Source organism: Rana temporaria, chromosome 1 (assembly GCF_905171775.1).
Source record: "Rana temporaria chromosome 1, aRanTem1.1, whole genome shotgun sequence".
NCBI classification, from domain to species: Eukaryota; Metazoa; Chordata; class Amphibia; order Anura; family Ranidae; genus Rana; species Rana temporaria.
Genome location: NC_053489.1, coordinates 76,150,719 through 76,294,897, shown reverse-complemented (window position 1 = coordinate 76,294,897; position 144,179 = coordinate 76,150,719). Strand labels below are relative to the sequence as shown.

Here is a 144,179-nt window from a genome sequence, read left to right as displayed (position 1 = left end):
ATTTCCTCTCTGAGGATCCCATTATCTCCAAATACGTGGCAGCTAAACCAGAAATTGTCTATAGGAGGTCCCGGTCAATCAGGGACAGCCTTATTCATAGTCAATTTCCCCCGGTTGCCCCAATTCTAGGAGCAACGGGTGGAAAGGGGACTTTCAGATGTGGTAGCTGTGAGCAATATCCATGGATTAAAGAAGGGGTGGGGTGGGGTGGGTTGGGGTGCCCTTTACCCAGAGGTGGTTTCCACAAATTTAAAGTATACGCAGATTGCTGTACTATTGGTATTGTCTATTTAGCTACATGTTTATGTGGCACATTTTATATCAACAAGACCAAGCGTCCTTTTGCTAGGCGTATACAAGACCATCTGTACTATTCGAATGCAGGACTGCTGTGGGATTACACCACAGTTATGATCCATCGTACAGCTCCTTCTTTGCCTTAGAAGTAATTTCTGAACGAGAAAGGGGAGGGACTTTGATAAGAAAATTCTTCAGCAAGAGGATAGGTGGATATTCAACCATAGAGCCACTTACCCACCAGGACTTAACACAGCATTATCATTCAAACCTTTTTTTATAATTATTAATTTATAATTAGTATTTGCCTTTTATTCATTTGCTTTTTATTTGCTTTATATTGTTGATGTGTCTAGGTTACGTCTAGAATAAACTCTTCTCCATCAATGTAGATGTTCTATTCTTGTGCTGCTTAGTATGTGACTTACTGCTGCCATCTAGTGGCTATACTACTGTTGGACGGCAGGCAGTAATGGTTTTTATACGGTACCTCTAACTGACAAAGCATATTGATAGGTGTTTCTAAAGTCATATACTATTCTTCTTAATCAGTTAATATCAATTCTGATAAGATGTTTCTATCTGTTGAGATCACTATTGTTCTAACTGTTGCAAATATATTGTTGTCTTTTTGCTGGATGACTGCAGTATCGTTGCCTTGGTTATCATTGGCTCTGATTCAACCGACGGAGTAAGCAACGGTGCAATTAATATAACCATATTAGCAGGTATACATACGTTTGTTTATCCTCATTTAAAAGTTATAAGTCTCTTTTTATAATAGATTGGCCTGGTACTATGCTATTGACATGCATACGTAGCCTTCCCAATATATTCTATCAGCTATGTCAATTGAATACATTTTATTCTATTTTCTTTAGCTATTATGGTTTCTCTATTACATTTTAGATTTCTACCGAATGTACCACATTGGTTGCTAACACGGTCCAGTAGCCTTATGGGCCACTCTGGTGGATCAGACTCCCACCAGATTTATAGCCACAGGGACTGACCCGGCCCTTCTGATGCCCGGGTAATGATGTATGCGAGTCATTCCAAGCTTTTAGACCAGGTGAGCATGTGAAGTTGTTTGCTGCGACTAAATTAAATTATATTTGATTTGAGTAAAAATGTATATCAGTATTAAATTTATTAAATGTTTGTCTGTTTTTATACTAATGACATGCTTTATGTCTCGTAAAAACTAGATGCAAATTTAGATGGATGCGGTGCCCTGACGATGCATTCTTGTGAAATATGTTGGTCTCCTGCATTACCAACCATTTATTGTCATGCATCCAGCATTCTACCATGGTCTATATGTTATTATGACTGAGTCATTTTTATTGTATACTTTTAATAAATTTGTACTTTCTTAATTTTTTGTTCGAGTGCTCACCTTTACAAACAGACACACCATCTCCATTAACAGTCCCATTACGCTTTGAGAGAGCATTGCCTCTCTCATAATTTCTCCTTTTAATACTTTTAACATTGAAGTAGATGTAAACTCTAATGAATGATTGACATTTAGTTTGCTAAACCCAGCCATAGATGGATCGAATCCTAGCTGGTTCAGCAGGGACTGCCCAAAATTCAATCCACTGATGGGCAGGCTGGTTTTACTGAAGTCAATCCATCAATCGACTTCGGTACAACCAGCCTTTTGGGTTTTTTTCATGTAATTTTTTTCATATAATAGCCATCAGAAGTGACCATTGTGTTCTGCTAGCAGGAAACGCACAATAGCGATATGGGAGTGATCCCCCCATCAACACTGACTGTGTTGAAGGGGGAATTGAGCATTTTATTTCCATCCACCCGTGGTGGAAGAGAATAAAATTGCATTATCTATGGATTGCTTAACACACTGGGGGTTATTTAGGAAAGGCAAATCTACTTTGCGCTAAAGTGCAAACTACAAGTGCAAAGTGCTCTTGAAATTGCACTGAAAGTGTACTTGGAAGTGCAGTCGCTGTAGATCCGAGGGGGACATACAAGGAAAATAAAAAACAGCATTTTAGCATGCACACGATTGGATGATAAAATCAGCAGAGCTTCTCCTCATTTCAGATTTATTCTGATCTCACCTCATCCTCTAAGTGTATCTAAACTTTTCTTTTAATTTCGATTGATTTGTATTGCTGTCTGTGTCCCCACTGGTGATTGATTGTAAAGATTGTAATTAATAAATAAAATAAATAAATAAATAACAAACATGTTATACTTACCTGCTCTGTGCAATAGTTTTGCACAGAGCCACCCTGATTATTTTCTTTTGGGTCCCCTGCCAGCGGTCATGGCTCCTCCCCCCTACCAAGTGCTCCCAATAGCAAGCCTTTTCTATGGGGGCACTCGAGCAGGCTTGCTCCTTTGAATCAACATTGTCTATTCATACACAGACCACGGCTCAGCCCCACCCACCGCCCTCTCCTTATTATCTCACTGGCTGGCTGTGATTGACAGCAGGAGGAGACAATAGCTGCCCCTATTGTGTGAGCCAATGAGGAGATTTTAACGAAACGTCCCAAACTCCGCTTGAGTTCTTTCGTCATATACCGCTTCCTCCAGTCTGAATATAGATATTAGATATTAGCCGCCTATTACAACCAGAAACAAGGCAGGACTCATTTGGCTGCAAGCTGGAACATGGACTGTTTATTGAAACACATGTACAGAGAGGTAACACTCAGGGACAACCCCTCCCTTTGCATTCAGGGCAAGGTAATCTGTCCAATAACAATAGACACTCAAGTCAGGTATATTCAAACTTCTTATCAGTAAAGAGTCTTAGCAGGTAGGGACTGCTGAAGAAATCCCCCCCCCCCCATTCACATAGACATACATCCCATAATATACTTTTCTCCCAAGGCAGACAGACACAGTAGAACAATGGAATACAGCCACACCCCAAATGACCCAGCAATGACCCACCCCAAATGACCCAGCAAAGAGTACACAACAAAATTAGACAATATACAATATATACATACATACATACATATACATACACACACACACACACACACACACACACACACACACAAAACATTCCAGTGAGTTTGATTAGTGTTGCCCCTATTAGATACACAGGATGACTTAGACATAGTTGGTGCATGGGGAGCTGAAACAAGGGTTTCCCAACCTCCCCAAGAGATTCTGGGTTCCACAGGCCCCCCGCCCAAAATTTCTCCCATCACAGAGATAGAGACCTGGGAGAGCAACTACTCTCATGCACATTTCTGGATCAAGATCAGGCTCAGGTAAGTATAAGGGGGGTGCCTAAAAGGAAATGTAATGCTGCCACCACATTTAAGAACTGGTAAACTAATAAATATTACATATTTGGTTTTGGGTTTAATCCTGCTTTAAATTAGTGGCAGTATTCTGAATAATAGTTTACGTTTCTTATTTATATGTTGGTTTAATCAATATGATTTCAAGATAATGGAGGTTATGAGGAGCATAGCACTATAAAGAGGCCACTGTGATGGTGTGGCTTGTACCACCTTTGGCTGCCAGTAACCCTTGCATAGTATTGAAGAGTTATGCAACAAGGAAATGCCAAAGTCATGGTCATATGTATTTTGGAATAATTAAATATTCTAGTATTTAAATTGTTGGCCTATTACTTTCATACTATCTTATTTTTTCTGTGCTGCTAAACCATTTCCTTTTTTTCCCTATCATATGTGGCGCAACTATTTTTATCCAGAAATTGAGTTTAATTTTAGCAGGGACCTCTTGCAAGGGATGTGTTTGTTGTAGAAATTGTATGCTGTTGCTGTAAAACAATTAAAACTATATTAAAGGCACCAGGGCTTTTTTTCAGGGGGAACTGGGGGGAACTCAGTTCCACCACCTCTGGCTCAGACCCTTTGGTGCCTGCTCACCACAATCACTTGTAACACAGAAGTCTGGTTTCTGTGTTTACAAGTGACAGCTCTGTTCTCTGTGTGTAACCCCCTGAACTCTACACTCTTTATGTAATACTATCCTGGTATTTAATGCCCCTTTAAGACCCTTCTGCTGTTTTTGAAATCTGAACGGGGTCGTGGTTGAGTTCCTGCACCTATTTTCTGAGAAAAAAAAGCTCTGAAAGGCACACTTCAGGCATGTTTTACATGCATTTTTAGGCATGTTACCAACTCTATATAGAATGCATTTTCATGAAACACATCCAAGTTACAGGAAGCAGGATTTCTTTTTAACATGGATAAAATGCATAGTTGAGAACTCAACTTTACTATCATATGTAACAAAAAGCTATGAGCCAAAAATGCTGCATTAATTTCTACTATTGGTAGCCGTTGCCCATTGAGGAACATTGTCCAGTTCTAATGGTTATTCACTTGTTCTACAGGGATATCCTGTGTCCAGATGATTTTCATCAGTGGTTCTTTAATGAGAAATCATTTGTATCTACTGACAATAGCTAGATAGGTAACTAGATTAAATACACACACATTTCAAAATTCCTTAAACCAATCATTACATTAAACTATAATTCCTGCTTAATCAAAGCTTAATGCTTTGATCAGAAGTCATGGGTTCTAATTAGAAATGTAAGACAAATCAATATGTAGCACCCTCTTAGGTTTCTAGTAGGTACATTTATTTGCTAGTTTGATTGCCTTAGGCTGTTCTGGGTCCTGCTGGTTGCAGACTCAGCTACTTCCCCCTGTCTACTACTAGGTACTGGAATATAGTGGGTGGAACAGGCAGACACTGGGCTGAAATTTATACAGCTCCAGCCAATCCCTGGTCAAGAGGTTGACCAGCAAGGCTGTATGAAATGTCTTTGGCCTGGAGGAGAAGAAGATTCAGCCTGAAGGGCTGCTACCCTTAGCAGAATAGCTGAAGACTGCAGGAGTTTCATTGAGGTCCCAGCTCAGGGAGAGCTAGGGGCCTGCTTCTTAAAATGCTGAGGAGCTGGCCTTGGGGCTCACAGTATTGTATCTGGCGGGTTCTGGAAGGAGGCATCCATGTGCACAGAGACACAGCGTGTAAAGGCCTAAAAGAGAGAGAGAGATTCTTGAGACACTGTTGCTGCTTAACCTAACGCCCCGGGGGATCAGGGTTTGGGTCCCTCTTCACAGGAGGACCACTTGACGTTGCACCCGTCTGCACGTTTTTGTGAACACTCTTTATGTGTGTGCACATTTTTTCTGCACCGGGTGGAGTTTTTTGGGTGTGTTCACACGCCATAGGCTTTTCAAAAAAAAAAAAAACTGTTGCTGCTTAACCCATTAACGCACTATCTCTCACAAGAGCTACAACCAGAGAGTGTCCTTAGTTTCAATTTGCACTAAATTTGGGAGCATCCCAATACTCACCGTACTCCTTAAACCAAGTTTAAAGTGATTGTAAAGGCAGAAGTTTTTTTTATTTTTTTTTATCCTAATGCATTCTATACATTAAGATAAAAAGCCTTCTGTGTGCAGCAGCACCTTTCAGCCCCCCTAATACTTACCTAAACCCAATATCGATCCAGCAATGTTGTAGGAGTGTCTCAGCTGCCTGGTACTCCCCTCCTCATTGGCTCCCACTGTTGTCAATCAAAGTCAGTCAGCCATTGAGGAGAGAAAGAGGGCGAGGCAGGTCATGGCTCGTGTCTGAATGGACACAGGGAGTTGGGGCTCGGCTTGGGTGCCCCCGTAGCAAGCCGTTTGCTGTGGGGCACTCAGTGGGAGGGAGGGGCCAGGAGCACTGAAGAGGAATCCGAGAAAAGGTGGATCCAGGCTGCTCTGTGCAAATCCACTGCACAGGGCAGGCAAGTATGGCATGTTTGTTATTTAACAAAAAAAAAACGAGATGTTGCTGCCCGAGTTTGTGCGCTACAAATATGGGTTTTCAAAATTATTTTAGAGTGTTCTATGTTCAAAGAACAGGTTTAAGTGATCAGGAAATGGTCTGAGGAAATAAAAATGTGTCATATATGTGGCTGTAGGTTATTAGCTTACCACAAAAAAAATCTTTGAACAAACAGTCTAACTGATGAAAAGATAAGTCACAAAAAGAATAAACCATTATTCTCTCTCTCTCTCTCTCTCTCTCTCTCTCTCTCTCTCTCTCTCTCTCTCTCTCTCTCTCTCTCTCTCTCTCTCTCTCTCTCTCTCTCTCTCTCTCTCTCTCTCTCTCTCTCTCTCTCTCTCTCTCTCTCTCTCTCTCTCTCTCTCTCTCTCTCTCTCTCTCTCTCTCTCTCTCTCTCTCTCTCTCTCTCTCTCTCTCTCTCTCTCTCTCTCTCTCTCTCTCTCTCTCTCTCTCTCTCTCTCTCTCTCTCTCTCTCTCTCTCTCTCTCTCTCTCTCTCTCTCTCTCTCTCTCTCTCTCTCTCTCTCTCTCTCTCTCTCTCTCTCTCTCTCTCTCTCTCTCTCTCTCTCTCTCTCTCTCTCTCTCTCTCTCTCTCTCTCTCTCTCTCTCTCTCTCTCTCTCTCTCTCTCTCTCTCTCTCTCTCTCTCTCTCTCTCTCTCTCTCTCTCTCTCTCTCTCTCTCTCTCTCTCTCTCTCTCTCTCTCTCTCTCTCTCTCTCTCTCTCTCTCTCTCTCTCTCTCTCTCTCTCTCTCTCTCTCTCTCTCTCTCTCTCTCTCTCTCTCTCTCTCTCTAAAAAAGTTTGAATTATATATCTAGCGCTACCCTCGTAAGGGCTGCTAATAGACTCTGTACCCCACTGGTTGCCCCAACTCTGCAAATCCTCTGACATCATGGGTTCAGTCATCTTACCAACTGTATCAATAATAAGAGACTCACACACTATCAGTGAAACAGTTCAATCTGTTTACGGTATTAATGAGAACACAGGAAAATGTAAAACACACACTGTGAATGGTAAAAGGTTTTTATATGAACACTATGGCCCAGATTCATGTAGGAGATACGACGGCGTATCTCCAGATACGCCGTCGTAACTCTGAGTGTGAGGCATCGTATCTTGGCGCCTGATTCAAAGAATCAGATAAGCCAGAATTTCTCTAAGATACGACCAGCGTAAGTCTCCTACGCCGTCGTATCTTAACTGCATATTTACGCTGGCCGCTAGGGGCGTGTATGCTGATTTACGCCTAGAATATGTAAATCAGCTAGATACACCTATTCACGAACGTACGCCCGGCCGTCGCAGTACAGATAAGCCGTTTACGTTAGGCTTTTTCGGCGTAAAGTTACCCCTGCTATATGAGGCGCAGCCAATGTTAAGTATGGACGTCGGGCCAGCGTCGAATTTTCCGTTGATTACGTCGTTTGCGTAAGTCGTTCGCGAATAGGGCTGTGCGTCATTTACGTTCACGTCGAAAGCACTGGGATACTTTCACGGACGACGCATGCGCCGTTCGTAAAAAGCGTCATTTACGTGGGGTCACAATACATTAACATAAAACTCGCCCACATGTTCCATATTTGAATTACGCCGGCCTATTTACGCTACGCTACCGCAACTTTGCTTTGTGAATACTGCACTTGCCTGTCAAAGTTGCGGAGGCGTAGCGTAAATAGGATACGTTACGCCCGCTCACAAATACGCGCTCCCTACGTGAATCTGGGCCTATAGCTCTATTTATGAAAGGAAAACTTAGTGATTTGAAACCCTTCAGTAGCTAGGAAAACAAAATACACAGTATGATTCAAATTTGATTAGACTTTACCCAAATCACAGAAACCTTTGTAAACAGGTCAGCAGAAAGGGGGAACTGGCACTTTACTTCCTATGCCAGGCTTACTCCCTTCTGTTTCCTCAACCCATAGGCCATTAACCATATGCAAACTGTTGTGTTCAAGTTGGCTGGCTCTTTTAAATAAAGTCCCGGTGAAATAAAAATAAACCTTCCATTCTAAAACAACTTTAGTCACTTGAACAGACAAAGAGAGGGTAAAAAGGGTTAAAGTGCTACTCCTTGAAATCCAGACATCTTCCGCTAGCTTTGTAATCATGTGATCAAAGGGATCCTTGGCAAAAAGGTATAACAGATTTGGTGGATCTGTAGTGTATCCTTATGTTACTTGAACTTTTCCTGCAGGATTTTAACTCTGTTGTATCCAGTCAGATTACAAATAGCAAAGATGTGAACAGGCATAGATGTCTGCAGACAGTGTTCTAAAGCTTCCTGACGACATCAATAGATGAAACGTACGTTGAGGCATTCCTGGTCACGTTCAGCTACTTCTGGATTTGGCACAGAGAGGCGGTGGAATGCACGCTACACCTACCCACGCGAGTGAGACACAGTGCAGCTGGTGCTCCTTGTCACATCTAGCTGTAACACCCTTTATTCCTTAGTGTCAAGGTCTCGGCACTTTCACAAGTAAGCGGCCATTTGGCTTTTGTTTTTAATCTGTTTTACAATTAATCGCAGAACTTCACTATGGCCAGTTTTTCTTCATTTTATCCATGGTAATTTCTACTGTTGGAGTCCATTCCTGGCCAGTCCCATCCAGGTACCAGTACAGACCTTAGGCCACCAACTGTACGAAAGCTCCACCTGATCCTTTTTTTAAACGAAGGGTCATGGTGGTCTGGTAAGTAGGCACTTACCTCTACCTCTCACCGGGTGTCGTCAGTTTGATATCTGTTTTGAAGTGATGGTGCCTACTCTCAAGTCAACCATTTGATGCATGGACTTACCAATGCTTATCATTTAGTGACCATTGCTTCATTATTTGGACTTGTTTGCACCTATTTTTTGATGTTGATATTATATAAGCACTTGCACTTCAAATCACTATTGCATTGTTGACCTTATAGGTAATATATTGTTTTAGGCTAGAATTTGGAATTTATCTATCACCTACTATGTTCTACCCCTTACATGTTACGCCACTGGGCTTGCCTTTAGTTCTGGCATCACTTGCCATAGATAGTGCCGTGTTTGCAAATTCCAAACCTCACTATGATCCTGTCAACTGTACCCATATTTAATCAATATAGTAAAGTCATTCAGTTGACAGTCAGCACCACATCCCAAAAAGGATTATACAACAAGAAACAACGGTTAAAATGATGTCTATACCAAATATTTGGTATAGACATAATTTTAACCATTTATATTCTTAATAAAATAGAATTTTAAATATCACGTTGTAAGATCTATTGTTCCAGGAGGAAGTTTCGGCACCCTTAAACTCTGAATATTTTGTTGTTTCTTGTTGTATATACCCATATTTAAGCCAAGCTGCACCTAATTTAAAATGTGCCTCCCTTTAAGTGAATATTTCACAAAAAGCACAGTAACCACCAATACACCACATCAAAGAAAATGTTGGGTTATTCTATGGTTTTATCTACTTGATAGGTTAACACAGCACATTTGGTTGTAATTATTTGAGACAAAAGTTTGTCAAATATTTAAATGTTCTCTTTTTTTGTGCCTTTTGCATTAGCATCTGAAATTCATGAAATGACTGCTATGAGTCATAACATTACCATTAAACTTCTAGCATCAAAGGCTGTGGATTTTCATTAGCTGATAATAATCTCATGAATTTATTTTATGTTGTGATGTGGTGTGCATATCATATGTGGATGGTTTTGTTTGATAACCGCTACATCTACATCTTTTTTGTCTCTTAAAGTGGAGTTCCACCCTGAAATTTTTTTTTACACCAAAAAGCGAAAAAAAAAATAATAATAAAAAAAAAAAATGAAAAAATAAAAAAAAATTACTTACACGAAATAGCGGTTGCTATGAAGTCCTGAATCTGCCTCTTCATCCTCCGCGGTGGATCTTCTTCCTTGTCCTACACTCGGTTCCTTCTTGTGAATGTTGCACGCTGCCTTCTGGGAACTGTGTGTATCCTAGAGAGCAGCCGGCCCATTCACAAAGCGCCGCGCTGCTCGCGCATGTGCAGTAGGAAACAGGCAGTGAAGCCGCACGGCTTCACTGCCTGTTTCCCTTACTGTGGATGGCGGCGCCTGGAGCTGCCAGGATCGAGGGATCGGCCTCGGCGGGGGCCGACATCGCTGGCGACTAGGACAGGTAAGTGTCCTTATTAGCTGCTGACTTTAATTTTTTTTTCTTTTTACCGGACCTCCGCTTTAAGCTGTTGATAAAAAAAAGAGAAATATATTTTTTACTGTTGTAGCGCCTGGTTACTTAAAAAGTACCGGTGCTAGTTAAATTTAGAGAGGGATCAGAGTGTTAACTGACTCTGATCCAATTATTATGTTCAAAACTGGGTCTCTGTCTCAGCTTGGCTGTGTTGTGGGCTGTCTATTGTTCCTTGGGCGTAGTTCCTACCCCAGGACGATGGGTGGCAGCAGTGGAGTCGAAGTTTGGGTGCTCTTCCCCAGCAGCCTATCAGGAGGGTTGAGCCTCGCTGTGCATGCTGGGGGAGGGAATTTATGAGGCAGACGCCATTGGTCTGGGTCTTCTTCTTCGGAGTGCGGCACCCATCTTCAGGGTGACTGCATCACGGCACCCCGGCATAATGGCCTTCCAGGCAGGGGTGTGCGTGCCATGCGGTTTTCCTGGTTCCGGGACCATGTTGGTCCGGAACATTTAAGCTGTGGCGGGGAGCCCAGTAGTCGACTGGGTTCCCAATCCTGAAGATCCCAAGCGAGATAGCTGTTTGGTGGAGAGTCCATCTAAGGAGAGCCAATGAGATCCAATAGGGTCTCGACAAACCACCGGGGATCAAGGTAGCCGGACACTGAGAGGCTGGTCACCTGTCAGTCGGTACCTGAAAACTATCTGAACGAGATCCAGGAGCAATTCTATCAAGGAGGATCATCTTCGTAATCACAATCACAGGGAGGGCCTGTGGCAGAGGTTTTTCCTTCAAGTTCCAAGTGATACTCTGGCTGCCAGGCCAGTGAGAGAGGCCTGTCCAGGTACGCTATACCCACTTTGGCTAGAGTGGCGAAGAATACAAAGTATTGTTGGGAGCAGGACTGTTTCCCTGTTGTTACGCCTGAGTCTGCTATTTTTTCTTCTACTTCACCTCTACTCTTCATCACAAGTTTTAATGTTTTTACCCGGCTGGGTAATAAAGAGCACAGAAAAAGACACCTGTCGTGGACATTCCGTTACTGTTATATTCACTATACACCCCTAGGACGGCGGAGGAGCCACGAGGTAACATGCCACCCAAAACAAACCAGCAGCTCCTTCGGGGGTAGTGCTACACTGTATAACTGCTTTTCTGTAGAACATCTCAAAGAATCTTACAAAACATTGTCCTTACTACAGTGATACATAGGAACTATAGGGTAGGGCCTATTTGTGGACAAGTCATTTACCCTATCCATTATGTTTTGGAAAAACCCAGTGCACCTGAATTAAATCTGTGTAAACAAGGGGAGAGCATACAAACTCTATGGAGACCAAGCTGTTGGTGGAGTTTGACCTGAGAAACCTGAGTGCAGAAGAACACATAAACACATAATTCATAAAAACATTGAAGAGGAATGGCATCAAAAAGGCCAACTGGTCCATTGAGTCTGGCCCATTTTTTATTTATATATGCTTTTTTTTAATCTTTTTGTAAATCTAAAGGGACCCTTTATAAATCAGGCTTAATTAGCCCTAACCCAAGATGGCTAAGGGATTCAGTTACAACTGAATGTGAAATAGATGCACTGCAGTAATGCATGCATTACAGTGTGCTTTAGCCCAGCATAGGTAAAAAGCACAATGCTTTGTGGTGCACTGTAGAACAGGTGGATTCTGTGGATGCTTGGGGGTGCTATTCAAAATAAATGGCAAAGTAAGTATTGCACTGTGCTTGGTGCGCTACAGTCTGTTGAAGTATTGTAATGGTGTGAATGCACTCCTAACTAATTCAGTCAAACACAAGAAGTTGTATTTAGCAGGACAATGCAATTACATGATCGATAGCAGTTTATTAGAATTGATGTTTGATATGACAACAGTGGACTCAAATCTGATTGGTTGCTGTGGTTTGCAACCAATGTGTGAGCAAAGCTGGCCATGCACGAATATGTGTTTCGTTGAGCCTGCGAGCTGAGCCAAATAAACCTTACAGATTCACCACAAAGGTGCGAATGGATGAATTCCCCTTCCTGCCAGGCTATTGTATTCTAAATTGGATACAGGTGCCGTTCAGCTAACAATTTTCTGACAAGTTCCTTAAACAAAAATGATTAAACAATTGACTTTTATTGAACTAAGTGGTGTCAACCATTTACTGCAGATGAGCCAATGAGATTATAGCAGGTTATGGTCAACTTTAGTATGTTTTGCCTCAGTTTCCACACATGCATCTTCATAGCAGTACTTGATACTGTTTCCTGTAAATGGTAGTAAAAGATAATAAATGTCTGTGTGTTTCACCACAGACCTAGCTCACATAGCTTAATAGACCACCAGGTTTGCCCACTGACGGATGACATGAACAGTCTAGGAATGTGGCTATCGGTGACTTTAGTTTCAACACTCAGAATGACAAAGCAATATCAGTTAAAAAGAACAATATATTTGTAGAAGCAAGCTAGTGAATGGTTCTGTGGAACGTGTAAGTGAAAATATAAGTCTAATATTCAGTTTAAAGTGGAATGTAACCATTATGATCAAGATTGAATGCAATTATTCACATTAAGCCACAATATTGCCAGTTTTTTGGATGCCTCAAATTAAAACCTCTGAAGCACAATTAAAGGGGTTGTAAAGGATTTTTTTTTTCATAATAAGCATCCTTTACCTGCAGACATTCCTCTTTTCACTTCCTCATTGTTCATTTTTGCTCAGAAGTTGCTCTATTTCTTCTCTGTTCTGTTCACTTCCTGCTTGTCTGATTTTACTGACCACCGTGAAGGGAGGCTTTACTGCGGTGGTCAGTAACGTGCTCACCTCCTCCTGGGAACTACATCTGTGTGGCAGGATGCTCTCTACGTGTTAGGCCTCGTACACACGACAGAGTTTCTCGGCAGAATTCACCGAGAAACTCGGTCAAAACCCGGATTCTGCCGAGAAACTCTGTCGTCTGTACAGTTTTGGCTCGATGGAGCCGCCGAGGAACTCGACGAGAAAATAGAGAACATGTTCTCTATTTTCTCGTTGTCCTCGTTGTTCTATAGGAGAAGGCGGCCCGCCGAGCTCCTCGGCGGCTTCATCCCAAAACTCGACGAGGAACTCGACGTGCCAAGCACGTCGAGTTCCTCTGTCGTGTGTACGGGGCCTGAGAGACTTCAAGGAGGTGTGAATTACTGGGTGTGCCGCAATTCATAATGGGAAATGTAGTTCTTACATGAACGTGTGATGCAAACCAGGAAGTGAATGAGAGAACAGAAACTAGAACGCCGGAGGTACTCGCACCATTTTTACAGTTTATGTAGCTACATCGATTTTATCTCCAGTACAATATTTATTTTGTTACCTACTTGAAGACTATAAAAGTTTTAATGCTATTCCCATCGAGCACTGCCATTGTGTGTTTTTTGTATCCTGCTATCCATTTTTCCAGTGGTTGATAGATGCACTGGGAATCAGCCTGCAAGGAGATCAGCTAAAAGTAGTTGGATCTGTATGTGTGTTATAATTAATCAAAATTAGTCGATTAAAAAATAAATCGATTAATCGAACACGAAAATTTTAATCAGTAACAGCCCTAGTGATAATACCAAGTAATCATATGTAAAATAAGTCACTCTACAGGTATGTGACAAGGCAACACTGTAATGGGTGGTAATATAATAGCTTACATGTGTAGTATACTCAAGGAATGCTCTTTAAACAGATCCCTTTGGCCAATATAAAGTAGCCTCTCAATACGGTTCTGTGCTGACCTCCCCAATATACAGCAGTCTCTAGGGAATTTCTGGACCATCCCTACACTGTCCCTACCTGTCAGGATCCATTTCCTATCCTAGTCCATCCTTTTTGTAGCCAGTGTTCAGTGTGTGCACTGTTCTTGCCTACTTCCCACACTGCTGGCACCCAGACTGACCCAACAAGATATTGATAATGTAAAGCCTAGCCCACCACGTCCCAACTAGGGATGAGCCGAACACCCCCCTGCTCGGGTTCGCACCAGAACCTTCGAACAAACCGAACATTCACGCAAACATTTAGAACCCCATTGACGTCTATGGGACTCAAACGATCAAATTCAAAAGTGCTAATTTTAAAGCCTAATATGCAAGCTATTTCGGAAAACGGGTTTGAGAACCCGGTTCTTGCCCCAGGGAACATGTATCAATGGAGCAGTGATTTTAATGATGCTTAACCACTTCCCGACGGCCGTACGACTAAAGACGGCCGCAGGGTGGTTCTACATCTCTGAGGCGCCGTCAATTGAAGTCCGCCCCTTTCCGCGTTCCCCGCGCGCGCTCCCGAGCACGCAGCGGGGAACTGCTGTGCTGGCCGTGTCCCTTGGACACAGCCAATCGGAGTGGCCGTTTGCTAGGCGATCTGTGCGGCCAATGAGAGATGATCTCATATGTTTACATATGAGATCATTTCTCATTGCCGGCTCTCACAGACAGCGGTGCTGTCAGGGAGAGAGGAGACCGATCTGTGTCTCTTGTACATAGGGACACAGATCGGTCACCCCCCCAGTCACCCCCCTCCCCCACACAGTTAGAACACTATACAGGACACACATTTAACCCCTCCCTCACCCCCTAGTGTTAACCCCTTCCCTGCCAGTCACATTTATACAGTAATTAGTGCATTTTTATAGCACTGATTGCAGTATAAATGTGAATGGTGCCAAAAATGTGTCAAAAGTGTCCGATGTGTCCACCATAATGTCGCAGTCGCAATAAAAATCGCAGATCGCCGCCATTACTGGTAAAAAAAAAAAATAATAATTCTGTCCCTTATTTTGTAGACGCTATAACTTTTGCGCAAACCAGCCGCTTATTGCGATTTTTTTTTTTTTTTTTTTTACTAAAAATATGTAGAATACGTATCGGCCTAGACTGAGGATAATTTTTTTTTTTTTTTTAAATGTAGCTATTTATTATAGCAACAAGTAAAATTTTTTTTTTTTCAAAATTGTCGCTCTATTTTTGTTTATAGCGCAAAAAATAAAAACCGCAGAGGTGATCAAATACCACCAAAAGAAAGCTCTATTTGTGGGAAAAAAAAGGACGCCAATTTTGTTTGGGAGCCACGTCGCACGACCGCGTAATTGTCAGTTAAAGCGACGCAGTGCCGAATCGCAAAAAATCCTCTGGGCAGGAAGAGGGTTTAAGTGCCCAGTAAGGAAGTGGTTAAAGTAAAAAAAAAAAAAAAAAAATGAAAAATTCCTTTAAATATAGTACCTGCTGGGTGTCTATAGTATGCCTGTGAAGTGGCACGTGTGTAGAACTGTCCCTGCACAACATGAGATTACTATAAGAAAAAAGTCATTTAAAACTGTTTGCGGCTTAAATGTAATGTCTGGTCCCTGCAATATGGATGAAAATCATTGAGAAAAATAGCATGGGTTTCCCCCAACTCCCCCCAAGTAATTACAAGCCCCTTTGGCCCTATATAGTTTGAACAGCAGTATACAGGCGGTGAAAACAAGACAGGGACTGTAGGTTTGTTGTTAAGTAGAATCTGTTTGTAATTGTGAACTGGTACTTTTTTAAAGTGTAGCTTCAGCCATAAAATCTTTTTTTAAGCTTTTCTAAAACATAAAGAAGGGTTATCACCCCTGTTACATTTGTTTTGCTGTCTGTGTGCATCGGTTCAGAAGATTGCAATTCACTTTTTGTCCCAATGACAAAAGATTTTTTGAAAATTTTTTTTTTTTTTTAGTAAAACAAGGATTGGTGATAAAGCATCAGTGGACAGGAGACACCTCTTATAGAAGAGAATTTCCCTTCCTAGGGGTAGATTTCCTCTCACTTTCTGTACTCTCCTTCCCGTTTGCAAGTATTAGTAGTTTGTAAGTTGGATGTTTGAAAGTAGGGGCCTGCCGTATATACTCTGCATAAATTTGGGCCCTAGGTGTTGGTGTTGCCACAACACTGTAAGCCCTCACAGTTGGTCTTGGTGGGCGCTGGAACGCCCTGCTGTGTGAACTATTATATCTTGAATTTTGGCCTTTGGTGCTGGCGCTGGGGCCACAACACTTTAAGTCCTCAGAGTTACTCTTGGTGGGCGCAAGAATGGGCCCTGCTGTTAAATATTAGATCAAGAATTGTAATTACATGCCCCTCTTGAACAGGGGCAGAAAAATTGGGGTTTTGTTGGTGGTGGTGGTGGTGCTGGTGCCACAAATCTGTAAGCCCTCACAGTTACTCGTGGTGGGAACAGGAATGGGCCCTGCTGTGAAATATAAGATCAATAATTGTAATTACATGCCCCTGTTGAACAGGGGCAAAAAAATTGGGCCTTTGTTGGTGGTGGTGGTGGTGCTGGTGCCACAACACTGCAACCCCTCACAGATACTCTAGTTGGAGGGCAAGAATGAGCCCGCTGCAAAGTATTGCATTAAAAAATTGTAATTACACGCCCCTGTTAAACAGGGGCAGAAAAATTGGGCCTTAGGCACTGGTGCTGGTGCCACAACACTGCAACCCCTCACAGATACTCTAGTTGGAGCACAGCAATGAGTCCGCTGCAAAGTATTGCATCAAAAATTGTAATTACACGCCCCGGTAACAAGGGGCGGAAAAATTGGGCCTTAGTCACTGGTGCTGGTGCCCAGAACAAAAAATGTTCTTACAAGCTATCAGCATGATCATTGAGGAGAAAAAGGATAGTCACTCAGAATAACAGGATAGTCATTCAGCATCAGCATAAGCAGTCTTGAAGTTGAAGGGATCTGAAATTTCAAAATAAATTATTCAGTTACATCAGCATCAGGTGCTTGGTAGCTGGTGGTGATCCAAGCCTGATTCATTTTTATGAAGGTCAGTCGATTGACCAAATCGGTGGAGAGGCGCACCCTGTGATCGGTAACTAAGTCTCCAGCAGCACTGAATGTGCGTTCTGAAAGAACGCTGGATGCAGGACAAGCCAGTAGCTCAATTGCGTACTGTGCAAGCTCTGGCCGGTGATCCATCCTCAAGACCCAGTAAGTCAGAGGATTTTTGGTGGGAAAGGTGTCCAAGTCTGATCTTGCCCCTAGGTATTCCCACCTTCTCCACCGCTCCTTCTATGACTGACCGAAGCCTCAGCAACACGTTGTCCAGGACCAGGATTTTGTAACCTCCCACTATCTGTGAACACGTTGCACAGACCTTTCTGCAAGGCCTCCCGAAGATGTTTCATCTTCTGCTCCCTCTGTGCCAGCAAGATAGGGTCTGCAACCTTGCTCTTGTAACGTGGATCAAGGAGGGTTGCCAGCCAGTAATGATCCCTCTCCTTGATAGCACGAATACGAGGATCCTTCTGCAGGCTGTGCAGGATCAGGGAGGCCATACAATGTAGGTTTGCTGAGGCATTCGGTGTGGAGTTCTCTGAGTCACTGAGGACGACATGATCTGCAGCCACCTCGTCCCAGCCACATACAAGTCCATGGGTTCCTTGGGACTGTAATTGATCCCTTGAAGACTGCTGCTGATGCTGAGTGCTAGGCTCCACCTCCATGCTGACGCAATCCACCTCCTCCTCATCCTCTTCCTGTGTGATAGGCGGGCAAGCAGGAACACTGTCTGGATAAAGGGGGCCTTGAGAGGTACGGAAGTCCTCCTCTTCCTCCCTCTGTTCTGCCTCAAGGGCCCTGTCCATTATTCCATGCAGCATGTGCTCCAACAGGTGAATAAGAGGGACAGTCTCACTGATGCATGCACTGTCACTGCTCACCATCCTTGTGGCCTCCTCAAATGATGACAGGGCAGTGCATGCATCCCTGATCATGGCCCACTGGCGTGGGGAAAAAAACCAAGCTCCCCTGACTCTGTCCTGCTGCCATATTGGCACAGATACTCATTGATGGCCCTCTGCTGCGTGTGCAGCCACTGCAGCATGGCCAACGTAGATGAATAGGGTAAAAATCCTGCGCTGTCTGTGAATGGGAAAGGGAGGGGGAAGGGAAGTGTAGGGAGCACTGCTGCAAACACTAGGAAGGTCTACCTTAATAGACAAAATATGAAATAATAAACAAGTGAAAAGTGTTAGCGCTGTGCCCCTTCACCCACTGCCGCCCCGAGGCCTGGCCTCGGTGGCCTTGTCTGGAATCCATATTTTGGAGGTCAAAAGGAAAAACGAGGTTAGTAATATTTAAATGCTCTTGCTTACAGCAATCAATTGATCTAATAAAAAAACGAACGTTTAGTGTTCCTTTAATATCATAGTTTTTTTTACAAATACAAATTTTAATTTAGTTTTGGAGAAGGACAGGACTTACTAATACAGGAAGAACAGCAATAACAACTTGACTAACATTATAGATATTTCACACTTTACTATGAAAGGTTTGTTTAGTGCTTCCTCCCATAGGACCTGCTTGAAATTTGCCCAGGTTTTTTTCCCAGTGGATTGCACACAGCCAGGCACACAATCTCAGCCACACTTTTCTTCAATAACCAGTCTTAGGGTGTTGTTTTTGTTTTTATTTTTGAAGAACTTGGGTGGGCTTAAGGGAATTGAGTTGTATACTCAAGAAACAGAACTATGTACAGGTAGAGGACAGTGAAGTGCTTTCTTATAGCAAACTGTGAACTTGGCTTGTAATAGAAGCAGTTAAAGGGGAGTTCCATCCTTTTAGTGTTTATTAAAAGTCAGCAGCTACAAAAAGTGTAGCTGCTGACTTTTAATAAACAGACACTTACCTGCTCCACGGTCCAGCGATGCGGCCGCCCAGAGCTCCCCTCCTCTCCCCCCCCCCTCTCCAGCCAGTGCCTCCATTAATAGTGTGGGCACCTGGCCGTGACAGCTTTCGGCTTCACGGCCGGGCAATCACTGCGCATGCGTGAGTCGCGCTGTGCTCTAAATGGACAGGCAATCTCCTGGGACCTGTCACGTGTCACTGGAGCCTAAAGGTAGGGGCCGCATAAGGCAAGAGGAGGAGTCGCCGAGGCGGTCCCTGGGCGGAAGTAGGAAGTGGGACAGGAAGCCCCACTCCTACCGAAGCCCCCCCCCAAAAAAAACATTACATGCCAAATGTGGCATGTAAGGGGGCAAGGAGTGCTTAAAGCGGAAGTTCCACTTTTGGGTGGAACTCCGCTTTAAAAGCAGATTTCTTTCTCTAGAGCAATAAGAGCAGAATCCCTTCACAAGGAATCAGCTAGACTGAGCTCTTCAGAACATCATGTCCCCTTTAACTAACACACAGCTGACTCTCACAAGAGGGGTGGCAGCAGCCCAAAAGTCTCTAAGATCTCTCGCAGCAGTCTGTATTTACAAAATGTCCGGGGACAATTATTCTGAGCATGCGTGGGTTTCTTAGCATACACACAATCATGTTTCTCGTCGAAACCAGCCCGACGAGGAACACAACGAGGAAATTGAGACTTTTCTCGATGAAAAGCATACACCAACAGTTTTCCTCGGCAAAAAAGTTCTGCCACCAAGTTTCTTGATGGATTCTGTTGAGGAAACCGGTCGTGTGTACGAGGCCTCAGTGTTACTTCTTCACAGAAACAGGGCTTAAAAAGATCATTATTTTCTTATGCTTCAAAAAACTGAAAAAAACATTCTCTGTACAGCATTACTATAGGAAAAAATTGTGTTGGATTCAACTTCTGTGTCTTATGAGGAGATAAGCTGCCTGTGGGTAGTTAGTGCCCATTCAGCAGGTGACCATACTGTCCAGACATATTGGGCCTATGGGGGTATGTCAACGTATAAAGTGGCATTTGAAACAGATATGGAATATATTACAGCTTAACAGTTCTTAGATGTGATGGCTATTTTTTTTCTTTATTTTCACCTGGTGACCCCGGAAGGGTGTAATAAATATGTGGTAACACACTTATTCTAGGCCAGAGGTTTCCAACCTTTCTAAACAAAGGGACAATTTACTGTCCTTCAAACTTTAAGGAGGCCAGACTGTGGCCAGTGGGAGAAGAAAATGTTGTGGTAGTGGTAGTAAACAGTGCTCCATGTGGTATTAGGGGAAGTAATAGTGTCCCATTGTTGGTATCAATGAGAGGAATAGTGCCCCATCATTAGTGTCAATGGGAGGATTAGTGCCACATTATTGGTGTTAATGGGAGGAATAGTATGCCATCATAGGCGTCAATGGGAAGATTAGTGCTCCACCATTGGTGTCAATGGGAGGAGTAGTATGCGGTCATTGGTATTAGTTGGAGGAATAGTGTGCGGTCATTGTGGTGGGACTGCCCACAAATAAAAAACTATTGGAAAAAAATCCTGTTACTGATCAAGGTCATAACTAAGAAAGAGATAAAAGAAGACCCATGGGTAGTCCTGTTCCATGGGGGGGAAGAGCCCTTAAAAGAATATAAAAGATCCCTGACCCCCCATCTACTCAATGCAGCCAAACAACTGATACCTAGGAAGTGGAGGGAAGTGGAAAGCCCACAAATCTGGGAGTGGATGGATTCCGTGGAGGATACATATAGGAGGGAGGAATGGAAGAATGGTGTGGATGAGGAAAATGTAGTTCACAGGGACAAATGGGTAACCTGGAAGGAATTCAAAAGAACCCGGAGCTTCGCGGAAAACATGATAGATTTATAGAAAGGTCAAGCGCTATAGGGCCAAACTAGTAAAGAAGGGGTAGTGGAGTCACGAGATGGTGGGGGGGGGGGGGTGGGACAGGACTGCTCAATTAATGGTATCCCTGTATTGTCTTTGAAGGCTACTTATCTTTTTTTTAAATCAACAAAAAAAAAAAAAACAAGAGTTTACCATGCAAATGTAGAAAAAGCAAATAATTCTCTGCATATGATGCTAAACTTCTATGGAGACGATGGGGGTCCATCTTCCATGAGAAAGTCACCAAGAAAGTTATGTCTGAGCAAAAAAAAAAAAAAAAGGAGTACAGAATAACCTCTCTTCTTATCGCCATAACTTGGGGGAGGTTGGTGGGGCTCTGTAGTCCATAATGAGAGAACTGCGAACAATGCTAACAGTGAAGTAGTGGCAGATTATACGGTACGTATTTAGCTAACTTTATTTCTGGCACGATAAACAAGTATTGTCTTGTACTTCCAGAACAGATATAACAAAGTCCTTTCAATGGTATAATTAACAATCCAAGAGGTAGGATTTACTAAGCTCTATGTAGTATACATTGTGGAGCAGAAATAGGAGCCATCTTGGTTTTTACCAAAAAATACTGCTATTTATGAGAAATATGGGCTTGTAATGGTTACATAGCTAATTTACGGGAAAATATAAATGATCATTGATATATATGACTTGAACATTTTTATAAGCAGTATGTCATAAAATGACAAACCCACTAAAAGTGTTTGTTAAATCAAACTTCTAAATTACTGACAGCCCTCTATTATAGGCAGGCATACCACCCTGGGTAAGTATTTTCTAAAAACGAGGCTTGTAAATACCTATTTAGGGCGATCTTCAGGGTGGTCACGTAACTCGCGGCCGCTTAACAGCTCAGATACATGGAAACAGCAGGAGGGGCTGAGATCTTCCTCTTGCATCAGCTGGAGAGGTCACATGTCCGCTCAGCCCCTCTCACAGAAGCCCTGTCTCAGAGCTGTAAAGCGGGCACAAGTCACGTGACCGGCCTGAAGATCGCCCTAAATTGGTATCTGCAAGCCTCGTTTTTAGAAAAGCCTTACACAGTGTGTTATGCCTGCCTATATTAGAGGGGCTGTCAGTGACCATTGCAAGTTTTATATTTTTACTAATAGTGGTGGGTGGGGCAGAGACACAGAAATGGAGCTGACAGGCATGGAGGGATGGGGTGAGTGGGAGAAAGGAGAGCAGAGAGGAGAGCTGCGTATAACAAATGGATGCAAACTAACCACGTGATCAGGGCTCAGCAGCCCTGATTATTGTGGTCAGCGCAGAGAGGGGGATACAGGAAGTGGCAGGATCAGCCAGGTTTTTTTTTTACAGTTTAGAGGAGGGAACATTACACAGCACAAGCACTGTGCTGTTTAATCTGCTTTAACGGACCAGGATTGGAATTTTTTTTGTTGGCGTTAAAACACTTTAAGATAAATCAAATCAATTAACTAACTTGTGTATGGCATTCACCTTGATAAGAGTGCCTGTGCTCACTGCACCACCCTTGCAGGCCAGATTTAGTGCAGAATGAGACATTACTAATGTCTTCTTAAAACAGAGCTGGCTGTATGTGCTGTTTGCTGTGTGTGTGTTTACAGGCCAACATTAATGATGGACAAGACGTTATTCATGACTTCATTAAACACATTTAGCTGTATACACTGTTTGGATTATTTCTCACCCGCAGGCCAACATTAGTCATTTAAATGCACTTCATGGTGTTTATCAACCAAAGAAGTGTATTTTCCAATGGCTGAAAATGTAAATCTTCCATTAAAAACATTGTGGCTCTACAGTGGTAAAAAAGCATCTAATAAATGAAATTTCTAGGTGTACTATTATGGGAATGAATTACTGTTTTCTAAGTGATTTTATAAAGATACCTATAAAACTCTTACCATGATGCCCTGTACACACGATCACTTTTTGTGATGAAAAAAAAAGTCATTTTTTATCATGAAAAAAATGACATTTTTCCAACTTCATCATTAAAAATGATGTTGCCCACACACCATAGTTTTTGAAAAATGATGAACAAAGTGACGGCACTCTAAAGGGGAAGTTCTATTCGCCATGAGGTTGCTTTTAGCTGGTTACTTGTTAGTAAAAGACGATTCGTCCTTTTTTGTCTGTTACAGTTGATGAATGTGCTTACTCCATTATGAATGGTAGTTTTACCTCCCGTCTCAAAACTTGCTTCTGGGCATGTGCGGGTTTAAAACGTCATTTTTGCCCACACACAATCATTTTTTATGACACAAAAAATGACATAAAAAATTCAAGCATGTTCGAATTTTTTTTTTGTCATTTTTCAGAAAACATAAAATGACATTTTGTCCACACACGCTCATTTTAAATGACATTTTTAAAAATGTCATTTTATTTCATCACAAAAAGTGATCGTGTGTACAGGGCATGAGACTGCAAAAAAAAAACAAAAAAAACGGTCAATGTTTTCTGTCACATAAGGCAGACTAAAATACAATAAAGCATTTTTCCACAAGCAGGTGACATATGTGTGAAAACAAGTGGAATTACAGTTATTCGAAATTTCATTTCTCACATCCGTAAAAGCTAAGAAAAGACAGATTCACCTAGAGCCCACCCACACCATGACAAACTGAAGTCTATTATTTTCAATAGGACCTTTTAACATCAGTGCACTGTGCAATCTATGCTGGGTCAAAATAAAATATACTGCACAAATGCAGTACAACACGCTGCAACCCACTATGCAGCATCACAGTGTGCTATTTTGGATTGTGCTGTAGAAAAAAAAAACATATCAATGCAACACGTTAAAAAAAAAACATATCATAACACACTTCTAGGTAGATTCAGTAAGAGTTAGGCCGGCTTATCAGTAGATAAGCCGACCTAACTCAGAATCTACGCCGACTTATGTTTAAGATACGCTTAAACATATCTAAGAGACGACGGCTTGCGCCGTCCTATTTTAGATTGCAATATTTCGGATGGCCGCTAGGTGGCACTTCCATTGCGGTCGGCGTAGAATATGTAAATGAGTAGATACGCCGATTCACGAACGTACGCCCGGCCGACGCAGTACTTTTACGCCGTTTACGTTAGAGATAGGTGCCTAAAGTTAGAGCTTAGCCCTACGTGGAATAGTAATGTTAAGTATGGCCGCCGTTCCCGTCGTTTGCGTAAGTCGTCCGTGAATCGGGATTTACGTTGTTTACGTCCACGTCAAAATCAATAGGCCCGTGCGGTGTACTTAGCCGTAATGCACACTGGGAAATGTAGGCGCCCGGCGCATGCGCAGTATTTATAAAAAAGTCAAAAACGTAAGGTCAAGCCTTATTAACATAAAACACGCCCCCCTTACACACATTTGAATTTGGCGCCCTTACGCCCGCTCGCTTTAGGCTACGCCGCCGTAAAATAGCAGGCAAGTACATTGTGAATCATGTACTTGCCTCGCTAACTTACGGCGGCGTAGCTTAAATGCCTTAAGCTACGCCGCCGCAAAGTTGCGGCAACGTACCTGAATCTAGGCATTCAAGTGAACCTCAATATGAGCTAAGCGTGATGCACAAGGAGTGTATCCGGCCTAAAAATTCATCATATCCCAAACTGGATGACATGTATTTAGCTAATATACATACAGTCCAATGAGAGCATCAAACAAATGTCCAGGAGTACAAGGTAATTTGAAAGGGTAAGTATGACCAAAGCTTTTTTGGTCATACTTCTCCTATGGGTCACAGGAGTACCGTTCAGGAGTGAATCCCAGGCTGCAGAAAGATCCAGACTTTACAGTCAGGATCCACCCACATGCCTGGATTGGCAGCTGGCTCAGCTTCTCAGCTGCACCACTGGAAGACTGAGCCAGGAGCATAGGCTCTAACAGGCTTTAAAAAAGGTAACGCAAAGCATTGCACTCGCAGTCCACCCAGGTGTGTTAGTAAAGCAAATGAATATTTGCTTTTCGAATACTGAACCACCTCTCAGCTAATCAGGAGGCGCGGATCTGATACTCAGCACCTGATCGACTGAAGGCACAGGCGCTTCGATTGGACGCCTAACGGAACAGAAGAAGAGACGCAGAGGAAGACAGAGAACCATGGACGACACAGGATCCATTGCCTGACCTGCTGCATGTCCCACAGTTTGCCGCCATCGCCTACCACCAGGATGGAAAAGGTGTGTGCCAGGCAGACCGCGAGCGGGGGGGGGGGGTCCACAGAGGCTGCATATGATGGGCACAGTGGCTGCATATGATGGGCACAGAGGCTGCATATGATGGGCACAGGCTGCATATGGTGGGCACAGAGGCTGCTAATGATGGGCACAGAGGCAGTATAATGGGGACAGAGGCTGCATATGATAGGCACAGAGGCTGTATAATGGGCACATGGGTTGCATATGATGGGCACAGGCACTGCATGGGATGGGCACAGTGGCTGCATATGATGGGCATAGTGGCTGCATATGATGGGCACAGTGGCTGCAATTGATAGAACAGTGAGGTTGCAATTGATTTTTTTTTCAGCATTTCTTCTAATTTTCCAGTTTGTTTGCCCCCCCCCCCTCCCCCTAAAATTTTTTTTATCTAAACAACCCCCATTGTGAAGGTATACACAATAAACATTTGGCCTTTCTTCAATACTGTGGATGAAGTTAAGCATTAATTTGTTAGTCAAGTCCAGACCTGGGCAAATTGTGGTTTAAGGGCAACATCCAGATCTTTGGCTGACCCTACCCAGCATTCTTTGATTGACCCTATCCAGCATGCCTCTCTGAGCCTGTTATACAGTATGTCAGTGTTTCTCAACTCCAGTCCTCAAGGCACCCCAACAGGTCATGTTTTCATGCTTTCCGTTATTTTGCACAGGTGTTTTGATCAGTTTCACCGCCTTAGTAATTACCACAGCTGTTTTATCTGAGGGAAATCCTGAAAACATGACCTGTTGGGCAGGGCCGTCTTAATAGCATCATGGGCCCCTGGGTAAAGTAATGCTCTGGGGCCCCTACAATGATGACAGTGCAGGTAAACAGACCTCAAGTAGGTAGGAGGCAGGCTGCCTCCCCTGTGTATCTATCACTCTCACTGCCATCATGGGGCCCCCAATTTCGGGGCAGAGTGGGCTCAAGGACCAGCTGCTTTGGGGAAAGTGCAGGGGCCCCCCATGCAGCTGGGGCCCCTGGGCAGTGTCCAGGTGTGCCCTCTCATTAAGACAGCCCTGCTGTTGGGGCACCTTTAGGATTGGAGTTGAGAAACACTGCAGTATATGTTGGTATCCATGTGGTTGGAGACCATGCCTAGAAGATGTCCTAATGCTCTCTCACCATTATCCTACTTGTTAAACTTCTTCCTCTGGTAGAATCTGCATGCTGCAAACCCCAGGAGCCATGCACCTGTTCTATACTCCAGGTCAGGATCTACAGAAATCCCTGCTGTACTGATCTGAGGCTCTCTCCTTCCAGTCACAGTGCTTGTCAGAGTGCTTGTCAGATTACAGTAGCAGGGTGGAGATCGCTTCTGTGATTGCGGGAATCTAACGTTTGGTTGATTGGAAAAAACTGTCCTTATATACCCAAGTTTAAACCTCCTGCTATATATTCAACATCATTTATAACTAAATTAATGATAACATTTATTTAAATATGTAACAGGAAGTATGAGGCCGCGTACACACGTCGTTCCAAACCGATGAGAATGGTCCGACGGGCCATTTCCATCAGTTCACCGCTAAAGTGGCATGATGGTCTGATGTGCGTACACACCATTGTTCCAACAAACTATCGGGTCAGAACGCGATGACGTTAAACACACGACGTGCTGAAAAAAACGAAGTTCAATGCTTCCAAGCATGCGTCGACTTGATTCTGAGCATGCGCGGGTTTTGAACCGATGCTTTCTGCCATTGGTTCGATTTTGAAGCATGTTTTGAAATTTTGGACCGAAGGACAACAGACCGATGAAACTGAACCTTGGTCCATTCTCATCGGTTTTGTCCGACCGTGTGTGCGCGGCCTGAGACTCTGCTTTAATGTAAGGTGACCAGATTTTTTAAATGATATCTGGGGACAAATTTTTTTTACTAGTAATGGCAACAATCAGCGACTCTCTGCCCGTCGCCACCCGCCTCACAGCCTCTCAAGTCTTACACTTCGGGCCCCGGCTACTACTGGATGGGTAGCGGAGGAAGATTACTCCGCCAGGGAAGGCAAGGAGATAGGCAGGTGGCTGGCCAGGATTTGAGCCAAGGCAGAAGAACATGCGAGCGAAGCTGAATGGGCATGCACCCGAAACTGAAGAAATATTCCCTCCGCTCCGACCAGCACATGATCATCAGAAAGGGGCACAGATAATGAAAAAAATACATCCCCCCTAAGCTAGTAGGCACGGCGGAGTGGGGGGGGGGGTGTTTAATTCTATTTTTTTTAATTTAATTCTGCACTGACTGTCATTGAAATTGCCCCTGTCCCCTATTTAATCCAATCTGGGGACAAAACCAGGGACAGACTTGAGACGGGGACAGTGTCCTCAATCAGGGGACTGTCCCCTGAAACTGGGGATGTCTGGTCACCCTACTTTAATGGTCATCTCAGTTTGGAAGAGGTCTGCAAGCACAATGTAAGGCTGAATACATCTATCCAAAACTGAACTGATCAGATTTAGGTGGTCTGTTTTTTTTTTTATTGTCATTCAGTAAGTGATTTGCCCTCCAGCATCCTTTTTTGGTGTTTTTCCAAACTACAGAAATTAATTATTTTATTACGAAGACAATGTTCCTGTGAATTGTGTTCATCATTATTTCCCCTTGAACAGCGATGAGATGTCGGTGGTCTCTAACCACATGAACAAAATGTAAACCCTCATGTGAAGCAGAGCATTTCTGAGAAGTCAGCCCACATCACCTGTTCACATATATAAATGTCTACTCCATCTCTGGCTGTAGTGTGAAAGTTCAAGATTGCTAGAGAGAGATTCCTAACAATGAGGCATCTCCACTTACTCTCGGCTGTGTCCTTCCTTCTGTATATCAATGGCTGTAAGTACAGACTAATATATACTATATTTGTTTCTTGCTATGGTTGTTTCACAGTACCAGTAAACCTAAGACAAAAAGCTTAAGTTATCTAAAATAACTATTTATGTAATCCTAAAATATTTTTTATTTATTTTTTATATATGCAAAGCCTCCCAATCTTTACATGTTTTATCTGTACATAATTTCTACAGGCGGGGTTTTGTTCTATGTTGTTTTTGGCTAAATGAGGCTTACCATTGACAAATGGCAATATCCATAGATAGAAACTATACTTCCATACCATATCATTACTATTATGCCGCATACACACGACCGTTTTTCATGACGTGAAAAATGACATTTTTTAACCACTTGCTTACTGGGCACATATACCCCCCTCCTGCCCAGGTGAAATTTCAGCTTCCGGCACTGCGTCGCTTTAACTGACAATTGCGCGGTCGTGCGATGTGGCTCCCAAACAAAATTGGCGTCCTTTTTTCCCCACAAGTAGAGCTTTCTTTTGGTGGTATTTGATCACCTCTGCGGTTTTTATTTTTTGCGCTATAAACAAAAAAAACGACTGGAAATTTTGAAAAAAAAATCACTATTTTTTACTTGTTGCTATAATAAATAGCCCAATTTTTTTTTTTTAAAAAAACATTTTTTTTTCTCAGTCTAGGCCGATACGTATTCTTCTGCATATTTTTGGTAAAAAAAAAAAATCGCAATAAGCGACTGGTTTGCGCAAAAGTTATAGGCCCGGATTCACAAAGCACTTGCGCCGGCGTATCTCCAGATAGAAAACAATAAGTGCAGCGCTAAAGTTGATATTGAGTGGAAAAATGTTGCCAAAATCACATATCATTGGAAGTGAGAACAACAGAGGACTGTGAGGAATGTGAATGGGAATTCACTCAGCATGGGGGCAATGCTTGTAATGAGTCCATGTGTGTATAACCTAACAGGTGAATGGAAACACCGACCAGGTGCAATGAACAATGAAAAGTTCAATGAACAAATGGAAACAGTTCATAGGTATGCTTCCCAGTGGAAGGATAAAACACTTCAAACGTAATGCTGGTTCAGATAAAGAAAGTAGCAGTCATGGCTTGTCTGTAGCAATCTTCAGAAAATCATATAAAGAGGGTGGATACTCTTACCAGCTAAGGTGGACTTGCATGTTAGTACTAACATCAAGTCGGATACAGCATGGTGGTCACAGCGGACCCTGGGCTCTGTACGGATGGATCTGTGGGATGGTCTCTCCAACTGGAACGATGGAACCGATCTTTTCAGATACCTCTCTCAGGAACAGAAACCCAAATGGACAGGGCCGATGACTCATGGATCAACACAGCATGTGTGGAAAGGAAAAAAAATGCTCCAATGGTGCAGGTCAAAAAAAAACGTGAAGGCTTTATTTGTAAAAAAATTCAACAATAAAATCACGTGAATAGTTATAAAAGGCAGTATGGGGTACTAAGCATGTTACCCGACGCGTTTCGGCTCTAAGCCATCAACAGGGGCATGTATCTGTACCCCCACACTGCTAAATTTATATGTACCAAACAATCCAACGCTCCTCCCCAGGGAGGGAGGAGACAGGAAGTTAAACAATCATGGTAATGCATGGCATAAGCTGATGCGTATTTTACATATGCAAAACATGTCATACAAGTATACATCATAAAACCATTAAATAAAAATGCACATATGTAGCACAAAAATATAAAAAATGACTTGCAGAGGGTAAAATTTGACTTATACCAACTATTTGTGTAGCAAACCGTTTATCACAGTATATGTTAAAACGTGTCAATGCTGAGTGTCCAACTGGAAGCTGCAATCCGCCGCCAGCCATAACACATCACCCCTTCTGGAAGAAGCACACACTCTCCAGCACCAACATGTATAAAAAAAAAAAAAAAAAAAAGGGGTGATGTGTTATGGCTGGCGGCGGATTGCAGCTTCCAGTTGGACACTCAGCATTGACACGTTTTAACATATACTGTGATAAACGGTTTGCTACACAAATAGTTGGTATAAGTCAAATTTTACCCTCTGCAAGTCATTTTTTATATTTTTGTGCTACATATGTGCATTTTTATTTAATGGTTTTATGATGTATACTTGTATGACATGTTTTGCATATGTAAAATACGCATCAGCTTATGCCATGCATTACCATGATTGTTTAACTTCCTGTCTCCTCCCTCCCTGGGGAGGAGCGTTGGATTGTTTGGTACATATAAATTTAGCAGTGTGGGGAAACAGATACATGCCCCTGTTGATGGCTTAGAGCCGAAACGCGTCGGGTAACATGCTTAGTACCCCATACTGCCTTTTATAACTATTCACGTGATTTTATTGTTGAATTTTTTTACAAATAAAGCCTTCACGTTTTTTTTTGACCTGCACCATTGGAGCATTTTTTTTTTCCTTTCCACACATGCTGTGTTGATCCATGAGTCATCGGCCCTGTCCATTTGGGTTTCTGTTCCTGAGAGAGGTATCTGAAAAGATCGGTTCCATCGTTCCAGTTGGAGAGACCATCCCACAGATCCATCCGTACAGAGCCCAGGGTCCGCTGTGACCACCATGCTGTATCCGACTTGATGTTAGTACTAACATGCAAGTCCACCTTAGCTGGTAAGAGTATCCACCCTCTTTATATGATTTTCTGAAGATTGCTACAGACAAGCCATGACTGCTACTTTCTTTATCTGAACCAGCATTACGTTTGAAGTGTTTTATCCTTCCACTGGGAAGCATACCTATGAACTGTTTCCATTTGTTCATTGAACTTTTCATTGTTCATTGCACCTGGTCGGTGTTTCCATTCACCTGTTAGGTTATACACACATGGACTCATTACAAGCATTGCCCCCATGCTGAGTGAATTCCCATTCACATTCCTCACAGTCCTCTGTTGTTCTCACTTCCAATGATATGTGATTTTGGCAACATTTTTCCACTCAATATCAACTTTAGCGCTGCACTTATTGTTTTCTGTTTATACTTGACTTTGTTTGTTTGTGTGCTGGCTGCTACATGGTCTAAATTTCTCTAACTAGCGCAATTTTTTTCCCCACATTTTTTTGTATCTCCAGATACGCTGCGTAAGTGCAAATATGCACCGTTGTATCTATGCTCCGGGCCCACAAACAAAAAGATACGCCTAAAAACAGGCTTCATCCGACCGACGTAACTTGCCTACGCCGTCGTAGAGTGGGCGCATATTTACGCTGGACGCATTTGGCGCTACCATTAATTTTGTATTCAAATATGCAAATGAGGGAGATACGGCGATTCACGAACGTACATGCGCCCGACGCAGTCGTAAAGTTATGCCCCATAAAGGAGGTGTAACTCAGCAGCATCCATGCAAAGGGCTGCACCAGGGAACACAAGCCGACGTATTTTACGTAGTTTACGTTGGACGTGAATATGACTAGGCGTAGGTTCCGTTCACGCCGTAGGCAGTGATCCGACGTATCTTAGGGAGTAGTTCTGACGTGATTCTGAGCATGCGCACTGGGATGTGACCACGGGACGGCGCATGCGCCGTTCGTTATACGTATCTATCTGGCGCTCGGCCCATCATTTGCATGGGGTCACGCCTCATTTGCATGGCTCACGCCCACTTCCACCTACGCCGCCTTACACCTAGGAAACCCAGCGCAGTTTTTGGGAGCAAGTCCTTTGTGAATTCCATACTTGCCTCTCTGCTCTGCGTCGGCGTAGCGTACTGGAGATACGCTACGGCAGCATAAATGTGCGCCACTATCTGTGAATCCGGCCCATAGTGCCTACAAAATAGGGGACAGAATTAATTTTTATTTTTTATTCATTTTTTTATTACTAGTAATGGCGGTGATCTGCGACTTTTATTGGGACTGCGACATTATGGCGGACATATCGAAAACTTTTGACACATTTTTGGCACCATTCACATTTATACTGCGATCAGTGCTATAAATATGCACTAATCACTGTATAAATGTGACTGGCAGGGAAGGGGTTAACACTAGGGGGTGAGGAAGGGGTTAAATGTGTACCCTGCATAGTGTTTCTAACTGTGGGGGAAGGGGACTGACTGGGGGAGGGGACCGATCTGTGTCCCTATGTAGGGACACAGATCTGGCTCCTCTCTCCCTAAACACACAGATCCACGTCCTTTTCTGTGTAAGCGCCGATCGCAGGTGGCTTGTGGACATCGCGGCTGCCAGGCACGCGCATCGGCATCTCATTGATGCGGCGGGCACGCGCACGCCGCCGTCGGCGGCGCTTGTGTGCCCCGCAGTGGCTGGAGGCCATATATAGATGGCCTCCCGGCAATTGGCATCCACACTGCGGCCGTATAAAGTCATACGGCCGCCAGGAAGTGATTAAATTGGTCATTAAAAACGATCGTGTGTAGGCTCCAGACCATTTTTTTCAACGTGAAAAATGGGCATTAAAAATTTAGAACCTGCTCCAATTTTTCTTGTTGTTTTTCACTTTGTCGTTTTTCACGTTCATGCTCATAAACAAGTTATGAGATGGGAGCACTCGTTCTGGTAAAACTAGCATTTGTAATGGAGATAGCACATTTGTCACGCTGTAACAGACTGAAAAGCACGAAGGCTGAAAAGCGTGAATCGTCTCTCACCAAACTTTTACTAACACGAAATCAGCAAAAGCAGCCCAAAGGGTGGCGCCATCTGAATAGAACTTCCCCTTTATAGTGCCGTTGTATGTGTTGTACGTCACCGCGCTTTGCTCGAGTATTTTTTTTTCACGATCGTGTGTATCTTGCATACACACGATCGTGAAAAAAAAATGCTCGAGCAAAGCGTGGTAACGTACAACACATACGACGGCACTATAAAGGGGAAGTTCCATTCAGATGGCGCCACCCTTTGGGCTGCTCTTGACAAGAATATCGTCGAGAAAAACATAGTTTTTTCTAAGACATTAAAAATGGTCGTGTGTACGCGGCTTTAGTCATTTTTAGAGTGCAACAAGAGATCATTGAATGAACCACATCAATCATTGGGTTCAATGTACAAATTAAGGGCCTGATCCACAAAAACCCTGCCTAACTTAATTTTTCCCGTTTAAGTTACACTGCCGCAAAATCTCTACCTAAGTGCCCGATCCACAAAGCACTTACCTAGAAATTTTGAGCGGTGTAACTTAAATCCGTCCGGCGCAAGGCGTTCCTAATTTAATGGGGCGAGTCCCATTTAAATTAGGCGCACTCCCGCACCAGACGTACTGCGCATGCTCCCGACGTCATTTTCCCGACGTGCTTTACGCCGTTTTACGTTGCGCCGGGTTTTGAGAATCGCGACGGGCGTAAAAAAAAACGAGTTGCGGCGGGAATTTTTTTTTTTTTTTTTTTAAATTACAGCGACGCGGGATAGAAGGGTCTACTTTTACAAGGTGTAAACAGTTTAGGCCTTGTAAAAGCAGCCCTAATATTGCGACGGCAAACTAACACTTACGGAGAAAAAACGAAGCTTAAAAGCTTTGTGGATCTCCGTAAGTGCTAATTTGCATACCTGACGCTGGATTTCGACGAGAAATGCCCCCAGCGGCGGCTGCGGTACTGCATCCTAAGATCCGACAGTGTAAGTCTCTTACACATGTCGGATCTTCTGCCTATCTATGTGAAACTGATTCTGTGGATCAGTTCCATAGATAGAAACAGGGATACGACGGCGTATCAGTAGATATGCCGGCGTATCCCTTTTGTGGATTAGGCCCAGAATGTGCACTTTGCAACTGCAGTTGTGCTCATTTTCACCAAGCTTGGTGAAATGTGGTAAAGCTTCGCTTTGTAAAGAATACCCAGTCATGTGCAAAGGGAAGAAAATTCAGTTTTGCTTGCACAGGATTGGATGAAAGAAATCAGCAGAGCTTCACCATATTCAATAAGCTCTGGGGAAAATAACTGCATCTGCACAGAGCATAGTGTGTTTGCCTTGCCTCCTAAAGTATATCTTTGGGCAAAACCTTTTTTTTATTTGTGATAGAGTGGAGAAGAACATCTGTCAAGTTTCTATTGCCTTATGTGTCACTAGCTTCTATTTGTACTAGTGACCCATGTACCCATTGTAAGAGCTTTCCCCAAAGCAAGAGGTAAGGGGAAATCCTCCAATGGGGACACCTAGTCTGGAACCAACTGCCTTAAAGGGGAATTCATCTCACTTTGAGAAATTTCGTCTAACTTCCTGTTGTGTCTCTGGAACAAGAAGTGAAGCAAAATAAATAAACTGACTGGGGTTTTAACCCCTTCCTGCTCTATCTAAGAAATAAAATAATAATAAAACAAAATAATTGGCTAAACATACACTTGAAGAAGCTCACAGTCTAATGCATTTATCAGTCACATGGACACATACTGGGAAATTTACCTGGAAAGCAGTTTCTAGAGGGGAGATTAGGTTTCTGTTACAATAAGCTTGCCATAGATGGATCGAAAATCATCCGATTTTGATGCATCTATGGCCATTCCCACTCAAGACACATCGATCTAATGATCATCTTCTCACGAACATGAATGTTGGGAAATGTACCTTCAATCAGCGCTGCAGCCAGTAGGCTGCAATGCTGATCAGTGTATTCCGACAGTGGAGGCGTCCCTGCTGTCAGAATACAATAGCACAGCAGGAAGGATTCTTCAGGCTCTGTTCACATTTAGGCGTCTTGGATCGTGGGATCCCCGCGAATCTGCCCATGATCCTGAATCTTGGCCAATTTGCGGGAAACCCTTGCGATCCCCAACACTTGCAATGGCATCCCGGTCGCGTGTGAGATTTTGCCGCTATTGGGGGGCCATTGGTGTTCCAGAACTACTTTTGTGGGACAGGCATACTGCAATTCTGTTTGCGTGATTTTACCATGATTCGTGGCGTGAAAAATATCGTCGCGATCGGGGTGCCATTGGTAGTGACGGAGATCGCAAGGGCGTCCCGCGATCCGGGAAGCCTAGATGTAAAACGAACCTAAATCCCCATTGAATGTGTGGATGGGGGAATCCATTGTCCTTTTTTTTGATCAATCCACTGGCTGATAAGAAAAAATCCATCCATGGCTAGCTTTATAAGGCACTCAGTTCAGCACATTTGCAGGCTGCTATCTAGGGACAATGCTCTGGCTCCTGCATTGGTTATATCCCAGCCCTAGGTCGATACAGACATTCAGTTGTGTGGCGGGAGGAAGAGAACAATGGACCACAAGTCCGATGGTGTCATCACACTTGTGCCCTATTCCGTTCTGTGAGTCGCCATGCCACCATGGAAGATGGAACTTGTAGTCTCTCCATTCCCTGATAAAGTATCTGTAAATGGATGACGCAGCTGTGGGAGCACACAGGATGTTGCAGGGAGAAGCACCCTGTGATTCAGATAAGAATTCTGGGTAATGCAAACATAATTCAGGTTACACCCTAAGAGTCGGTTCACACTGGGGCGACTTGGGATTCGACTTGAGGTCGCCTCAAGTCGTCCCAAGTCGCGCTGTAGAGAAAAACAATGTAAGTGAATGGGAGCGGTGTTAATACACACTACTTTAGAACCACTGCAATAGGTGAAATAAGCCTTTAAAAAGCAGGGGCTTCAAGAAGTACACTTCAACGGCTCTCTGCCCTATTTTGCAGGGGATTAAATCAGATGTATTTCACTTGATGGAACCTTTTTACTTTAGCATGGGTGCTGTGTTTACTGTTTCATTAGCAGCTCACTGAATGCTTGGACTTCGTGACTTGAACTGCTCTTTAATAACTTCAATGTACTTTAATCTACAGATGTGTGTATGGAAATAATTGGAGGGAATGTCGCTGCTCCCCACTCTAGACCTTACATGGTTTTTCTGAACTGTGAAGGTGCATGCGGCGGGACGCTCATTAAACCTAACTGGGTGCTAACTGCTGCTCATTGTAACTGGTAAGTATATTATATTGCAGCCTTTGAGACACTGTAGGCGAAAGAAACAAATATAAAATATTTAATAACTATTTCTATACAGAAAGTGCAAATATCTCAAGGTTTGTGCAGGAAGGAAGGGGAGAAGAAAGGAAGAAATAAATTAATAATATATACTAGCAATGTGTGCCCATTTCTTGAATTGATTGGTTTATTGTCTTATTTACCTGTCTCGCTGTTTGTGTTGTCCATCTGGTCCAATGGCGTCCCTAGAGGGGGGCCAGAGGGGGCCCTGGCCCCCCCAACAATATGCTGTGCCCCTGTAACAGTCTCTCCTGAGAGGGAGAGCGTCCCCAGTCAGCTCCTGCGGGGGATTCCTCCCCCCTCCCTCTGCTCGCTGACACTGCATACCGCAGCCGCCCGATCTGCTCCTTCCCCTGCATCCTCATTGGCACGGAGAAGAGCGAGTTGCAGGAAGGACTCCACAAGCACTGTAGGGGGGGGCCAAAGCCTTCATCTCAGTTACTGAAAAAACAGACTGATTTCTCCCATCCTTAGGACAGGAGAACCAGCCTGTAAATTTCGAGAGTGGTGACTGTCTGGTCCACTGCTGAGTACTGAATTCCACCTGCTGGGGTGTCAGATTAAATGGATTCTATGGGCACCACAGCTCTAGAAGTGAATATTGTCAGTGCAAGTGGGAGGACAATTACATGTATTATCTCCTCTTAAAGTGGTAGTAAAGCCCACTCTGTTATTTTTACCTACAGGTAAGCCTATAATAAGGATTACCTGTAGATAAAATGAATATCTCCTAAACGTGCACAATTTATTCACCCTGCATGCAGCCACTGATATCACTGGTTCATGCGCTCTCAAGGGCTGGCATACCACTGGAAGAGCTTTGTTTTAAGGTAAGTATTTCATAGTGTGCTAGTATGCATACTAGCACATTATGCCATTGTCTTACAGGTGTTTTTTTTTCTTTTATTCTGCAGCGGTTTACTACAGCTTTAATAGGGGGACCTTTTTTCTAACTTTTAATTTTGCATCCAAGTCACAATAAATACTGTGAATAACACAATTGTAAAGCGCAGACCTTTATGTATTTCATAACAGAAACTGCAACTAACTAATGAAGAGTATAGAAAGTCTTATACATGTAACAGCCAAAATAGTTTCTGATTCCCTAAAGTGGTTGTAAACCTATAAATCGTTGTGTATAAATACTGTATATATATATATATATACACATATATATATATATATATACATACACGTGACAAGCCTTGGGTGATGCAAAAAAAGATCTGTCTGGGATCACTGGAGGGTGCTGTTGGAGAAATGGAAGGAGGCTGCCATTCAGTCCAGAGGCCTTGTGAGTACAGACTTTATAGGATGTTGAGGTCTGGTTCTTTGGCTACCCCCCTCTGTGCTAGGAAAGTTAGCAACTGGATTCAGCAGAAAGGGGATCTGGGCTAGTATCCTGAACAGCAACCATCCATTATTCCTACAAAGGACTTGCTCAGGTGTGTACAGTGTATCATACAGTTATTCCATAGTTCAGTATGTTCAGTATTTGTTGCATCTAGTTGAATCTCAGAGTATCCCACTATATACCTTCTCTATCCAAGTTCTCCAATAAAACAACAAAAACAAACAAAAATCCCTAAACTGGTTATTGGAGTAACAAGCGGAAGAGCGCATCTGACTATGGAATGAAATAGTGTGTGCCTGGCTGTGGAAGTTAGAATTAGGTAAGATCTGGGTTAAATATCTAGCAGCTCCTACGGTGTAGTGCTACACACAGATCAAAGGCTTTTTTCCTCAGCTCCAGCAGGCAGGGGTTGGGGATCTGATGCCACACAATGCACAGCATTGAATAGGGATATGAGTGTAATCTGAGACCTGAGTGGAAGGAATCTAGGCACTCCCTTCTATACAGTCTCATAGAAAAACATGCACAGCTGAGGCTGTTAATCACCTTCTGTTTGCTGAAATGGGGATGGGCCATCTCCCAAGATTCTACAGTGTTATGTTAACCTGTGAGAAGTGTCTAATGCAGATAGCAAAGGGAAAAGTGAGGAGACAAAAATCACACTCACTGCTTATGATTGAGGCTAGTACACACTATAGAGGGATATGCTTTGTTCATTTTTCATCTTAATTTTTCACTACTTTAAGGTGATTGTAAAGCATATTATACTTACCTGCTTTGTGCAGTTGTTTTGCACAGAGTGATATAAATTCTCCTTTTCTCAGGTCTCACCCCGGCACTCCTGGCTCCTCCCGGGTGCCCCCACAGCAAACACCTTGCTATGGGGGCACCCAAGCTGAGCCACTGCTCTGTGTGTCCATTCACATACGGAGCTGGTACTTTGCCCCGCCCCCTCCATCTCCTGATTGGCTCACTGACTGTGACGGACAGCAATGGCTCCTGCTTCTGCCAAAAGTCAATCAGGAGTGTGAGTCCCTGGATAGGCAAGCCTCTTGTGGACTTTGCTGGATCGAGAGAGGGCTCAGGTAAGTGTCAGGGGGGCTGGGGGGGGGGACTTTTGCACAGAAGTTTTTTACCTTCATGCAGGAGAAGATCACTCTAAGGCCCCGTACACACCATAGAATCCATCCGCAGATAAATCCCAGCAAATGGGTTTCAGCGGATAGATCCTATGGTGTGTACACGCCAGCGGATCTTTTTCCGCGGATATATCTCCCCTGGGATGGATTCCAGCAGATCGAATATTCGCTGACATGCAGAACATATCCATCTGCTGGAGTCCATCCCAACGGATGGATCCGCTGGTCTGTACAGACTCACCGGATCCATCCGTCCTAAGGGATCCCCCGCATGCGTCGTAATGATTTGACGCATGCGTGGAATTCCTTATATGACAGCGTCGCGCACGTCGCCGCGTCATAATCGCGGCGACGGCGCGACACGTCATCGCCAGAGGATTTCGGCGTGGATTTCAATGCGATGGTGTGTACACGCCATCGCATAGAAATCCGCGGAAATCCTCGAGAGGATTTATCCGCGGAAACGGTCCGCTGGACTGTATTCGCGGATAAATTCTCCCGTGTGTATGGGGCCTTACAGTAGTGAGAGTGGCAGGCCTCCCTTCTCTCCACTGATGCCTTGGTGGTTCCCAGGCTCTCCTTGCTCCTCTGGTGAGCCCAGGACTGCAGTAAACTGCCCCATCAGTTAGAGCCGGAGGAGATCAAGGAACATCTGTTTCCCGATCTCCTTTGCGTGAAGAAGCAGGAAGTGACAACAAGCATTTCTCCCATTTCAGCTTCTATTCATTCTCTGGCTACTGTAGCTGTCACAATTTCATTCTACAGGACTTCTGCCTACTTCTAATATACAATGTTTAGGGGTTTAAAAGTCATTTTCTAGCAACAAATGATGATTTTAACATGTGTGTGAAAAATTTAAACATTGCACCAATGTGAAATGGTTAAAAAAAAAATAATATTTTTTTTTTTAAATAACTTTTAATTTCCTTTGAGTAACTTTAACTATTTTGATTTCAGTGGCAATGCGACAAAGGCTATCTTAGGTGCTCACTCGCGGACTGAAATTACAAACCAGCAGCAGGTGATTCGCATTAAACGTGCTATTAAATACCCTTGTTTTGACAAGGATTTAAAGATAAATGACCTTCAACTGTTACAGGTAAGAAGAACAACATTTATTCCTTTAATTGCCTGTACATCTTTTGTTTTTAGAAGAAAAGATCATGTTAGTAGAGGAAAAAACAGCATCCTGTAAAAGAAGCAGCTAAACCTTTTTTTTAGGTCATGTGATAAATCTTTGCTGTCTTGCAGATCCATGTACTCCACTGCTTTTGGGTGTTTTGGATAACAACTCTTCTGCTGGATGCTGTGGTTCCTCCTGCCAACCCATATATTGCTACTGTGTCCTGTGGCAGGGAACAGTGGGTGACCATCATAGCACCCAGAGGGGGATTAAGGATCTGACACACCCAGAAGTGATGGATAGCCATGGCGTTGGCAGACTGGCAGAATTTAAACACTACATGCTAAGTATTAAAGTATTAAACTGCTTTTTAACAGAATGCTAATGGTTTATTTCTTTACTGATAGGGTCACTTTAAAGAATAAGCCTGACTCACGTTTTTATCAGTTAGTTCTGTTCTAAAGCTGCCTATAGATGGAGAGACATTTTGATCCATCTATGGTCGTTCCCTCTTAACAAAAGTCGATCTAACAATAGATTTCTGTTGAACAGGACTGTTGGAAACATTGTCTGGATCAGCTGGCTGAAGCCATTTTTCTATATATATATATATTTTTGTGAGCTGGAGCTCAAAAACGCTGCGGTATCGTTTTTGAGCGTTTTTGAGAGTTTTCGCGCGTTTTTGAGCGTTTTTTAATGTCTGGCGTTTTTACAGCTCTACTCTGGAGCTTCAGAACGCCCTGGTCCTGCGTTTTTTTTACAGCTCAAAAACGCCTATGCCATTTGCAGCTCAAAAATGCCTATGTGGACATGATGCCATAGAATAACATGGACAGGCGTTTTTAAGCTGTAAAAAACGCTCAGAAAAGTGGCTGTAAAAACGTCAGTGGAAATGAAGCCTAAGGCTCCATTCACACCTCAGCGTAGGTGATCTGCCGCGTATTGCGGCGACATCAAATAGGCGTTTTGTCCTGCGATTTGCGGCGACAAAACGCGACGTTTTAAACATTGTTTTTTTGCTGGAGGGGTGATTTTTTACATGGTCGGCTATGCCCGAACGCCGAAGCTGCCCGAAAAAAAGGGTCCGGGACTTCTTTTGAGCTTCAGGCGTCTCGGCGTTCGGCGTGGAGATGTGAACCATCTCCATAGCTGACCATGTCGCGCTTCAGGCGTATATACGCCTAGGTGTGAATGCAGCCTTAAGGTTGACAATCCCCCTCCCCTGCATTCCCTCAAGCAGGTGCTTGGGGTCGCACTTGGAGGAGAAAAGTGCCATTTTCTTAATAGCTTCTGTTGTTGGCAGCCATGGAGGGATATGGGGGGCCCTGTCTAACCTCACAACTAGTCCAAAGCTGGCCATACACTGAACTCTCCCGCTGTGGCTAATGTATTTTGGCAGCTGGTCCTGCTGGCCCTACTTCTCCTATGGATCACAGGAGTGCAGTTTGTTCCTGTGACCTGTTTTGAGTTGACAGCAGGCTAAAGCATTTCTCAGCTTTCAGAGGAAGTGAGCAGGGATCTGATGTCAAACACTGTACTGCATAGAGCAGAGAGCTGAGTATAATCTGAGACCTGAGTGGAGGGAAAGGACACCCCTCCTTCTACACAGTCTAATAGGGAAACTTGCACAGCTGAGGCTGTCCATCACCTACTGTGTGCTATAGAGTGGGCAGGGAATCTCCTGGTGTTGGTGTTTTACAAAATGTTTCATTATGAATATAAAAAGCAGTGGACTAAGTCTTTTTTCAGCAAATGTTATTTTTTTTGTTTACAGCTGGAGAAACCTGCCAAGTTAAACAAGTTTGTGTCAACCCTGCCGCTACCTAAACAGGAGGAGAATGTGAAATCGGGAACACAGTGCAGCACTGCTGGGTGGGGGATCACTGATCTAAAGAAACCAGAAAAACTATCAGATGTCCTACGTGAGGTCAATCTGACCATTGTAGATAATAAAACATGCAGCAAAGCATACAGTAAGAAAAATCAAAAAATAATCAGCAGTATGATATGTGCGGGACCACTTAAAAAGCGCAAAGATGACACTTGCCAGGTAAGAATTCATAATCTTTTTTTTAAATAGTACCTGGTGATCCTGCCATGAACGTCTTTGTGTAGGTATTTCCTGTTATGAAGTGACCACTGTTTTCCAGTTGTGCTCCTGCATTGTCACCTTGGTGTTAATTACAATGTGCAGTCCACCATTGCCACTATCAGGAACGTGGTTCTGTGCAAAATGTGTGGCTGAATTAGGCTTGAAGAAGATGGGGGGAAAAAAGTGAAGAGTTTTTTGAATTTTATAAAAACGAAATAGCAATTGTTAACGATATATGGTGCTTTACTAAACTAAGGGCCAGTTCACACCATAGAAATGCAGTCTGGATGCGTTCCAGATGCTTTTCTGCATGTGCGTTTTTGATGCAGTGCAGTGCCTTTTTTCCCCCCTCTTTTTTGTTAACCTTAAATAAGGACATGTGTGTTTTTGGTGCATTTAGGTGCATTCCAGTTCGTTTTTGATGCAGAATTCCAGTGCAGGAAAAATGCAGCATGTTCTACTTTTTTTTCTGGAACTGAAAAGCACTTGTGTAAACTATGCCATTGCAAACTATGGGCCAGATTCACAGAACAAATACGCCGGAGTATCTACTGATACTTCGGCGTATATTCAAATTTGCAGCGTCATATCTTAATTTGTGATTCACAAACAAGATACGACAGCATTTGGCTAAGATCCGACAGGCTTACGGCTTCGTACGCCTTCGGATCTTAGGCTGCAATACTTTGGCCGCCGCTGGGTGGAGTTCGCGTCGTTTTCCAGCGTCGGGTATGCAAATTAGCTTTTACGGCGATCCACGAAGCTACTCGCGTGCGTTACGTCGTTTTTTACCGTCGCAAAGTTAAGCAATCTTTTTCATGGCTTAACTTTACACAAGCCATGTTTAAGTATGGCCGTCGTTCCCGCGTTAAATTTGAAAAAAAAAATTCTCGGCGTAAGTACGTTACGCACGTCGCCATTCACAAACACGTCGGGGCGCCGTAATTTCGCGCAAAGCACGTCGGGAAATTTACTAACGGAGCATGCGCAGAACGTTCTGCGCAGGAGCGCGCCTAATTTAAATGGTACACGCCCCATTTGAATTAGGTGGGCTTGCGCCGGACGTCTTTACGTTACTCTGCCACAAGTTTATACTCAAGTGCTTTGTGAATCCAGCACTTACGAGAAAAACTTGCGGCGGTGTAACGTAAAGACGATACGTTACGCCGCCGCATTTGTACCTGAATCTGGCCCTACATAACCTACTTTCCATGCCTTTTTAATGCAGAAAACACACTGGACTGCATGTTCTGTGAACCTGCTAAAAATATCACCTAGTTAGTGTTTACATTTCCTTTAATAACTGTAAAATGGTAGATTGTAGTGCGTGTGTATGTAAAGCAAACATTAATCTGATTCCTACTTCAGATATCAAATTCCTTTTTTGATTCCACAATTGTCAGTATATAACCACTTAAGGACCACCGCATGTACATATACGTCCACAATATGGCACGTACAGGCACATGGGCGTATAGGTACGTCCTCGCCTATTAGCGGGTGGGGGGTCCGATCGGGACCCCCCCCGCTACATGCGGTGGTCGGGTCCGCTCGGGGAGCGATCCGGGACCACGGCGCGGCTATTTGTTTATAGCCGCTCCGTCGCGATCGCTCCCCGGAGCTGAAGAACGAGGAGAGCCGTGTGTAAACACGGCTTCCCCGTCCTTCACTATGGCGGCGCATCGATCGCGTCATTCCCTTTATAGGGAAGACACGATCGATGACGTCATTCCTACAGCCACACCCCCAAACAGTTGTAAACACATACTAGGTGCACCCTAACTCCTACAGCGCCACCTGTGGTTAACTCCCAAACTGCAACTGTCATTTTCACAATAAAGAATGCAATTTAAATGCATTTTTTGCTGTGAAAATGACAATGGTCCCAAAAATGTGTCAAAATTGTCCGAAGTGTCCGCCATAATGTCGCAGTCACGAAAAAAATTGCTGATCGCCGCCATTAGTAGTAAAAAAAAAATAAAAAATAAAAATGCAATAAAACTATCCCCTATTTTGTAAACACTATAAATTTTGCGCAAACCAATCGATAAACGCTTATTGCGATTTTTTTTACTAAAAATAGGTAGAAGAATACGTATCGGCCTAAACTGAGGAAAAAAAATGTTTTTATATATGTTTTTGGGAGATATTTATTACAGCAAAAAGTAAAAAATATTGCTTTTTTTTCAAAATTGTCGCTCTATTTTTGTTTATAGCGCAAAAACTAAAAACCGCAGATGTGATCAAATACCACCAAAAGAAAGCTCTATTTGTGGGGAAAAAAGGACGCCAATTTTGTTTGGGAGCCACGTCGCACGACCGCGCAATTGTCTGTTAAAGCGACGCAGTCCCGAACTGTAAAAACACCTTGGGTCTTTAGGCTGCATATTGGTCCGGGGCTTAAGTGGATAAACAAATGTTTAGCAGTTACTTGGAAAACATTGTTTATGTGTGCCTAGAGCAGAATGAATGTTTAATATAGTGCTGCCTTACACCTCCACCGTGGCCTTACACTCTGGGTGTATTTATAAAACATTTGCATGGCGTCCATCAAAATTGTATGTAAATTTGTTCACTGAAAATGGGGCAAAATCAAATGTTCTCAGGCAGACCTAATGCTATTCATTGAAATAAAAATGTGTGAATGCAGAAAATACTGCATAATTGTCCCTAGATGGCGCTGAGGAGCACACTTATTCCCTATGATACACATATATACTGTATATATTTATACTATATTACCAAAAGTATTGGGACACCTGCCTTTACACGCACATGAACTTTATTGGCATTCCAGTCTTAGTCCGTAGGGTTCAATATTGAGTTGGCCCACCCTTTGCCGCTATAACGGCTTCAACTCTTCTGGGAAAGCTGTCCACAAGGTTTAGGAGTGTGTCTATGGAAATGTTTGACCATTCTTCCAGAAGTGCATTTGTGAGGTCAGGCACTGATGCTGGACGAGAAGGCCTGGTTTGCAGTCTCCACTCTAATTCATCCCAAACATTGATATTCTATCAAATTGAGGTCAGGACTCTGTGCAGGCCAGTCAAGTTCTCCAAACTGTTCCCACAAAGTTAAGAGCATAAAATTATCCAAAATGTCTTGGTATGTTGACACCTTAAGAATTGCCTTCACTGGAACTAAGGGGTTAAGCCCAACTCCTGAAAACCAACCTCACACCATAATCCCCCTTCACCAAGTGATTTGGACCAGTGCACAAAGCACGGTCCATAAAGACATGGATGAGCGAGTTTGGGGTGGAGGAACCTGACTGGCCTGCACCCGATAGAATACCTTTGGGATGAATTAGAGAAGAGACTGCGAGCCAGGCCTTCTCGTCCTAATCTGTGCCTGACCTCACAAATGTGCTTCTGGAAGAATGGTCAAACATTCCCATAGACACACTCCTAAACCTTGTGGACAGTCTTCCCAGAAGAGTTGAAGCTGTTATAGCTGCAAAGGGTGGGCAAACTTAATATTGAGCCCTATGGACTAAGGGATGTCATTAAATATCATGTGCGTATAAAGGCTGGTGTCCCAATACTTTTGACAATATAGTGTATATACCGTGATTAGGTGGACTGTGGTCAGCGCATACAGTTTTGGAAGGTATGGAGGTGAAAGCAAATATTGATTATGCCACTAGATCATGTTCAAGTCTTGAAGCATTTTGTTGCTGTTGGTCAAAATCTTATTATTGATTTTTATAAACTTTTATGAAACAGAATTCACTGACGTATCTAATCCTTTTTAGGGTGACTCTGGTGGACCATTGATCTGTAACAACAAGCTCACAGGTGTTACCTCTTTTGGTCAAAAATGTGCAGATCCCAAATTCCCCGGTGTTTACACCTTTCTGACCAACAAGTATCTCAACTGGATCAGAACAGAAACTGGAGGAGCTTCATTCTAACTCAAAAAGTATACAGACATAATCTTTTCATGAACGATAATTAAAAAATAAATGGTATGCCATGCACTGTGTAGGGGTGTGTTTGGGCTCATGCACATGGCTATAAGGTGAACGTACATCTTCCAGACCCTCCATTTAAACTATCCTTGGACCCACAGCTGCTGCTTACAGCCCATAGACATTGATTAGAAGATCCGGCTGTGCGCAGTTATCTGCCAGGTATTGCCTAAAGCACCCGCGCATGCACACATGTTTGCTCACAATGCAGATAACGTGTGCATAACTGCATAGGATGCACCTTCTATTTGCAGATTGGGGTCCTAGGAATAATTTTGTGGAGGCTCTGGATCCTGGACATTCCCTTAATGCCATATGCTATATTTCTTAAATGTTTTTACAATATATACAAGCTGCTTTCCCAAACCAAAAATCTATATATTTTTTTTCATACAGTTGTGAAATGTATACAGCTTGGGGCCCTAGTTTCTCTGCTGTGGGTCCACAGAGAATCACTTTGCAGAGGTCTGATGACTGGCAGCCAGGAGGTTATATGTCACTTGCTCACCACCTAAATGTAACCCTCAAAAGACTGAATGCTACAACTGTCCGTGTGCATTACATGCAGTTGCAGGACAGTTGCTTTGGAGTCTCCCCATTAACTTGATTGTTTCACAATTGGCAATGGTACTGCCAGCTGCATGCAACAGGGTGTTTCCTTTTTAAAAACTAAAAGATTCCGCGCTTAGGATGTGATGATGCTGCTGTTTCCTTTTTGCCACAGCTGCAGCATGTACAGCCTTGATCAGTCACATGTCCTTGGTCAGATGGGTTGTCTGGGGGTCGCACATCTGATGAGCCCTAAGGGCCCTTTGACACGTGCGGACCGTATGTCCACATTTTCATCCGTCTGTTGCAGATGAAAACGGGACATACATTGGTCCCTATGTGATTACGGGTGTCAGTGGATGACCATCCGCTGACACCCGTAATCGTCCGCCTCCGCAAAGATCCGCATTTGCGGACGGAAGAAAATCCTATTTTTTTTCCGTCTATCAGATCGGATGAACATGGACATATACGGTCCGTGTTCATCCGATCCCCCATAGGGGAGAGCGGAGGAAAGACAGAGCGGTCCCTGCACAGTGTGCGGGGACCGCTCTGTCAGCTGCCAGCTCAGCGGGGATTTTACGGAGGATTCCCGCTGAGCTTTTGCGGACACACGGAGCGGATCATTACTGATCCGCCCGTGTGAAAGGGCCCTAACATTTACAGCGCTCCTCCTCACCCCCTCCCTGTGACTGCACAGTGAAAGTAGAAGCAGCAAGCTGATGAGCTCATCTCTTTGTGACTCCACCTATAAACATGCCTCTTGCAGTGCATAAAAATGAATTGCTTCTTTGTGCTGCTTTTTCTTCTTTCAGTCTTATAATTAAAAAAAAATTATTGTTAGGAGGGAGTGAACATTAAGAGGTTCACATTTTCCTGGTGATTGGATTTTAGGCCTTATGCACACTATGGGCTAGATTCAGTAACACTTACGATGGGCGTATCAGTAGATACGCCGTCGTAAGTCCGAATCCGCGCCGTCGTATCTTTAAGCATATGCTCAAATTGAGATACACTTAAATGTTGCTAAGATACGACCGACGTAAATCTCCTGCGCCGTTGTATCTTAGGGTGCATATTTACGCTGGTTGCTAGGTGGCGCTTCCGTTTATTTCTGCGTAGAATATGCAAATGAGCTAGATACGCCGATTCAGAAACGTACGTGCGCCCGGCGGATTTTTTTACGTCGTTTACGTAAGGCTTTTTCCGGCTTTTTATCTGAGATACACTACGCTCGCACAAAGTTACGGCGGGCTATTTGAATCTAGCCCTATATGTTTTTGCAGCTGCTTCTAGGGACGTTGGGTGTTTTTTTTAAAGCTTAAAAACACCTCTTCATGTTATTCTATGTGTCCATGATATAATATAATATAGTATAGATGTATTTTTTTCCAGGATAAGTCAATAATTCACTTTATTGTCATAGTAAATAAAAATCTCTATTTAGAAATCTGTAATATGTTAAAAGAATCTGCAGAGGGCGCCTGGACTTCATTAACCACTGACAATTCCTGCTAAAGCTATATATTATGCATACATTTTATTAGCAAAATATGTAATTTAATAAGAATAATAAATAAAGGGTAAATAACCATACTGTGAGTCTTGTAATACATTTTACATGTACTTTAAATAGATTATTTTTAATAAAGAAGTACCTCAATCATTAAATCAACCTCATGTAAGCTGTGAAATGTTTATGTAATTTCAAAAGTTGTTTTCAATCATTTTAAAAGCTTTTAATAAAATGATGTGCCAGGAACTTTCTGTTATGAGGTGACAACAATATTTTAATTGTGTTCCTGCATTGTCACCTTATTGCAACTACACGTGGTCATGATTACACACACCGCTGCGGGATGGTACACTGATGTCGATTTAAAGCGGAGTTCCACCCAAAATTACAAGTATATCTTATAGCCTTCCGTACATAGCATACATCTTCTAATGCTGCATTTAAAAAAAAATTGCGGTTTAAATACCTAGTTATTTTCCTTTTTATTGCTACTTCCTGCCTCTCGCTCCCGCGGGAGTAGGCGTGTACCCTGCTTTCCCCGGCGCAACACTGTCTCCTGGGAGCTGAGTGCTATCCTTCCCAAGAGTCAGTGCGGTGCGCTGACCAGCGAAATCTCCAGTGAATTAGAATCGGGAAGTGACACGTGACGAGGACGTATCTTAATTCGCCATTTTAAATAAGGGCATGCAGGTGTATTTGCACATTGAGACAAGGGGAATGCACGCACCGTTGTGGTTGCCATCACAATGGGCGTGGGAGTTTCGATGACGCCGCACGTTGTGATGGCAAACCCAGAAGTTCAAGGCGCTGCTCAGAGTAAACACTAATGACACAATTCACCGCATCCAGGAAATGAGGGCTTGTGGGCTTCACATGCCCACAAGCAAAATGGAAACTGCCCTACGCCAATTATATAAGTTATTCTTTGTAAAGAAAATGGACAGCGGATGATTTTGAAAACCAAAACAGTGAGTATTTATCTGCAATGGGGAAAATAATTGAATGAACAAAAATAAATAAATGAATGGTCGCGGAACCTCCGCTTTAAGGAAGCCTATTCAGAGCAATAATGTACAGTTACCACTGGAGTGCATGTAGAGAGCAAGTGGCTAAAAGAGGCTGTAGGAGATCAGCAGCACTGAGATACAAAAAAGGTACATAAATATTTTATGGAAAAAAAAAAAGCGTTTACAATACAGAGCACGTTAGCAAACTAAATCTCATCCAGTTAGGGTTTAGATAAACTTCAACATATACGTTCTTTAAAACTAAGTCAGAAGAATTTATTGTTGGTATTATGAGAAATATGGCAATACACCAGCTAGTGGATGTTGGCTGGCTGGATCACACATCAGTTTCTTATATCTTTTAGAGACTCTGAAAGTGAGATATCTTTTTGAGTTTCTAGTGAACCCACCTGCCATTTTGAGGGGTTTGGCCCTATGTATTTAGAAATCAGCAGGACAAGTGAGACTCTTCCTGCTGCAGCAAGAGATGTCAAACTCCCTTTGTATACAAATTCTGGTAGGGGGATCTTGCCACTGAAGTCTTAAATTGGTTGTAAAGGCAGAAGGCTTTTTATCCTAATGCATTCTATGCATTAAGACAAAAAAACTTCTGTGCAGGGGCGGACTGACAACTCATGGGGCCCCCGGGCAATAGAAGATTATGGGGCCCCTCTGGCTTACAGATGGCCACCACGCCAGGAGGCAGTGCAGAGGCAGGGCAGCTAAAATCTTGGGATATTCACATTAAAAGCATGTCAGTTTCGGACATATCAGGGACAGATCTAAAAAAAACACAGATTTTTACATACTGTCCCTGGTTTTACTGAGCCTGGCAACCCTGATGGGGCCCCCTAGTGGCATGGGGCCCTCGGGCAGTGCCCGAGTGACTCAATGGTCAGTCCGCCCCTGCTTCTGTGTGCACCAGCCCTCCTAATACTTGCAGTACCTGAACCTCATCTCGATCCAGCGATGCTGCACGAGTGCCTCGGCCATCCGGGACTCTCCCTCCTGATTGGCTGAGACACAGTCAATCAAAGTCAGTTAGCCAATAAGGAGAGAAAGGGGATGGAGACAAACTGTGGCTCCATGTCTGAATGGGCACACAGAGCTGCGGCTCAGCTCAGGTGCCCCCAAAGCAAACTGCTTTCTATGGGGGCACTTAGCAGGAGGGAGAAGATGCGGTGTGTCAGACTGACACGCCGCACCACCGAGGGGGCGCACGATCGCGGGTTATCCCAAACATGTCTTATGATGTCTGATCAGGTAAATTTTCTGGCGAAAAAACCCACAGCCTTCATTAAAGTGGAACTCCAGGCAATCATCAGACAGAGGATTTATGCCCTATACATGTGTACAGTTTTAAAACTTATTCTCTTTAGTTATGGAAATAATAACTATTGTCATCTCATGTAATTTCTGTGTCTGAAATGTTAGGTTGAAAAACACTGCAACACTGAATAAACCCTAGTGATGACTTTCCTGTGATGTGCAGAAGATTACAGGAGGCTGATGCCTAGGTTCAAATACAATATATAGGCAACCTGTATGTAAAATATATTTAAAGTACAATGGTTAGTCTAGAAATTTGGAAGGTGCGTTTATATTTCAGGGTTGTTTTTTTGTTTTAGTGCTTAGTAAGTCCTGAGATGTGATACCCATGGTTGTTCTAAAGGAAGGGTAAGGACAGTAGCTCTGGACTTTTTAAAAAGATTCCACAATTATAGCTACCATACTTCTATCCTGACACATTTTAATGAAGTAATTTATACACTGCTGAATTCAAATAATTACTTACACATTTCAGCATTAAGGATATAAATCTAAAAGGCAGCTGTGAAAACAAAGACTAAAGAACATTCCAAAGAGGTTGATATGATTAAATAATAAATGAAATGATAAGTTAGGAAAATAGTAAAAACATAGGTTTGGATGTCCCAGCGGACATTGTGGGGTGAAATACCTTGAAAGCTATTTCAACTAACCTAGGTACTGTAGAAGACGTGAGTGAAATCACACAGAGCAACAATAATTGTATTACTTTGAACAATCTACATAGACTAGTAACTAAAACTGGAATTAACCAGTTGACCTCTGGAACATTTACCCCCTTCATGACCAGGCCATTTTTTTGCTTTTTGGCTTCAACTGACAATTGTGTGGTCGTGCAATGCTGTACATAAACAAAATGTATATCTTTTTTTTTTTTACACAAATAGAGATTTATTTTGGTGGTATTTAATCACCACTAGGTTTTTCAGTTTAAGGGCCCTTTTACACGTACGGACCGTATGTCCGCATTTTCATCCGTCCGTTTGCGGATGAAAACGGGACATACATGGGTCCCTATGTGATTACGGGTGTCAGCGGATGAACATCCGCTGACACCCGTAATTTGTCCGCCTCCGCAAAGATCCGCATTTGCAGACGGAAGAAATCCTATTTTTCTTCCGTCTGCCGGATCGGATCGGATGAACCGGGACCGCCCTGTCAGCTGCCAACTCAGCGGGGATTTTACGGAGGATCCCCGCTGAGCTGTACGGACACACGGAGGCGGATCATTACTGATCCGCTCCGTGTGAAAGGGCCCTTAGTCGTAGAAGAGCACTACGCCCCCGTCCGTATAGTCCTGGAAGGCTTTGGTGAATAAGACTCTTTTACAAAGCCACATATTTGAATAAGGGAGGGCGCTTCTTAAATTTGATAAGATCGGGGGGGGGGGGGGGGGTGGATGTCTTTACCTCTCACTGTAACAGATTAAATATCACCTTTGTTTGAAGGTATCCTTTCTGTCCCAGTAGTGGTTCTGATATGCATCTCATTACCTTTGAAGGAGCGGGTACACTGTCCTTCTGTGCTAAATGTATGGTGAGTATTTCATATCCCATAGACAGAGCAGGTGTTTTTTTCACATAGATCCTTATATTTTGGTTAAGTATGTAATGAGGGAGTGGTGTAGGTTGAGTTGATAAGCTTTGCGGGCATTGTATATACTGGTGTCTTAATGTGATGCACCTCTTTTTTTGGTGTGTATAACTGTTTTTCTTCATTTTTTGGATAGCTCACCGTACTGTGGTGAGCAGTCCTTACTATTTGTTTGTATATTATATGTGTTTTTTTTAAAACAATAAAAATTATTTTCCAAAAAAATTTGGAAAAACAAACAATATTTTTTTTAATTTCTGCTATAAACATATCTAATAAAAAGAAAAGTCTTCATAAATTTAGGCCAAAATGCATTCTGCTACATATTTTTTGTAACAAAACCTCAATAAGCGTATATTGATTGGTTTACACAAACATTATAGCGTCTACAAACTATGGTATATACTATATACTGGAATTTTTTTTTTATTTCATTTTTTTTATACTAGTAATCAGCAACTTATAGCGGGCTGTGATAGTATGATGGGCAGTCTCACACTAACTAACACGTTGTGGAACCAGTGCCACTAATACAGTGATCAGTGCTAAAAATATACAATGTCACTGTACTAATGACACTGGTTGGTAAGGGGTTAACATCTAGGGTGATAAAAGGGTTTAACCACTTTAGCCCTGGACCATTTGGCTGCCAAATGACCAAGCCACTTTTTGCGATTCGGCACAGCATCACTTCAATTGCACGGTCGTGCGAGGTGGTACCCAAACAAAATTGATGTCCTTTTTTTCCCACAAATAGAGCTTTCTTCTGGTGGTATTTGATCACCTCTGCGGTTTTTATTTTTTGCGCTATGAACAAAAACAGAGTGACAATCTTTGAAAAAAAAATGTACTTTTTGCTATAATAAATATCCCCAAAAAATCTATAAAGAAACAAAATTTTTCCTCAGTTTACATCGATATGTATTCTAAATTGCAATAAGCGTTTATTGATTGGTTTGCACAAAAGTTATAGCGTCTACAAAATAGGGGATAGTTTTATGGCATTTTTATTAATATTTTTTTTTACTAGTAATGGCGGCAATCAGCGATTTTTATCATGACTGCGGCATTATGGCGGACACTTTTGGCGCTATTTTGGGACCATTCACATTTATACATCGATCAGTGCTATAAAAATTAACAAAGGGGGCGCTTCTTAAATTTGATAAGATCTGGGGTAGGGATGAGCTTCGTGTTCGAGGAATTTGGTGGTGCAGCGGTACTTGGGCAGGTACCCAGGCTTACAGGATGTCCTGAAGCAGGCCAGGAAAGTCTGTGTGCATTTCCGACGGTCATATAATGCCTGTGCTCGGCTGGCAGACCTCCAAAGGGAATACAACCTGCCTAAGAACCTCCTAATCTGTGACATGCCCACTAGGTGGAACTCTACGTTGGCCATGCTGCAGCGGCTGCACACGCAGCAGAGGGCCATCAATGAGTATCTATGCCAATATGGCAGCAGAACTGGGTCAGGGGAGCTTGTTTTTCCCCACGCCAGTGGGCCATGATCAGGGATGCATGCACTGTCCTGTCACCATTTGAGGAGGCCACAAGGATGGTAAGCAGTGACAGTGCATGCATCATTGAGACTGTCCCTCTTATTCACATGTTGGAGCACACACTGTGTGGAATAATGGACAGGGCCCTTGAGGCAGAACAGAGGGAGGAAGAGGAGGACTTCCTTACCTCTCAATGCCCCCTTTATCCAGACAGTGTTCCTGCTTGCCCGCCTATCACACAGGAAGAGGAGGAGGATTGTGTCAGCATGGAGGTGGAGCCTCAGCATTAGCAGCAGTCTTCAAGGGATCAATTACAGTCCCAAGGAACCCATTGACTTGTACGTGGCTGGGATGAGGTGGCTGCGGATCCTGTCGTCCTCAGTGACCCAGAGGACTCCGCACCGAATGCCTCAGCAAACCTACGTTGTATGGCCTCCCTGATCCTGCAAAGCCTGCAGAAGGATCCTCGTATTCGTGCTATCAAGGAGAGGGATCATTACTGGCTGGCAACTCTCCTTGATCCACGTTACAAGAATAAGGTTGCGGACCTTATCTTGCTGGCACAGAGGGAGCAGAAGATGAAACATCTTCGGGAGGTGTGCAGAAAGGTCTGTGCAACGCGTTCCCAGAGACTGGGGGGTTTCAAAATCCAGGTCCTGGACAACGTGTTGCTGAGGATTCGGTCAGTCACAGAAGGAGCGGTGGAGAAGGTGGCTGTCTGACCGATGCGTTCAGACAATTTTGTTCCCAGCCCCAAGGTATGACCGGTTCCAGCAGCCATCGCCAGCGTCTGTTTTACATGGTGCGGGAATACCTAGGGGCAAGATCAGACTTGGACACCTTTCCCATTGAAAATCCTCTGGGTTACTGGGTCTTGAGGATGGATCACTGGCCAGAGCTTGCACAGTACGCAATTGAGCTACTGGCTTGTCCTGCATGCAGCGTTCTTTCAGAACGCACATTCAGTGCTGCTGGAGGCTTTGTAACCGATCACAGGGTGCGCCTCTCCACGACTTGGTCGATCGACTGACCTTCATAAAAATGAATCAGGCTTGGATCACCACCAGCTACCAAGCACCTGATGCTGATCTAACTGAATATTTTTTTTTTAAATGTCAGATCCCTTCAAGACTGCCTATGCTGATGCTAAATGACTATCCTGTTATGCTGAGTGACTATCCTTTTCCTCCTCAATGATCATGCTGATAGCTTGTAAGAACATTTTTGGTTCTGGGCACCGCCACCAGTGGCTAATAGGGATGAGCCGAACACCCCCCCTGTTCGGTTCGCACCAGAACCTTTGAACGGACCGAACGTTCGCGCGAACATTTAGAACCCCATTGACGTCTATGGGACTCGAACATTCGAATTCAAAAGTGCTCATTTTAAAGCCTGAGGCCGCGTAGAGACGATCGGTCATAACCATTGAAAACGGACTGAAGGACCGTTTCATCGGTTAACCGATGAAGCTGACTGATGGTCTGATGTGCCTACACACCATCGGTTAAAAAAACGATCGTGTCAGAACGCGGTGACGTAAAACACACGACGTGCTGAAAAAAAACGAAGTTCAATGCTTCCAAGCATGCGTCGACTTGATTCTGAGCATGCGCGCCCTTTTGACCAATGCTTTTGCATACTAACGATCGGTTTTGACCTATCGGTTAGGCGTCCATCGGTTCAATTTTAAAGCAAGTTCTCTTTTTTTTGACCGAAGGTCAACTAACCGATGGGGCCCACACACGATCGGTACTATATATCGGTACTATAGACACCCAGCAGTGTACAATATTTAAAGGAATTGTTCATTATATTTTCTTTTTAATTTAAGCATCATTAAAATCACTGCTCCTTAATCCTTAGGTGCAAACTACAGAGCACATGGCCAGTACACACCAAGTAGTTTTAGGTGTAAACTACAGAGCACACTGCCAGTACCCACCAAGTAGCTTTAGGTGCAAACTACAGAGGACACAGGCAATAGACCATGTAAGAATACTGCAGCTAGCACAATCACCTGCCTGCCAGTAAATTAGGAAGAACTGATCTAGCTAAACTATACAGTGTATAAATATATGTACAACACCTGGGATGTATATATATCCTCTACACACTGTAACATTAACTGACTAGCCTGCCTGCCTGCTCTATCTACCTGCAAAAAATGACACTCTCTCTGTCCTCTCTTAACCACCGCAACACACTACACAAGGCCGACCTTCAGGCGGCCTTTTATAGTGTGGGGCGTGTACTAAACCCCCTGAGCCATAATTGGGCAAAGCCACCCTGGCTTTGGCCAATTATGGCTCTCCATTTTTTGCAAGCTGTGATTGGCCAAGCATGCGGGTCATAGTGCATGCTTGGCCAATCATCAGCCAGCGATGCCGCAGTGAATTATGGTCTGTGAAACGTAACTCGAATTTGGCGCGAACGACCCATTTTGTTCGTATTTCAAGAAGATCGAACATATGATGTTCGAGTCGAACATGAGTTCGACTCAAATACGAAGCTCATCCCTAGTGGCTAAGACCCAATTTTTCTGCCCTTGTTTAACAGGGGCGTGTAATTAAATTTCTTGATGCAATACTTTGCAGCGGGCTCATTCCTGCGCTCCAACTAGATTATCTGTGAGGGGTTGCAGTGTTGTGGCACCAGCACCAGTGCCTAAGGCCCAATTTTTCTGCCCCTGTGTAACAGGGGCGTGTAATTACAATTTTTAATGCAATACTTTGCAGTGGGCTCATTCCTGCGCTCCAACTAGAGTATCTGTGAGGGGTTACAGTGTTGTGGCACCAGCACCAGTGCCTAAGGCCCAATTGTTCTGCCCCTGTTTAACAGGGGCGTGCAATTGCAATTTTTGATGCAATACTTTGCAGCGGGCTCATTCCTGCTCTCCAACTAGAGTATCTGTGAGGGGTTGCAGTGTTGTTGCACCAGCACCAGTGCCTAAGGCCCAATTTTTCTGCCGTGCAATTACAATTTTTGATGCAATACTTTGCAGCGGGCTCAATCCTGCGCTCCAACTAGAGTATTTGTGAGGGGTTGCAGTGTTGTGGTACCAGCACCAGTGCCTAAGACCCAATTTTTCTGTCCCTGTTTGACAGGGGCGTGTAATTACAATTTTTGATGCAATACTTTCCAGCGGGCTCATTCCTGCGCTCCAACTAGAGTATCTGTGAGGGGTTGAAGTGTTGTGGCACCACCACCACCACCAACAAAGGCCCAATTTTTCAGTCCCTGTTCAACAGGGGCATGTAATTACAATTCTTGATTTAATATTTCACAGCAGGGCCCATTCCTGTGCCCACCAAGAGTAACTGTGAGGGCTTACAGAGTTGTGGCACCAGCGCCAGCACCAAAGGCCCAATTTTTCTACCACTGTTCAACAATGGCATGTAATTAAAATTCTTGATATAACAGTTCACACAGCAGGGCGTTCCAGCGCCCACCAAGACTAACTGTGAGGGCTTACAGAGTTGTGGCACCAGCACCACCACCACCACCAACAAAGGCCCGATTTTTCTGCCCCTGTTCAACAGGGGCATGTATATACAATTCTTAAACTAATATTTCACAGCAGGGCCCATTCCTGTGCCCACCAAGAGTAACTGTGAGGGCTTACAGAGTTATGGCACCACCACCACCACCAACAAAAGCCCAATTTTTCTGCCCCTGTTCAACAGGGGCATGTAATTACAGTTCTTGATCTATTATTTCACAGAAGGGCCCATTCCTGTGCCCACCAAGAGTAACTGTGAGGGCTTACAGAGTTGTGGCACCAGCGCCAGCACCAAAGGCCCAATTTTTCTACCACTGTTCAATAATGGCATGTAATTACAATTCTTGATATAATAGTTCACAGCTAGTGTTGAGCAGAATATGCCATATTCGATTTCGCGATATATCTCGAATATATATTCGAATATTCGAGATATATTCGCTAAATTCGAATATTCGTGATATTTTATCGAAATTAAATGATTGCGATTTTTCGCTATTGCGAATGCGAAAATAATTGCGATTTTTTGATAACTGCGGTAGGAGCACTCTGATTGGCTCAGAATATTCGTGATATTTTATCGAAATATCGCAACATGCGAATGCGATATTTATTGCGCAATTTCGAGAAATGCTGGAGGAGCGCTCTGATTGGCTCAGAATATTCGTGATATTTTATCGAAATATCGCAACATGCGAATGCGATATTTATTGCGCAATTTCGACAAATGCTGTAGAAGCACTCTGATTGGCTCAGAATATTCGTGATATTTTACAATACAAAATAATTGCGAATATTCGGCAAATGCGGAAGGAGCACTCTGATTGGCTCAGAATATTCTTGATATTTTACAATACAAAATAATTGCGAATATTCGGCAAATGCAGAAGGAGCACTCTGATTGGCTCAGAATATTCTTGATATTTTACAATACAAAATAATTGCGAATATTCGGCAAATGCGGAAGGAGCACTCTGATTGGCTCAGAATATTCGTGATATTTTACAATACAAAATAAAAAGTGTTTTGCATTGGTGGTGATTCTTTACTCTATCCATCTGTCACAGCCATTTGTCAATCAAACACCTTGAAGATTGAACACGTTCATGCTGCATGCTTTGGACTTTTTTTCACTTCACATATCAAAGACATTTTTATGAAAGATTATTTTTCTATTATTGGGACTATATTTCTTTATATATTTGTTTCACTGTGTATTTCACAAGTTATTTGCGCTTGCTTATTTTATAATTTGCCCACATGTCTTGTCACTAGACATATTTTTTATTCTTGTAGAGCGACTCCATTTTCTGTCTTGTATTAATTTATGTTGTATAACATTTTTGAGTTGCTGCTGTATTCTCACCTTTTTTAAGGTATGCGCAATTTTTTCCTTCTTACAAAAAATAATAATATCAAACATACAAATATTCATAACATACACATACACAAAGCCCCCCCCCTTTTGCATCAGAGACAATCAGAGTTCTCCTACCACAGTTATCGAAAATTCGCAATCATTTTCGCATTCGCAATAGCGAAAAATCGCAATTTTTTTTTTTTAATTTGGCAACATAAAAGGATCGCCTCAGCTTAGCTACTCGGCCCAGGGTCTCTAATCATACCAGCAATGCTTTTAGACGTCGATAGGATGTGATCTGTTTTAAAAATCAAATTGAAAAAATGTGAATATTCGGAATTGCGAATATTCACCGCGAAATTCGAAATATAGCGCGATTTCTCGAATATGCTATATTCGAGTCGAATATTCGCAATGCGAATATTCGTGAGCAACACTATTCACAGCGCAGGGCATTCCAGCGCCCACCAAGACTAACTGTGAGGGCTTACAGTCTTGTGCCAACACCAACACCTAGGGCCCAAATTTCTGCAGAGTATATATGGAAGGCCCCTACTTTCAAACATCCAGCTTACAAACGACTCCTACTTGCAAACGGAAGGAGACGACAGGAAGTGAGAGGAAATCTACCCCAAGGAAGGGAAATTCTCTTCTGTAAGAGGTGTCTCCTGTCTACTGATGATTTATCACCAATCCTTGTTTCACTAAAAAACCCAAATTTTCAAAAAATCATTTGTCATTGGGACAGAAAGTGAATTGCAATCTTCTGAACAGATGCACACACATGTCTTGTTTGCACCGCCTGTATAATGCTGTTCAAAGTATATAGGGCCAAAGGGGCTTGTAATGACCTGGGGGGAGTGGGGGGAAACCTGTGCTATTTTTCTCAATGATTTTTATCCATATTGCAGGTACCAGACAAAACATTAAAGCCGCAAGCAGTTTTAAATGACTTTTTTCTTATAGTAATCTCATTTTGTGCAGGGACAGTTCTAAACACGTGCCACCTCACAGGCATACTATAGACACCCAGCAGGCACGATATTTAAAGGAATTTTTCATTTTTTTTTCACTTTAAGCATCATTAAAATCACTGCTCCAGAAAAAACAACCGTTTTTAAAACTTTTTTTTCCATTGATACATGTTCCCTGGGGCAAGACCCGGGTTCTCAAACCCATTTTCCGACAAAAACTTACATATTAGGCTTTAAAATGAGCACTTTTGAATTCGAACGTTCGAGTCCCATTGACGCCAATGGGGTTCTAAATGTTTGCGCGAACGTTCGGTCCGTTCAAAGGTTCTGGTGAGAACCGAACGGGGGGAGTGTTCGGCTCATCCATAATCTGGGGGGGATGGATGGCTTCACCTCTCACTGTAAGGCCCCGTACACACGACCGGATCCATCCACTGAAACTGGTCCGACGGACCAGTTTCAGGGGACAGATCCGGTCGTGTGTAGGCCCGAGCGGACAATTGTCCTGCGGATCGGACAGTTTCCAGCGGACAAAAATGTCTTAGCATGCTAACAAATCTGTCCGCTGGAAATCTGTCCGTCGGCTGTGTTCGGTCGTCTGTACAGACTCACCGGACACGTCTGACCGACCGCCATCCCTCGCATGCGTCGTACTGATTCAACGCATGCGTGTAAGCTTTAAACTTCAAGGCCGCCCACGTCGCAGCGTCATCGTCGCGGCAACGGCGCGGCCACGCCCCGCGTATTGTATACGTGTGGATTTCTGTCTGATGGTGTCTACAACCATCAGACAGAAATCCGGCAGCCGGACGCAGTGGATCTGTCCGCTGAAAACGGTGCAGCGGACCGTTTTCAGCGGACAGATCCGATGGTGTGTACGGGGGCCTAACAGATTAAATATCTCCTTTGAAGATATCCTTTCTGTCCTAGTAGTGGTTCCGATATGCATCTCATTACCTTTAAAACCCGTGACGTGCCAGAGGGGGGGGAGTCACCTGTCATTGGGTAACCCTGGGCTTTCTCCTTGCGCCAAAGAGGGGGCGGGGTCACCCGCACATGTTACGGGTGGTTCTGCCCTCAGCTATAAAAGAGCTGTCACACCAAGCGAGCGTCAATCGGTCGGATGCCTTCTATGAGGCATTATCGTTCCTAGCGTTGTGTTTTTTTCTTTCTCCGTATCGCTCGAGATTACATCGTTGGAACCTTTTTTTTTATTTTTTATTTTTTTAATAAAGGACTGTCTCCTGTGGTTTTTAAAATTTTGCCACTTTTTTTTTTATATGGTAGGGGTACAATGTACCCCAGTAACAATTCACATGGGGTGGGCGGGATCTGGAGTTCCCCTTTCTTGACACTGGCTGCAAAAAAAGCGCCTAGAGGCGATTCAGTTTGCATGTGTAGCGCTATACAAGTCATTCATTCATTCAAAGGGGGCTTCCAGATTCCGATAAGCCCCTTGCTTACTCTCTCATCCCCCTCTTTTCCTGCAGCCTGCCAGGTTGCGTGCTCAGATAAGGGTCTGGTATGGATTTTTGCGGGGAACCCCACACCATTTTTTTTATTTTGGTGCAGGGTTCCCCTTAAAATCCATACCAGACCTGAAGGGCCCAATATGGAATTTGGGGGGACTCCCATGCTTTTTTTTAAAATGTTGGTTTGGGGTTCCCCTTAAAAATTCATACCAGACCCAAATGGCTTGGTAATGGACTAAGGGGGGAACCCATGCTGTTTTTTTTTTTCAATTACTTTTATCTATATTGCCGGGACCCGACAATTCATTATAGCCGCGAGTAGTTATAAATTACTGTATTTGCTGGCGTATAAGACTTTTACACTTAATAAAACTGTCCAAAAAGCAGTGGTCGTCTTATACGCCGGGTCAGCTGCTCGGATGCCTGCTGGATGTGCAGTAATACTGTATGTAGCTTCGGCTACATACAGTATATACCGCTTAGCCAATCCCGGTGAGCGATGTATTCAAATGAATACAGAGCCTGCTCGGATTGGAGTAACAACCTCTGCCAATCCGAGCAGGCTACATACAGTAGCCTGCTCGGATTGACTTTGAGAGTCAGAGAGACATGGGCTGATGTTACAGCCTCTGCCAATCCAAGCAGGCTTTGTATTCATTAATAGAATACATCGCTAGCCGTGATTGGCTCTAGCTCCAGCAAGAATGAAGAAGAATATGGCTCCAGAAGGAAGAAATATGAAGCGTCGGAAGCCTCGGAAGGGGGGTGTCTTATATGGTGAGTACAGGCAAAAAAATCTTAAAAAAAAATTAAATTAGGGGGTCGTCTTATACGCCCGGTCGCCTTATACACCGGCAAATGCGGTACTATTTTCCTTTAGAAATTTAATTTTGTGCAGGGACTTTTCTAAGCATGGGGAACATGTTCTACTTTACAGGCATTCTATAGACACCCCCAGGTACGAAATTTAAAGGAATATTTCACTTTTATTGTTTCACTTTAAGCATTATTAAAATCACTGCTCCCGAAAAAAACGTATTTATGCATTGATACATGTACCCTGGGGCAGGACCCAGGTCCCCAAACACTTTTTATGACAATAACTTGAATATTAACCTTTTATATATATATTTTTCAAAATTGTCAGTCTTTTTTTGTTTATAGTGCAAAATATAAAAAATGCAGAGGTGATCAAATAGCACCAAAAGAAAGCTCTATTTTGGGAACAAAATGACAAAAAAAATATTTGGGTACAGTGTAAATCTTCTGGAGGTCAAGTGGTTAAAATGTCTATAAATTATAAGATTGGGAGGAAGAGTTCAGCAAAGAACACCTTACATAGATAGATCAGACAAAAATTGTCTGGCACCACATGCTGTATTACTGTATCACAGAAACTGACAATTTTCCCACTTACCAGGAGATGTTAGGGCACTCGTAGATAGACTGAGGACCCCCCTGCCTAGCAAACATTCTGTTCAATACCACCAGTACCACATAACGGAATGTGGTTTAAAACTCGTTTCTCGTTTCCTGGCTGAATATCTATTTTAAGTTTTTGGATCTGTTCTCTTCATGAGGTTTGCATGTTTCTATAGTTTTTATGATTAATCTGTTCATCTGCAATAGAGATTTTGTTAAAATTCGTCTTACTGCTAAATCAGGCTTTGACACGTCGGATGTCGGCAACCAATACCCCATTTATTACATGATCTATGTGGATAACACCATTTAATGTTTGTACTACATAGCAGATGTATATGTATTAGGCTATGATACAGTGTTTTGAAAAGTATTCATACCCCTTGAGATTTTTCACATTTTGTCATGTTACAACCAAAAATGTAAATGTGTTTTATTGGGATTTTATGTGATAGACCAACACAAAGTGGCCCATAATTGTGAAGTGAAAGGAAAATGATAAATGTTTTTTTCATAATTTTTTACAAGGGGTAATTATAGTGTGATCACATCAAATTTTCTGCACTGGATCACTTTATTCATGTTTCTCTTTTTGCACATTTTTATATATTTGAAGAGATTATATAATTTTTTTTACATTTTTTTATTTCACCTTTTTGCACTAGATATATTTCTATGTACTGTATATTTATTTTGCACCTTGATGCTTATGTGCACAGTTTTGAGGATTTGCATATATATATTTATTGATATCATATGTTGCATCTTTGTTGATAATTTTTTACAATATTGCACAGTCTGTATTACCAAAGTGTAATTATATAGCGCTGCTCCAACATATATATTTTTCATTTACCTTTGGTGCTGGTTACACTTTAGGGGCCAGATTCAGAACGGAGATACGACGGCGTATCTCCAGATACGCCGTCGTATCTCTGAGTGTGTGTGGTCGTATCTATGCGCCTGATTCAGAGAATCAGTTACACATAGATTTCCCTAAGATCCGACTGGCGTAAGTGTCTTACACTGTCGTATCTTAGGCTGCATATTTACGCTGGCCGCTAGGTGGCGCTTCCGTATAGTTAGGCGATGAATATGCTAATTAGGTATTTACGCCGATTCAGAAATGTACGTCCGGCCGGTGCATTTTTTTACGTTGTTTACGTTAGGCTTTTTTCGGCGTAAAGTTACCCCTGCTATATGAGGCGTAGCTAATGTTAAGTATGGACGTCGTTCCCGCGTCGAGTTTTTAAAATTTTACGTCGTTTGCGTAAGTCGTTTGCGAATAGGGCTGTACGTAAGTTACACTCACGTCTAAAGCAATGACGACTTGTGGCGTAATTTCGAGCATGCGCACTGCAATTTTTTCACAAACGGTGCATGCGCCGTTCGTAAAATACGTCAAATACACGGGGTCACAGGGAATTTACATAAAACACGCCCACATCATCCCCATTTGAATTAGGCGTGCTTACGCCGCCAAACATACGTTACGCCGCCATAACTAAGGGCGCAAGTTCTTTCTGCATACGGAACTTGCGCCCTAAATTACGGCGGCGTACCGTATCTGACATACGTTAGGCGGCGCCGGCAGATACTGCAATGTATCTGAATCCGGCCCTAGGAGTCCAGCAGCTGTTTATCCACTAATTGCACTTTATTTTGATATATTTGTAGCGCTACCCCCGGAGGAGCCGCTGATTCGTTTGGGATCGGCTTACTGAGTTACCTTCTTGACTTGGTCTAGGGGTGACTTTTGTGAGTGTGAATAAAGAGCAAGTGTCCAGACATCAATTCAGTTTTCAATGCTTTATTCCAAGGCCCAACACGGCCAACATCAACATGGCACACGACAGAGAAAGGTTGATGAGTGTAGAGAACTTTAGTATCAGGCCTTGGATATGAAGAGAGAGCAAGCCTACTCTCAGCAATGATATAGCTCAATTCGCCGCCACCCCCAATCAGGGTGGGTAAAGTGCCCCCGGACAGGCGGTTATCTCAGGCCTGGCAGCCGGAGCGTCACTTGCTGATCACTGGGAGGAAACAGACCTCTGCCACAGGCCTGACTCAGGGCCTCTGCCACAGGCCGGACAACTTGGGATTTGTGAGATCAATTTGAGCAAATCCTCCCAGTTAGTTCAATCAGTGTCACCCACTGACAGCTTGAGCATACCTGTCATATGGCGTGGTGACCGGATCCCCGATGGTTCGTCTAGGCCTCCTGGACAACCTCTAGTTCTAGGTTCCCCCGAGCCAATCCCCCATCGCACAGCCTCCAGCTTAGGATCCTCTCAACAGAAGGTTGGGACCCAGCAAGTCGCTGGGGCCCCTCTCAATGTCAGGATGAGGCTCTGCATGGTGCACAACCTCAGCGAAGCAGGCCACGGTGGCGGGGCCCATGGATGCACGTACCCTGAAGGTGGGTACTGCACCTGGAACTCGGGCCCCGCATTGAACAACCCGCCAAAAGCGGCTGCCCCAGATGTACCCCCCTCCCAGCATGCCGAACGAGGGAAGACTTCTCTGATTAGCTGCTGGGAGAAGGTGGGTCTGTCAGAACCCCTCTAGCGCCAACTGCCGCCCAGAGGTGATAACATACCCCTGGAGCGCAGACTGACCTACAGGTCAGACTGACCACCAATTCTGAAGTAGGCAGCAGCCTGAATTTCCATAAATCACGAATGGGAGTAAAACTAACCCTTCCATTCCCCACTAACTTTAGTGTAGCGCCCGTACTGAAAGTAAGGGGGCGCTACATATTATTTGTAATTATACACAGAGTAGTGCATAAGTACCCCTTTAACACAAAAAAATTCTACGGTATCATACTATTTTGGGGCTCTGTTTCCTGCAGAGTTCGAGCCACCAAGACATGCCTGACCAGTATTGAGCTATCTATGGTGGGGATCAGGATGGGAGTTATATGTGATGGCATAACTCTATTAGGCTGATTCTTTTCATTTCTCTGGCGAGTGCATTGTGGTGGTGGAATCAGCACACTGTGGATGCACTTTTGGCATTATCATTGCATTAAGAAGCACTTTCAGTGGTACTCATTTTGCAAACACCCTTGAGGCGCCTTGAGGAGATTAAGTTCGCATTTGTTTGCACTATATAAGTTTCTCACTCACCCTTGTTTGGACACTTGAATACTGCGTTTCTGATATTATTTATGAATATATCTTATGCACTTTGGCACTTTATCTCCTTTTTTTGCATTTACGTTTATGCACTTTCTGCATCCTTTGAACTGTTTATACGCACTTTGGGGCAGATCCACAAGGGAAGTACGCCGGCATATCTACTGATACGCCGGCGTACTTTCAAATTTCCCGCGTCGTATCTTTGTTTTGAATCCTCAAAACAAGATACGACGGCATCTGGGTTAGATCCGACAGGCGTACGTCTTTGTACGCCTTCGGATCTTAGATGCAATACTTCGGCGTCCGCTGGGTGGCGTTCCCGTCGTTTTCCGCATCGAGGATGCAAATTAGCTAGTTCCGACGATCCACGAACGTACGAGCGGCCGTCGCATTCTTTTACGTCATCTCTAGTCGGCTTTTTTCGGCGTATAGTTAAAGCTGCTATTTGGTGGCGTACGCAATGTTAAGTATGCCCGTCGTTCCCGCGTATAATTTAAAAAAAAAATTTGTTTGCGTAAGTCGTCCGTGAATCGGGCTGGACGTAATTTACGTCCATGTCAAAACAATGACGTCCTTGCGACGTCATTTAGCGCAATGCACAGCGGGAAATTTCGGGACGGCGCATGCGCAGTTCGTCGGGGCGGGGACGCGCTTCATTTAAATGAAACACGCCCCCTACTCGCCGATTTGAATTATGTGCCATTACGCCGCGAGAGATAGACTACGCCGCCGTAATTTACGGCGCAAATTCTTTCTGGATTCGAACCAAACAAAAGTAAGTTACGGCTCGTAGCGTATCTCAGATACGCTGCGCCGGGGCAGATCTTTGTGGATCTGCCCCTTTGAATATTACTTTGCACTGCTGTATTCATATAGGAATGTGATTACTTTTTATAAGGTTATACATTGTGATATATATCATTTTTGTAATCTGTTGAATGCTGCACTACATTGTATTTATACAGAAATAAAATAGTTTGCTTAAAATGTTAGCATAACATTAATATAAGATTAAGTCTGATTGAAGAGGGCAAAAATTAGCACGATGGTGGCATTTTAAAAAGCTTGAGATCATTAAAAATTCAAGTCACATTGCATTTGATTACATGAGCATGCAAATGTCATCCAGATCACCCCCCCTACCAACCCTCCCTACCTCTCTCCTACCCCCCTCCCACCCTCTTCCCCCCCAAGCACCGACACTGAACCCATCCCCCAGCACTACCATTCTCCCACCACTGCCACTGATCCCATCCTCCTAATGAAGGACTACAGGTCCCAGGGTTACATCCTTACATCCTTAGATCTTAGGGGTTCATATCGGGACTTGTAGTCTTTCAATTTTGGAGGGAGTCACATCCTTAGATTTAAGGGGTTCATGTTGGAACTTGTATTTCTTAAATTTTTGGGGGAGTGATCCCCAAAAGTGAAGGACTGCAGGTCCCAGCATGAATCCCTCAGAACTGAGGATGCAACCCCCCCCCCCAAACTTGTCAACTAGTGAAGGACTGCAGGTCCGAGCATAAACCCATGAGAGGTCAGGGGTTCGTACTGGAACTTGCAGTCCTTCAATTTTGGAAGGAGTCACATACATTTAACAGGAAGCGGTGGGGCAAAATTACATGGGGGTGGGGGTAGCACAAAACAAAAATACATCACTGCCTCAATGTTCGAATGACACTGTGTTCACTTACGTGAGCACTGGATGAGTGCAGTAAATTCAAATGTCATCCAGATCATCTGACATCATAGTTGTGGCCTGGGGATTACTTTGCAATAGAAGTTTTTATTATTTTTTTAATACATATTACATTTTTTCTTCTTCACTGAGGTCTAGATCAGGATATTGCAGGCCAGATCTCAATAGTGGTGCTCAAATTGAGTAACTTGATCTACTATGAAACTCAGAAGATTAGTTTGTTCTTCACAATTCGTTCTGATAAGGTCTGTTAGTCATTTGCACATAGTGGTGCACACAGGGTGTGCCAGGTGTGCCTGGGCACACCCTAATCACCCCGTGCAGTGGCAATTTCCCCTGCTTCCTGTCTCCCCCCTGCAGTGCTGCCAGCTTCCCTCCTCTCCTCTCCTCTCAGGAGCGGAGAAGGAGCTGGTAAATATTTCATTAACTGGCCCCTTACTTTTCTGAATAAACACAGGGAGTGATCTGTCTTCATTCTTAAGTGATACTAAAGCTTTGTTTTTGTTTTTTTTAAATAACAAACATTTTGCTCGTTTTGCACAGAGTGGCCCCGTACCTCCTCTTCTGAGGGCCCCCAGTGGCTCTCACTGCTCCTCCCTGCATCAGATAACCCCCTCTGAGAAGCGCTCACCCGAGGGGAATGCCTTACTGTCCACAGACACGAATGCGGCATTCGTCCCCGCCCCTGGCGCCTGCATCAATGGATTTAATCGACTACAGCAGGAGCCAATGGCTGCACTGCTATCAATCTATCCAATCAAGAGCCAAGAACCCGTGGAGAGAGGACTCAGGTAAGTAAAACAGGGGGCCTAGGGGGCCGGTCACCACAGGGTGTTTTTTCACCTTAATGCATAGGATGCATCAAGGTGAAAAAACACAAAGGTTTATAACCCCTTTAACTGAAGCCTAATAAACTATATTTACTGCAGGCTGCAGAGAAAGGGACTGGGGAATCTCTGTCCTAAATGTATTTCTCTGTCTCAAAAGTGAGACATCAAGGGTCTGTTGAGACCCTTGATATTTCACCAAAGCCCCATAATGGGGCTCCTAAAAAAATGTAAAAAAGAAATAATAATTGAAAAAAAATATATATATAAAAAAATAATAATATAAAAAATAAAATAATAAAAAATGATTCTGTAAAAAAAATATTTAAAAAATAGTATTGTTTATTTATCTGTTAGGCTGCTTTCACATTGGGCAGTGGAGGTGCGCTGACGGTATAGCCGCGCAATTTTTAGTGCCGCTATACTGTCGTATTTACCGCGATATTCAGGCGCTAGCGGTGAGGTTTTAACCCCCACTAGCGGCCGAAAAAGGGTTAATACCGCCCGCATTGCGGGGCGTAATACTGCGGTTTCCCATTGATTTCAATGGGAAGGCGCGGTATAGCAGCGGTAAACACCCCGCTCCTATACCGCTCCAAAGATGCGGCTAGCAGGACTTTTGGAGCGTCCTGCTACCGCACCGCTTCAGTGTGAAAGCCTTCGGGCTTTCACATTGAAGCCTGCAGGGCATGATTTTTTCATGCGGTAAAGCAGCGCTATTTTTAGCGCTGTACCGCATGAAAAACGCCTCAATGTGAAAGGGGCCTTAGTGTTGATCACTATCACCTGCCACTGGGTTGATTTATTTATACTGTTTAGCGCTACTATTTACTTTACACTGTAAATGCTTATTTATAAGTATAAGTATTATTGTATTGTAAAAAAATAATCTACAGACACCAATATTTACTGTACTGACACCGTCCACTGCTCCGCTGATATACACGCTTGTGTGTTTGTGCTTTGGGGTGCACACCCTAATGCAATAGGCCGCGCACACCAATGCATTTGGAATAACAGAACCCTGGCAGACTGATAGTTAGGGCCCCTGGTTTGCTCTTTATTATAGGCCTGTTACTGATTAAAATTTTTGTGTTCGATTAATCAATTTTTTTTAATCGATTAATCGACTAATTTTGATTAATTATTTTTTTTTTTTCCACCACCTCAGCTTTTACCAAATCCTTGAGACCGGCTCATGGTTTGATGCGTCTTACGTCTCATTTTGTGGTTTGCATCATATGTGGTATATTTACTATGCTTCTTATGTTTTTTTTTTTTTTTTTTTTTTTTTTAATAAATATAGGCCAGCCCTATGATGGTGATGGTAATGGATTGTGACAATGGCTTACCATTATGGCTCTATACTGGTTAAACGGCCCCCCACCCCCCCTCTTGGCTCCCCGGAATCTCCTAACTTTTCCTTCGCTAGCTATAACAATCTCCGACGTTCATTGATCGTGAATAGTATGTGACTCGCTCTAGGGAATGACCCTAGCCTGGGAAATGTTATAATTTCCGTGTTGCCAGCATATGGCTTGTTAGTAGCATACCCTAACTCTTTCTGCATAACTCCATGTTTTTTTATACTCCCGCCATTTTTCCCATTTTTCCCCATGTCCGCCGCTCGTCTCCAGATGCCTATCCTTTAACTCTTCCAGCCTGTACGTTTCCTCCACTTCATCTATCCAGTTCCAAACGTGTGGACTTTCCGTCTCCTGCCACTTTTTGGGTATAAGTTTCTTTGCGGCGTTTAGGAGATGAGGGATCAAAGACTGCTTATATTTTTTTTTCCCCTCTTGGCTACAATGAAAGAGCACGACCCAGGGGTCTTTCTTTAAGTCTTTGCCCGTAATAACTTTAATTTGACTCAAAATTATGTCCCAATAAGTTTGTATTTTTGGGCATAACCACCAAAGGTGGGCCATCGTGCCTCTTTCAGAGCAGCCCCGCCAACACTCTGCGGTCTGATCTGCTTTATATTTATTTGCTTTATCTGGTGTAATATACCACCCTGAGATACACTTATAGTTTGTTTCGGCGGTTCGTACGTCAATTGCGGATGAATGGGTAAGATGCATAATCCTCTTATAACTGTTTGTCCCTCTTGTGGTTCCTAATTCTCTTTCCCATTTACCTATGAAGGGTGCTTCGCTCCGTGAGCATATCTTTACCAATAATCCATATAATTTAGTGATAGTGCCCTTTGTATTCTTAGATTTACAAATCTTCTCAAGTGGAGTTAGCTCAGCCTCTGTCCGTAATGGACGGGGGAGGTGCCTAACAAAGTGATGCAATTGGGAGTAATGCCACCTATCCAAGTTCCAACAATCCGTTTTGGATCTAAGATCTTCATAGGTCATTATCTCTCCCTCTTTAATAATATCCCCTAAGTATACCGTGTCTACCTTAATCCAATTTCCTCCAATTTTATTTTCCCCTGGTGCAAAATACGGATTTTCTTTGAGGTTCATTAATGGGGAATTAAATTTACCCTCTATTTGTGTCAGGGTCTTGTCCCACATTCTTAAAGTGTCCCGTGTTAAAACATGTGTTTTGTGGTCTAGTACTCTGTGTTGTGCAGGAATCCAAATAATATTGTTCAAATATTTACTAGTTAGTGCTTTCTCAATTTGCACCCACCTTTTGTCTTTCCTATCCCGTGCCCATTCTACCGCACGTGCTAAAACCGCCGCCTTATAGTAACTTTTAATATCCGGAACTGCCAGACCGCCGAATGGCTTACCCTGTTTTAGGATAGAGAGGGATATTCTATGCTTCTTATTTTTCCAAACATAGTTTAATAACAAGGAATTAAGAATTCTCAAAAATTGCTGAGGGAGTGCTATTGGGAGTAATAAAAATTTATAAAGAATTTTTGGGACTACAACCATCTTTAGCATATTAATGCGTCCGATCCATGAAATGGGTTTATTTACCGTTCTTTTTAATTCGCTCTTGATCTCATTTAGTAGGGGAATATAATTTATTTTATACATCTTCTGGGTTGTATTGGCCAGTTTGACTCCTAGGTACTTTAATTCTTTGGTCCAGGGGAACACACAGGTCGCCTTGACCTGACCCACCTCCTTTTTGTTTAAATTAATGTTCAGAATTTCAGATTTAGTTTCGTTAATTTTAAAATTAGAGATGGCCCCATATTGTTGCAACACTTTAGAGAGCTTCGGGATAGATTTGGCCGGATTGGTTAAATAGAACAAAATATCATCGGCAAACGCCGATAATTTATGTTCCTCCCCTTCTACTCTGACTCCATTAATGTCAGGGTCGTTACGAATGGTAGACAACAGAGGCTCTAAAGAAAGAATGAAAAGAAGGGGGGACAGGGGGCATCCCTGCCTTGTCCCATTTTTCATCTCGAAGGGGTCCGATAGTATCCCATTGATTTTTATTTTTGCTGAAGGGTGATGGTAAAGTGTTTTAATCCAGCGAGACATCCTTTTTCCTATTCCCATAGTATTAATAGTCTCCATCATGAGCCCCCAGTCTACCCTGTCAAAAGCTTTTTCAGCATCGACTGACAGGAATAGACCTGGGGGCCCATTCTGCCTTATGGTCTGAAGCAGGAGGATAGCCCTGAGACTGTTGTCTTTGCCCTCTCTGTTGGGCACAAATCCTACCTGGTCGGGGTGAATCAAAACGTGCATAGCCCCTTTTAGTCGTCCCGCCAGAATCTTGGCAAAGAGCTTAATATCTGTATTTAACAGAGAGATAGGTCTGTACGCCGAACAGAGAGAGCTATCTTTCCCTTCCTTTAAAATTATTGCAACCGTGGCCGCCGTAGCTTCCCTGCTGATTTCAAATTCAGACCCTAGCCCGTTGAAGTATTTGCACATCTTAGGGATCAAAATGTTGCTGAATCTCTTATAGTACTGGGGGGTAAACCCATCTGGCCCCGGGCTTTTACCCCCCGCGGTGGAATTTAGAGCTTCTTTTATTTCATCTTCAGTTATGGGGCGGTCCATATTTAAGCTTTCCATCTCCTCTAAACTAGGAAGTCCTGCCCTGTCTAGAAATTCTCGGATCTTCCCCTCCCTTTCCCCTGCCTGCCACCCTGGATTTTTTAGAGTATAAAGTTCCTCGTAATAATTTTTAAAAGAATCCGCTATTTCTCTATTTGCGTAAACCATATTCCCATCTTTCCTTTTTATTCTATCGATATAGTTTCTCGCTTTCTTTTTTTGAGCCATTTTAGCTAATTGCTTGCTTGGTTTATTTCCCCATACATATCTCTCTTTAGAGATGCAGTTAAGTTTATTTCTCGCTTCCTGTTCCATGGTCTCCTTGAGGGCGTCTCTCTTTATTATTAAGTTAAGGTATTTTTCTTTTAATCCCTGCGCTTTATGTTCGCGTTCTAAGGTCTCTATCTCTTTTGTCAGGGTGTTTGCTTTACTTTTCAACTCTTTTTTTTTTTTTACGCCCTCCGCAATTAAAATTCCTCTGATGTAGGCTTTGTGTGTCTCCCAAAGGGTTGCGCTGGTTATCCCTTCTGTATCGTTGATGAGGAAGAATTGTTTTAATTCCTCCTCCACCCTGCTTGCCCCTCCTTCATCGCGTATCAGGCTCTCATCCAGGCGCCACACAGGCCTCTGTCTCTTTTGTATGGACAGTTTAATTTTCATAGAGATTGGAGCGTGGTCTGACACCGTCATTATTCCTATGTCCGTTTCCGTTATAGAGTCCAGAAGCCTGTGGTCTACCAAAATGTAGTCGATTCTGGAGTACGTTCCGTGGGGGGGAGAGTAAAACGTGTAGTCATGTTCCTTGGGATGAAAAATCCGCCAGGCATCGACTAATTGGTGGTCATGAATCTTTTGTTTAATTCTTTGTAGAAGCCCGTTTTTTGTCGCCCTCCCACGGAACGTACTATCCTCTTTCGGGTCCAGGACAAAATTAAAGTCCCCCATCAGGATCGTATAGCCCTCGGCGAAGTCTTTTAACTTTCCCAGGATTTTCCCTAAATATTGGGTTTGATGAACATTTGGGGCGTAGATATTCGCTAAGGTATAGACCATGTTGTCAATCCTTACCCTAAGGAATATAAATCTCCCTTCTGGGTCTGTCTTCCTTGCCTCTAAGGCAAATCCAAACCCCCTTGAGAACCCAATTGCCACGCCCCTAGCACGTTTCGAGATAGAATCCCCGTAAAACCAAGTGGGGTATGCGGGTGAAAAAAGCTTAATATTCGCCTCTATGGTTAAGTGAGATTCCTGAATAAACACGACATCCGCTTTAAGTTGTTCGATCTCTGCGAGGACCTTGAGTCTTTTAACGGCTGAATTCAAACCCTTAACATTATATGATAGAAATTTTACTTCAGTCATTATTCTATGGCTGGATCATTTCTTAATGAACTGTCCATGAGATTCCATGGGAGCCAAGTTCCCTTTTCCCTTCCCCATCCCCCACCCTCCTCCATCCCTCCCCCCCCTCCCCCGTCCCCCCCCCCCGAACACCCACGTCCCCCCCCCCACCTAGGCCTATCCATCGCCTCTGAACCGTAGGGATCCTCGGTCTCCCCTACCCGTCGGTTCTCATGGATGAGGTAGGCCTCCACACGTCCCGCCCACCCATTTTCCCCCCCGAGATATTCTTCTGGGGGTTGATCTTACATGGGTAGGGTACGGACCTGGCCTTCTTGCTCCCCTTCTCAATCCCCCCCCTCCCTCCCCCTTACCCCCCTGTCCCCCTTGATCATCCTAGCTCAACCTTCGTTTAACCGCTTGAGGAGGCTATCTGTATCGAGATGAACTATTCATCCCAACCTGGGATCTCCAAAACCGGCATGTCCAGTTTGCGGCAGAACCCTACCAAGTCCTCGGGGAATGTCAACTTTGCCGAGATCCCCTCTTTGCGGCCAATCAGACATGCCGGGAAACCCCATTGATACTTAATATTAAGCTGGCGCATCTGTTCCAGGAGGGGTTTGAGGGACATTCTCCTGGCCAGAGTCTCCCAGGCCAAGTCCGTGAAAATCTGAATATCAGTCCCGTCATAGCGTAGGGGGGCCTTTCTCCTGAGTTTTGTCCAGATCTCATCTTTGTCTTCGAAATATCTAAAGCTCACGATAATGTCCCTAGGCCATTTGCCTCCTCCCTCTCTCATCTTTCCTACACGGTGTACACGTTCAATTTTGAGGGGGCCCTCCGAGCCATTATCTAAGAGGGGGAGAAATAGATCGTTGAGAATTTTTCTCAAGTCTTCCCCTTTCTCCTCCTTGATAGATCGTATTCTTAAATTTTTTCTTCTGTTACGGTTCTCTTGGTCCTCTAATCGGTATTGTAACCACCTCTGGTTTTGTTTCATCGTCTGATGTTGGATTTTTAGTTCGTTTAATTCTAGGTCCTGTTTTTCCATTTTTTTTTCCACTTCCTCCACCCGTTCCAACATATGAAATAAATCCTTTCTTAATGCGCTAATTTCTTCTCTTATCACGGTTTCCACTCTCCTTAACATCCCATCCAGTTCCCCCTTTGTGGGGATATGAGTGTCCAGTCTGGGGTCGTCAATTTGACTAACCTCATGTTCACTTTCTATTGAAGAGTCCGTAATTGGGGTAGCTGCCCCCCCTGCTCCCTTTTTAGTTGTCCCAGTTTTTTCTGCTCTTTTTGGCAGGCCTGGGCTCTTGGAGCTCCCCTCAGAGGTCATATAGTGTCTGATCGTACTGGTGGGGGGGTTATCTTTGGGGATTTTCGGGGCGGCACCCCTTGTAGATTTATTCATGTTATATTTCTTTATCCCTCTAATACGTTTCCCCAGTTTGAACAGCAGATGGTCACCTCCCCTCCCTCTTTTTTAGGCGGTGGTTTTTATTTATTTAAGAAGGGAAGGTAATACAAAGCAGCCTTAGCTTCACCTTCTGGAGATTTTTCGCTGGTGTTCTAGGGGGTCAAGGGGTCGTCCCCTATCGCTTAAACTGTGGACTAGGGGGGGAGATCCCCCACGCACTGTTTTTAAGGATGTTTTACCCCCTGCTGAACCAATATAGCAGGCCAAGCGGTGCTCATACAGTGGTCAGATGGTGGGGATGAGGAGGAGAGACAAAAAAAACAGGAAAAAATAAATAAATCAATAGATAAATGACTCCAATATTTCCGCCAATGCTTCAAGTCCAGCCCACTGTGGTTTAACAATGTTTGACGCCGAGGGAGGTATAGTGTCTCTAGGTAACTGGAGCCTTTTCATCCACGCCCCCTTACCAGTGTCCTCAATATTTATAGGGTATTTATGGGGTAAGGATTCACCGTCCGTGGATGTTTAATTCATTTAATACATTTAGGAAAAACTGTATAATGGTTGCGGGTTGTATCTTATTGGAGACTAGGCAGCTGGGTGTCCCAAGGTGTTTAAAACAATATTGCACAGGTTATTCAAACTGAGACCATGGCTAGTTTCACTAGCTAAGTTGCATCTATTACATATGGAGTGAGCCTTACAGTGCAGTGGTATGCTTGACACTCTTACCACATCCTTCTGCTGTCAGGGCTCGATCCCATGTTCAACACACAGCTTGGAGATTTAAAATAGCAGAATCACGGCAGGCAGAGGGGGTGGAGGGCGGCAGCTATGTTAACCAGCCGATGGAAGCGTCCCTGCCTCCCTCTGCACTGTACCGTGCCTACCTTCTCCTCGGGGGGGCAGTGGTTTGGGGGCAGCTGGGGTCCTGGAGAGCAGCGTGGAGCAGCGTGTCAGGTGTCCGGCGCACTCAGCCTCCAACAGCTCCGCAGACTCCCGCTCTGCATCGTAGCTGTAGCTCACTGCTGCGTCGGATCTTCCTCCTTCCGTCTCCTCCTCTCGGCTCAGGTCCGTAGCATGGGGAAGCCCTCCCTCAGACGTGCGTGCTTCACGTGCTCCACGTCATCCTCATTTTGATTAATTATAACGCACTTACAGATCCAACTACTTTTAGCTGATGTCCTTGCAGGCTGATTCCCAGTGCAGCTACCAACCACTGGAAAAATGGATAGCAGGATACAAAAAACACACAAAGGCAGCGCTCCATGGGAATAGCATTACAACTTTTATAGTCTTCAAGTAGGTAACAAAATAAATATTGCACTGGAGATAAAATCGATGTATCTACATAAACTGTACAAATGGTGCGAGTAATACCAAACGGTAGCAAAAGCAGTCAAAAACATGTAGCCAAGTATGATACTGGTATAAAAATGTGTACAACGATACCACTGCTGAATCCAGATGAGGAGGGGTTAACATCAGTCCGTCGGCATGTAGATGTCCTGTGAAGAGAACCATCACAACTCCCAGTGGATGGCTGTAGAATCCCAGGTTGATAGAGGGAAGTGATAGAGGAAAGTGTAACAGCCCTTGCGTGTGGCAGATAGTAAGGTCCCCGCCGGCATGCAGATATGAAGGCACAGCAAAGGAGCCCTTCAGATGGACATGGAAAGCCCTGCTGGTGTCCGTGACGTCACCGGATCTCCGACGGAACTCCCTAAAGGCCCGGAAGCCGGCGGAGAGGTGAGTACCAATCAAAAGGATTTTGATCGATCAAAAAAATTAAAGATTAATCGAGGAATTAATAGTTAATTTCCACAGCCCTACTTTATTATAAAAAGAATTTGACCGCTCTTTAATGTCTGCATCATGCATGTTTGGAAATGATCAGCCTCACAAAACAGAATATGCTCTGTCTATTCTCTCTCCTCGCAGACATCCTTAGTCATTGCATATGGATAGAGAGATTATTGTTCTCCCGAAAAAGAAAAGAAAACCTAAAAAAAAAAATCTAAACATAACAAATGACATCAGCACATGCTTTTCAGTTCCTGGATGGCAGCAGCCTGTTAATCCAACCTCCATCCTGGATTTTGTGAAGTAAAAAGCAGGGAGGCTGGCAGTAGGACAGCACGGCCGGATTGAGGAAGCTGACGATTGACAAGCCTGTGGGAAGACAATGTATAAAGCTGCTAAATTTGGAGATTGATGCTCAGCTACTACTTTGGATTCATTCCTGTCCACATCCAGAGGCTGTCAGTGCAGCTCGGTGTCCAAAACTACAAAGTCCATTCTGTCTGCAGATATGAAGTGTTGCATCTTTGTTGCCTCTCTGCTGATTAACATGCACTTTGGCACTTCTCGGAGTTCCCAGTACGCCGTGGATTGTCCAGATCGCTGCGACGGCAACGAATGCAAGAGTACCGTAAGATGTAAGAGGACCGTGCTGGACGACTGTGGGTGCTGCAGGGTGTGTGCCGCAGCCGCTGGAGAAACCTGTTACAGGACTGTGTCTGGCATGGATGGAGTTAAATGTGGTCCTGGACTGACTTGCCAGTTTTTTACGGAAGAAGATGATTTCGGAGATGAATTTGGCGTCTGCCGAGGTAATCAAGCTATTTATATTCTGCGTAGTGTTATCTTTTTATTCACAAAATGTCAGCAATTAAATACCAATGATTAAATACTAATTCACAACATTTTATTATAATCTTAAGCAGGCAATAAATAACATTTAGCAAATCCTGGTAACTAAGTATAACATGGGCTCTACTGTTGTTTGTTACGATTACCTAATCGAGCTCATTTTGTAAGCGAATGATAAAACATTTGGGTTATTTTAATTACATTTTCCCAGAGTCCCAGAGGCGATTCAGTTCGCATGAGTAGCGCTATACAAGTCATTCATTCATCCTTGATTCTACAGATGATTAGATATAATTGATCAATTGCATATTTTTTATTTAGCAAATTGCTCAAAAGAGCAACATTTTATTGTCTTCTAACTTAGTTTAAGGATAGATCTATGTACATTCCAGGCATGTTCAAAGCGGTATTAAACCCAAAAGAAAACATTTATTATATTTATTATTATTATATATACTTTTATTTTACTTAATTCTCAGATATGACGGCTGCATTCTTTTTCTTTTTTAGGCTTTCTTTCCTTTATTTTCATCTGGTGATCCTGCTAGTAAGTCTGTTGTTTATCAACAGAGCAAGCTGTCCCGCAAATATAAAAATTAGAGGGTGGAGACAAAATATTTACCACTGACAGGGGTGCTTACAATGGTCAGTTTTATTTATTCATGACAACTTTTATTCCCAATTAAAAAAAACAGTTGCTTTAACTGCTTATAAAATGTTAGCTGGAATTTGGCTTCAATTTGTTAGTCAAGTCCATATGCTAGTCCAGGGGTCTCCAAACTCTGTTCCAGGGGCCAGATTCTGCCCTTTGCTTGCCCTTATTTGGCCTTTGGGGCAGTATTCCTCCCACTGACACTGCTGGAGCAATATTCTTTCCACTGACACAAATGATATGTTACCATTCCTCCCACTGACACCAATGATACGGCACTATTCCTCTCACTGACACCAATGATAGGGCACTATTCCTCTCACTGACACCAATGATAGGGCACTATTCCTCTCACTGACACCAATGATAGGGCACTATTCCTCTCACTGACACCAATGATAGGGCACTATTCCTCTCACTGACACCAATGATAGGGCACTATTCCTCTCACTGACACCAATGATAGGGCACTATTCCTCTCACTGACACCAATGATAGGGCACTATTCCTCTCACTGACACCAATGATAGGGCACTATTCCTCTCACTGACACCAATGATAGGGCACTATTTCTCTCATTGACACCAATGATGGGGCACCATTTCTCCCCCTAATACGAAAGATGGAGCGCTGTTTATCCCCATTGATGCCAGGACACTTTCTACTCCCATTGGCTACACTCCAACTCCCCTGAATTCTGAAGAACAGAAAACTCGCCCTTTGTTTAGAAAGTTTGGAGACCCCTGTGCTAGTCTAAAATGCCCCCACAGATTGACAATTCTGCTGTCCAAAGATGTATCTATTGCTCCTTCATCATAGAGCGTGCAGGCAGTCTAATGCCTAGTTTCCATTGAACGGAACGGTTCAGGTCAGTAAATTTGGAACAGTTAGAATGGACCGGTCTATTCTCGTGAGCGTTTCCACTGCAAATCGTCAGGGACCATACAGGATTTAGAAAAAATGCCTAGCGCGTCCACCAATCAGTGGAATGTATTGCATCTCCGCCCTAATGGAACCGTTCCATTTTCTATGGCCCCACATCTAAAGCAGGACCCAGAATGGTCCGGTACGGTTTGGTTTTATGGCACACTTTCATAATGGAAACACCCAAAATAGCGTACCATACCGAACCGTACCGAACCGATCCACTCAGTGGAAACGAGGCATAATACTAGAGGTGTGCAACTGGCCAGATCACCAGGTGAAAACAGCCTACAAAAAAAAAACTAATGCAGCCACTTCGTCTAATGATTGGTAAATTGCAATATAATACATTTTGGTTTATTGTCACTTTAATTTCAGGGGCATTTTAGCCTGTGTACTATTATAAATTTAATTTTGGTGCCAATCATTTCCAGAACAAATGAGGCACCGTTCACACTATTGTGTAGCATTATGTGTGGTAAAATACATATTTTACCAGGCGACACTGCAACGCATGGTAACAGGCAAACTGTAGTTCCATTCATTTTAAATGGTATACCAATACACTGTTATAGAGGCATCTGCACCACAAATACCATGAGTTGTAAAAAAAATGAAGAGGTAAAATAATCTAATGCAAAAAAGGTCTTTGTGTCACAAACAAAAGTAATTGAAAGGATGTGTGAATTTTATAATTTTATTATAAGTATTTTTTTATAGTGCTGGTAATTTACACAGCACTTTTCATACTATTCATTCACAACAGTTCCTTCCCTAACAACCTAAGGTTCCTCCCTCATATACATATACAGTATTAGGGCCATTTTAGACAGGAGCTAATAAACCTACTAACAGGTCTTTGGAATGTGGGAAGAAACCAGAGTATCCAGAGGGAACCTATGCAAACATGGAACCACATGCAGATAGTGTGATGGTTGGGATTCATCCCAAGTTACTTCCCAAGTCCTGGAAAGCAGGCATGCTAACCACTAAGCCACTGTACTGCCCACTAAGCCTAATGATGGACACCTCCCCAAAACCATCAGATTCCAGCAGTGTAGAGAGGACAAAGCAAAGAACCATCCACTGGAGTTCTCCTCTATTTGACTATCTCTACCTCTACTTGAGTTGTATAAATACTATCATTATACAGTATGCAGTATTGGATATTTTTAACCACTTCCCACCCGCCCGACGAGTTTTTACGGCCACAATGTGGCTCTAAAATGCTGGGAGGCCGTCTATATACGGCCTCCAGCCACCGCGTCACTCAGGTGCCCCAGCACGTGCCTGGCGGCCGCGATGTCCGCCAGGCACCCGCGATCGGCAATCTCAGAGACAGGGACATGGATCTCTGGGCCAGATTCACAGAAGAGATACGACGGCGTATCTCCTGATACGCCGTCGTATCTCTGTGATCCGCACATCCTAACTATGCGCCTGATTCATAGAATCAGTTACGCATTGATAGCCATAAGATCCGACAGGTGTAATTGACTTACACTGTCGGATCTTAGGATGCAATTCTATGCCGGCCGCTAGGTGGCGATTCCATTGCGGTCGGCGTAGAATATGCAAATGACTAGTTACGGCGATCCACGAAGATCCACGCGTTCGTCGCAATCCCGTACGTCGTCGCTAGTCGTTTTTACCCGTCGCAAAGTTACACCTGCTTTAACATGGCTTATCTTTAAAACAGCCATGTTAAAGTATGGCCGTCGTTCCCGCGTCAAATTTCGTTTTTTTTTTTTTGCGTAAGATGTCCAGGAATAAGAAACGCCGTAACGCATGTCGCATTTAAAAAAAACATCGGGGCGCCGTAATTTTGCGCAATGCACTTCGGGAAATTTCCTAACGGAGCATGCGCAAAATGTTCAGCGTGGGAACGCGCCTAATTTAAATGGTGCCCGTCCCATTTGAATTAGGCGGGCTTGCGCCGAGCGCATTTACGTTACACCGCCGCAAGTTTACAGGTAAGAGCTTTGTGAATCGGGCACTTACGCTGTAAACCTGCGGCGGTGTAGCGTAAATGGGATACGTTACGCCGCCGCAGAGTAACGTAATTGTCTGTGAATCTGGCCCCCTGTGTGTAAACACAGAGATCCATGTCCTGTTAGGGAGAGGAGACCGATGGTGTGTCCCTTGTACCTAGGGACAACCATCGGTCACCTCCCCCAGTCAGTCCCTTCCCCCCACAGTAAGAATCACCTTGCAGGGCACACATTAACCCCTTCCTCGTCCCCTAGTGTTAACCCCTTCCCTGCCAGTCACATTTATACAGTAATCAGTGCATATTTATAGCACTGTTCGCTGTATAAATGTGAATGGTCCCAAAACTGTGTCAAAAGTGTCCGATGTGTCCGCCATAATATCGCAGTCCTGACAAAAATCACAGATCGCCACCATTACTAGTAAAAAAATAAAAATAAAAAATAAAATCATAATTCTATCCCCTATTTTGTAGGCACTATAAAGTTTGCGCAAACCAATCACTATACGCTTATTGCAATTTTTTTTTTTTTTACCAAAAATATGTAGAAGAATAAGTTTCGGCCTAAACTGAGACTATCCAATTATTATTTTTTTAATTGGATATTTATTATAGCAAAAAGTAAAAAAAAAATTTTGGTCGCTCTATTTTTGTTTATAGCGCAAAAAATAAAAATCGCAGAGATGATCAAATACCACCAAAAGAAAGCTCTATTTGTGGGAAAAAAAGGACGTCAATTTTGTTTGGGAGCCACGTCGCACTTCCGCGCAATTGTCATTTAAAGCGTGACAATGCTAAAAGCCGAAAATTTCGCCTGGGCAGGAAGGGGGTACATGTGCCCAGTATGCAAGTGGTTAAAGGAAACTTGCACTGAGGGAAATATGAAGGCTGCCATTGATAAACCTTTCCATCTGAAAATACAGTTGTCTGGCCGTTCTGCTGAATTGCTTCAATACTTGACCTGAAACACGTAATGCCATCTGAGGCCATTGGCTACATGCTAAAGCAAAGCAAGTGCCTGTACACCTACTAAAAAGCCATAGAGAGCCCAGACCTTGACCCATTCACACTTGAGCTGAGCATCTTTGATAATTTTTATGATCTTTTTTTTACTTGTGATTTAAGTTAGTTTCACAACTATGCAGGTTGCAATTGATGTGTTTTCCCAGTACAGTTTGTGTTTTTTTTCACATGTGTTTTGGCAAATTTTTCCAACTTTTTTGTGTTTTTGGGATGTGTCTGTTGTCATTCTGGAGAAGCCTGCAAAAATGCAGCAGAAACACATCAAAAATGCAAGCACTGCATTTTTTATGTATTTCTTCATTTCCAATGAAGTTTATGGATCCAAAAACACAACCTGATACGGGCAAAAAAGTCCCTGACCCTTTCTATAAAACATACTGGTTGAAAATGTGAAACGTGACCTATAGGAAATCATGTTTCTGCAAAATTTTAAAATGCACTGCAACATTAGACTTGAGAGTTTTTCTTTTTTTTTTTTACAATGGAAAGTTTGTTACTAGTCAAGAAAACATATGCATTGCATATGATTTTGTAATTTTCACAAATTTTTTAGACATTCTAGTTGAAGTCTGTTGGGGCCAAAATGCATGGCTATGCCCCACAAGAAGCTCATGTACTTTTTTGAGTGACGAGCTTCATGCTTCAAGCGACACTTATGCCCTGTACACACCACCGTTTTTCATGACAAGAAAAATGCAATTTTTTAAATTGGTCGTGAAAAACGGTCGTGTGTAGGCTCCAGAGCATTTTCCTCGACGAGAAGAATGGCCATTAAAAATTTAGAACCTGCTCTATTTTTTCTTGTGATTTTACACATTGTCGTTTTTCTCGTCGTGAAAAACGGTCGTGTGTGCGCTTTAACGAGGGAGAAAAAAAAACGGATGCTCAGAAGCAAGTTATGAGACGGGAAATTAGCATAATCAGCCCAAAGGGTGGCGCCATTCGAATAAAACTTCCCATTTATAGTGCCGTCGTACATGTTGTACGTCACCGCGCTTTGCTCGAGCATTTTTTATCACGATCGTATGTATCCAAGGCAGGCTTAAGAGGGATCACGTCAAGAAAAACAACGTTTTTTTTTATGACATGAATAACGGTCTTTTGTATGCGGCATTGGCTCTGGTATGAATGGGCACCAAATTAATATAATGGAAGTTCTAGTGTTCAGTTTTAAAGCACATCTTGTGGAGCTTCAAGTTATGATTTCTCCTGTGTCTGACATCACACTGATGTGCACAGCATTGAAAATCACATTATTCTCTATGGTGCCTGTTCATATCAATGCTACATGGTGCAGTGCGATTTTTTTTAAAGGTGCAGGTGCTTCTTTTGGCGCAGCATGCTAAGTTTTTGGCCCATAGACTTCAAAGGGAGCATATTAAAAATGCATGTACATTCATATGTGGCAGGTTTTACGCTTAACAACCAGTCTCCTCCTACAAAAAAACACACATGAAACATGAAACTGCATCAAAAACTCGTGAAAAAATGTGCTACAAAAACATTCTGAAAGACGCATGATTTTGCAGCAGCACTATTGTGGACCTAGGCCAAAGAAGAGGATCAGTGGTGTTAACATTCATATTTCCATAGCTCCCAACTGTCCCTGAGTTCGAGGGACTGTCCCTGATTTGGAGCAATGTCCCTTTGTCCCTCTTTCCCCTTTATTTGTCCCTCATTTTGGTCTGATCTATATAGCTGTGTATAAAATGCACTTTTTATCTTTCAAAAAGTGTTTCCCAGTGCTAAACCTTTCATCCAAATTCTAAATTGCTGCATTTGTAAATTTTAAAAGCCAATATATAGGAATAATAGTGGTAAAAAAAGCCCTTGTGGATTTAATTAACCTTTTCCCTCCGTTATTTCTCCTTTAAGGGGTTGTGGCAGGAGGCGTGTCTTATGCCTACATACGTTTGATAGTAGGTGTTCCAATCTCAAAATGTTGGGGGGTATGATATTTCTCTGGTACATGTTCTCCTTAATTAGTGCAGAAACATATCATGTGCAACAACCTATGGGGAAAAAGGCCAAAGTAACTTACATTAAAGCAGTCAGATCAATGAAAGAAAAGTATAATGTGAGTGGTAGATGAAAGTTAACATCACATTGCATTTTTTTTTAATCATCAAATAACACAGAACTAATATTTTCAATTTTTTTTTTTATAAAAAGGAAACCACAAGCTGTACTAAGAGAAATATATATGCTGCCATTGCTGAGGTCCTTATGGAAATGCTAATGCACTGCTTAAAGGCTTCACTGGGCCGGATTCAGATACATTTTCGTATCTATCGGCGGGCGTAGCGTATCTCAGATACACTACGCCGCCGTAACTTAGGGCGCAAGTTCCGTATTCAGAAAGAACTTGCGCTCTACGTTACGGCGGCGTAGTGTAAATGTGTCGGCGTAAGCCCGCCTAATTCAAATGTGGCTGGTAGTGGGCGTGTTTATGTTAAACTATCATGACCCCACGTAAATGACGCTTTTTTCGAATGGCGCATGCGCACGCATGCTCAGTATCACGTCGAATTTTCAAATGAAATTACGCCCGCTCAATGCCTAGACGAGGTGAACGTAACTTACGCCCAGCCCCATTCACGGACGACTTACGCAAACGACGTAAAATCCGACGCTGTTCGTACGTTTCCGACGTCCATACCTAACATGACTTACCCCTGCTTTATATGGGGTAACTTTACGCTGGAAAAAGCCTTATGTAAACGACGTAAAAAAATGCGCCGGGCGGACGTACGTTTCTGAATCGGCGTATCTACCTAATTTGCATATTCAACGCGTAAATATACGGAAGCGCCACCGAGCGGCCAGCGTAAATATGCACCCTAAGATACGACGGTGTAAGAGACTTACGCCGGCCATATCTTAGTAAAATTCTGGCTTATCTTGTTTTCTGAATACAGAAAAAAGATACGCCGGAGCTTCCTAGAAGTTACGCGGCGTATCAATAGATAGGCCAGCGTAACTTTGTTCTGAATCCGGCCCACTGACTTCTGTCCTTAGACAAATATGCAGAACAGGAGTTTTGATTTCGCTATGATATTATTTTCTGTACGTTTTTCCAGGTCTTAGAAAGTATTGAAGCCAGAGGCAGCCAGGTATTTTTAGAAGAGATCAACAATGGCTGTCTGCATATTGTATTTCTCTTACTATAGATTTATTTTAATAGTGAACAGGCAATTCGGAACTTTGTGGTTTATTTATGTGCGTCATTAGGCTTTACATTTAATACAGCTTTGCTAACATGGGGAGCAACAGTGTTACACTGTAGCCACAGCAGAATCACACTGACGTCTTTGATGAGCTGTGTGCTGTGGTTTTCTGCAGCACAGATCACCTAAAGGTCTGTACACTGCATAGAGTGCATCAGGTGTTATGTATTGTCAGTTATGGTGCTAAAAGGGCTTCTTAAATTGCAGAATATTTGCATACCTCCTGACTTTGGAAGTTGGGAAAGAGAGACACCTTGGGATGGCGAAAAGGTGGCACTGAAAATTGGGTATGTCTTAACCACTTGGCTTTCCTGGGCGAATTCCCGTCATTGAACGTCGGCTGCTTTAAGACCACTATTATTCCTTTATACTTGCCTTTTGACATTTACAAATGCAGCAATTTAGAAATTGGATGAAAGGTTTAGCACTGTGAAACACTTTTTGAAAGATAAAAAGTTCATTTTATATACAACTATATAGATCAGACCAAAATGATGGACAGATGAGGAGGAAACAGAGACAAAGGAACTGTGTTCCAAATCAGGTACAGTCCCTCGAAATCAGGGACAGTTGTTGTATGTGTATACATCGTACACTGTCTGCGGTTTTTGTACCTATAAAATAATCCATAAAGGAAAGTATCAATAAAAAATAATAATAATAGTAACAGTAAATATACACAGAGAGCAAATATTTTGTCTGAACCTACCTTAAAGAGGAACTTCATAAAAGTTTCAAACTACAAAGCAATGAACAACTGTTGATAAATGAAAATAAATAAATAAATAAATAAATAAATAAAAAAGAAAATACTTTGGTCAGGACCAGTGGCGGCTGGTGCTCAAAATTTTTGGGGGGGCGCAAACAAAAAGAAAAATATTGCAGCCTCACTGTGCCCATCAAATTCAGCCACTGTGCCATCAATTGTCACCACTGTGCCATGCCATCAAATGCAGTCACTATGCCATCAATTCGCACCACTGTGCCATGCCATCAAACGCAGTCACTCTGCCATGCCATCAAATGCAGCCACTGTGCCAACAATTGTCACCACTGTACCATGCCATCAAACACAGCCACTGTGCCATCAATTGTCACCACTGTGCCATGCCATCAAACGCAGCCACTGTGCCATCAATTATCACCACTGTGCCATGCCATCAAATGCAGTCACTATGCCATCAATTCGCACCACTGTGCCATGCCATCAAATGCAGTCACTGTGCCATGCCATCAAACGCAGCCACTGTGCCATCAATTGTCACCACTGTGCCATGCCATCAAACACAGCCACTGTGCCATCAATTGTCACCACTGTGCCATGCCATCAAACGCAGCCACTGTGCCATCAATTATCACCACTGTGCCATGCCATCAAATGCAGTCACTATGCCATCAATTCGCACCACTGTGCCATGCCATCAAACGCAGTCACTGTGCCATGCCATCAAACGCAGCCACTGTGCCATCAATTGTCACCACTGTGCCATGCCATCAAACGCAGCCACTGTGCCATCAATTATCACCACTGTGCCATGCCATCAAACGCAGCCACTGTGCCATCAATTATCACCACTGTGCCATGCCATCAAATGCAGTCACTATGCCATCAATTCGCACCACTGTGCCATGCCATCAAACGCAGTCACTGTGCCATGCCATCAAACGCAGCCACTGTGCCATCAATTGTCACCACTGTGCCATGCCATCAAACGCAGTCACTGTGCCATCAATTATCACCACTGTGCCATACCATCAAATGCAGTCACTGTGCCATCAATTCGCACCACTGTCCCATGCCATCAAACGCAGCCACTGTGCCATGCCATCAAACGCAGTCACTGTGCCATGCCATCAAACACAGCCACTGTGCCATCAATTGTCACCACTGTGCCATGCCATCAAACGCAGCCACTGTGCCCCTCAATTGTCGCCACTGTGCCAATTGTCACCACTGTGCCCTTTAATTGTCGCCACTGTGCATGTCACTGTGCCCTTTAATTGTTGCCACTGTGCCCATTGTCACCACTGTGCCCATTGTCACCACTGTGCCCATTGTTGCCACTGTGCATGTCACTGTGCCCTTTGCTGCCACTGTGCCCTTTGTCACCACTGTACCCATTGATGCCACTGTGCCCTTTGTCGCCTCTGTGCCCATTGTCGCCGCTGTGCCCTGTAAAATGCACTTACCTTTCTGCTCCCACGTCCCTCGATGTCCTCTCCCGCCCTCGATGACGCTTCAGCCAATCAGGTTACCGATAACCAGAATCGGTGAACCTGATTGAGACGGCCGTCAGCCTTATCCAAGGGACGCAGCCCCCGTACATTCCGAGGATAAGACATCCGGGAGCCGAGGGGCTGTACTCGGAAAAAAAGCTGGCTCTGATAGGCATTTCCGCACAGCCAACCAGCTGCCGTTATTCAGGTAACCCTATGTCCGGCCATCTGAATAGACCAGCGGCAGCTGGCTACAATAACATACATTCATGCAATGCATGAATGTATGTTATTTGCGAGAGACAGAGGGGGCGGCATTCTTAATGTCTTAAAGGGCCCGTTTTTTTTGTGCTTTTTTTTAACAGGAGGGGGGGGCGGCGCCCAGGCGCCCCCTATGGACAGGCCGCCACTGGTCAGGACTATGCAATACACAACATGACATACAGAATACAGGTGTCAGGACCATATAATACACAACACCAGAGTGTAGAGTGCAAGGGTCAGGTCTATGTTACAGTAGTTTGGACCATGGAATGTAAAGCATAGTGTACAGAGTGTAACAGTAATGAGTATGTATCATAGGACCCCTTACATGGCTGACAATGAGGCAGGATGTAGAACAGAGGGATAGGAGGCAGATAAGAGGGGCAGGAGGTAGAGCAAAGGAACAGGAAGTAGAGCAGAGATGCAAGATGTAGAGCAGAGAAGAGCAAGAGGTAGAATGGGAGTCAGGAGATAGAGCAGAAGGCCAAGAGGAAGAGCAGAGGGTTAGGAGGTAGAGTAGGTGTCAGAAGGTAGAGCAGAATGTCAGAAGGTAAAGCAGAGGGTCAGGGGTAGAGTAGATGATCAAGAAAGGTAGCAGATAGGTAGAGATAGAACACAGGGGCAAAAGGTAGACCAGAGGGTCAGGAAGTAGAGCAGAAGCTCAGTGTAGAGCAGAGGTCAGGAGGTAGGAGAGCAGAGAGTCAATAGGTAGAGCACAGGGTCAGAAAGTAGAACAGTGAGGCAGGATTTAGAGCACAGGGTCCCACCTGTGCAGTATGGCAAAGTTCTGCCAAAGAAGTGCCCATTCACATACAAGACATATCTAAAGTGAGTGGGCACTTATTTCTATATTTAAATAAACTGTATTTATACCAAGCGGTGTTGCGCTATGAATTTCTCCGATTCATTTTTAGCGGCATACTGAAGAATGTTTCTCGGGGTGTTTGGAGAGAGGTGCAATGATCCAAGACATGGCTGATTATGCCATCTAGGATAATTCAGGATTTTAAATCCAGGCTTGATTTGACCTTTGGAGGTCTTTCATAGAGGTGAGCAGGCATGTCACCTAGAGGTGGTGGTGGCAGTCTTTGAATTACTTACTGCTGAATCGGCATGTTTTTGGTCTGGATTTATCACATAAGTCACTGCAATATTACTATATTTATATATATTTGGACTTTATCTGGACTATACAGTTTTTTTATACCGTATTTTCCGGCGTATAAGACGACCCCCTAATTTTCCAGGAAAAATTTTGGTTTTGGGATATACTCGCCGTATAAGACTACCCCCTTCCTACTAGTCTTTCTGGAAGCTGAGGGTTAGCCAGAACAACCGCTGACAGAAACAACCGCTGACAGAAACAGGCTTTTTTCAAGCCTCACTATGCCATTACATGCCCCCACTGTGCCATTACATGCCCCCACTGTGCCATTACTTGCCCCCACAGTGCCATCACATTACATGCCCCCACAGTGCCATCACATTACATGCCCCCACAGTGCCATCACATTACATGCCCCCACTGTGCCATCACATTACATGCCCCCACAGTACCATCACATTACATGCCCCCACAGTGCCATCACATTACATGCCCCCACAGTGCCATCACATTACTTGCCCCCACAGTGCCATCACATTACTTACCATCACATTACTTGCCCCCACAGTGCCATCACATTACTTGCCCCCACAGTGCCATCTCTTGCCCCCACAGTGCCATCATTTGCCCCCACTTTCCCCCCACTGTGCCATCACTCACGTTTTGCAGGCCGCTGACAGTCTCCGTCTGCTGCGAGCGTCCATGATTTCAAAGCCGCGCCGTCTTCTCAGCGTGTCCTGTGATTGGCGGAACACAAATTTTCCCAGTAGCGCCTCTGTTCTGTGTTCCGCCAATCACGGATGCCTTCTCATCTCGTCCAAAGGATGGCTGTGCTACAGAGGCTCGAGCTCCCGGGCCTGAAACTTCTTGCTGTCCTGCTGAAGTGTTTGTTATGGGGAAGTTGAACAGGAAAGCGATTACCTAGTTTGGAGCACCAGAGGTTAAACTTCTTCTACTGAAGAGTGTCTGGAGTAGCTGAGTAGGTAGATGTTGCCCTAGTGGATAATGCAGGAAGTTCTGGTGACTCATTCATGGAGTAAGCATACTGAGTTACTTTCCAAACAGTACAAAGTACTGGTCTGGCCTAAGGGTCCATTCACAGCACAATGTGTACATTGAGCGCATTTAAGCACATGTACATTGGCATACTGCATTTTAATGTGCCGATGACATGCATTGATCAAGGCATGCCTGTGCATCTGGTGTGAATGAACCCTAAAGATCCTTTTTCTGTATTGACCGTGAATGGTGATATAGAGTCTACAATTTGGTCTTTTTCGGTATTACATGCCCTTAATTTCTCTCTCCCTGAGTTTATTGGTCCTATTTTCTAAATTGGTTAGTAGCCAATTCCTTCCACCCCATAAATAGGTGAAATGCAAGCCCAGAAAGTCACCTTGGGGGTCCCTGGCTGCCTTTAGAGGGTAATGGGGTCTTACAGACAGGTTTTATTGCTTCCTGTCTTTTGACTGAAAGAAACAGGAAGTTATGTCAAATCCTCCTGCCACCTGCACCCCCTTATACTATGCCTATTGTGTTGATTAGTCTTTGATTTATGGCATGTTTTCTTATTGTTTATGGAAAGTACTATTAAATACATGTTTAACTGTATCAATTATTTCTTTCTTAAAATTTCTATTTTCTTGAGAGTAGGTGCATAAATTGGGGTAGGCTGGTAGGGGCCCCAGTGCATTCCTTTACCCAGGGGCTCATGATGCTATTAAGACAGCCCTGTGCATAAGATCCCAACCAATTTACTGTGGGTTTAAGGCACATGCACACTGTCTGGCACCACAGCCTGTAAAACTCTATGAGAGCATGAAAGCTTCTGTGGCAGGATAGAGCTAGATGGTTCATTGAATGGTACTTACGGTTAGGTCAGTGGGAGTCCAGGGACACAAGCCTACAACGCAGACCACTTGTGGTTTGGGCAATCATCTCTGGCCACATACAGCTCTAAACGTTAGTACCATTTGGTGCACCTTCCAGCTGCAGCAGCTTTCAACCTCTCTTAGGCCCCGTACACACGAGAGGATCGATCCGCTGAAATTGATCCGCGGATCGGTTTCAGCGGATAGATCCGCTGGTGTGTACGATCCAGTGGATATTTATCCTCGGATATATTTCGGGCCGACCGATTTCCAGCGGATAAAAATTTCTTAGCATGCTAAGAAATCTATCCGCTGGAATCGGCTCCAGCGGATCGATCCGGTGGTCTGTACAGACTCACCGGATCGATCCGTCCGAACCCATCCCTCGCATGCGTCGTAATGATTCGACGCATGCGTGGAATTCCTTATATGACAGCGTCGCGCACGTCGCCGCGTCATCATCGCGGCGACGGCGCGACACGTCATTGCGATGGGAATTCGGCGCGGATTTCGATCCGATGGTATGTACACTCCATCGGAACCAAATCCTTAGAGGATTTATCCGCGGAAACGGTCCGGAGGACCGTATCCACGGATAAATCCTCTCGTGTGTACCCGGCAATAGAGTTTTACCAACTACCAGCAGCAGAGCTGGGCGGTCTGCCTGTGCCTTCTGCCCACATAAAACCTGCAGGATTCCATGCATGGCGGCTAACCACTTAGTGTGCATGAGGCCCTAAAAGTGGTTGTAAAGGCCAATGTTTTTTTCTCTTACTAAACTACTCAGACCCACACAGTTTTATAATTCCACAACATAAAGGCTAATCTTAATTTTGTAGTCCCCAGGTAAGAACAGGAAGGACTAATTACTCTTTGAATTTCTGACATGATCAACAAACATTTTTGGGTTTTGAATTTATCAAACATATATAGCAAAAAAACTTTCAATGGCCTATTTAATATTCAAAAAGGGAAATCATAAAGAAGTTCATTGTTTGGGTTTACCCTTTAAATCTTATTTATATGTAGCATTCAAAATCTTTAAATAATCCCTGTACTATAATACAAAAATAAGGTTTGGAACTGATCATGTTATAGTTTAAATCTGGCTAAAGAGAGTGCCGGGCGATATACAATATTCATTTATAAAGATTCAGACCTGACCAAATCAAATCAGACCTGATGCCCTTAATTTCCTGCTTATAGCAAATTTCATTATCTCACAATACTCAGTCCTTTATTCTTGTGACGCTGAGATCATTTCAAGTATTTCCACATTGTCCCTTTAACATAACTGCTATATGCAATGTTAACACCTAAAATGGGGTGTTCACACTGTGAAAATCTATGTGAATTAGGTGTTTAAATGACATGTGCACATTTCTGCTGTTTATATCACATAAAACGTGTCCCTCTCTGATGAGTCAATTGTTGTTATTCACGGGATATGCTTGGAATTAAACTCGTCGCAAAGCCAATAGAAGGAACTTAGCTCTAGTTTAGCCTCATTTTTTTGATAATTCAACTTTTATTAAAGATTTTCTTTACATATAAAATTCATTACATTTAACATTTAAACAAACTATCTTACATTCCATATATTCACTTTCTTGTGGGGGGTGTTTTCTCCTCCTCTACCCTTTTATTCCTCTCCCATCTTGTCCCGACGCTATAGATTCCCCCAAAAAAAGAACCCCCCCAACCCCTCCTTAGATGTTTTAATATTGTGATCATCTAGTGTGCTCGACCCTATCGGTCTATTTGTTATACTTCCCGTGCAACTTTAAGTATGTGCATTTTGTCTACTTACTTTTGTGTTTATTACAAGTGAGCCTTCTCTCCCTACCAAAAAAAAAAGAAAACCCCCCCCCTTAAATATCTTGTGAACATCTAGGCCCGGATTCACAAATCACTTACGCCGACGTATCTCGAGATACGCCGCGTAAGTGTAACTATGCGCCGTCGTATCTGTGCACCGTGCCCACAGAACTAGATACGCCTGAAAATAGGCTTCTTCCAACCGACGTAACTTTCCTATGTCGGCGTATCGTGGGCGCATATTTACTCTGGCCGCCTCATTGCAAATATGCAAATGAGGGAGATACGTCGATTCACGAACGTAGTTGCGCCCGGCGTATAATATACGCGGTTTGCGTAAGGCTTACGTCCGGCGTATAGTTATTCCCCATCTATGAGGCGCAACTCATGCAAAGGTATGGACCAGGGAACAGCCGTCGTATTTTACGTCGTTTACGTAGTAGTACGTGAATAGGGCTGGGCGTAGTTTACGTTAACGTCGTAGGCAGTGATTCGACATATCTAAGGGAGTAGTTTCGACGTGATTCTGCGCATGCGCACTGGGTTGCATCAACGGGACGGCGCATGCGCCGTACGTTATTCGTATCTTTATGACGCTCAGTACATCATTTACATGGGGTCACGCCTCATTAGCATGGATCACGCCCACTTCCACCTACGCTGGCTTACGCCGAGGAAACCCAGCGTAGATTTGGGGGCGAGTGCTTTGTGAATACTGTGCTTGGCGCTCTGCGCTACGCTGGCGTAGCCTAAAATAGATACGCTACGCCGGCATAAATATGTGCCGCTGTCTGTGAATCCGGGCCATAGTGTACTTGGCCCTATCGGTCTATTTGTTATACTACACATGCTGCTTTGCGTATATACATTTCCCTCTCCTTTCTTACGTGTATGTTACGAGGTGAGCCTTCCCTCCCTACCCCTACCTATAAAAAAAAAAGGAAAAATGTTATATATTGAAAAATTAGGGGGTCTTGCGTACGGGGGAAAAAGGGGTGAGGTGCCGGAGGGTGAGACTCTGCCCCCCACAATTATTATCACATACTCATATACACCATCTCAATACTGTTGTAGTTTATCCTCTCTTTACTATCTAACCTACAGTCTATCTTTGGAGGATTAAGGGGTATTTGTTGTTTACACCTCAATCTTGTTGTTATTCTGTTTCCTTTTTTTCTCCCTCTCCTTTTCCCTTAGACTCTTTCTATTTCTGAGGCATAATGTCTCCAGCCTTTCCATATTTCTCTAAATTTCCCCTGTTGATCTCATATTTTATATGCCCACCTTTCTGCTTCCATTATTACCTCTACTTCCCTCTTCCATTCTTTAAGGGTAGGGGATGTTTCTTGTTTCCAATACTTAAGTATTCATTTCTTGGCTGCGTTTAGTAAGAGTGGTGTTACACTTTTTTTTATATACTTTTACGAGGCCGGTGGTTCTGTGAAACAAGATATGTATAGGTGTTGGATGCATAGGTATATTAGCTATTTTCTTGATCCACGGCATCACCTCGTCCCAGAATCCTCTTATCTTTGGGCAAGACCACCAAATATGAAGTAAGGTGCCTCTCTCTTTGCATCCCCTCCAGCATTGACCATTTGCTGTCGCGTATATCTGTACTAATCGCATTGGCGTTCGGTACCATCTGGTCATGGATTTGTATGACATATCTTGGGTAGATGAATGTGTAATTTCTACAAATCAATTTTTTTGTGCAGGTGTAAATATATGTCCCAATTATTTTTCCCATTCCTTAATAAAGTATGGGGTCGTGTTTTTTTGTCCACTAAGAATCAGTTTATACATCCGAGACAACATGTGCTGTGGCTCTGCTCTCCTCACACATATAGCCTCAAATGTAGTCAGAGAGTCCAATGTCCCTATCTGAGGTTCTAGTTTATTAAAAAAGTTATTTATTTGATTATATCTCCATCCTGCCATCACCGTGTTTCCTTAAATAGCCTCTTGGGGCATACCTTGCGCACATTGTGTTCCCATCCGATTCTCATGGGCCCAACGCTCCCCTCTCCTCCCCAGGGGGGAACCATGGATGCCCCCCCAATGGGGCCAAAGGGGACGTTCTAGGTGCGTAATTACCGGTAATTACCGGTTTTATTTATTCTGTCCCATACTGCTAATGTATTCAATGTCAATTGTGATGTCCATTTTGACAGCCCCCTAGCCTTGGTTGGTATCCGTGGTGCCCCAGCTAGGTTTCTGCCAGCCAGACTTCCCTCCATCAAGACCCATGCTCTATTGGAGGCGTCATGACACCAGTTCGTGATACGGACTAGTGCCATTGCTTTGTAATAGAGTGCTATGTCTGGGAGTCCCATTCCCCCCTCTCTTCTGTTTTTAGATGTTATATGCTATTCTGGCATTCCCCTCCTTCCAGACAAAGGAGGTGAACGCATTTTTAAAAAAAACATTTGAGGTAATGCCATGGGTACTGTATTTAGAATATATATGAGGCCGCGTACACACGGTCGATCCATCCGATGAGAATGGTCCGACGGACCATTTTCATCGGTTCACCGCTGAAGCAGACTGATGGTCTGATGTGCGTACACACCATCGTTCCAAAAACCAATTGGGTCAGAGCGCGGTGACGTAAAACACACAACGTGCTGAAAAAAACGAAGTTCAATGCTTCCAAGCATGCGTCAACTTGATTCTGAGCATGCTCGGGTTTTGAACCAATGCTTTTGTGTACTAACCATCGGTCAGCGGTCCATCGGGTCGATTTTAAAGCAAGTTCTCTAACTTTTGTCCGAAGGACCGATGGGGCGTACACACGGACGGTTTGGACCGATGAAACTGAACTTCGGTCCGTTTTAATCGGTTTGGACCGATGGTGTGTACGCGGCCTGAGTCTTGGTAGTACATTTATCTTTGAAGTGCTCATCCTGCCAAACCAGGTTAATGTGCAGCCCCTCCATCTCTGTAAGTCCTCTATTACTTCTGTGACTAATGCTTTGTAATTAAGTTCATACATCAATTTAGCATCTGCTGTTATATAGTTATATAGTTACATAGTTTAATAGTTACATAGTTAGTCAGGTTGAAAAAAGTCCATCCAGTTTAACCACAAATAAATAAACAAACAAAATAAAAAACATAGTACAATCCCATACACCCAACTCCATACCCACAGTTGATCCAGAGGAAGGCAAAAAAAACAGCAGAGCATGATCCAATTTGCTACAGCCGGGGAAAAAATCCTTCCTGATCCCCCGAGAGGCAATCGGATTTTCCCTGGATCAACTTTACCTACAAATCTTAGTACTCAGTTATATTATGTACATTTAGGAAAGTATCCAGGCCTTTCTTAAAGCAATCTACTGAGCTGGCCAGAACCACCTCTGGAGGGAGTCTGTTCCACATTTTCACAGCTCTTACTCCTATATGTACTCCTAAGTAATACAATGAGTCTCTTTTCCAGATGAAAGGATAGGTTTCTCGTAGATATTTAATTAAAGGTGGGGGTATGTGGCTGGGCAGTATTATGGATTTCCCTATATTTATTTTAAAGTTAAATAGTTTCCTGTACCTCTCTACTTCCTGCATCAATGCTAATATTGATTCCTGTGGTTTTGCTAGGTAAAATAATAAATCGTCCGTGTATGCTGACACTTTATGTTCTCTAGGGCCTATTTCCACTCCTGTAATTCTTCTGTTTGCCCTTACTCTACATAAGAGTGGTTCCAAGGTCAAGGCGAACAGTATTGGTAATAGAGGACATCCTTGTCGGGTGCCATTACCTACATCTAAACTACTCGACAGAGTTCCGTTTACCTTGAACTTGGCTTTCGGATCTGCATATAGTGCTGCTATCCAACCCATCATCTGCTCCCCCATGCCTATTCCCTTCATAACTTCCATCATGTATATCCAGTTCACCCTGTCGAATGCCTTTTTTCGGCGTCCATCATCAGGGCTACTCTTGGTTCTTTATTAGGCCCATTCTGCATCTAATGTAATAAGTGAATAGCTCGAATGGTGTTGTCCTTAGTCTCCCGGCCCCATCACGAAGCCCGTCTGATCCAAATGGATCAGTTGTACTACCTTATCCTGCAGTCTCCTTGCTATTATCTTTGATAATAATTTGATGTCCATATTGAGGAGGGAAATAGGCCTGTAGTTTGCGCAGTATTGTGGATCCTTCCTGGGTTTTGGTATTGCCGTCACATATGCTAATAATGCTTCGGGGGTTGGGGGGTTATTTTAAAGTAGTTACATAATGGTGTTATCAAGATGTACATAAATGTTTTATAGTATGCATTTGTTAAACCATCTGGTCCTGGGCTTTTTCCATTTGGTAGTTCCCCTATTGCTTTTTTTATTTCCCCTATAGTAATATATTCCTCCAGTTTTTTTAACCACGCCCAAGGGGAGAGATGGTAATGCTGAATTTTTTATGTAATCTTTTATATCTTCTACTTGTTTCTCTCTCTCTTGGATGGATGTTGTATAAACTTGTGTAAAATTGTTTAAATTCCCTAGCTATAGATTTCGTATCCATTATCTGATTGTTATTAACTCGTATTTCCTGTACATGGGACAGTTCTTGCTTTTTTTTTTAACTGTCTAGCCAGTAATTTACCGCATTTGTTTCCATGTTCATAAAAAACAATGTGCAAAGAATCTATGTTTGTCCTTAACTCTCCTATCCAAACAGGTGGAAAGCTTATCCCTCAAAACTCCCAACCAGTGGCGTAACCAGAGTTATGGGCGCCCGGGGCAGAATTTTTTTTTCGCCCCCCCCCCCTTATATAAACATCCACTCTGGCCCTCTAAGAGGATTACCAATAATAACACTTCCAGGAATCCCCCGTGTACGGGAATCCCACTGCCCGCTGCACCCCCGGCTACAGGAATCCTCCGACCCGCTTATGATGGAAGCAGTGAGGACCCGGCCGGCACAAATACATATGATTAGCACTGACACAGGGAAATGCGGGGCCAGCCGGCGTGGTTGCCATGACTACAGTGCGGCCCGTCTACACCAGCGGCCTGGCAGTGCCGAGGGAGGGGCAGCAGGCCGGGCTCCTCTGTCTCCCCCCAAGTTTGGTTCCAGCCATCAGCTGCCGGGCCGCCATCTTTATTCTTGCTGCCTACAAGCTGAGTAGGAGGGGGAGACACCGAGAGCTGTCATATAGGATGGACCGAGGGGCTTCCCCCGACAGCCCGGGCTGAGGGGACACTTCACAGCTACAGTAATCAAGAAAAAAATGTGCAGGCAGTGGAGCCATGGCTCGGATTTCTCTGCAATGCATAGAATGGTTTTTGCATCCCCCCCACTCATGCTATGCAGGAGCCAATACAGAAGGCACTGAGTTACTCTGAGCTTGCCTTAACAAATCTTATGGCAAATAAGTAATTTATGTCTGGTTGTAAAGTGTACTAGGCTGCAATTGCCCTGCTTTATCACCAGCCAGTATAAAAGCAAATCTTGTTTTTTTATTTTTTTTATTACAAAGCTAAATGCATTAATTACCAGTACAGTAAATGCATGCATTAGATCAGTCATCTATGATCTAATGCATGCATTTACGGTACTGGTAATTAATGCCTTTAGCTTTGTAATAAAAAAATAAAAAAACAAGATTTGCTTTTATACTGGCTGGTGATAAAGCAGGAAAATTGCAGCCTAGTACAGTCACTGAACTTCGGCAAAAGTGTCGGAACAAAGTGACAGTGCTGAAAGGCTTTCAGGATTTGAGGTGCCGGTGGAGAACACACACTCACATTTAATCGCCCGCTCCTTTTCAAGTTGCTGTTACTTCTGTCCTGTCTGTGAGAGAAGGCATCCTTGCATCCCTGTGGATGTCCCTTCTGCCTGCTCGTCCCCCTGTCTCGCTGCATCAGCCCAGCTCCCACAGCTTATTTTAGCATCAGCACCCAAACGGTAAACTTTACCGTCCTTGGTGGACATGGCTGGGGTGGCCGCTCGGCGCTGTCGGTGACTCGGCGAGCGGGCGGCCTCCTCCTGGCGGCTCCGGACTGTGACCTCACAGTCCGGAGCTGCCAGGAGGAGGCCGCCCGCTCGCCGAGTCACCGACAGCAGGGAGGGCCGAGCGGCCACGCCAGCCATGTCCACCAAGGACGGTAAAGTTTACCGTTACAGTCTGTGAGGGAGGGAAGAGGAGAGAGGGAGGACACGAGCGCGTACGGCTTCAGAGTGACGGACGGTAGCGGCTGCTAGCAACATAGCGGCGCCCGGGCTGACAGCGCGGGAATCCGCCCAGCATCCCGGTATAATAACCGGGGGGGCGACGTCGCCCCCCCTCAGCTTAGCGCCCGGGGCAGACGCACCGGCTGCCCCCCCGGTTGTTACGCCAGTGCTCCCAACCATCTATCTACCTCCGGATCGAAGCCCCTTTTACGTTTACCCTCCCACTCTTGTATTTCCCCTAATAGATCGTCAATCTCCATCCTTTTATTTATTTTTAATAAATGGGTTCTTTCATGTTAGCCTACCTTCACTGGCAGGAATGTCAGCATCACTGGGGCATGGTCAGATATTGTTATTTGTTCTACCCGGACTGTTTTCACATTCTCAAGGTAGTACTGATCCACCAGGAATAAATCCAACCTTGAGTACACTTTATGGGGCAGATCCACAAAGAAATTACCTATTACCTATTACCAAATTATCTATTGATACGCCAGCGTAATTTTTAATTTCCCGCGTCGTATCTTTGTTTTGTATCCACAAAACAAGATACGACGGCATCTCGACTAGATCCGACAGGCGTACGTCTTAGTACGCCGTCGGATCTAAGCTGCAATTTTTCGGCGGCCGCTAGGTGGCGTTTCCGTCGAAATCCGCTAGTTACGGCGATCCACGAACGTATGTCCGCCCGGCGCATTTTTTTACGTCGTTTGCGTTAGGCTTTTTCCAGGGGAAAAGTTACCACTGCTATATGGTGGTGTACTCAATGTTAAGTATGGCCGCCGTTCCCGCCTAGCATTTTGAATTTTTTACATTGTTTGCGTAAGTCGTTCGCGAATAGGTATTTGCGTAGAATGACGTCACCGTCGTAAGCATTGGCTTGTTCCGGTTTTATTTCGAGCATGCGCACTGGGATACCCCCACGAATGGCGAATGCGCAGTTAAAAAAAACGTTTACGTCGGGTCACGACGTATTTGCATAAAACACGCCCCCATCACATCGTTTTGAATTCCGCGCCCTTACGCCGCCAAAGATACACTACGCCGCCGTAACTTACGGCGCGAATTCGTTGAGGATTCGAAAAAAAAAGATAAGTTACGGCGGCGTAGTGTATCTTAGATACGCTACGCCCAGCGCAATAATGGGCCGTTGTACGTGGATCTACCCCTATGTGTTTTGGAATAGTAACTGTAATCCCTTGTCTCCGCATTCAGTGCCCTCCAGCTTTTAACCATATGGAGAGACTGAAACGTTTTTTTTACATGTCTAAGAGCTCTAAATGACAATGCTGGTTTTCCTGCTGTTGTGTCTAATTTGAGGTCCAAGAGAATGTTAAAGTCCCCTCCTACTATTACAAATCCCTCCTTAAACACGTCCAATCTTTTCAAAGTTTTCTCTATGAAACTAACGTGTAGCAACAACCATGAAGCATACCCTTGATAAAGATGTACCGTCCCTCTGGGTCTGTTTGTATTGCTGTGGGGATTAAAGGGCACCCCTTCCTCAAGGCTATGGTTACTCCTCTGGACTTTGCCACTGGTGATACAGCATTAAAAAACCATAGGTTAAACAGGACCAGTGGCAGTTTAGGTATCTTATTTAGCATAAAGTGCGTCTCCTGCATGAGCACGGCATCTGCTGCATAATGATTCAGTTCCTACCATAGCGCCCACTCTTATTTGGTGAACTCAAACCCCTTACATTGTATGTTATAATTTTTACAAAATTAGCCATCCCCTGTTCCTTTAATCATTATAGGCATTCTTGCTTTCCTCCCCTTTTAATATTTCTCCCTGTTTCCTCCTCCTCTGGGAGGCCTGGTAAAAAAAAAAATTCAGGATCTACTACAACATAACACATCATACAACATATCACTGTAACTATTATAGTGTACCATCTACTAGGTGAGTGAGCCCGTGTGGGTACTAACTGACCCTGCCGAACCCTCCCACCTGGCTGCATTCTGCAGCTCAGACAGTCCCTTATCCGGACCTTCCTAATCCTAAAGAGAGATGGGAGTTTCCCTAAACTAGTAATATTTTTATACCCCTGGGGAGGCCCTTCCGTATAAATTTCCTTTTTCCTTCCCTAAACCCCGCCCCACCCACCCCACAGCCAATACACAGAAAAAAAACCAAAGAAACGAAAAAGGGGGGAGAAAAAAAAGACAGTTTTTATCCAAAAGGGGAGATCCCTCCCGTTCTTCCCCCACCCGTTGTTGGCACTATGCATATTCCCCAAATCTATGCCCTCCAAATTAAATCCTCTGTCGATTTCTCTCCTGTGCTTGGGACCATGGCTCCAAATGTTGTAATGGGGGGCTCACGTTAAATGTTCTCCAGTCGGGAAAGTCCATTGGAGGAAGGTTTAAAATATTTAGAAACAACTTTAAATCATCCTTTTTTCGTAGTATTGTCGTTTTTCCATCACGAGTGGCTATTAGGCAGGATGGGAACCCCCATCGATATCTAACATATAACCTCCGCATATTTTCCAGCAGTGGACGCACCATTCTGCATTGCCTTAATGTAGGCCGCGTTAAATCAGGGATTAAGGCAATTTGGTTTCCTTCAAACTCAATCCCTGACATATCTCGTACTGTCCGCATTATAGATTCTTTCACATAGTACTTATGTAATCTGCATATCACATCCCTTGGCCTATCCTTGTTTTGGCTAGGTGGGGAAGTGACACGGTGCACTCTGTCTATTTCCACAAGTTCAGATTCCTCCTGCCCCATAATCTGCTGAAATAAATTTTGTACTGATACTAGCAGTTCCTCGCCGTGATATCTCTCAGGTAGGTCACATATCTTTATGTTTTGGCGGCAGTCGCTGTTTTCGTAATCATCTAACTGATCTCTATATGTATTCATTAGTTCTTCCTGGTGTTTAATAGTATCTTGCGTGTTTGTTACTGCGTGTATTATTGCCTCTTGATTGTTCTCCAGTGTTTCCACTCTATTTCCCACCGCTGTGACCTCTTCCCTCAGATCCTCAGCTGCTTGCTTACAGGATCTCTCTACTGTGGATATCAGTTTTATGTCAGTTTTTGAAGGCAGTGTTTTTAAAAGCTCTTTTATTAGGTCTCTAATGTCCCGATCTTCACAATTTATCTCTGCTATTTCCGTGTCAGTTATCCTCCTTGCCTCTTCCAGACCTGACATAACGCTTCCTTCAGCATTTGGCCCAACTATATCTGTTTGTTTTTTTTTATATTTGCTGTTCTTCCCTTCTCTAGGATTTCCTCCGCCATTATTTCATTCTCTAGGGGTCCCTCCCTTCACCGAATCCTGCTCTGGGTCTATATCCATTGAGGCTATGGAGGCTATTGAAGGGTTAGCAGGGGATGCAGTTTCTTTTGGGGTCCGCTGCTGCAGTCCTTGCGTCTCCCCACCACTATATGTCACCAGGCTTCCCCCTTCTGCTGTTAAATCCTCCTCTGGGTCACGTGGGATATGTGGGCTTTCTCCTAGATCTAAGGAGCTTTCTTTACTTCTCCTATCCCCACTACCCCTCCATTCCTCCAAACATTTTGATGACTTCAGGTCTTTTTGCTCTGACAATCAGCTCTCCACCACCTGATGTCAGGTTTCCACGCCCCCCTCCGGGGGGGCTCCGTCCCTGCCTGCTCGTGCTGGGGCTTGAGAATGATGTACCTTGACCTGCTCTCAGCTGGATCCCCCCATTGCGGGTCCAGATCTCAGAGCTGCTCTCCATCCCTGACGATGTCAGGTATGTTCTTATCCCATCAGCCGGGCTCCTGCTCCCGCCTCCTGCAGGCTGGAGTGCGGCTCGTCTGCGTGTTGCCATCCCACTGACCAGGGCGGGCTTAGACTAGTGAATCTGCTGGTGGGTCTGTAAATGCTGTGCGACCAATTTGCGGCCATTAACGAGCGGTAAGCGGTGAGCTGTAAGTGTCGGACGTTTAGCCGGCTCGTCTCCTCACACTCACACAGCCATCTTGCTTGCTCTGCTCTGCCTTACTATGCGCTATACATGGCCTGTGTTTTTGAGAGTGCACACCTCACACGTCTACTCCTCCTCCCATCTCCGGTTTAGCCTCATTTATTCCCCCAGCTCTTCTACAATACATTAACTTTATATCTCTTTATAGGTTAATTCTATTCTATTCTCTTCATAGATGACATAATTATATTATATTATTTCAATTAACTTAATTTCTCAATTACTTGTCATCAAATAGCTGCCATGAAGCTATGATTATGACATTTCATGTTACATAATCTTATCCTACAATCCGCTAGGTTATCTATTTTCATTTACATTTATAAGAGTTACTTTCCCGAAAAATTACGCCTTTTTCTTTTATACTATTGTACATGTTCTGTTAATGGAATATCTATTTCTATTATATTATTGTACATGCTCTGTTAATGGAATTTTGTTTATAATTATAAAATTCAATAAAATATTTGAAACGGAATTAAACTTTCAGAATGTGTTTCCAGGGCTTAAAAATACATTTATGGTAAGCAGCTGAAAATTAGGTTGCTTTTCATTGCAAAGCTTTTGTCATACTTGGCTCTTCATTTTGTAACCCAGGCACCTCTGCCATACACCACAGTTAGATCCTACAACTGCAATGAAGAAGCAGCAGCTATAGACATTGTTCATGGTCACCCAGTATGTACAGTAAATGGCGGTAGCAGATTGGTGAGGTAAATCCTCTGCTCATTCTGCTGCCTCCTCATGTTAGCATGTTCACTGTAAGCACATATGCACTTCAGAACATTAAAGTATAACTAAAGGCAAAACTTTTTTTTTGTTTTGGATAAAGTGGAGAGGGATTAGAACACCTGTTAGTTTTTATTGCTCTCTGTAGCCCCGTTAAGGAGATTCACTCTCTCTTAATTCGTCTAGTAGACATGTGCAATTAGTTTTTTCATATTTGGAAATATTCGAATGAGCAAAATTAATTAATGAATGTAAAGAATTCAAATTTATCCGAAGTTATAAATTATCCGAATCAAGGAATGCTGCATCCAAACTAATTGAATGTAGCAAATTAATAATAAAAATAATAATAAAAACGTTGCGTTCAGAAACAGCCAAATTTGAAAGGAAATTCCAATACCTATAATTTAATCGTTAGTTAATATTAGTTAGTTATTATTTTGGATTTTCAAATTTCTGAATTTCAGAATTTTTGAATTTACCAATTTATGGATTTTCGAATTTACAAATTCCACATTTAAACAAATGGAACATAATGAATTCACATTTTTCTGAAGTAACAAATTCATTCGAAATAATGAATTTCGATCATAATGAATGACCCGAAAAAGAAAAATCAAAACAAAAAATGAATGAAACGAAAACATACAAATTTTGCACATATCTATTGTCTGGTTTACCATTATCATTGAAAGTAAAAGTAACAGAAAATCCCACATTTTGGGTTGTCCCCAGTAAAATAATAGGGGGAAATCTTCCAATGGAAATACTAGTTCTGGTGACCTGGGGTCCCTAAGGGATTCTCTTAATTTTCAGGGATTTCCTCTCACTTCCTTTTTGGCTATGGGACAGGAAGTGAAGGGAAATCTCTGCAATGGAAAACAGATGGCGAAAAAAATCTTACTTACTTTCCTGTAATTGGGGAGCTGGGTGAGTATCCAAACTGTGCAGATATCACCTGGAGGTAAGCAGGGGAATATAAAATAAATGAAAGGGCAATAGGCCTAAAAGTCCTCTTTAAAGCAGATTTCCACTTTTTTTTTTCTGTTTATTAGAAGTCAGCAGCTACAAAAAGTGTAGCTGCTGACTTTTAATAAACACACACTCACCTGTCCCACGGTCAGGCGATGCGGCTGCCCAAAGCCTCGCTTCTCTCCCTCTCCTCTCTGCGGTGCCGGCATTGCAAGTGTGTGCATCCAGCTGTAACAGCTTTACAGACGAGTGTGTGCTGCACATGTGCTAGTCGCTCTGCGCGTCCTGAATGGCCAGGCAATCTTCTGGGATCTGTGACGTGTCCCAGAAGATTGCAGGGAGGGTGGAGGAGAGGAAGAGTCGTCCTAGGTGGCATGAGCGGAAGTGGGATCTGGGTACATCAAAACTAGGTACCCACCCCCCCAAAAAAATGACATGCCAAATGTGGCATGTCAGAGGGTGAGGTGTCTTTAACCACTTAACCCCCGGACCATATTGCTGGTCAAAGACCAGGCCACTTTTTGCGATTCGGCACTGCGTCGCTTTAACTCACAATTGCGTAGTCGTGCAACGTGGCTCCCAAACAAAATTGGCGTTCTCTTTTTCCCACAAATAGAGCTTTCTTTTGGTGGTATTTGATCACCTCTACATATTCGTCTACATATTTTTCGTTAAAAAAAATCGCAATAAGCGTTTATTGATTGGTTTGCGCAAAAGTTATAGTTACATTGTATGAACAGACGATAGGTCATTTCCCTACCCCCTGACAGGACCAAGAGCTGTGTTTACACACACAGCTCCCGGTTCTCGCTTTGTAAGGAGCGATCGCGGGTGTCCGGCGGTGATCGCGACCACCAGGCACGCGCGTCGGCATCAGGGGCAAGTGGGGGGCGCGCGTGCGTGCCCCTATTGGCTGCTCCGCGAGGTGACCTATAGCTATGTGCTCTCACCCAGCAGAGCCGACCTGCCGCCGTATAACTGCGGCGGCTGGTCGGCAAGCAGTAAAAGCGGAAGTTACACTTTTGGATGGAACTCCGCTTTAAGCAATTTCATTCTCATCTCAAACTCCAGACAATTATATAGAACCTGATGCCATTCCAATTTCTGTGCCTCAACAGTTCTAATTATCCACATATTCATCCCTTCCTTCTATATCAGAAACTGGGAGGGAGAACTGGAGCATTCCATCTTAAAGTGTCATTGGGACAAATAATTTTTTTCGGCCTTTAAATTGAGTATTGATAGCCAAACTCAAGAAAAAAATTGGAAACTTCTAACTAGTTAGTACAGAAGTCCCACCTCTCTACATAAAATAATACCTACATAAAAATGGAACTATCAGTCCCAGACTGATGTTAGAGGTGTGCGGATGAAGGTGATACTCCTTGAATGGTGGTCCCAGCTTGTGTATTAGGCCCTTCTCAAAATGTATATGCCGGCAATGTCGCTTGATTACAGGGACGACTTGGCCAGAGACCCCCGAAGTTGCCCTTCTATCTATTATACCTGGATCAATCACAAAGATTAACCTCCCTGGCGGTATGATTCTTTCAGAAAAAAGATGCTGAAAGCGGTACCATTATTTGAAAGAAAATTTGGCGTTTTATACTGTAGGCCTGTAATTCTTAGGAATAACTCACTTAAATCTGACCAAACCAGAGTCTAATAGGCATCCCGGGTATGACATTTTTTTAAAAACAAAATGATAAATTATAATATAATAAATAATTATAAATAATTATAACAAATAATAATATAATTCTAATAAAAATTATTCAATAATGTAATCAACTCAAAATCACTGAAATTTGCTCAGTTGCAGAATTGTCGCTGTCATTATTTTTTTTTTATGACGAATTTCCCCACAAATCGCTATCGCACAATTATGCAAGTGATTATAATTTATTATCGCTGTTTTCTAGCTGATCTAAAACCATTTTTGACATAAAGGGACACTTTTGGTTGCTATGGACAATATACAGTTCGCAGGGAGAAAGAACCCTTTTTATTATATAAAAGAACATGTAGGGCACTGGGAAGACCACTAGGGACAAGGGGTGTGTGTATTTTTTACATACAGTACTGTAATCTATAAGATTACAGTATACTGTATGTATAGTGTTTGTTTACCTTTGTGAATTTGGCGCCAATCTCCGCCCCCGTGCGTCGTAACGTTGCAGGGAACGGAGATCGGCGGCACAGGAGGACACTGTGTGAATCGAGCGAGGTCCCGCTCGCTCACACAGCGCGGTGGCATCGCTGGATCCAGGAACAAGGTAAGCCAGCGCGCGCTGCAGGCTCTGCATAGCTACCCCGAGCGACTCTGGGTTACCGATTTTGGTACAAAAAATCCACCCCGAGTCATGCTCGGGAATACCGCCAGGAGGTTTAAAAAAGGACTGCTTCAATTCTTTCTATCTGCAGACCCTCAGACACTGAAGAGTGTCCTCTCTTTGTGATATCAAGGAATGGGTAGTAGAATGTAACCATATGAAAATGTAGGAGCATACAGACAGCCTCCAAAAATGTCACTTGAAATTTATGAATATATGGTCTGTTTGATTAACCACTTTACAACCGGGCCAATTTTGGCACTTCTCTCCCTTATGTAAAAATCTCATTTTTTTTGCTAGAAAATTAATCAGAACCCCCAAACATTATATATATTTTTTAACAGACACCCTAGGGAATACATTTGGACTAATAAAGTGGACTTTTGGCGGTACAGGTAATTAATGTAAAAAGCTATAAATATTTATTAGTAGAAAACACATATAAAGAAGATTGTATGCACAATTTCGTAAAATCGTATAGTATCAACATGTAATCTTAGTACATATAACAAAAGGTAAAGAAACTTATGCCGCGTACACACGATCGGTTTGGCTGATGAAAACGGTCTGATGTGAAAGATGATGTTACGCTGAGTAAATAGATACCTAACATGTCACGCTTTAAAATTGCGCACACTCATGGAATGGTGCCAAACTTCAGTACTTAAAAATCTCCATAGGCGACACTTAACATTTTTTACAGGTTACTATTTTCGAGTTACAGAGTAGGGCTAGGGCTAGAATTGTTGCACACGCTCTAACGCACGCGACCATACCTCACATGTGGGGTTTGAACGTCGTTTACATATATGGGCGGGCCTTGCATGCGTGTTCGCTTCTGCGCGCAAGATAAAGGGGACAGGGGCGTTTAAAAAAAAAATAATGTATTTTATTTTTATTTTACTTATTTTTTTTTATTTTTACACTTTTTTTTTCTTTTTTTTTTTGATCACTTTTATTCCTATTGCAAGGAATGTAAACATCCCTTGTAATAGGAATCAGTGTGACAGGTCTTCTTTATGGAGAGATGTGGGCTCAATAAGACCCCACATCTCTCCTCCAGGCTTATAAGCATGAAATCGGTGAAAAAAATCACTGATCACATGCCGACAGCCGCAATTGTGGCTTTGTTTACTTCCGGGTACCGGGCGTGATAATAACGTCGCACCCCGGGCCTCCGACAGTCATCTGGTCACCAGTCATCTCTATGCTTTCCAGGCAGCAACGACCGATTCGCTCTCCAGGCCCCCGATGGCATGGGAGAGCCCGGAGAAGCACCGGATGGCGGCGGGACGGGGGCCGTCCCCTCCTGCTGCCTATAAGAACGATCAAGTGGCGGAACTGCCGCTTTGATCATTCTTTTTGTGCAGAGAATCGGCGGCTGAAGACAGTGATATCTGAATGATGCCTGTAGCTGCAGGCATCATTCAGATATCACCATCCCAGGGACGTCATCGGTTGTCAAGAGGTTAAGCTATCTAGCTCATCTAAATTTTAATCCCATCTCTGACTTTCCCTTAGAGTAATTTCTACATATTGAGATATGTGCAATAAACCCCCAGCCGGGGGTTCCATCCATTTCACTCACCCCTTCCTAATTCTTCCCATTCTCTTTGTCCCCTCTCTTTCCCTTGGCCTTTCTTTTCCTTTTTTTCTTGCTTTCCTTTTTTTAGCTTTGTTCCCCTCACACCTTCTAATTTTCATGTTATAACTTCTGCTTGTGGGACGTACAAGTGACCCTATGTAAGGGAATGTCTGCAGATGTTTCCAAACCATGTTTGGGAATACACTGCATGACTGTAATGGGACATTATTTTCAGCTATTGTACAGTGTTTGGGTTGTATTGTATACACTTAATGTGATGCACATTTTATGTAATGTTCTGACCTCGTCTTGAGGTACCTCCCATACAGTTTTTTCCCAACATCTTTACCTTTCTTTATACTTTTGCCTAAAAACCCAATAAAATCTGTGTTAGTTAAGCAAAAAAAATCTATTGTTTTCAGCAAATAAGCCTTTACTGACATCTGCAGACAGTGTGGAGCAATTCATTCTCAAGCTTCACACAAGAAGCTGTGAAATCTTTCAAAATATGTTTCATCATTCTCGTGTCTATCCTCTTCATGTGCAACTGTTTTGTGAGAATAGAATGCTGACAGGCTACAAACTCACTCCTGGAATGAACGAGGGATGAGTTGGGCAGCCAAAATTAAATTGAAAGTGCTTTCTGTCATAAACTTTGGGGATCAACTGCTCTACAATGCCTGTAGCTACAGTGAGGGGTTTTAATGCTTATTTACTGCTTGAAAGTCAATAGCTGGGCACAGTTTTACTTTCATACTACTGGCTGTATTATACAAGTTGTGTCACACAAATTTGGTGTTGCTGTCTCACACCTTTTAAGGCTGCCAGAAAGTTACAGTGCCAGTAAGTAACCTCCAGTGGAAAGGAAATTAAGGAAATGCTTCTGCTGCTTTAAAGAAGAACTTTAAAGAAGGCTGTGCCCACCCTGCATGAGTTAACTGCTAATTTTTATCTAGGAGATATACTTACCTAATCTGATGATCCTCCACTGTTGCCCCCCCACACTCTATTGGTCTTGTGCATTGTCTGTTCCTGATGTCATCATGCCCATAGACCTGCTCTGGACATGGGGAAGGCAGGAAAAGTCCACTGTTGGACGAGGGGGGTCGCTATTTCCCATAGAATCGAAGGATCAGGTAAGTATAGCCTTTATGTGCGCCCCTGGACAAAACGAGCAGTTAAACCATGCTAGTGCAGTCACAGCCCCACTGCATGGGAAAAAATATTTTTTCCCTGGAGTACTTCTTTACAATGCTCCTCTTAGCCTAGTCTCCCTGCTTTTACTGAAGCTCTATGCTTCTTGTTAATAAAAGATGCATTTGTTTTTAAATAACACATTCCCTGTATCTTATGACATGAAGAATTAATTTATGTAATAATGCAGAGCTGATAGGGCATTTTTATTAAGGCACACGTCCTAAATAAATGTGTTACTATAAGGATTTATTAAAACCTAAAATTCATGCAGGCCAAACTGCACTGGATGTGCAATTGGAAAGACAATCTCTGATTAAATTTGGGGGCTGAAGGCATCCAACAGTGTTGCTTAACTGGAAAATGAGTTCCAAAAATAAGTATCTGTTTAATTATTTCCATATTCATTTTCTTCCTCACTCATTCCTGAAATGCTTATTTTTTAATGTATCACATTTTTGATCCATATTAACTATAAATCATTTCTAGGTTAAGCTTTGGTGTCCCTTGACAGTCATATAATTGCATTCATTTAGCTTTTGAATATGATTACGTCTTTTAATTCTGAGAAGACATATTTATTAATGTGAAATCTGCAGTTAAAATTCCATGTTAGGTATTACCCCCCAAAAATTTAATAACGCAGCACTATAGGCGACATATAATCCCTTCAAACCCATGTATTTTTTTACCGTAGTTTTTTTTCCATTTATGGGATATTTTTTAGATTATAGTTTAAAGAATCCCCTTTATGTGTTACAAAATGAGCAAGTAAAAAGATGTCTCCAAATTAACATTATGCAGCCTACATACAAATTTTCATCACCAGGCAGATTTTTCAAAATGATCAATTATTGAATGAAATTTCTTAAAAACAAATGGCACAAGCACCAGAACAGCTGATAATGATAATACCTATAGTACATTTCATAGTGTGGCAGGGCAAGCCCTTGCCACTGTTTAATATGAAGGTCCAAAGTGGGTCATTGTGTGAAGGGAGCAGTGAAAGGTGCATGTTTGCACCATACTGTCCAGGTCAGGACAGACAGAGGCAAGAGCCTTTGAGAGATATTGCAGCTGGGAGCTGCAGTGTAAGAAGCCAAGCTGACAGAGGTACAGTGTTTTGTGCACAAGCACTGGGAAGCGCGTTAGATGGGCTGGAGGACCTAGGCATGAGGCCTAAGCCGTCTTTTCTTATTGATGGTGAGAACCCCTGTGTAGGAAAACTTTTATTTGTGAACTTTTTGCTTTCTTTTAAAAAAAAGTTGCCAGAAAAACCCCTGAAAAGTACTTCTGACGTGGAGTAAACTCACGGTTTTGCACTACCAATGAGCTACAAAACCTCAATTTTTTCAAAATAGCAATACTCAGACTCAGGAGAATGAGGGTCAATACATATGCCAACATTGAAAATTATGGCTAAAGGAGAGAGCATAATGATGACTCATTAGTGTGCTGTTTCTTCTTTATTGTCTTTTTTTTTTTTTTTTTTTTTCGGTCAAGTGAAGCAAAACCAGGAAAACTAGCAGGGAAATGTTGTCACTAGAATCACCAAGAAGCAGCCCTAAGAACTGTGATTTCAGTTTTGGATAGCCCTTAAAGTGGAAAACCCCTTTAAAATATATGAAACATTGGAGTATTGCTCTAAGCATAATGAAAAAAAATGTTTGTACATTATAATGAATGACTGCATGAAAGTTTTTAAAGAGTAAGCAAATTATCTTAAAAAATAGTCAAATAGAGTGGAACAAGCTAGAAATACAAATTTGGCAAGCAAGGCCAGTTTTGTTTTTGGCATATAAATAATAACAGTCAATAATATTCAAGTTTACCTAATAAACTGAAACATTTTCATTATGGCTGTGGAAAACACAAGTAATTTGTGTCATTATCCAATCTAATATAGATTGCTTACTGTCCCCAAAATAGCCAAATGACGTCTATCAAGAGAACATATTTTGTAAATATTGGCCAGTCCAGTGAATTCATAGTACAGAGAGATCATGGCAAGACTTGGACTTAAGTTTAAAAGCCATGTTTTTGTTTTTTCTTGGCCACAATTTTTCCCCAGAACCTTCTGGCTTTCTTTGGGATGCTCTCCTGCCTCTTCTGTAAGGCCAGCCTCTTCTCGTTTTTCTCTTTGCTGTCCCTCCTCAGACACACTTGCCTGACAATGCCCTCAAACAGTTCCTTCACATTGTGCTGAACAGCTGCAGAAGTCTCAATGAATTTGCAGTCGAATACTACGGCACAAGCTCTTCCCTCTGATATAGAAACTTCTCTGCATCGAACCAAGTCACTTTTGTTTCCAACCAGTATAATCGGAATGTCCTCTGTCTGTCATGCCCGACATAGCTGTATACGTAACTCAGAGGCCTTCTCAAAGTTTGCTCTGTCTGTGATGAAATATACTATTAAATAAGCATCTCCCACTTGCATACAATGATCGTACATCCAGTTATCTTGACTCTTATTTTCCCACATGTCAATAAGTATAAGTGTGGCACTCTCTCCATCCACCATCAGGGTCCTCTCATATGTGTTCTCACCTAGCATTTCACTGTCCAGAGAATCAGGCACTCCTGCAAATATACTGGCCAGTGTAGACTTTCCAACACCATGCTCGCCAATAAGAACAACGCGATAGTAGGTATTCCCAGATTCTGAGGAGATGACGGAATCTGAAGAATCTGAGGACCAGCTGCACCTGTAGTAGTCCTCTGGCCTCACTGAGTGATGGATGGTGTGGTTGCGATTAAGGTTCACATTGGGATTCTTCTGCACGTGAATATTCTTCCCATCGGCGGCGATACTCCATCGCTGCTGGCTCTGCACCACTGTGCTGCTACTGCACCGCATGGTCACATTGAGAGTCATTGTGGCTTCCCAGTGAGGTTTGCTCTGTCTTATGTGGAATTCTCTTTCTGCACACAGATTTCAGGCACACGGGGAGAAGGATGGATTAAGTCCTTTCTTGCTCTCTGTCTGTCTCCAAGACTTTCTCAGCATTTCTGGTTTATATTAGGCACAAGTGATCAGAGACTGAGCTTTTCCATGATATCAGCCGCCTGTACAAGAGCAGAGTCCAGCCCACCATCCAGAGAAAGAAAAAGTACCAGGGGAGTGAAGTGTAGTGGGCTGCCACACTAACACCATCACTTATCCACAATCAGGGATGTTTATCTTCTTTTTTTTTTTTTTCTCCACTTCAGACTCCACCAAGGATAATAAGGATCTATTTGGGCGAGGAAAGGACCGCGCTCCTGGCCCATACTTCACTTGCCTATATCATCTCCTCTATGGTATCGCATCATAAGTGGTTCGCTTTCGTTTTAATTAGGTTTTTAATTTTTTCTTTTCCTTTTTTATTTATTTATTTATTTATTTATTTATTTTATTTTTTTAGACTAATATTTTTTATATTCATTTACGTAAAAACAGCGAGACACTCCATATCTGAGTGGAAAAAAGAAAAAAAAAATTACACTTTCATCCCCTTCCCCTCCCCCCCCCTCCCCCAATCCCCCCTGCCAGTTTCTTATTCCTTTTTCTCATATTTCAGTACCTTTTAGATGCCATTATTACATAGTCCCTCCCCTCTCTTCATCCTATCCGTTGCGCCCTAGCTCTCGCCGGACTACTAGGGAGAGACCGGTCGGGCTCACTCCCACCAGTCGCCCCCAATGCAAACCTTTCCCAGCTACATGCTACTCAAAATCCTGCCTCTCTTCTGATCATCCAAATTTAATATTGAATACCCATGGTATCTATAAAACTCATAGTATATTTAAACTTTTTCCATTTATCCCACCTTTCCATGGACTCTTCCCATTTCTCTTCGTCCCTAAATCTTACGGATTCTAAATTATAAATTTCTTCTACCTTGCAACACCACCCTCTTAATGAAGGGCTCTCTTTTTTCCGCCAATTCCGCGCTATTTGATGTTTTGCCGCATTTAAAAGCTACGGGGTCAGCGTCTTCAGGTATTGTTTTGTTGGAGTTCGGGCTCCATGCCAAACGCAAACCCAAGGATCATTCGGGACTGCATTATTTGTAATCTCTTTAATTTTTTTTCTGATCTCCCTCCAATATGTTTTTATTTTGGGGCATGTCCACCAAACATGGGCCATGGTGCCCACTTCGCCACAGTCCCTCCAACATTGCTGTGAGGCAGAGCCTGAGAACTTATATAATTTATCAGGCGTCATGTACCATCTAACCAAACACTTGTAGTTTAGTTCTCTGGTGTCGTTATTTATTGAGGTTTCATGGACCCTAGTTATTATTTGGTTAGTCTCGAGCTCATTCAGTCGAGACCCCAATTCCTCCTCCCATCTCTCGATGAATGGTAAAGTATTCTGTGTTCTTGTATTATTTAATATCTGATCTATCTTGGAGATCATTCCCTTCTCAATTTTTCCTTCACATAATTTTTCAAGAGGGAGAAGGTTTGTCCCTGCTCTTAGCGGTTGGGGAAGACTATTGAAAAAATGTTTAAGTTGTGTGTACCGCCATTCCTTAATATATATTATTTCCTTTTTATTTTTTAATTCCTGCATTGTTAATAACCTATTATACTTCATGATATCTTTTAATTTTATATTTTCTTGTAATAACCCCCGGTGGAAAATATCTTGTGTCCGTTAAAGGAATTAAGGGAGAATTAAAATCCCATTTATTTTTTTTATGCGTTTGATCCCAAAGTTTTAAAGCATATCTCGTGATGTAATGAAATTCTGCACTATTTCCCCTATACTGTGCCGGAACCCAAATTAATTTTCCTAATGTTGATTTACTCATCGTAATCTCTAGTTGTACCCATCTTTTTTCTGGGTTATTTTTCACCCAATCTATAAGATGTGAAATTACTATTGCGCAATGATATTTACTTAAATCCGGTGCCCCTAACCCTCCTTGTGATTTGTCCTTAATCAGTGTACTAAATTTAATGCATGTTTTTTTCCCTCTCCAGATAAATTTTACGAACATTGATTTTAATTTTTTAAGATAGGCTTGGGAAATTGGTATTGGGAGCATCTGCATTTTATAGAGTACCTTCGGTAAGATAGTCATTTTATAGTTGTTTATTCTGCCGCTCCAGGACAATTGTCCTTGTGCGATTCTATTTAATTCCATTTTTAACTCACCTAACAAAGTCGTAAAATTTATCTTGTATATGTTTTCTATGGAGACTGCTAGTTTTATTCCTAAATATTTTAATTCATTTTTACAAGCAAACTTAAATTCTTCTTGTAACGCGCTTCTATCTTTCTTTGAAATGTTAATACCCAATATTTCTGATTTAGTTGAGTTGATCTTGAAATTAGATATTTTGCCATATTCTTCAATTATTTTCATCAGTTTGGGTAACGTTGTCCTGGGGTACTTTACATAAAATAATATATCATCTGCATATGCAGCGATTTTGTGTTCTTCACCCCCTGATATTAACCCCTTGATATCCACATTTTGCCTTATGGCTCTTAGCAAAGGTTCTAATGCCAACGTAAATAACATTGGAGACAAGGGGCATCCCTGTCGGGTACCGTTTTTCATTTCAAATACTTCTGAAAGAGTCCCATTAACTTTAACTCTCGCTGTGGGTTTATTATATAAAGATCTAACCCAGCCTCTCATTCTAGGGCCGAAGCCCATTAAGTCTAAAGTCTGTTGCATGAAGCCCCAGTCTACCCTATCAAAAGCCTTTTCGGCATCTATTGATAGGAGTAGTCCTGGGGCTCCACTTTTTCTAATCTGTTCCATCACCAGGAGGGTTCTAATCCCATTGTCCCTTCCTTCCCGACCCATAATAAACCCTACTTGGTCTGTATGTACCAAATCTTGCATAACTTTTTCCATCCTAGTCGCAAGAATTTTTGAGAATATTTTTAAGTCTATGTTAAGGAGGGAGATCGGTCTATAGCTCGAGCATAAAGACTCATCCTTGTCCTCTTTAGGAATTACTGATATGATTGCTTCAAGCGCCTCCTTCCTCATCTCCCATTTTTTTCCAATCCCATTAAAATAAGAGCATAGTATAGGGGTTAGTATATCTGAGAATTTTTTATAATATGAGCTGGTCAGACCATCAGGGCCAGGACTTTTCCCGTTTAATAGCTCTCTAATAACTTTGCTTATTTCCTCCTCTCTTATGGGGTCTTCAAGAAAATTATATTTGTCCTCTGAAATCTTATTTAACTTCACTTTACTTAAATACTGTATGTTTTAATTTGTTCTCCTTTTATTATGTCCTCCTCCTTAGTGCCTTTCCTATTAATTGAGTAAAGTTTCTCATAGAATTCAAGGAAACTTTTAACTATATCTGATGTTTTGTATTTTATTTCTCCCGTATTTGTTTGTATTTTTTTTATGTAATTAGCTATTCTTTTTTTCTTAACCATATTTGCCAAATATTTTCCAGTCTTATTACCCCATATATACTTTTCTTTCTTGGCCAGATTTAATGCTATTCGAGTTTCCTGTTCAATTAGTCCCTTTAATTCTTCTCTTTTGATGTTAATGTTTAAGAGTATTTCCCTCTGTCCCAACTCCTTATGTAGTTGTTCCAGCTCTGAAATTTCTTTTACTAGTCTTACTTTTTTTTCATTGTTTTTTTTTTTTTTTTTTTCGCTCCCTCTTTAATCAGTATTCCCCTAACATATGCTTTATGAGTTTCCCACACTATTGCTTCAGACATTCCTTCCGTGTTATTTTCTAAAAAAAACTGTTCAATTTCTTTCCTTAATCTCCTCTCAAAATCTTTATTCATTAACAGGTCTTCATTTAGTCTCCAATTCCTTTTCCCAGATACCCTCTCTCCTATCGTCAATTGTAATGTGATTGGTGCGTGATCGGAAAATGTTGTAATACCTATTTTTGTTTCTTCAGCCACTTCCAGTAATTTATGTTCTATTAGGAAGTAATCTATTCTTGTGTACGTCCCATGCACAGAGGACCGGAAAGTGTAATCTTTTTGTCTTGTGTGTTGGGATCTTCAAATATCCACAAGTTGATTTTGATGCATTTTCCTTTTTAAGGTTTTCCTCTCCCTGATTCCGGCGCTCTGTGCATGTGACGTACTGTCGAGTTTGGGGTCCAGACATGTGTTAAAATCTCCTCCCATAATAGCATCTCCTATCTTAAAGTTCATAAACTCTTCCACTATTCCTATCTGGTACTTTAGTGAGTTTTTATTTGGTCCATACACATTCGCAAAAGACATCTTTACCCCATTCAGATTCCCCCCTAAAAAAAGAAAATGTCCTCCTGGGTCTACCTTCATTTTCTCCAATACAAACCTAACGTTTCTTGAGAAGCCTATAGCTACGCCTTTGGCACGACTGATGGGCGAGTCCGCATAAAACTATACAGGAAACTCATCTGAATCGGCCCTGCTCTTGGCCTCACCGGTCAGATGCGTCTCCTGTATAAAAGCTACGTCTGCGTTCAAAAATTTTAATTCTCTCATTATATTCTCTCTTTTAATTGGCGCATTGATCCCACGTACATTATATGAAATTATATTAATTTTTGGCATCAGGTACTGAAATTATAATATGTTGTTGCAAAATTCCTGGCCCCTTTACTTTCCCTCCTACTCCCTCCCCCCGCCCTCCAATCCCCCCCTCCCACGATTCCTTGCCTCCCCCACTACCAATCCCCCCCCTCCCTTGGTCCCTTCCCACCTTCCCCCCCCCTATATTGGGGTCTATTGATCTTCCCAAGGTCTAAAGATCCGTGGCCCTCACCCATATGGCCCTACGGTTCTCCCCTTGAGGTTAGGCTTAGAGTGGGCGATTTTGTGTGCCGCTGCCCTCTCCGAAGGAGATTCCTGTGCACCTTCATCTTTTTTTCTTTAATATCTTCATGTGTCTAGCAACTAATCTGCTTTCCACAACTACCTCCCCACCCCACCCCACCCCCCACCCCTCCCCCTCAGCATCTCCCTTCATCCCACTGCCTAAAATTAAATTATTATTTGTTTTTTCTTGTGGTCCGTTTCCATTGCTGCTGGTCGTCCGTTAGCCCTCTCTGTGCTTTTTCCCACCAGCCCGGGATCTCAATCTCAGGAATATTCAATCTTTTACAAAAATCCATTGTGTCTTCTGGAAATCTTAAAGTAGCAGAACGTCCTTCCTTTTTTCCTACTAGGCAGGCTGGAAAGCCCCAGAAGTATTGTACCTCTTGTCGCTTAAGTTGCTCCAATAATGGTTTTTAGTATTCTTTTCCTAGCCAATGTTTCAGCTGCCAGATCAGGAAAAATTTGCAACACAGACTCCTCATATTTGGCCGGGCCATTGGTTTTTAAATACATTCTGATTTGCTCCTTGTCTTGGAAGTTATGAAACCTCACTATAACATCTCTCGGCATTTCCTCTGCTACTCCTGCCGGTTTCCTTATCCTATGGATTCTTTCTATTTTTATTTTTTCTGTTGTAGTTTTGCCTAACATTTGGCCGAATATTTTGTCTGTTTTTTCCTGTAAATCTTCCACTTGTTCATCCGGCAATCCCCTTATCTTCAGGTTTTTTCTTCTGTTTCGATTTTCCTGATCTTCCAATCTATATTTTAAATGTCTTTGTTCTTTCTGCATCTCTTTCATCTGTTCCTTAATTTCCTTGACCTCTGCTGCTTGAACCTCTATTCTTTCTTCTGTTTCTTCTACCCTCCTCAAAATATGGTTCATATCTTCATGGATTAATACCATTTCCCCTTTAAGAGAAGATTCCATTTTATTCATTATAGACTCCATCCTTGCAAACATTTTTGCTATTTCTCCCTTTGTTGGCAACTGATCTTCTATTGAACCATTCTCTTCCTTGTCCTCATATTCTTCATCTGCTATAATGGAGGTCCTTGCCCCTTCCGGCATCAGCGACTGTCTTCTTAATCCCATTTTCTGTGTGTTTTCTGTAGTTTTTTTTTCGTAGATGCCATTTTTTCCGGGGTCTCTTTAGCTGGATTTTTGATCATGTATTTTTTAATTGTGCTTGGGTTATCGGTTATTTTTGGTGGGTTTACTGTGGCACCTCTCAGTGTTCTCCCCCTCATTCTAATTTTTTATTTGACCAATAGCTTTTCCCACAATTTCCCCCCCTTTTTTTTTTGTTTTTCTGACCGCTATCGATATCCCCTCAAATCCCAATCTTAGAAGTACAATTCGATCGCTGTAAGATATTTACTGTATATCAGTTACCAATCCCCTGATACCCCCTTATTCCAGGCGCTTAGTATCTCAGTTCTCTAACTCAGTATCTCCAATTAAGTAGGTTCAGTACTATGCCTGTTTTTTATCGTTTTTAATTATATCAAGAAATATCTCAAATATATCAAGAAATTTTGGCACTGAGGAAAGAGCACAGAGGTTATCAGCGCCCTTTTTGCGTCTCAGTTATATTTTAATAAACCTTTATGAATAAGGCTAGTGGTAAAGCAGCGGCTTGATTGAGGCCTTTTCAGCTTCCTTACAGTAGACTTTTCAAAGATGCCCCCCAAAGGGGAAGATTGAAGATTGGAGGGGGTCTCAAAACTGGACTTGATCTACTCCCGTGAAGTGTGTATACATATATATACACCCCTACCCTAATAGAGTGTTTAAGTAAGTCCACTTTTTTTTTGTTTTTTTTTCCAGTACTTTTTCAGGGATTGTTCAATTCAATTCTATAAGCCATTCGCTACTTATTCGGCACATTATCTCCTTCTATACGTCTATGATATTATAAAGTAATCAAAAAATGCTGCATATGATATTTAGTCATGCTCTTAATCATAGTTTATCACAGTTCACAGTTCACAGTTCTTTAGTCATTTCTCACCTGCTCCTTACTCCTTATGTAAACATTGGTTCTGTTTTTGCTAGCTGCCACAGCTAATAATAATAGTCCAAACAGAGCTGTATCATTTTACTCACCACTCCGGCTCTCCCTGAGACCTGTAAACGTTATGGTTTATGATTATTATCGTTACTCACGGAACCCGGGGTGTATTTATGGTGCCATCAATCTTCCAGTTAACCTTTTTATTCCCTGTAGTCCCAATTCCAATTTTTATGTTTGGTTCAGGTGAGGGTCTGTTAGAGATAACAGATCGCATGGAGAAAGTAGAGCGTAACACAGCACTGCTGCTGGTTTACACAAGTACTCCAGCTGACAAGTAGCAGTAGCAGTTTCTTCCGACTGTCCCAGCTATTGTTAAACTCCGTGCCCCGTCTGGACTACTCCTTGTGCCACTACGAGCAAACGAGCAGGAGGGTCAGAGGCACCCAGGTAAGCCGCCAGGTACAATGGACAATGGTGGGAGCAATGGAGGAATCAGTCAATCCATAGGTCAATCGGATGGGATGGGATGGGGTGAAGTCCTGAGAGCAGGGGATAGGGATGGATGGAAGGTTTAGGGGGAGTCCGGCGGTAATGGAAAGCCTCCGTTATCACCCCCAGGCAATGGATCCAAAAATCAGGGACTGCGGACTGCGTGAGCTACGGGATTTGAGCACCTAGATCACCGCTGACCACAGACCGCAAATGCGGACCCCCCATCATTACCTTCGCCGCCGCCTTCGCCGCCGCAGCCGCAGCCTCTGGTGCCCGGTGTCTGATATCTGGCATCTGGTATCTGGTGTATCTGGTATCTGGTGTCCGGTGTCCGGTGTCCAGCGTGTCAGGCGTCCGTTCCAATGTCTTCCCAAGCACTCACCTACCAGACGCCGGCATCAGGTGTCTCACACACCCCGGAATGCGTGCTCAAAGAGCCCCGCGGAACACCACCTCACAGCTCGTAGCAGCTCGTCGCTCAAACTCGCCGGCCCCTACAGTGTCCGTGTCTGTATCTCCATGCCCTCCGTGATCAGCGAAGCTCTCAGGTGTACAGGTGCGGCAGCTCACTCACTCACTCACTCCTCCCACCTCAGCCCCTCCTCATGTCTTCTTTATTGTCAAATCAGCAGGTTGTTGGTGTGTTCTTGAAATTAAAGCTATGCAAAGTGACCCTAAACACCCTTATTCTGATCTTACCTGTACTCTCTTGCTGCTCAACTGTTTCAACTGTTTGATAAACATGTGTAGTGTCATAGGTGAGCAGGTCAGGCTCCCTTATACTTAGGAGTGCTGTGTAGTGTAAATGGCTGTAACCAAGAAAAAAACAGCAAGGGAGTTCAGGCAAAGTGAGTATATGGTTGTCAGGGAGGGCCTTTGCAGAGTCATTGTCACTTTTTACCCAAATAGGAACGGTGACCATGTCTCTTTAGCCCCTAAGCACCACCTCCTGCTGGCCCTTAAATGGGCTTTAGCCCAGGTTTACACTGGGCCGCGGGAATGAAGCCACGTGAGTTCAGCTGAACTCGCATGATTTCACTCCCGCTTGTCAGTCCCGATTTCAGCCGCTATTACAGAGACATCTGTGCAGTTTCTGCACAGATGTCAATGTAAATTGTGGGGCAAAATCGCAAAAAGTAGTACAGAAACTACTTTTTGAAATCGATGCAGGGCCGCAGATACGGCTTCACACTGATTAGGGTGGTGCCATTGCTGGTGTTGTGACGAGAAATGCCCCCCGTCTAATAATTCCCGCCCGGTACTGCGCAGGAGCAACGCTAGCGCAGTACGGAGCCACTAAAAGTATCCGTACATCGTAATGTAGAAGCAGCTGTACACGGCGACTGTGCACAAAAGACGACATTGTGCCACACGCTCCCGATGCTCATGCAACTCTGCAAGGGGCGGATGTATTCATGATGGAAGCGCGTGAGGGGCGGAAGGCAACAGAAGGGGCGTATTTTGTAATGATGGCCAGTGCTGGTAAGATGGGGGTGGAATTCGTCACGAAACTCAAACACATCTCCTTAACAAATATATCTCTGCTATTCTTCCTACACGTGTTGGCTTTAAAAGCACTGCCCATCATTACAGAATATGCCCCCTTCTGTTGCCATCCGCCCCTCACATGCGCCCATCATGAACAAGTCCACCACTTGCAGACTTGCACGAGCATCTAGAAAGTTTTCCAATGTTTGGCGGCTTTTGGCGGCCCCGTACTATGCAAGCGCTGTGCTTGTGCAGTACAGGGCGGCATTATTCGACAGGGGGCATTTCTCGTCAGAACACCGGCAATTGCCAGCAAATGCCATCGATTTGACATGTCAAATCGCATTGGCTTAATGCCAATCAGAAGCCTTGGCCCACCTTTCTTACCACCACATACTGTATATGTGTTACATGGTTGGTAAGAGGTTAACAATCTGTCTGTGCTTATAGGATCACAAAAAATGCTTGTAGGGTTACAAACCTAATGTATTTAGCAGCTTGCCTGGCTTTATATTGTATTATGCTATACCATTTTCATTGAAAAAGATGGGACACTTTATTGCGACAAATGGAAAGAGAGACTTGTTTTCATGACCCAGACCCTAAGTTATAAGGCTATAGTCACAGACAATCTTTCATTGTAAGCAGGGGCATTGCTATCATTGTAACCTGGCCAGGACCCCTTCAGGCTTGGAGGTACTTTAAGGAGCTAAAAAAGTGCCACTCTGTGGTGCATTGTTGGAGTTGCTAAATGTAGGTGTGGTTAAATAGTCCTATCTACGGTAACATTTTAATTAATAATGGTAAAAACTGGAGAATTGCCAACTGGCCATACTTTACACTCAATATATATACAGCAGTACACAGCCGCACCAGCACTTTGTACATTTCTGGCCCCATGGTGACTTTTAATATGTAACTTTTGTGATAACATGCTTATAAAATATCCCCAACTTTCTGTACTCCCTTTACTTTTTGCCCATTTTGCCCAAGAAACGTGGACGGTCAAAGAACAATACCCTTGATCCCCTTAAACAGATAACCAATTATTTGAACCAATAATGGTTTACTGTAGAGAAGATAGGGAAACACCATGGATGGAAACTATTTATTGTGTTATTGTTGTATATAATTCTAATATTCAGACTGACTTTATATGTACAACAAATACAATTTTCTTGATTCCACAATAAGTTTAAATTGATTGTAAAGGTTTTTTTTTTTTTTTTTAAATAACAAACATGTTATACTTACCTCCTGTGTGCAAGGGTTTTGCACAGAACGGCCATGTCCTCCTTTTCTGGGGTCCCCCGGCAGCGCTCCTGGCCCCTCTTCATTGGAGAGCCGCTTTCCATGCATGCAGGTGCGTTTCAGAGTCCTGCTGCTGCGTCTATTGACACAGCAATAGACAGCAGAACTCGGCCCCATCCCTGGCTCTCATGTCACTGGATTTGCTTAACAGCAGTAGGAGCCAATTGCTCCTGCTGCTATAAATCAATCCAATGAGGACCCGAGACAGTGGCTGGAGCATAGATGCATTAAGGTGAAAAACCATGAGACTTTACAACTACTTTAAAAAGTAATCATTAATAAAGACACAATTAATAAAATACATATTGTTTTGTTCACTCTAAGTAGCACCTGAAAAGTCCCAATTTATTTGCATTTCTCGTACTATTTAATATTTATGGGATGTTGTGCACAATGATGGTATATAGGCCGTTTCACAATTACTGTTGATTAGCAGTTCTGGCTTCAACTGGATTTCCTAAACTGAATACTTGGAGCCAATGAACTAGCATTTTGAAAAGGAGGTCAGCTTTTGCTACTACTGTATTTGTAACAGTACAGATTTCCTCAAAGCAATAATATGATTGTACATAACCTGGGTAAAGTATGAAATGACTGGTACCCCGCTCTGTGCATTACAGATAAAGAAAGTAAGATTGCAATAATTATTTTTGTTTCACTTTTTCTTTTACAGAATGTCCATATGGTACCTACGGAATGGAATGCAGAGGAACCTGCAATTGTCCATCTGGAATTTGTGATCGTGTGACAGGAAAGTGTCTGAAATTTCCATTCTTCCAATTTACAGGAGCCAAATCACCTAATAAACTAAGACTTAATCCTGGTAAGATTCTTTTAAAATATTCTGGATATTATTTATGTTATCATGGAATAAAATATGGTTCTTATGAGGGCCGAAACAACTAATCGATTAATTGACAACTAATCGATTATGAAATTAATCGATTACTATTTTCATAATCGATCAGTAACATAATGGGGTTAAAAAACACTAAAATTAGCCCTTTATAGTACAAAAAGAGCAAATCACTAATGTAAATATTACTTTCACTGTCCCACAGTAAAAAATTAACCTGTTACAGTAGCAATTATTAGCTCTTTTTGTACTATTTTTTTTTTGTTTAACCCCATTATGTTACTAAACATCTCAGGCCTGGGTCACACCTCTGTGTTTTTTGGTGCTTTTTGCAGAAACACACTACAGTTAATTTTCATTTTCACAGTAAGAGCTGTGAAAATGTGGAACAGACTCCCTCCAGAGGTGGTTCTGGCCAGCTCAGTAGATTGCTTTAAGAAAGGCCTGGATACTTTCCTGAATGTACATAAAATAACTGAGCTGTAGGTAAAGTTGATCCACTGTAAATCCGATTGCCTCTCGGGGGATCAGGAAGGAATTTTTTCCCCTGCTGTAGCAAATTGGATCATGCTCTGCTGGGGTTTTTTGCCTTCCTCTGGATCAACTGTGGGTATGGAGTTGGGTGTATGGGATTGTACTGTGTTTTTTATTTTGTTTGTTTATTTTTTGTGGTTGAACTGGATGGACTTGTGTCTTTTTTCAACCTGATTAACTATGTAACTATGTACATGGTTTCCTATGGGACACGTTCACACATCTATACTTTTTTCAGCTGCTGCGTATTTGGAAAGGATCAAGGACTTTTTTTTTTAATGCAAAACTGTGTTATTTTATTTTTTTGGTTCAATATACTTCAATTGAAAAGCTGCAGAAAACCATGTAATGCGTTTTAGCGGCAATTTGTGTTTTCTAATCTGCCAAACAACAAATTGGCCACAAAATTGGTAAAAATGCAAATCGCCACAAAACTACCTTTTGTTTTTTTTTAAGGTCATTAACTGATTATTTGATTAATCGAAACAAAAATCGGCCAACTAATCTATTATGAAAATAATCATTGGTTACAGCCCTAGTTCTTATGTTCCTAAAAAGGACCCCGCAACACCAAGACACTATTTCTGGATAACCCTTTCCAACAGGTGATTATATTTACAGAGACACATACACAAGCCCTCCCCAAAATAAGACCCCTCACTAAAGGAAGGGACATGTGAACTCACCCCAGGTGACAATGCTTGGCCCTGAGTGGACGATCAAAAATCCTGAACAATGTCACATGGGGAAGCCCATGAGATCATCCCTCAGTTTACGCTGTCAGTGGGGAGGACCAATAAACATAATGTTACTTTGCTTTGTTTGGGCAAAGTGACAGTGAGGTTGATTCACTAAAGGCAAATATACTGTGTACTTTAAGTGCACTACAAGTGCAGTTGCTCTAGATCTGAGGGGAAGCTCTGCTGATTTCCATCATCCAATCGTGTGCAAGCAAAAATTCCGTTTTTTATTTTCACTGCATGTTCCCCTCAGGACAAGAGCAACTGCATTTGCAGTGCACAGACTATTTACCTTTTCTAAATCAACCCCAGTGTCTCCTTAAAGCAAAATGTAAATCGGTCCAAAAGTAGTTCCTGGACTTTAACATCATTATTCTGGCAGATCACAAATTATAAAGAGATTTAATTAATGGCTAGATTGTTGTAAATAACATTGTAAACCTTAAGAGTGGTGCTTATAAACAGAGTGGAGTAGACTGAAGGATGAAAGGAGAAAGGGTTGGCACCCAGAGACCTTGTGTGTTTCAGTGCTTCAGCTGTCATTTTGTCACTTTGGACATAGTATGGGGTCATACTCAAGGCTTTCAGTGTTTCTCAGAAAATGTATTAATAGGCACATAATGGGGGAGATTTACTAAAATTGGTGCACACAGAATCTGGTGCATCTGTACATAGTAACCATTCAGCTTCCAGGTTTTATTGTCAAAGTAAATTGAATAAGCTGAAGTTAGAAGCCGATTGGTTACTATGCACCGCTGCACCAGATTCTTTGCGCACCAGTTTTTGAAAATTTTCCCCAATGTCTTACTACAAGTCAGATACGTGTATGTTGCAATACAGCATTTAGACCTATTTCGGAGAATTAGCTAGATATCAATAATGTACCTTTAAATATATGTGTGCCCCTTGAGGCATCTGCTTTGTTCCTGAAAACTGCTAGTTTAATATACTCCTCGACAGTTGTGCTGAACATCCCCTGCAGAAATTGACAGTCGGGACTGGAGAACAGTGAGTTGCTCACTCTGCAACCTCTCCATTCATAAAGCATCTTGCATTCAAAAAAATATAAGGCCTTCTGTTATTGGCCCCTTGTTTAATTCTCAAATTAAACCAAAAGAGAGAACATCATGTCTAAAAATTCCTCCTAATGTTATGTTAAACATTGCAAATATAACTATACAATAGTAAAGTTCGAATGGTTCATTTTTATAAGTCTGCTCCTAGCCTTTGCTGAAGTGAAATGTCACCATGCTGTTGTTTCTATTGGTTTAGCCAACTAACTCTGTATTTCTTAATAGCATAGTACAAAATGTGCCACCATTAAGCAGAAGTGTCTATTCAAGTTCAGTATTTGCTGTAATGTAGTCAACCCAAGCTGAATGTATAGCTTGGTTTTATTGGGACTCTGGGTATTGTTTGCTTCAGCTCGCTGCTATAGAGTGTCCCTGGTAATAGTGTAAAAGGCTGCAATAATCAGAGTTATGAATATTTATTTTCCTCTGGCTAACTACTCTGTGTTTTATGGCCAGTGGTATAGGCTGAGAGAGGGTATACATATTCAGTGATCCTGGAAAGTAAGTCTTTCCCCAGCCTCCTGCCCTGGGGAGGGATGTAGATGGCTGTCTGATCTGCTTAGGCCTACTGATTAGGAAAAGTGATAGATTACCCAGTATGCTGAACATTGGGAATGAAGCACATGGAGAAACTTTGGCCTAATTGGGAAACCTGAGAAGCTGGGTGAAGCCTGGCCCTCTAAGTGAACCAACAAGTGTCTTACATTCAGAAGCTGATTTCACAGAATGTTGGTTTGGCTTGAAGGTTGTTTCTCTGTAAAGAGAAGGGGTGTTCAGAATTTTTATATTCTGCCTCTAAATGCCCCTGCATGTTAGCCTATGTGTCCATGCACTCAGAGGCAGAAATAACAACAACACAGCCACTGCATCAAGGAGCAGCAGAGTTTTTCCAGAAAACAGGCTTCAAGGGATCACTAAAGGAATTTTTTTTTCTAGCTAAATAGCTTCCTTTACCTTACTGCAGTCCTGGTTTCATGTCCTCATTGTTCGTTTTTGCTTTGATGTTGCTGTAAATCCTCTCTGTTCTGAACACTTCCTGGTTGTCTGTTTCCTGATCACCACAGTACTGGGAGATTTCTCACTGTGGTGACTAATCAAGGAGGTGTGATTACTGTGTGTAAAAACGAAACTGGATTGGTGCTGAGGAGTTTTAGACAAAGTATCACTGCCCTCTATTGGCTCACTGCCCTCTATTGACTCTCTGTACATCAGAGAACCAGCAAACAACAGCAAAAACTAAACTAAACTGTAGGTACATTATATGACTGGTTTTTATCTATTTTTAATCATTTTTAAAAGGAATCAGTTAACTATTATGTCTCTATACCCTGTAAACAGTCATTTCAGCCAAAAAAAATGTTTTCCTTTAGTGACCCTTTAATGCGCCTATACCAGTGTAAACGTGTCTAATGCACCTAAGCAGTGGGCACATTTAGCGATGTGTTAATTCATTTCAATGGCCAGAATAAAGTATTATCATGGCAAATTAAATAAATTAACGCCCAAATTTGTTACACGAGTTTACAAGCCTCAAGTATTTTTTCTGCTAAAACTCTGCTGCCAGAAGGAAAGGAGTCTAGGAAAGTTAGCAAAACATCCTGTGTGCATGAGACCTTCATGTGAATAGGTTGAATTGCAGAGGTTTACCAATACACTGGTTACTAAGCAATATTCATAGCTAACAAAGCATTCATATCTAGTTACTATGACTTATTATTAATGTTATCATGTAGAAAACTTTAAAAGCACCTTTTTCATATGTTCTTTTTTAAAACGGAACTTCACCCAAAAGGGGTCATTCTACTTGTTTGCATCCTTCCCCCCTCCACTGGCACATTTGGCACTTTTTTTTGGGGGGGGGGCAAAAACCTGGTTTTGACAAATACTTGCTCCAACTTCCAGTCAGATAGAGCCACGGCGATCTGAGCTGGAAGTTCGGCCCCTCCTCATTCCTCCCCTTTCTGAGACACATCACAAGAACCAGAAGAATAGAAGAATGCAGGACCATGCACAAGGCGCAGCGCGAAGCCATGAGGCTTCACTGTCAGTTTTCCTTACTTATGATGCTGGCACCTGCACCCAAAGCAATTGAAGAAGACATCGCTGGATCCCTGGACAGGTAAGTGTTCTTATATTAAAAGTCAGCATCTTCAATATTTGTAACTGCTGACTTTGAATTTTGGGGAGGAGCCTGGACCTCCTCCTTAAGCTGGGTTCATATGAGGAAGGTGTGTATTAAGACACATTACATCACGATCTTGTGAGTTAAGAATTTCATTTTAATAGCAAGGCAATGCACCCCAAACTATCACATAAAGCTATTTCTAAAATGCATTGCTAGAAAAACACTTGTGCGTAGACAGGTCCTATTAAAAACAACTTTTCCCTGGCCAGCTTAATCACCACAGCCAATAATTTGAAGGTATTTATAACCCATGCCCTTTTCTGTAACAGAATGTGCTCACAACAGCCATATTGTCAACGTATGTTGGGCTGTTAGGATGAGATGACAATTCTTTGTAGGGAAAGATACATTTTATTTTTACATTTTCATTTAGTTTATTTTAATTTATTAACTTGGTACATTTCCCCTATGGTATGTCATCAGTTTCACGATAGCTTACCTATTTTATTTTTTTTGAAAAGCCTATGGCATGTGTAACACACCCAAAAAACTCCACCCGGTGCAGAAAAAATGTGCACACACATAATGAGTGTTCACAAAAACGTGCAGATGGGTGCAACGTCAAGTGGTCCTCCTGTGAAGAGGGACCCAAACCCTGATCCCCCGGGGCGTTAGGCTCCAGACCGGGATTGAGGTACTGTGGTCCGAGCAACCGAAGCCGACACGGACCCAACTTCCTCGGAGGGACTGCCGAAACAGAACCCTCCCAGTACTAGGTGAGACTCCCCCGAAGGTAGACCCCATGAGAGCAAGTGAACTAAGCCAGAAGGCCATGTCCACCTACTCCCAAGACGTTCAGGGCTGGCCCGAGGACCGGCACCCTAATAATCTCACAGTGAACAAAAACGTGCACAAACAAAAATAAGACAAAAACGTGACAAACATAGGCTTAAATAAAAGAAAGTGGGGGGAAGGGATAGTGGAGAGGAGAGTGAAGACGTGGTCATTGTGGCATACAATGACCAGGCCCTCCGGCCAGGAATAAAAAATTCCTCCGATCCTAGCCAAAAGGCCTGGCCTAGGAGGCAGGTGCTAAAAAAAAAGCGTGTATCTGGTGCAGTGACCGTGGTATGCTTAAATCAAAGTGTCCCTCACACACATTGATTCTCAGATACCCCTGGACTGCCACTCCAGGGGCACATGCACCATAGGCTTTTCGTTCCATATCCAACCCCCCGACCAGCCAGTGCAGCCCTCCACCCCTGCCAGCTAGAGAACCCTTCAAGGTTTTCTTAGGGAGAACTGCCACTCAGGTAGCAGCCTCCACCAATACTAGCCCTTCCAGACCCTCCGTCAACCTGGCGAATTTGCATGGTCCTACCCCGTCTTATCCCAGGGCATTACCAGCTCCTCCAACCGGATCGCTGACAGAGATAGCACTTACACCAGCCAGCCAGAAGGCCAGACTAGAACTCGGCAAAAAGACCAGACCAGTGCAGCATTCTTCCAGATGGCTCAGACTCGACCATGGGCCGGCCTCCAGTATCTGTCGGGCAGCGCGGCATAGTCACTGCTGAAACCATCCTTCCAGGTGCAATGACGTCATTGGATTGCATCCACCCTCCCAATGGAGGTGCTTCAGCGCTCCTCTGACAACTGATAAGAACAGATACTACACTTGATCTTAGCCAAAAGGCAGAGAAGTGGCAGGGAAGACACCACGATCAGCACGGCCAGAGTGCAATGGCCGAGCCTCGCCCTGGGAGAACCACCTTCATGATCATGGTGTCTCCCCTGCCAGGTAAGTATAGCTTACCTATTAGCAGTACAAACAGCCTGAATTGAATAGCAAGGTATATGCCCTATAGACTTCAGTTGGGGTAGCTGAAAAGTTAGCGAATGTCAAACTTTGGGCAAGATTAGCAAAGTTGTTCACATACCAAATGTAGGCAGATTCACTCATCCATAGTGTTGTATGGCCTCTGACTGTAATGATAAAAGATCCATTCACATGCTGGGCATAGGTAATACCTAGTACAAAAAATAGGAATATGGTACAAATGATCTTTTTTTTTGTTAGTTTTTTTGCATGCTGGTCTTATATCGAAAACCAATAGGTTACTAAAGTTATGAAAATTCTCGTACGACAGAATACAAATTCGGAAGTGATGTAATGTATTGTGTTGTAATGTATTCTTTCGTTTCTAAACATGAGTGGTCTTGGTCACACAATTTTTTTCCTACAATTACCATACTAATTACACAAAAATCGTTTGTTCTGTTATCCTATGAGAAACGTTTTTGTGCTCGTCCCTTCATATATTTTCGCATGAATTGTCGTGATTGGCTCTCACAATATGTGTACTAATGATCAGATTATCTGATGATCGCTCCGAAAGCGGTATTTTTCCTCTGATTTTCTGATTATGAGTACTGGGCTTTAGGCTCAGGAACTCTGACCCCAGCAGAGCACAAGCAACTAGCAAACCACACAGTTCTGTGCACACCAAGCTGTGACTACTTGTCAGAAAAAGCCTCAGAAAGTCAGTTACGAGTAATCTGTTAAGTGTACAAACAATTATCAAATGTCTGACAAGGAAACACTAACAAATGATTTCTTTATTTAATTTTAGATTCTGAAATGGCTTCTGGAGATGGAAACAGCGTCAAGCCAGAACTTGCCAAGGATAAGTCTTCTCGCTCGCCTGGAATAAAATGGCTAAACCCACGCTGATTTTAATTTATAATTGTTTATAAGAACTATCTTGTGGATTTGAGGCTGAAAAATGTGCAAGACAATGCAATGGAATAGCACCAGAAGGGGCTGGATGTATCACCTTTGGTGGTCAACTGACACTGTTAATTTATAGGAATACAAATGTTATTACAGAGGGCGAAGGTCATTACAAGTCAGACATATATCTTTTTTCCGTGATGCAAAAATCTGTTCAGTCAAGATCCTTCTTGTAAATGTGTAGTTATATAAACTTTATTTCGGTCTGTTTTCAAAGGATTTTTAAATGTTGGATATATCTGATTGCTTTCATGTGTATTTAAATAAATGCTTTGTATATTAGCCTCTGCTACCATATACAGTACATTTGTTTTTATAAAACTTAGAAGCCATGGTTTCCATACACTGCACTGATGATGGCCAAAATGCCCGAAACAGCTGTATACAGTTTGGAATGAATGGATCTGTAATATTAGGTTATATTTGCACTATATTTCATCTGTTCTGAATGTGCATTAAGCCATTGGGGCTTAAAGTCACGATTTGCATAGCTCTGCCAAGTGTCCCAAATTAGAGAAAAATCATTGTTTGGGGGATATGTGATGGAATGAAATGTGAATACTGTACCTTCTGTTCTAAGAAGGTTCTACTGCACTACACCCTAATTCAGTTGGAGGGTTCTTTGATACCTTTATTCCATTATCGGAATTCCATCGGAGCAAAAGAGAACATGGGCGCTATCTAAATTTCGATGGAATTACACAGAATTTCCGATGAAAAAAGTCTAATGGGACACATGGTCGGAATTTCCGATGGAAAAAGTCCATCTGACTTCTTCCATCTGAAATTCCGATCGTGTGTACAGGGCATAATGGTTATACTGTACCTAATATCAGCCAGAAATTGGTTTCAGATCCTAACCTAAGGTTTTAACCAACAGATTAATTAAATATGACTTAAATCTTTTCTCTGCTATGCTAAAAAATAAATATTTTGATGGATCCTTCTCTGTGTGCTCGTAACTCACTGTTTTCCTTGGTTAAAGCGGAGGTTTACCCAAATAACATCTATATAAGACCAACTTCTTTATACTTCTAACATGTACAGTATGCACTTTTTTTTTTTTAGGCTGTACATACCTTATTATCGCTATTTTCAATCCTCTCCCACGGGAGTAGGCGTTTCTATGCTGTGCCGCAATGTAATCTGGGAGTTCGCCCAGATGATTGATGATCTTCATAAAAAGTTCCCCCGGCGGATAATACCCCGCCCCCCATATTGCGTAGGCGCATCACTAGAGTCACAAAGTTTCCGAAAGTAGCCGAACATATAGAGCCGCGAGTTAGCTCTACATGGCGCCTGCACCCCGACTAGGAGCCGTGTAGAGCTGACTGCGCAGGCGCCGTATAGAGCTGACTCGCAGCACCTTCAGACCGCAGAAGGTGCTCCACATGTTTGAACATTTTGGCGTAAATGCAAAATACTATGTATGGCAGAAAACATACACTGCACATCACTCTGAATATACCATCCCTACGTGAAACATGGTGGTGGCAGAATCATGCTGTGGGGATGCTTTTCTTCAACAGGGTCAGGAAAAGCTGGTCAGAGTTGATGGGAAGATGGATGGAGCCAAATACAGAAGTAAACCTGTTAGAGTCTGCAAAAGACTTGAGACTGGAGGTTCACCTTTCTACAGGACAATGACCCTAAACATACAGCCAGAGCTACAATTGAATGGTTTAGATCAAAGAATATTCATGTGTTAGGATGTCCAAGTCAAAGTCCAGACCTAAATCCAATTGAGAATCTGTGGCAAGACTTGAAAATTGCTGTTCACACATGCAATCTGACAGAGCTTGAGCTATTTTGCAAAGAAGAATGGACAAAAATGTCACTCTCTAGATATGCAAAGCTGCTAGAGACATACCCAAAAAAGACTTGAAGCTGTAATTGCAGAGAAAAGGTGGTTCTACAAAGTATTGACTCAGGGGGGCCGAATTCAAATACACTCCACACTTTTCACATATTTATTTGTAAAGAATTTGGAAAACCATTTATCATTTTCCTTCCACTTCACATTTATGTGTCACTTTGGGGCTGATTTACTATGCTCTGTGCGCTGTGCTGGTTCATGCCTTAATTAGTGCGCCGGGTGAAGCCTTAATTAGGCGCATGAACCAGCGTAGCAGCCGGCGCATTGAAAGTAATATGTAAAGCCGCGCCGAACTCCCTATAGAAGTCTATGGGAGAAATCAAAAGTGTTAATTTTAAAGGCTAATCTGCAAGTTTTGTCGTAAAAAGTGTTTGGGGACCTCAGTCCTGCCCCAGGGGACATGTATCAATGTTTTTTTTATTTTTTAAAACGGCCGTTTTTTCGGGAGCAGTGAAATGAATAATTCTTAAAGTGAAACAATAAAAGTGAATGATTCCTTTAAATTTCGTACCTAGGGGGGGTGTAATGTCAGCATGTGAAATAGCGCATTTTTCCCGCACTTAGAACTGCCCCTGCACAAAATGACATTCAGAAGGAAAAAAGTCATTTAAAAATTCACACGCGGCTATAATGAATTGTCGGCTCTGACAATTCTAAAGGGATTCATTCATAAAACAAACAACAAAATGTGTAGGGGTTCCCCCAAATTAAATTACCAGGCCCTTCAGGTCTGGAATGGATATTAAGGGGAACCCCGCCGTAAAAACCCCCAAAAAAAAGACGTGCGGTTCCCGGCAAATATCCATTCCAGGCCCTTCAGGTCTGGTGTGGATTTTAAGGGGAACTCCACCCCAAATTTAAAAAAAAAATGGCGTGGAGTCACCCTAAAAATCCACACCAGACCCTTATCCAAACACGTTGACCTGGCCGGCCGCAGAAAAGAGGGGGGGACAGAGTGCGGCCCCCCCCTCTCCTGAACCGCACCAGGCCACATGCCCTCAACATGGGGAGGATGTCCCCATGTTGATGGGGACAAGGGCCTCATCCCCACAACCCTTGCCCGGTGGTTGTGGGGGTCTGCGGGCGGGGGGCTTATCAGAATCTGGAAGACCCCTTTAACAAAGGGGACCCCCAGATCCTGGCCCCCCCTATGTGAAATGGTAATGGGGTACACTGTACCTCTACCATTTCACCCCAAAAAAAATGTCAAAAGTGTTAAAAATGACAGTAGCCGGTTTTTGACAAATCTTTTAATAAAATCTTCTTTTCTTCTTTCCTTCGGGTTTCTTCCGCTGCTTCTTTCTTGGGTCTTCTCGTCCACATCTTGCCCGACGTGTTCTTCTATCTTCTCCATCCGTCCTTCAGCCTTCTGGTCCCGCATCTTGCCCGTTGTCTTCTCCTGTCTTCTTCTCCGTCCATCCGCCAGCCTCCTCGTCCGCATCTTGTGTCTTCTCCGGTCTTCTTCTCGGTCCGCCAGCCTTCTCGTCCACATCTTTTTCTTCCCCGGACGCCGCGATTGAATTTGAATTGGCCGCCGTGTTGCGCTCCTGGGACCCGCCCCCCTCTGACGCCACAAGTAAACTCCTTAGAAGGTCATGTGCGTCAGAGGGGGGCGGGGTCACAGAGCGTCACACGGCGGGGGGAAATTCAATTTCAAACGCGCCGCCCGGAGAAGAAGATGCGGCCGCTTCCAATTGAAGTTCCCGCCGTGTCACACTCATGTGACCCCGCCCCCCTCTGACGCACATATGCCACACGCGGACTTTCATATGAGTTTACCTGTGGCGTCAGAGGGGGGCGGGTCCCAGGAGCGGGAACACGGCGGCCAAATCAAATTCAATCGCGGCGTCCGGGGAAGAAAAAGAGGTGGACGAGAAGGCTGGCGGACGGACGGAGAAGAAGACCGGAGAAGACAACGGGCAAGATGCGGGACCAGAAGGCTGAAGGACGGACGGAGAAGATAGAAGAACACGTCGGGCAAGATGTGGACGAGAAGACCCAAGAAAGAAGCAGCGGAAGAAACCCGAAGGAAAGAAGAAAAGAAGATTGTATTAAAAGATTTGTCAAAAACCGGCTACTGTCATTTTTAACACTTTTGACATTTTTTTTGGGGTGAAATGGTAGAGGTACAATGTACCCCATTACCATTTCACATAGGGGGGGGCCAGGATCTGGGGGTCCCCTTTGTTAAAGGGGTCTTCCAGATTCTGATAAGCCCCCCGCCCGCAGACCCCCACAACCACCGGGCAAGGGTTGTGGGGATGAGGCCCTTGTCCCCATCAACATGGGGACATCCTCCCCATGTCGAGGGCATGTGGCCTGGTGCGGTTCAGGAGAGGGGGGGCCGCACTCTGTCCCCCCCTCTTTTCTGCGGCCGGCCAGGTCAACGTGCTCGGATAAGGGTCTGGTGTGGATTTTTAGGGGGACTCCACGCCATTTTTTTTCAATTTGGGGTGGAGTTCCCCTTAAAATCCACACCAGACCTGAAGGGTCTGGTATGGATATTTGGGGGGACCCCACGCCATTTTTTTGGGGGTTTTTTACGGCGGGGTTCCCCTTAATATCCATTCCAGACCTGAAGGGCCTGGTAATTTAATTTGGAGGGACCCCCATTTTTTTTTTTTTATTATTTTTAATGAGCAATGACTGTATTCTTTATAGCCATGAGTACTTTAAACTTCCTTTTTTTTGTTTCACTTCAGAAATGACATCTTGTACAGGGACAGTTCTAAGCACGGGAAACATGCGTGTACCTCCTCCCCCCCCCTGTATGAAATTTAAAGGAATATTTCACTTTTATTATTTCACTTTAACCACTTCCATACCGCGCCTATTCTGGCACTTCTCTCCTTCATGTAAAAATTATATTTTGTTCCTGGGAAATTACTCAGGACCCCCAAACATTATATATAATTTTTTAGCAGACACCCTAGGGAATAAAGTGGCGGTCATTTTTTATTTGATTTCCAACGGTATTTGCGCAATAATTTTTCTAACGCCTTTTTTTTTTGGCCCAAAAAAAAAACACGGTTCATGAATTAAAAAAATAAAAAACAGTAAAGTTAGCCCAATTTTTATGGATAATGTTAAAGATGATGTTACACCGAGTAAATAGATACCTAACTTGTCACGCTTTAATATTGCACACACTCATGGAATAGCGCCAAACTTCGGGACATAAAAATATCCATAGGCGATGCTTGTTTTTTTTTTACAGGTGACCAGTTCAGAGTTACAGAGGAGGTCTAGGGCTAGAATTATTGCTCTCGCTCTAACGCACGCGTCAATACCTCACATGTGTGGTTTGAATGGTGTTTACATATGTGGGCGGGACTTACATGCATATTCGCTTCTGAGTGCGAGCTTCTAGGGACAGGGGCGTTATTTTATTTTATTTTTTATTTTTTTTTACCTCATATTTTTCTTCTTGCACTTTTTTGACACTTTTTTTGATTTTGGATCACTTTTCTTCCTATTACAAGGAATGTAAACATCCCTTGTAATAGGACTAGTGTGTGACAGGTCCTCTTTATGGAGAGAGGCGGGGTCAATAAGGCTGGAAAGCATGGTATTGAAAAAAAAAAAAAAAAGATCTCATGCTTTCAGCTGCAATCATGTTCGTTCAGCACAGTGGTGTAGTGTATAGCACTTTGACCTAGCAGCAAAAGGGTCGCTGGTTCGAATCCAGCCCGTGACACCATCCGCATGGAGTTTGCATGTTCTCCCTGTGCCTGCGTGGGTTTCCTCCCACAATATAAAAACATGCTGTAAATCGGATCCGGTCTAAATAAGCCCTGATATGCAGTAGTATATTTAGGTTTTGTTCTGCCCTAGGCCTGACTACATATCTGCACCTCCTAATAGAAAAATGACCCACCCCTTCCTGTCAAGGTCACACCCTGTTTTTGTATGACCCGCCCAGGAATTTTCAGGGGACCCACACACTAGTTCTGGGGGGGAGGGGGGCACTGGATTCCCTTAACCACTTCCATACCAGGCACTTACGCACCTTCCCGCCCAAGCCAATTTTCAGCTTTCAGCACTGTCGCACTTTGAATGGCAATTGCGCGGTCATACAACACTGTACCCAAACAAAATTGGCGTCCTTTTTCCCCCCACAAATAGAGCTTTCTTTTGTTGGTATTTGATCACCTCTGCGATTTTTTTTTTTGCGCAACAACTAAAAAAAGACTGCAAATTTTGAAAAAAAAAAACGTTTTTATTTTTTTCTGTTAATTTTTTTGTAAATACGTTTTTCTCTTTCAATTACGGGCACTGATATGGCGGCACTGATGGGCACCGATGAGATGGCACTGATGGACATCGATGAGGTAGTACTGACGGGCACAGATGAGGTGGCATCGATTGGCGGCGCTGGTATGCGGCACTGATGGGCACTCATAGGCGGCACTGATGGGCACTCATGGGTGGCACAGATGGGCACTCATGGGCGGCACTTATGGGTGGCACTGATAGATACTTATGGTTGGCACAGGTGGGCACTGATAGGTGGGCACTGTGCATGGATGGGCACTGTGGGGTGGCACTGATGGACACTGTGGGGTGGCACTGATGGACACTGTGGGGTGGCACTGATTTTCCCAGGTTGCCAGTCAGTGCCCATTTGTGGGCACTGATTGGCATCTTTTTTCTTATTTTTTAATGCTTTTTGTTTTTTTTTCCATATTCTTTTTTTTTTTTGCCCACCCTGGTGGTCCAGGGTGGGCATCCCTGGTGGTCCAGTGTGGTGATCCGAGGGGGGGCTGCGCTGATAAACAATCAGCGCGAACGCCCCCTGTCAGGAGAGCCGCCGATCGCGAACGCCCCCTGTCAGACGCGAGTGAGGAAGAGCCATCGATGGCTCTTCCTGTTTACATCGTGATCAGCCGTGATTGGACACGGCTGATCACGTGGTAAAGAGTCTCCGTCTCCGTGAGAGACTCTTAACCGAGATCGGAGATGCAGGGTGTCAGACTGACACCCCGCATCACCGATCGCCGCGCTGCGTGCCCCCACAGGCGCGCGCGGCATGAAATCCTGCAGGACGTCCTGTCAGGATTGTGTAACCACTTCCCGGACGTAAATCGGCCATAGGCTGGGCGGGAAGTGGTTAATTTGCATAGTTTTTCTCTCACTTCCTGTTTGGCTATGGGGCAGGAAGTGAAGGCAAATCTCCCCAATTGGACACAGATAATACAAAATAAACTGACAGGGCCTATAACCCTCCCTCACTCTATCCAAAATTAAAGAAAATAAAACGTGTTGATTATAGTTCTAGTCAGGGGCGGACTGACCATTGAGTCACTCGGGCACTGCCCGAGGGCCCCATGCCACTAGGGGGCCCCATCCGGGTTGCCAGGCTCAGTAAAACCAGGGACAGTATGTAAAAATCTGTGTTTTTTTTAGATCTGTCCCTGATATGTCCGAAAATGACATGCTTTTAATGTGAATATCCCAAGATTTTAGCTGCCCGCCTCTGCACTACCTCCTGCGTGGTGGCCATCTGTAAGCCAGAGGGGCCCCATACTCTTCTATTGCCCGGGGGCCCCATGAGTTGTCAGTCCGCCCCTGGTTCTAGTTTAAGCACACATTTCATAGAGTTTTATTGAGAGGCCTAAGAAAATATAACCATGCCAATAGGCCAGGATACAGCGTGGCTAATATGTAGGAATGTGTGTGTTAGAGCACCCCACCCAATGTTAACTAAAAAATTATTAATTTGCAAATAAGTATTATCTGCTCATTTTTTTGGGGATGTCTGCACCCCTGATAGTGAGAACATTTGTGAGGTGTCTTCACCCTTTCTAATTCATTCACTTCCTGTCACATAGCCAAACAGGAAGTGAGGGTAAAACCTTACTAATATCTTTTCTTGGGGACACAGAGATCAATCTAAATAGTTTCCCATTATGTAAATTGCACTCTAGCATTTTGCTGTGTACACCCCAAATTATTAGGGATCTTGGACTTTGGGGTCCATTTACTAAAGGCAAATCCACTTTGCACTACAAGTGCAAAGCAAGGAAGAAAACAAAACAACTTTGCTTCTACAGGATTGGATGTTAAAACCATCAGTGCTTCCTCTCTGATTTTCAGCAACTATGCTTGTACTGCAGAGTGGCTTTGCCTTTACTAAACCCCAAACTAAATAATCATTTGGGGCAGGGATCCTCAAACTACGGCCCTCCAGCTGTTGTAGAACTACACATCCCATGAGGCCTTGTAATGCACTGACATTCACAGACATGACTAGGCATGATGGGAATTGTAGTTCCTGAACAACTGGAGGGCCGTAGTTTGAAGACCCATGATTTGGGGTGTACACAGCAGTGCTGGAGTGCAATTTGCTTAATGGGGACACTAGTTAGATTGACCTGTGTCCCCAAGAAAAGACACTGGTAGGGTTTTAACCTCACTTCCTGTTCAGCTGTGTGACAGGAAGTGAAGCCAATTTTAAGAAAAGGGACACAAAGCTCAACCCAAAAAAAAAAAAAAAAACACAAGCAGGGGTTCTAACACTCACTTGGCTTCCCTCAAACGCCCACAATTAGAATAGGATTGCCTTGCCCTAGATTTAAGCACAGTGCTGTAAATCAGCACTTCAAGCCTGTCCACCAATAGCCCCCCCCCCCCCACATTTCATGATTACACACCAGGAAAGAAGCTTAGACAAAAATAACACCTAATTTGTTAGGCCCTAACCTAGTTCAGCTGCAGCTGTCAAAATATGTTGCATGAAAAAGTAACAAAAAACAAACTTCAAAATTTTAAAGTAATTTTTATTGGTCAGCAAAACAAGGAAAGAAAGAAAAAAAAACACACACAAACAAAAATACATTTCAAAACTCAAAATAAACAGATTTAAAGTCGCAACATCTTCACAATTTTGTCATAAAATAAGGCCACAGAGACAAATACATCAAAGTGAACATCATTTAAAAATAAACAAAAACCATTGGCAAAATAAAAACCCATGCAACAAACCACATTTGTGTTCCGCAACAGCATTTCTGCCTGCCCCTATGAGGGCAGCTGAGGACTGATCGATGCACGGTTTTTATAACATGTGCTAGTAATGAAGCAATTGAAATCACATGAACAAATTGCAGTCTCTAGTGTGGGTGAGCTTACACCTGGTTAATTAACCCAACCCACGCTCTATGACCATCCAAGTGATTTTCACCTTTTAAAAAGAAAGGATTTTTTCTAAGTGTTTGAGCAGACTCAGTTCATCACACATGTAGGAACAAAGCTGCAATGGCATGAGAGTTTTTTTCTTTTTTTTCCCCCTGATCTCATGCTTTCCAGCCTGGCCCGGTCATTGACCAGCAATATGGTCCGGGGCTCAAGTGGTTAAAAATTAACAAAACACTAAAGTTAGCCCAATTTTTGGTGATAATGTGAAAGATGATGTTACACCGAGTAAATAGATACCTTACATGTCACGCTTTACTATTGGAAACACTCCTGCAATGGGGCCAAAATTCATTCCGGGAATATCCCCATAGGCGACCTTTTTCTTTTTTTCCAGGTTACCAGTTTATAGTTACAAAGAAGGTCTAGTGGTAAAAGTATTGCTCTCGCTCTAACGCACGCGTCAATACCTCACATGTGTGGTTTGAACGATGTTTACATATGTGGGCGGGACTTACGCAAGTCCCGCCCACATATATAAACATCGTCGCCTATGGGGATATTCACGGAATGAATTTTGGCCCCATTGCCAGGAGTGTTTCCAATAGTAAAGCGTGACATGTAAGGTATCTATTTACTCGGTGTAACATCATCTTTCACATTATCACCAAAAATTGGGCTAACTTTAGTGTTTTGTTAATTTTTAACCACTTGAGCCCCGGACCATATTGCTGGTCAATGACCGGGCCAGTTTTTGTGATTCGGCACAGCGTCGCTTTAACTGACAATTGCGCAGTCGTGCGACGTGGCTCCCAAACAAAATTGGCAACCTTTTTTTTTCCCCACATGGTAATGCCACCATGTGACCTCAACCCATGTGACATCACATTCCCTGGGCATGATGGGAATGTGATGTCACATGGGTTGAGGTCACATGGTGGCATTACCCTATATAAGTCCATGCCCGCCGCTGACACGGCATGTCAGCGCGGAACCTCGTCGTGTCAACATCCAATGGAAGAGAAGGGAGAGGACAGCGCAGACAAGCCCTGTGCTCCCGGAGGAGACAGGCAGAAGAAGGAAGAGAGAAGAAAGAAGACGGAAGAAAGCCCTGGCTCCGCGGGGGAGCCAGGCAGAAGAGGGAGCAGAGAAGACAGAAGAGAAAAGACCTGGGAGTTGGCGCACCCCCGGCAGAAGACCAGGAAGACCGGAACCCTGGCGGAAGGCACTGGAAAGACCGGGGGATAGGCGCCATCCCCCGGCAGAAGACCCCGAAGTCCGGATGCCCCCCCCCCTAATGTAAAAGAGCTTAAATGGGGTGGGGGCATCCGGCGGAAGGCTCCGGAGAGGACCGAGGGATGGCGCCCTCCCCCGGCAGAAATCACCGAAGCCCAGGGTCCCGGCGGAAGATCGGGGGAGAGAAGAAACCCCCCCTTGTAAGAGAGCTAAAGAAGAAAGGGGGGGCTCCGGAGCAGATTAATAAAATATTTTATTGTGTGGTGTTTTATTTTACTTTACACTTTCCCCCATGTGAATGGGTAGAGGTACGATGTACCCCATACTCATTCACATAGGGTGGGGGGCCGGTATCTGGGGGCCCCCTTATTAAAGGGAGCTCGCAGATTCTGATTAGCCCCGCCCGCATACCCCGACAACCAATGGCAAGGGTTGTCGGGAAGAGGCTCTTGTCCCTATCGACATGGGGGCAAGAGTGCTGTGGGGTGGGGGGGCAGTGCCCCCCTCCCCCACAGCACACACTCCCCCATGTTGAGGGCATGTGGTCTGGTATGGCTCAGGAGGGGGGGGGGGGCGCTCGCTCGTCCCCACCCCCATTCCTGTCCGGGCCAGACTGCGTGCTTGGGATGAGGGCTTGATTTGGATCTGGGGGGGACCCCCGCGCCGAATCAGCGCGGGTTTAACCCCTCACTTTCCGGACCAAGCCTAAGAGCCTAATGTAGCCCTGAAGGGGGACCCGCGCCGATTTCAAGTTTGAAATTTGGCGCGGAGTTCCCCTTCATGGCTGAAAACAGCTCGGAGATTCCCGTGCGCCACGTCACGCAGCGCATTCACGGGTACGCCGCTTGGTATTTACCAAGATTTTCACGGAGTACTGACAAGGCGCACGGGAAGCGCCGAAATTTCTCTCTGCGCATGCCCAGTATGCAAATGAACCTCCCGAGGTTCAGGCGCACTGTGCAAGCGTACGGGGATCTGTTTTCAAAAAACACTTTCCCTTTCAATTCGGCCCGCCAAACACATTCAAACACATGTCACTTCACTTCCCCTGCATCCCCCCACCTCCCCCCCTAATAAACTCCCGCCCAAACCCCCGCAATTTACAGTTCAATGTGCCGTGCGCCAGGTCTGTACTGGTGCACAATGCACCCTCTCCTGGGCGCACGGAGCACATTAGTAACTAGGAAAATACACTGCACTAGCAGCGTATTTCTTTAGTAAATGGCAAAACGGCTGCTACTCCTGCTTTTACTCCATGAGTCATGGAGTAAAGGCTTGGTAAATCAGCCCCTTTGTGTTGGTCTAACACATAAAATCCCAATAAAATACATTTACGATTTTGGCTGTAACATGACAAAATGTGGAAAATTTCAAGGGGTATGAATACTTTTTCAATTGAACATTTGTGAGTTAGTATGCAAGCATACCTCCATTGTTTGGCCGTTATCTCCGTCTGCAGCTCCTCCGCCCATCTCGCCCTGAGTCCATCCACCGCCTTATGTTGTAGTTCTTGTAACCAAGAATATGTCATGGATGTGGTCCTAACACACGGTGCACCAGACTGACAGATTGACTCCAATGCCGTAGGGGGTCTGTGTAGAGTAGTTCTAACTGCCCGGCTCCCCAAGTAACTGCGAAGCTGGAAATACGCCCACATGGGCATATGGGGGATTTCGGCCTCAGCCTTGAGAGTAGCCCAGTCTTTCACCACACCATTGTTGAAACAATTACCCACTAACAGGGGATCAGGCTTGTGTAGGGATTGAAAGTGTACGTTGTCCATACCAGGCACTAAGGCGGGGTTGCCCCGCAACAGAGTCAAGTGACCAGGCTGCGAGGCAAAGTCAGAGGACTTGGTCAAATTCTGAAAAATTTCCAGTGTGTTGCCAGTGAGGGGATGACACCTCACAGTAGGCGGACAACTGCCCCAAGGGATCCATGGGGAAAATTTCAGAGAGATTGGACAAAGGGCATCCTCCATAGAGACCCAGTCCTTTGCTGACTTGTGACAGTGCCAATCGACAATTCTAGTCAAGTGAGTGGCCTGATAATAAGCTCTAAAGTTTGGGATACCCATGCCACCCAATTCCTTCGGTTTCATCAACCGAGAGAACCGAACTCTGGGCTTCTGTGAGTTCCACAGAAGTCTCAAAACTATGGACCTGAGGGCTAAAAAAAAGGATGCCGGGACCCTTACCGGAAGTGCATGTAGCAAGTATAACAGTCAGGGGAGGATGGTCACCTTGATTATGGCCGCGCGGTCAAACCAAGAAAAATGCCCCGACTGCCACCTAAGAAGATCTTTCCTGACACGTTTAAGGAAAACCGGGAAATTATGTCCAAACACGTCCCCAAGGTTGGGAGTGAGCCAAATTCCAAGGTACTTCAAAGCTAAAGGGACCCATCTAAAAGGAGAGGAGTTTTTCACTTGACTAAGTGTCCTAACTGTCATGGACACATTCAGGGCTTCAGACTTGGAGTAGTTGATTTTAAGGTTGGATACAAAGCCGTACAACTCAACTTCAGTAGATGAGATAGAGAGGACAATGGGCTGGAGAGAAAGAAAAGCAAATCGTCCGCATAGGCGGCTACCTTGTACTCCCTATTCACCACAATGAAGCCCTGAATGTCTGCATTGGCTTTAACCATTCTAATGAAAGGCTCGAAGGACAAAATAAAAAGCAGGGGTGAGAGAGGGCATCCCTGCCTGGTGCCATTATTTATCAAGACCGTGTCTGCCAACGTACCGTTCACCTTTAGTCGTGCAGACGGGGACTGATATAAAGCAGAGATCCTAGCCATCATATGAGGCCCCAGGCCCACCTTTGTGCAAGTAGCCAGCATAAAATCCCATGCAACACGGTCGAAGGCCTTCTCCGCGTCCGTAGACAAGAGAAGGCATTCAACGTGATCAGTGTATGCCGCGTGGGTCAAAAGCATGGACTTTATAACATTATCGTTGGCCTCACGGCCAGGCATAAAGCCCACCTGGTCAGGGCTAATCAGTGTGGACAACATGGGGCTCAGCCTGGAGGCAAGAATCTTCGCATAAATCTTAGTGTCCAGATTTAGCAAAGAAATAGGGCGGTAGCTGGCACACTCAGCGGGATCTTTCCCCGCCTTGGGCAGAACGGTAATGTGGGCAGTAAGGAAATCAGGGGTAACTGTCCTAGCTTCGGACATGGAGTCCAAGGCCCTCCTAAGTGGATCTACTAGGATTTGACCAAAGGTCTTGTAATAAATGGATGTGAATCCATCAGGACCCAGGCTTTTGCCTGGCTTGAGGAGTTTAATAGCAAGTTCCACCTCTGCTGTCGTAATAGGACCTTCCAGAAGTGAGACATCCGCATCAGAGAGAGCAGGCATACTACTCCCATCAAGGTAGTCTTTAATGATTTGTGATCTATCCTTATCCATCCCGTTTACTCTATGTTGAGGGGGAAGATTATAGAGCTTCATATAGAAATCCTGAAAGTGCCTTGCAATAGCTTCGGTGGTCACGTCTAGCTTGCCGTCCCCTCTCCTAATCCCAGGAATTAAATTTTTAGTAGTCTGTTCCCTTAGTGCCCTAGCCAGTAGCTTGCCCGTCTTGCTCCCGGACTCATAGTAAAGGCGCTTCCTGAAAAACAGGATCCGCTTCGATTTGTCATCGAATATCTGCTGGAGAGCTTTCCTATGGTCCAGGAGTTCAGAGGTCGAGCGAACGCTAAGGGATTGTTTGTGGAGGTTTTCTAAGCGCTTTATCTTGTCCGTTAGGACAGCAATGTGCCTCTCCCTCTCCCGTTTACGCATCGACCCCATTTTAATGAGGTCTCCCCTGATTGTGCATTTATG

General features: G+C 43.4%; 2 protein-coding genes and 2 pseudogenes across 2 annotated transcripts; 2 read left to right on the top strand and 2 right to left on the bottom strand.

Annotated features, from left to right (window-relative positions):
• Window positions 1-27,654: 27,654 nt before the first annotated feature.
• Window positions 27,655-45,534, top strand: LOC120928267 (granzyme A-like). The gene is made up of 5 exons (XM_040339368.1): window positions 27,655-27,874; window positions 35,646-35,784; window positions 39,298-39,439; window positions 41,238-41,513; window positions 45,310-45,534. Exons 1-5 carry the CDS (start codon window positions 27,820-27,822, stop codon window positions 45,466-45,468), a joined length of 771 nt encoding a protein of 256 aa, XP_040195302.1. The 5' UTR covers window positions 27,655-27,819; the 3' UTR covers window positions 45,469-45,534.
• Window positions 45,535-76,112: 30,578 nt separating this feature from the next.
• On the top strand, window positions 76,113-131,045 carry ESM1 (endothelial cell specific molecule 1). The gene is made up of 3 exons (XM_040339367.1): window positions 76,113-76,779; window positions 122,651-122,800; window positions 129,939-131,045. The coding sequence occupies exons 1-3, from the start codon at window positions 76,479-76,481 to the stop codon at window positions 130,037-130,039; spliced, it is 552 nt and encodes a 183-aa protein (XP_040195301.1). The 5' UTR covers window positions 76,113-76,478; the 3' UTR covers window positions 130,040-131,045.
• LOC120928263 lies at window positions 110,538-111,916 on the bottom strand (annotated as a pseudogene).
• On the bottom strand, window positions 128,965-129,114 carry LOC120925632 (annotated as a pseudogene).
• Window positions 131,046-144,179: the final 13,134 nt, after the last annotated feature.

Excerpts from the sequence above, each read along its gene's own strand:
- LOC120928267 (XM_040339368.1), top strand. The coding sequence starts at position 27,820 with ATGAGGCATCTCCACTTACTCTCGGCTGTGTCCTTCCTTCTGTATATC. Across the intron at positions 39,440-41,237 it reads ATGACCTTCAACTGTTACAG|CTGGAGAAACCTGCCAAGTT; the intron begins GTAAGAAGAACA and ends TTTTGTTTACAG. Across the intron at positions 41,514-45,309 it reads GCAAAGATGACACTTGCCAG|GGTGACTCTGGTGGACCATT; the intron begins GTAAGAATTCAT and ends AATCCTTTTTAG.
- ESM1 (XM_040339367.1), top strand. The coding sequence starts at position 76,479 with ATGAAGTGTTGCATCTTTGTTGCCTCTCTGCTGATTAACATGCACTTT. Across the intron at positions 76,780-122,650 it reads TGAATTTGGCGTCTGCCGAG|AATGTCCATATGGTACCTAC; the intron begins GTAATCAAGCTA and ends TTTCTTTTACAG. Across the intron at positions 122,801-129,938 it reads TAAACTAAGACTTAATCCTG|ATTCTGAAATGGCTTCTGGA; the intron begins GTAAGATTCTTT and ends ATTTAATTTTAG.